The sequence below is a fragment of the Carya illinoinensis genome, chromosome 14, assembly GCF_018687715.1.
Source record: "Carya illinoinensis cultivar Pawnee chromosome 14, C.illinoinensisPawnee_v1, whole genome shotgun sequence".
NCBI lineage: Eukaryota > Viridiplantae > Streptophyta > Magnoliopsida > Fagales > Juglandaceae > Carya > Carya illinoinensis.
The window spans coordinates 1,000,894-1,143,197 of record NC_056765.1 but is presented as its reverse complement, the minus strand read 5'-3'; the positions used below and the strand labels follow the sequence as shown (position 1 = coordinate 1,143,197).

General features: G+C 35.1%; 14 protein-coding genes across 35 annotated transcripts; 7 read left to right on the top strand and 7 right to left on the bottom strand.

The window, feature by feature from the left end:
* The first annotated feature begins 13,239 nt into the window (after window positions 1-13,239).
* Window positions 13,240-20,219, top strand: LOC122294264 (3-hydroxyisobutyryl-CoA hydrolase 1-like). Of its 3 annotated transcripts, XM_043102856.1 has the most exons (14): window positions 13,241-13,390; window positions 13,882-13,962; window positions 14,513-14,581; window positions 15,183-15,246; window positions 15,541-15,620; window positions 15,755-15,838; window positions 16,587-16,671; window positions 16,870-16,955; window positions 17,423-17,544; window positions 18,554-18,614; window positions 18,781-18,879; window positions 19,554-19,655; window positions 19,734-19,775; window positions 19,892-20,219. In XM_043102856.1, the coding sequence occupies exons 1-14, from the start codon at window positions 13,352-13,354 to the stop codon at window positions 20,027-20,029; spliced, it is 1,152 nt and encodes a 383-aa protein (XP_042958790.1). In that variant the 5' UTR covers window positions 13,241-13,351; the 3' UTR covers window positions 20,030-20,219. The 3 variants fall into 3 exon arrangements, with proteins under 3 accessions (XP_042958791.1, XP_042958790.1, XP_042958792.1); XM_043102857.1 differs by lacking the exon at window positions 14,513-14,581 and having other exon boundaries at window positions 13,240-13,390; XM_043102858.1 differs by lacking the exons at window positions 13,241-13,390; window positions 13,882-13,962; window positions 14,513-14,581 and having other exon boundaries at window positions 15,204-15,299.
* A 30,226-nt stretch (window positions 20,220-50,445) lies between these two features.
* LOC122294262 (3-hydroxyisobutyryl-CoA hydrolase 1-like) lies at window positions 50,446-63,308 on the top strand. 2 transcript variants are annotated; one of them, XM_043102854.1, is made up of 14 exons: window positions 50,449-51,331; window positions 51,856-51,936; window positions 52,463-52,531; window positions 53,146-53,209; window positions 53,505-53,584; window positions 53,718-53,801; window positions 54,542-54,626; window positions 54,825-54,910; window positions 60,567-60,688; window positions 61,552-61,612; window positions 61,784-61,882; window positions 62,547-62,648; window positions 62,728-62,769; window positions 62,886-63,308. In XM_043102854.1, the coding sequence occupies exons 1-14, from the start codon at window positions 51,293-51,295 to the stop codon at window positions 63,021-63,023; spliced, it is 1,152 nt and encodes a 383-aa protein (XP_042958788.1). In that variant the 5' UTR covers window positions 50,449-51,292; the 3' UTR covers window positions 63,024-63,308. The 2 variants fall into 2 exon arrangements, with proteins under 2 accessions (XP_042958789.1, XP_042958788.1); XM_043102855.1 differs by lacking the exon at window positions 51,856-51,936 and having other exon boundaries at window positions 50,446-51,331.
* Window positions 63,309-64,028: 720 nt separating this feature from the next.
* LOC122294261 (histone-lysine N-methyltransferase, H3 lysine-9 specific SUVH1-like) lies at window positions 64,029-67,911 on the bottom strand. 3 transcript variants are annotated; one of them, XM_043102851.1, is made up of 3 exons: window positions 67,750-67,911; window positions 65,244-67,414; window positions 64,029-64,447 (listed from the first exon to the last, which is right to left on the bottom strand). In XM_043102851.1, the coding sequence occupies exon 2, from the start codon at window positions 67,348-67,350 to the stop codon at window positions 65,296-65,298; it is 2,055 nt and encodes a 684-aa protein (XP_042958785.1). In that variant the 5' UTR covers window positions 67,351-67,414; window positions 67,750-67,911; the 3' UTR covers window positions 64,029-64,447; window positions 65,244-65,295. The 3 variants fall into 3 exon arrangements, with proteins under 3 accessions (XP_042958785.1, XP_042958786.1, XP_042958787.1); XM_043102852.1 differs by having other exon boundaries at window positions 65,244-67,501; window positions 67,750-67,910; XM_043102853.1 differs by having other exon boundaries at window positions 65,244-67,137; window positions 67,750-67,900.
* Window positions 67,912-72,303: 4,392 nt separating this feature from the next.
* Window positions 72,304-78,517, top strand: LOC122294419 (protein NCA1). 2 transcript variants are annotated; one of them, XM_043103151.1, is made up of 9 exons: window positions 72,304-72,458; window positions 73,369-73,806; window positions 73,927-74,158; window positions 75,584-75,729; window positions 76,314-76,401; window positions 76,507-76,653; window positions 77,753-77,902; window positions 77,989-78,099; window positions 78,269-78,517. In XM_043103151.1, exons 2-8 carry the CDS (start codon window positions 73,382-73,384, stop codon window positions 78,052-78,054), a joined length of 1,254 nt encoding a protein of 417 aa, XP_042959085.1. In that variant the 5' UTR covers window positions 72,304-72,458; window positions 73,369-73,381; the 3' UTR covers window positions 78,055-78,099; window positions 78,269-78,517. The 2 variants fall into 2 exon arrangements, with proteins under 2 accessions (XP_042959085.1, XP_042959084.1); XM_043103150.1 differs by having other exon boundaries at window positions 77,989-78,517.
* Window positions 78,518-79,770: 1,253 nt separating this feature from the next.
* LOC122294658 (pentatricopeptide repeat-containing protein At3g09040, mitochondrial-like) lies at window positions 79,771-84,124 on the top strand. Of its 2 annotated transcripts, none has more exons than XM_043103559.1 (2): window positions 79,771-79,930; window positions 80,267-84,124. In XM_043103559.1, the coding sequence occupies exon 2, from the start codon at window positions 80,439-80,441 to the stop codon at window positions 82,857-82,859; it is 2,421 nt and encodes an 806-aa protein (XP_042959493.1). In that variant the 5' UTR covers window positions 79,771-79,930; window positions 80,267-80,438; the 3' UTR covers window positions 82,860-84,124. The 2 variants fall into 2 exon arrangements, with proteins under 2 accessions (XP_042959493.1, XP_042959492.1); XM_043103558.1 differs by having other exon boundaries at window positions 80,180-84,124.
* LOC122294663 (nascent polypeptide-associated complex subunit alpha-like protein 1) lies at window positions 84,020-86,276 on the bottom strand. The gene is made up of 4 exons (XM_043103574.1): window positions 86,113-86,276; window positions 85,011-85,095; window positions 84,621-84,754; window positions 84,020-84,543 (listed from the first exon to the last, which is right to left on the bottom strand). The coding sequence occupies exons 1-4, from the start codon at window positions 86,170-86,172 to the stop codon at window positions 84,211-84,213; spliced, it is 612 nt and encodes a 203-aa protein (XP_042959508.1). The 5' UTR covers window positions 86,173-86,276; the 3' UTR covers window positions 84,020-84,210.
* Window positions 86,277-86,956: 680 nt separating this feature from the next.
* Window positions 86,957-90,956, top strand: LOC122294662. Of its 2 annotated transcripts, XM_043103573.1 has the most exons (4): window positions 86,957-87,230; window positions 87,838-87,922; window positions 89,632-89,987; window positions 90,093-90,956. In XM_043103573.1, the coding sequence occupies exons 3-4, from the start codon at window positions 89,634-89,636 to the stop codon at window positions 90,657-90,659; spliced, it is 921 nt and encodes a 306-aa protein (XP_042959507.1). In that variant the 5' UTR covers window positions 86,957-87,230; window positions 87,838-87,922; window positions 89,632-89,633; the 3' UTR covers window positions 90,660-90,956. The 2 variants fall into 2 exon arrangements, with proteins under 2 accessions (XP_042959507.1, XP_042959506.1); XM_043103572.1 differs by lacking the exon at window positions 87,838-87,922 and having other exon boundaries at window positions 86,960-87,230.
* Window positions 90,957-92,707: 1,751 nt separating this feature from the next.
* On the bottom strand, window positions 92,708-94,315 carry LOC122294659 (protein ELC-like). Its single transcript, XM_043103560.1, has one exon. The coding sequence runs from the start codon at window positions 94,175-94,177 to the stop codon at window positions 92,930-92,932; it is 1,248 nt and encodes a 415-aa protein (XP_042959494.1). The 5' UTR covers window positions 94,178-94,315; the 3' UTR covers window positions 92,708-92,929.
* Window positions 94,316-94,830: 515 nt separating this feature from the next.
* Window positions 94,831-100,092, bottom strand: LOC122294660 (putative KHG/KDPG aldolase). 10 transcript variants are annotated; one of them, XM_043103564.1, is made up of 10 exons: window positions 99,687-100,079; window positions 99,432-99,486; window positions 98,983-99,018; window positions 98,857-98,901; window positions 98,193-98,333; window positions 98,020-98,085; window positions 97,749-97,787; window positions 97,076-97,175; window positions 96,065-96,215; window positions 94,831-95,095 (listed from the first exon to the last, which is right to left on the bottom strand). In XM_043103564.1, exons 1-10 carry the CDS (start codon window positions 99,869-99,871, stop codon window positions 95,053-95,055), a joined length of 861 nt encoding a protein of 286 aa, XP_042959498.1. In that variant the 5' UTR covers window positions 99,872-100,079; the 3' UTR covers window positions 94,831-95,052. The 10 variants fall into 10 exon arrangements, with proteins under 10 accessions (XP_042959498.1, XP_042959499.1, XP_042959495.1 ...); XM_043103565.1 differs by having other exon boundaries at window positions 98,193-98,276; window positions 99,687-100,073; XM_043103561.1 differs by having other exon boundaries at window positions 98,857-99,018; window positions 99,687-100,083.
* Window positions 100,093-104,538: 4,446 nt separating this feature from the next.
* LOC122293180 lies at window positions 104,539-105,874 on the bottom strand. Its single transcript, XM_043101669.1, has one exon. The coding sequence runs from the start codon at window positions 105,853-105,855 to the stop codon at window positions 104,725-104,727; it is 1,131 nt and encodes a 376-aa protein (XP_042957603.1). The 5' UTR covers window positions 105,856-105,874; the 3' UTR covers window positions 104,539-104,724.
* Window positions 105,875-109,992: 4,118 nt separating this feature from the next.
* On the top strand, window positions 109,993-113,976 carry LOC122294302 (dr1-associated corepressor homolog). Its single transcript, XM_043102924.1, has 6 exons — window positions 109,993-110,259; window positions 111,813-111,885; window positions 111,981-112,074; window positions 112,682-112,804; window positions 112,892-112,949; window positions 113,126-113,976. Exons 1-6 carry the CDS (start codon window positions 110,227-110,229, stop codon window positions 113,618-113,620), a joined length of 876 nt encoding a protein of 291 aa, XP_042958858.1. The 5' UTR covers window positions 109,993-110,226; the 3' UTR covers window positions 113,621-113,976.
* Window positions 113,977-116,092: 2,116 nt separating this feature from the next.
* On the bottom strand, window positions 116,093-118,177 carry LOC122294303 (cysteine proteinase inhibitor 12-like). The gene is made up of 4 exons (XM_043102925.1): window positions 117,856-118,177; window positions 117,310-117,538; window positions 116,888-117,033; window positions 116,093-116,481 (listed from the first exon to the last, which is right to left on the bottom strand). Exons 1-4 carry the CDS (start codon window positions 117,979-117,981, stop codon window positions 116,344-116,346), a joined length of 639 nt encoding a protein of 212 aa, XP_042958859.1. The 5' UTR covers window positions 117,982-118,177; the 3' UTR covers window positions 116,093-116,343.
* Window positions 118,178-118,947: 770 nt separating this feature from the next.
* On the bottom strand, window positions 118,948-134,447 carry LOC122294520 (cytochrome P450 72A397-like). 5 transcript variants are annotated; one of them, XM_043103314.1, is made up of 8 exons: window positions 134,033-134,447; window positions 133,094-133,293; window positions 132,346-132,990; window positions 131,604-131,754; window positions 130,214-130,387; window positions 129,594-129,763; window positions 127,532-127,578; window positions 119,457-119,569 (listed from the first exon to the last, which is right to left on the bottom strand). In XM_043103314.1, exons 1-7 carry the CDS (start codon window positions 134,340-134,342, stop codon window positions 127,549-127,551), a joined length of 1,680 nt encoding a protein of 559 aa, XP_042959248.1. In that variant the 5' UTR covers window positions 134,343-134,447; the 3' UTR covers window positions 119,457-119,569; window positions 127,532-127,548. The 5 variants fall into 5 exon arrangements, with proteins under 5 accessions (XP_042959246.1, XP_042959247.1, XP_042959248.1 ...); XM_043103315.1 differs by lacking the exon at window positions 119,457-119,569 and adding an exon at window positions 126,272-126,285; XM_043103312.1 differs by lacking the exon at window positions 127,532-127,578 and having other exon boundaries at window positions 118,948-119,569.
* An 873-nt stretch (window positions 134,448-135,320) lies between these two features.
* LOC122295018 (65-kDa microtubule-associated protein 5-like) lies at window positions 135,321-140,555 on the top strand. The gene is made up of 11 exons (XM_043104023.1): window positions 135,321-135,649; window positions 136,266-136,469; window positions 136,688-136,933; window positions 137,033-137,248; window positions 137,324-137,479; window positions 137,568-137,727; window positions 137,843-137,994; window positions 138,771-138,858; window positions 139,314-139,387; window positions 139,467-139,541; window positions 140,117-140,555. The coding sequence occupies exons 1-11, from the start codon at window positions 135,581-135,583 to the stop codon at window positions 140,378-140,380; spliced, it is 1,704 nt and encodes a 567-aa protein (XP_042959957.1). The 5' UTR covers window positions 135,321-135,580; the 3' UTR covers window positions 140,381-140,555.
* Window positions 140,556-142,304: the final 1,749 nt, after the last annotated feature.

Here is a 142,304-nt window from a genome sequence, read left to right as displayed (position 1 = left end):
TAGATATTTTTTTTCGGCACTGAGACTGAATTTGATGTCCCATTTGTTATTTTAGAAAGTTTGTCAGTGCTTTAAGTTGTATTCTTTTTGGTTTCACACGTAAAAAGAGAAAACTTTTACCACTTAACTGACCATGATCTTATGCTTGCTGTTGTGGGGAGAGAGGCATTGAATAAGATGATTGGACATCTGCGACAATTAAGTCACTGAAGCAAGCATCTCCAACAAGCCTTAAGGTTTCTTTGAGATCGGTAAGGAAGCAGAAAGACTCAGTAACCCCATGTTATTAAAACTAGTGGTAAAAACTTTGGTTGTGTTAATGATATTTGTTGTGCAATACCCCACACAACTATATTCTTTTCCCCCAGACTGGTTATCTTCATTAATCATAATGTTGTTAGCATCAGGTAAAAGTGTTTAATGATGTGAAGGTTTTGGTGATCTCACATTTGTACAAGGATTCATTACTCATTTGACGTGTAAGGAGTTTTTTGGTTAGGCTCTGTCATGATCAAAATACTTGGAATCTTTGGAGAATCAAGTTGGATCCCCTGAAACATAAATGGGCCATTTTTAATTTTTTATGAAAAGGAAAAGACTGACCTTCATGGTACAGAAAAATAAGTCATCACTTTGTGCATGAAAGTCTCTGTTGTAGTTTTACCACCATAAATGAAATATGAAACCCTCTGAATCTAGATAAATATACATCCCTGTCAAACATAGCCAAGCGAACACTTGATCATAGTGGGGGAAAAAGCATCTGTTGCATACCCATACCATCCCAGCTAAGAAATTAAATTCACGTAACACCTTTGTTGATAAATCAAAACTAAGTAATCATCCGATGTTGTCTAGATCATTTTAAATTGTTTTCATTAAAACTTTGTGTTCTTTTTGCAAACAGATTAGACAAGGAAGGCTCCAGGGTGTGGGTCAATGCCTTGTTCACGAGTATAGAATGGTTTGTCATATCCGACTGGGGAAAGTCAGCCGGGATTTCTTTGAGGTTATCTGCTTAAAGTATTTTTTTCAGCTAGTAGTTTCTTCTTTTGTGGACAATTTTAACACCTCTCCTTCTAATATAGGGCTGTAGAGCTATACTGTTGGACAAGGATAAGAACCCAAAGGTAAAATGAGAATTGTTTCTGTATCTTTGCATTTCAATTATCCTGTGATGTTCATAAATCTTGATTTATTTGGCTAATTCCATTTCTGGTTTCCTTATTTTTGGTTTTCCATTCAGTGGGAGCCCTCTAAGTTGGAGCTTGTTAGTGAGGATATGGTCGACTCATACTTCTCTATGTTGGATGTTGAAGATTGGGAAGATTTGAAGTTGCCTGTATCTGCCATTGCAAAGCTTTAATGCATCAAGATGAAAAAAGGGGAAATTGTTATAATCTTCTCTTTTCTAGCTAGTTTTTGCCATTTCAAAGGATTCAGGGGCCTATACTTGAAGGAAAGTTACACAATAAGCGATGCTCCCAACCCAATACGATCCAGATTGTTTGCTTACTCCAAACTGGATCAAGATTCCTTAATTGTCCAATTAATATTGTAGATGTTTAAGATCTTAACTTGCGGAGATATGCATGGGTAAAGTTTCAAACTACCAACTTCTTTTAATAAAGTCAATTTTCATAGTTATTTAAACTCTATAAAAAATAAAAATAAAACTCAATTTTCATATTTATTTAAACTCTATATAAAAATAAAAATAAATATCAGGGAGGATAGCGAGGGTTCACATAATATATGAATGGTTTGGATTCAGAGATAAGATGTAATTGTTTTAAATGAAAGATGAAAATTAAATTAAATATTGTTATAATATTATTTTTTAATATTATTTTTTTTTTAAATTTAAAAAAAATTGAATTGAGATTTGATAAAATTAAATTATTTATTATATTTTGTATGAAAATTTGAGAAGGTTATAATGATACGATGAGAAGAGACAAGGTGAAACGCTTTGCAAATCCAAACTAAAAGTTAATGAACTTAATAAGCTCCGTCTGTTGGCTCTCTCTCTCTCTCTCTCTCTCTCTCTCTCTCTCTCTCTCTCTCTCTCTCTCTCTCTCTCTCTCAATTTGAAAAACCAAATCCTAAGACGACTATAACATTTTAGCTGAATTGATAGTGAGTCAGTAACAAAAAAATACATATAGAATGACGCAGGTGCTAGCATTTAAATGAATGCATATATAAAGACTAGAAGATGTTTAGGAGAAGCATGGGTGTCAAGAGACACAGGCCAAGACTAAAGCTACAAGTCGTTTTACATATTTAGTTATTTATATTCTCAGTTGTCGTATACATTAAATATTCTTTTATTCTTTTTTGCATATGCTTATTAGCTGGCATACTACAATAGGTTTAGTTTGTTAGTCTATTAGGTGATTTTCTGTATATATGCTCGATAGCAGTCTTGTGAACAGTAGCTTGAATGGAATCATAATAGCATTTTTCCTCCATTGATTAGCTCTCTGTGTTTCTCCTTTGCTCTACTGCACCTTCCTTTCATTTCCTTACATGGTATCAAGAGCCATCGAGAGCATTTACAATGGAAACTCCCAGCTACGAATCCCCCAAGCCTCACTCTGACCCAAAATCAAACGCCTCATCTCCATACCTCAACCTCAATGATCCGGCAAATCCATATCGGCTTGACCATGGCGATAACCCAGCCCTAACCCTTGTCCATGATCTTCTTACTACTCACAATTATGCCACCTGGTCTCGCTCGATCCATCGTGCTCTCCAAGCCAAAAACAAACTTGGTTTTATAATCGGATCTCTCATCAAACCTTCTCAACCCACAGACCCTTTACTTGAGCTTTGGGAGCGCTGCAACGACATTGTCGTGTCTTGGCTCCAAAACTAGATCAGTCATTCTCTCCAGTCCAGCGTTCTGTTCGTTGATGATGCTCAAGAAATTTGGCTGGATCTTCAAGAGCGATTCTCTCAACAAAACGGTCCCCGTATCTACCAACTCAAAAAGGATTTGGCTGCTCTACTTCAAGACCAAGATCCGATTAGTATTTACTATGGCAAATTAAAAGCTCTTGGGATGAACTTTCTGTATATGATCCCATTCCAGCTTGTAATTGTGGTCTTATGAAAACATTGTTGGATTGATCGCAACGAGATGGTGTACTGCAATTTTTAATGGGTCTCAACAACTCCTATACCCCCATCTGAGACCAAATCATGCTCATGGATCCCCTTCCCCCTGTCTCTAAGGTGTTTTCCCTAGTGCAACAGCAGGAAAGACATCATGAAATGACCTCCCACACCCCATCTCCTGAAACCATGGCTATGGCAGTGAAGAAACCCTACACTCCTTTCAAATTCTCTCCTAGACCAAACCAATCTTTCAAAAAGGACTGTCCCTACGCTGTCACTATAAAATCACTGACCATATTTTCGAAACTTGCTTCAAGGGTGGTAATGCTGAGCCACCCCTTTGCACACATTGCAACTTGACTGGCCACACCATTGAGAAATACTACAAACTCAATGGATATCCACCTGGCCACAAATATCACACCAAGCAGCAGCAGGCCTTTGGTTTCCTTGCCAATCAGACATCTCCTTCGATTGCTAATGAATCTGAAGACACCAATGATGACAAATTTGGATTGACCAAGCAACAATATCAACAACTAATGGCACTGATCCAACCTCAAGATTCCCCTATTGCGGCTTCTGTTATCCACTCCAGGAACACCAATCAACCCTCTCTTCATACAGCATCATGTTCCAAAATGTCTGGTACTTTTATTTCTCTGTCTACACACACACAGCTCCATAAATGCATCCTCTATCGATTGGATACTAGACACAGGTGCAACAGACCACATGGTCTACAGTACCACTTTTTTTACCACTATCACATCCACTGTTTCTTACCTTGTAAAACTGCCCAATGGTCAATCCGCCTCTGTCACACACATTGGAACACTTCAGTTAACTAATTCTATCATTTTATATAATGTTCTATGTGTGCCATCATTTTCTTTCAACCTTATTTCAGCAAACAAACTAACCTCTACCCTAAATTGTTGTTTGCTCTTCTTTTCCACTCACTGTTTTATTCAGGACCTGCATTCATGGATAACGATTGGGAAGGGTGAGCTCAAGCATGGCTTGTACCACCTTATTTGCAAGGAAGTTCTTCCCTCAGCACTGACCATTTTTCTCTCAACATACAAATACAACAACAATTCAAATTTTGCTTGTTTTAGTTCCATTACAAATTATGTTTCCAATACTGACCTATGGCATTGTCGCCTAGGCCATTTATCATTTCCTCAATTACAGTTAATTTCATATCCTTTTGTACACAAGCAAATTTCATCTATTAATGAAAAATCTTACAAAATTTGCCCCTAAGCTAAGTTCCATCGTTTACCTTTTCCAGATAGTTCACACTCTTCATCAAGAATCTTTGAGCTCATCCATTGTGACTTATGGGATCCTTGCTCCACAACTGCACATGATGGCTCAAAGCATTTCTTGACCATTGTTGATGACTTTTCCAGAACAACTTGGGTTTATTTGCTTGCTTCCAAAACCGAAACCAGAAAAGGCCTTGAAGCTTTTTACAATCTTGTTGAAACACAATTTCAAGTGAAAGTTAAAATCTTGAGAAGTGATAATAGTGCTGAATTTAACATGCGCGAATTTTTTAATCAAAAAGAAATCATCCACCACACAACTTGTGTAGCAACACCTCAACAAAATGGCATTGTTGAGAGGAAGCACCAACACTTATTAAATGTGGCTCGTGCCCTTCTTTTCCAAGCTGGTCTTCCCTTAACTTACTGGAATGAAGCCATCCTTGCAGCCACAAACATCATTAACTGGCTTCCATCACCCATTTTAAACAATAAAACACCTTATGAGCTTCTTTTCAATAAGAAACCCAAATATGCCCACATGAAGATATTTGGTTCCTTATGCTTTGCCGCAACACTTACCAATAATAGAAAAAAATTTGACCCTAGAGGTCGTGCATGTGCATTCATTGGTTACCCTTTTGGAACCAAAGGCTACAAACTTTTGGATCTCCAAACTAGCACCATCTTCATTTCAAGGGATGTTTCTTTTCATGAATCCATTTATCCTTTTCAAACACCTACCTTCCCTTCTTCAACTATCTCACCTATCCCCATTCTCTCTCCTCCCTTAGTACCTTTCTCTTCTTTCCCAACTTCCAATCCTACTACTCCCATATCTTCTTTTCCTTAACTCTACCCCTCCCACTGGCCCTGCTGATCATCCTACTACTCTCATATCTTCTTCTCCTTCACACTCTGCCCCTCCCATTGTCCTTGTTGATTGTCCTACTTCCTCCTCCCTTCCTCCCACTTCCTCACCAACAACTTCCATCATTTCCATGCCTACTGCCCCTGCACTTCGTAGGTCAACCAGAAACAAAACTGCCCCTCAATATCTAAAGGACTTCCACTGCAAACAAGTCAAGCTTGTCTCATCTCAGCAATCAGCTTCCACAACAGATCCTTTATTAAATGGTAAGTTCTTTTCTCTCTTTGATTGCTTATCTTATAAGCATTTTAACCCCTCTTTTCAAGCTTTTTCATCATCCATTTTCATTCAAACCGAGCCCACTTCATACACACAAGCAATTAGAGATCCTGAGTGGAGAAAAGCCATGGATGTTGAAATTGAAGCTTTGGAAAATAACCATACTTGGACCATCACTGATTTGCCTAAAGATAAACAAGCAATCGGTTGTAAGTATGTCTATCGCATTAAATTCAAATATGATGGTACTATATAAAGACTTAAAGCTAGACTTGTAGCTAAAGGCTACATCTAACAAGAAGGCATTGATTATGATGAAACTTTCTCACCCGTTGCAAAGCTTGTAACTGTTAGATGCCTTCTTAGTGTTGCTGCCATCAAATGATGGTATTTACATCAATTTGATGTAAATAATGCATTTCTTAATGGTACCTTGCACGAAGAAATTTATATGAAGAAACCCTCGGGATACGCTAAGGGTGCACCAAACCAAGTTTGCAAATTGCTTAAAAGCCTCTATGGCCTCAAGCAAGCCTCAAGATAATGGAACTCTACACTTAATTCATCCCTCTTTGCTTTTGGTTTCATCCAATCAAAGTCTGACTGCAGTTTATTTACCAAGCATGAAGGGGACAGTTTCATTGCTTTGTTGATTTATGTTGATGATTTTCTGGTTGCTAGCAATTCCATAGATTCCATTGCTTCTCTAAGAACTTTTTTAAGTAGCAAATTCAAGATTAAAGACCTTGGTTGTCTCCGTTATTTTTTAGGCTTGGAAATTGCTAGATCTTCCCAAGGTATCCACATTTGTCAAAGGAAATATGCCTTAGACATTTTGGCGGATTCAGGAATGCTTGTATGCAAACCTCTTAGACTACCTATGGATCAACACTTCAAGATAAGTAAATCTGATGGCAACCCACTTCCTGATCCTAGTCTATTTCGAAGGTTAATTGGTAGGTTATTGTATCTCACAATAACCCACCCAGATATATGCTTTCCTGTTTAGTTATTAAGTCAGTTTATGGATTAGCCTTCTTCCTCACACTTGGCAGCAGCTTATCGAATTTTGAGATACATTAAAACTGCACCTACTTAAGGTCTTTTGCTCCCATCTTCATCTCAAATTCAACTTACAGCTTATTGTGACTCAGATTGGGCCTCTTGCCCAGATTCTCGTCGTTCTACGACAGGTTATTGTGTTTTCTTGGGTCAATCTCTTATTTCTTGGAAGTCTAAGAAGCAAACAGTTATCTCAAGATCATCAGCTGAAGCCGAGTATCACTCTATGGCTACCAGCTGCTCAGAAATCACTTGGCTTCGCTTTCTTCTCCATGACCTTAGTATTTCTCATCCACAGGCAGCTGTTCTTTACTATGACAACCAAGCATCCCTTCACATTGCTGCCAATCCGGTGTTCTATAAGAGAACCAAGCACATCGAACTTGATTGCCACTTGATCTGTGACAAAATTCAAGAAGGAAGTATTACTATCAAGAAGGAAGTCTTACTACAGCTCATATTTCCTCTCAAGCACAATTGGCAGATGCATTCACCAAAGTTCCACCATCTTATCTTCTTCAAGCACACTTATCCAAGATGGGAATAGTAAATTTCTATTCTCCATCTTACAGGGGGATGTCAAGAGACACAGGTCAAGACTAAAGCTACAAGTTGTTTTACATATTCGGTTATTTATATTCTTAGTTGTCGCATACATTAAATATTCTTTTATTCTTTTTTGTATATGCTTATTAGCTGGCACACTACAATAGGTTTAGTTTGTTAGTTTGTTAGGTGATTCTCTGTATATATGCTCGATAGCAGTCTTGTAAACAGTAGCTTGAATGGAATCGTAATAGCATTTTTCCTCCATTGATTAGCTCTCTGTGTTTGTCCTTTGCTCTATTGCACCTTCCTTTTATTTCCTTACAATGGGAGAATGAGAGAGAGAAGATAGAAGAAGCCAAAGAAGGATAAAGAAGCCTGCCATAGCCAATGAGGACAAGGTCTATTCTCTTTTTCCATTTTCAATCCCAGGTCCTGATCTCAGATACCATTCATTTTCATGCTCTATTTCGATGCTGAGAAAACAGAGCATATTACTTCTGAATTTTGCAACAACCTCAATCATATTTATCATGATCAAATTGTGCATGCATGTTCATTAATCTTTGACAGGTTCTAGTTGAAGAGAGGTCGTCTGCAAGAATATTGACAATCAATAAACCTAGGCAGTTGAATGACCTTTCTCCCAACATCGTATCAGATATAAAATGAGTTTTCTTGAATCCTCAGGGTTAGAAACTCAAAATTCCCAGAATGTGTGCCTTGGTGCAGAAGGATGTCCTTTATCTTATTTTATTTTTGGCTAAAAGTTATTCACTCTCGAGTCCATTTCTGGTGCAAATCAGTCTTTTACTGCATTTAAAAAAAATGCACTCTTATTTTTATGTCCAAATGCTGTTATGATCACAACATAACTGGGAAAGCTTTGCTAATACAAGTACAAGTCTACAACCGCAGAATTCTTAATAGTTGCAAAATACAGACTACAAATGGAAAAGTCTTTCTAGGTGATAGTCATGGCCATTCCATGTACAATGGATTTATACTACACGAACCAGTGATTTTCACTATTCAGAAACAACAAACCTAGAAAGAAAAGAACCTCTAATTTAGGAGAAGGGGTAAAGCTTTTGTCAAAAGCAAACAATGCAGATTCCAGAAAAAAGATCAAATAAATGAGCAAACAATGTATGTTTTTTTTTCCTAGAAGAAAAACCAATGATATGTTGATCAAATACAATATTATAATGATTTAACAAAATGATCATGTTAAGCTTCTCTCCCTCTACATCTTGCAGTCATCAATCATTGGTCTCTCAGTGATAGAGGATATCGAGACAGGGCTTATCATTGAGCCATTTCATCTTATTCCCCCTCCCCTTTTTCAAAAACCCAAACCCAAACACATTTCAATGTCGAATTCCTATTACAATCTAATCTTCATGTCATGGATGATCTTATGTTGCTCAGTATTTATATATACTAGTAAACACATGTGCCCAGTTGATATTTTTCTTAGGATTAAGAACTTTAAAATTTTCCAGTTTAGCTATAAATTGACAGAGTTTTATCTGTATTAAAATTTTTTTTTTCCTACTCATAATAAACATTATATATATTGTCTGCAAAATATTCATAGCTACAACACAGAACTCTCATAAACATAATTACAACTACACACAAGTACTTTGTATTTATATATCATAATAGTCGAAAGTCAAAAAAAAAAAAAGGTCTAAAAACTCATTCTACTTTTTCTGAGACGTTATTAATAGACAATACAGTAAGCTTGTTTTGACGTAACCTCCCAGATTCATTCATCTACACACCCAACACTACAATCCACTCATGATTTTCAATGTTATTTGCAATGTTTGTTCCTGTAACGATGAATTTTTTTTAAACGTATTTAAACGTATAGATTTTACCTCACCTGTATGTTCTATAAGATCAATCGTTGTGCATCCCAAAATTTGCTTTGCCAAAGATCCAAAAATTTCAAATTTTTAACTATAAACGGACAGAATTTTGTTTATATTTGTAGAATTTCTTTCATATTTACAACACATATTATATATATGACCTGCGTAATGTTCATAACTATAATACAATAATTTACAAAAACCAATCCGCAACTATCCACACATATTTTTAAAGTATATATTACAAGAATGATAAGTTCCCAAATGGGTATTTAAAACATTCGAGTTACCGTTTAAGGAACATGATTAACAGAGATTACATTTAGTTTATTCTGGCACAATTCACCATATTCATTTATTTCTGTGCCAAGCAAGATCATTCATTCTCTATTTGAAACTTCGGCTGTTATATTATGAAAGAATGGAAGTCCATCTAGTAATAATGGGAACATATAAATAAGTTCTGTAATAAATTTTTGAAAATAAATATATAAATACATATTTCACCTCCTTTTCAGATTTTGAGAGATACACTGTAGTATAATCAATAATCTCTTCTGCTGTTGGTCTGAATGCTACCACTACTGTAGATTTAGTATCATCGTAAACGTCTAAATACACCCAACATCTAAGATGAACAAATAAATATACCTAGCTGATGCCAAGATTCAGGAGCAAATAAGTCAATTTCCATAGCTTCAAAGATGTACAAGCCTCAAGATTTGAGAACACAAAGCAAAGCATAAGCTTGCGGCCTAAGCTAGAGATATTCTCAAATGGTTTAGGGGCAATTTATGTGTAAATGCGAGGAATGAAGGAAGACACCAACAAGCAGCAGTAGAAATTTGCAGTGAGAGCAGAAGATGAACTTCAAAACCATAAAAAGCAGTGACAATTTTTACACCAAGCGGCAAGTTTAATCAGGTATAAACATGTAGATTTTCTTTTGCAATCGTGTCACCAAAATCTGATTTTGTAAAGCTGTAGAAGCTACAATCGTATCACAAAATGAAGAAAGTGAAATCAGTATTATACCAAGCGGCAAGCGGTGAAAAAATAAAATTCAGTGTCGGATAAGAACATGCCACATAATCGAGAAACACCGGAGCCAAAAAGTAAGGGTAAAATCATAATTATACGGATAAATGTCTAATATCAATGGAAGAGGGGCAGAAAAGGAAAATAAATATAAAGTCGGGTTAAAATTATCAGAAAAAAATTTGAAGGCAAAGGAAATAAATAGGAAATGGAAGGAGCAAAACAGGCAAAAAAGTTGTACAAGTGCTGCCTGCTTATTGGCCCTTATTATAGTATAAACACATAGATTTTCTTTTGCAATCGTGTCACCAAATCTAATTTTCTAAAGCTATAGAAGCCACAATCGTGTCACGAAGAAAAGTTGTACGACACCTGCCTGCTTATTGGCACTTATTAATATAAGAAATATATGGTAGCCTGAGTTTCATCCCAGTGGTGAAAGGCTGAAAGCTACCAAGCTTTATCAGGAATCAACAATTTAGGGTTGTTCACCCAATCTGGCCTATACTGGATTTCGGTTCCAGTTTTCGACCCAAGTCAAATTCGAGCCGGAACCCCGGATTTAAAAAATCGGATTAATCCAGTTCGGGTACTGGATTTTAAATCCAGGACCCGGGTTTTATAAACTAAAAAAAAAAAACCCTAATTCTACCCACACCCCCCGACCCATTTCAGATCTCTCTCTCTCTCTTCTCTGCGAAGTGCTTCATCTCCCTCCCCGAGTTTCCTCTCTCTCTCTCTCTCTCTCTCTCTCTCTCTCTCTCTCTCATCCCTTCAAGCGCTTTCATTTTGTCCTGAACTCAACGCGCGGCTCACCGATCATCTCCTTTTGTCCTCAATCCCTCATCTCGCCAATGACCTTTCGGTAAGTCTCTCTCCCGATCTGTGAACAATGAATGTAAATGTGGTAGATCTAGTGATTTGGTGAACTAGGTCTCTTTGTGCTTGGATAGATCTGGTAGATCTAGTGATTTGGTGAACTGGGTCTCTCTGTGATTAGATAGAACTGGATCTTTCAGCTTTGAAACATTTTTTTAGGGTTTTTTTTTCTTTTATTACTTTGTTGATTTGAGGAGTATTTGGGTAAATATTTGGGAATATATACGACAATCTTGTCGTTACTGGCAAAGGGACATGGAGGAGCGAGGGTCATGCATGGTCACTTCAAAATTTCTAGAAGGGGAAAAAATGGAAAAACCCATAAGGGAGAATCTACATTTTGCATAAGGGAAAAAATGGTCACAATGGCGCCTCCAACAAGTACTTTCTCACAAGTTTGAGTGCATGTCTGTCAAACATACCAAGAGAAATACTAATGAGCTAGGTGGCTCATTGCCTTGCCAAGAATGCACTATATATAACTGGCGTACTCATTGAATTAGAGGATATTCCTCTTTGTATTAATGCTTCTCTTTTATAGAGTTTCGTAGCAATAAAATTATTTCATTCCTCTAAAAGAAAATGGTTAAATGGTGGCCAACACAATTTCTTAGTTACTAGCTAAAGAACATTAAAAAATGGAGGAGCCATTGTGAGGTTATTATTCCAACCAATCCTTGGCTGCTATGTGTTTCAAATGAGATATGTGGCTTCACCTTTCTTAGCTGCATGCAATGCTTTGTGGAGATTATTGGAATACCAACCAATCCTTGGCTTTACTTAATTTTAGTTTGCATGAGTGCTTGTCCATTTCCTTTTCAAGTTCTGTAGCAATTGAAATGTGATGTTTTGTTGCTCTTTAATGGAAGGCTGCCAAATTCTTTGTAGTTTGCTATTCTCGCTGTACTTTTTAGTTCACTATTTGGTACTTTGTTAATGATTTTGAATAATGGTTTTGAATATAGACAGTTGAAGAATATTTGAGGAGAGGGTTCTCTCTTTGTTTTGATGATAAGATTCAACCTCTTGAGTACTAAACTTGTCAATTATTATGTGCATGCCCTAATTAAAAAACTCCCATGAACATGGACTATCCAATATAGACATGTCTGACCTAGCTAGATGTACTTGCTAGTCTTAAATGATCAAGTCATCTCCATATATAAAAACTTGACATAAATGTATTCAAGACTTCATTAATATACATATATATATATAGTACATGCTAGCTATGTATAGATGATCTCATCCTCTACATGATTCTCATCCCATTAGATTATATCTTATTTTTTAAAATAATAAATTCAATTATAAATATATAGATAATATCATATACTAGTACTTGTGCGTGAAGTAGGCTGGTTTGTAATTTGTTTGTGGGCATGTGTGTTGGAGTTCTTACTAGACTTCTTGAAAGATAAGTTTTTAAAGGGTTTGAAGTGGTTGTTTGACTATTATCATTTCTATTAATTTACCCATATATATGCACTAGATACATTCTATATTTATCTATTTATAGTGGCATTTTCTCGTTTAAAGTTTCTTCTCTTAAGTTCATTCTATTATTGCAGCTCTTGGAGATTGTTGTAGACACATTCGATACATTACTAAGTTCATGCGCTCATTTAGACAGAGTTCTTCCAGATGTTACAAATTACCAAATCATAAAGTTTTTGGAAAGCATTGAAGATACAATTCCAAGAAATGGTTTTGGTAAGAAAGCGAAACTCTCATGGACCAATGAAAAAAGCTAATGCAGTGATCGACTTCATGGGCAATGCTTTGTCCTTAGTGTTCTAGATAAATAAAACAGGCTCCTACAGTAAAATAGGACAATTAGATCTATAATTTTCATATATTATAGTTGTGTTTTATAATGTAACGTATAAATATCAAATAATGTAATTAGTTAAAAAGGTAATTAGTTTTATTTTATTTTATTTTTGGAAGGAGACACTTCTTATAACATTAACCAGAAATATTTTTTATTTTATATATAAAAAAAGATGCGTTTCAACATTTTTTCTTGAAAAAGTTATAATAGAATATAGGCTTTTAGATTTTTTCTAAAAACAATTATGCTTTTCAACATTATCTTTTTCTTAAAAAAAAAAGTTAACATCTAATAAATTTTTGTTAAAAATAAAAAATAAAACAAAACCGGATATAGAGCAGAACTCGAATTACCGGATTGTAAAAACCCGGGTTTATCCGGATTCCGGTCTGAATAATCCGTACTAATTCAATTCAAAATCTGATTCAGATTTGAAACCCGAATTTCGAGTCGGGTATACACAATTTCCGGTCCGAATCCCGGATGAACAGTAATTCAGCATAATTATTTCGTTGATTTCTAGTATCACACAGCAGCCAGCACTTCACGGCAAATCGCCATGGCTCTACTGACTTCAACCAAACCCGATGAGGATCAGGTCTGTGCTATTTCTCGATTTTCGTTTCTTTTTCTTTTTTGAATTCTCAATCTCATCCTATGTTATAGAATTGAATTCATTTTCATCATCAACTTTTGCTTTTCCCCTTTTCGATCAGGCTTAATAACACGCTCGGGTATTGAATTTTATGTACGAAGCAAGTGCTTGGTTTTTTTTTTTTTTTTCTTTTCCTTTTTTTTAAAAAAATTTTACTTTTCGGACTCTGTCGCCAACCAAGCAGAGAATTTGCGTTTCATGTCCTATTAATACTGAAGGAAACTCCCTTTCGTAAAATCAAGTAACTTCACATGGATTAGCGGATTAACAGCGTAAATCAAGTTGTTTGGAAATTTCAGGATATCTGGTACTCGGAGAATATAACTAAACGCATGATTGAATAAATTACATTTGAATTTTGCAATGCACTTCCTCGTATATACCATGATTACTTTGCATGTTTCATACTTGATATTTCTTACCGTGTTTGAAAGGTTCTGGTTGAAGAGAGGTCTTCTGCAAGAATATTGACATTGAATAGACCTAGGCAATTGAACGCCCTTTCATTTCAAATGGTATGTGTTTTCTTTAATTATCCTTTATATTGTATTACCACGTTATTGCTTTTAAATGCCTATTTGTACTTTTAAGCCTCTAATACTTTTAGATGGATGAGTTTCTAGAGAGAGAGAGAGAGAGAACATTTTACTTTGTACTTTTAGATGGATGAGTTTCTAGAGAGAGAGAGAGAGAGAGAGAGAGAGAATATTTTACTTTGTGCTTTCATACATTTTACTTAGTTGGATTTGGGTGGTTTGCTATTTGTAACCCCTTTTGGTGGATCAACCTTCATCAGTTTCTTTATCATTTTCTTTAAATGCATATGTCCCTTTCTTACACGTCTTTTATATCGACCACAACTGATACTGGGAAGTTTTGCACATTTTGTTCCTGTTATATAGTTTATATCATTACTATTCCTTACCATGAATTCTGCTTTACCATGAATACATGTACATGTATTGGGTAGTGGAAATGAAGTAAATTGTAATACATTTGCCATACACGTTAAATCTGGAGCTATAATTTTATTTTTCTACTTTTTTTTTTTTTTTTCAAATTTAGGTTTCTCGGTTGTTGAAACTTTTCTTTGTCTATGAGGAGGATTCAAATGTCAAGTTGGTAATTGTGAAGGTACTCTTCTTCTGACATACAGTCTACAAGTCTCATCTTTAAATGATGGATATCATTTTTCTGGAGCTGATCATGCGTTATACTGTATCATTGATTCATCTTTTCTTTAAGGGATCTTTGTTGTTTGGTTACGCAGTATTGCTCATGTATTATTGTGATGGTTGTTTGGTTATGCATTTCTTCCAATTCTTTCAATAATTATGTTGGAAAGTTAGCCCCTAGTTGTTTCAGTTGGTTCAAAAATACAAGATCAACTTTTGTGGGTCAGGGAGTCTTGTTGTATACTTCGGTTAAAGAAATTTGATTGAGTCCTTTTGTCCTGTTCACAAACTTGTTTTAAAAAGTAACCTTCTTAAGGTTGTTAACTTGTAGGGATTAAAGATCTTAATATTCATCTAGTTGAGCGGTATAGGCAGGAAAGGCCGTTAATTTGCAGGATTTTTAAGGAAGTTTCTCATGCATATGGATAAGAATGGTGTTTTAATTTGTTCAATGACTGCTTGTCATTAAGTTCAAATTTGAATGTGTGACCTATGGTTTCAACCTTACAGAGAATGCTGGCTGTATGACTAACCTATCATCTGTGGTCTTAATTCTGTAGGGAAAGGGGAGGGCATTTTGTGCTGGTGGTGATGTTGCAGCTGTGGTTCGTGATTGTAGTATAGGTATAGGTTCTCTTCAATGCTTAATGTGCCACCCTCGCTGATCCTTAAAATCAGTAAGATTGATGACCTTCAAACTCAGATAAGATCAGCCTTAGTTGAGATGGAAGCATCTTCTTCTTCTAGCTTGAATATCTTGTGCCGTTCTTTTCCTTTTTATGGTCAAACTGGACTGAAGGGAGGAGGAATTCTTTAGAAGATGCTTGGTTTATGCAAATGTCGAGAATTTATTTTTGTACAAATAAAGGACATTGACACAAAGCATATTATAATTTATCCTATATTTTTCCTTACTAGGTGACTGGAGATCAGGTGCAAATTATTTTCAGAAGGAATACCTCTTAAATTACATCATGGCAACCTATTGTAAACCCCAGGTGAGCCAGTCTGCCTGTGTAAATTTTACATATTGTGGCTTTAGAGTTGAGGTATTCTTGACCAAGTTAGTTTCTGGAACCATCATCTGCATGTTTATATCCTATCTTACCTTTGCGTGTAAACAATGTTGAAGGTTTCAATTCTTAATGGAATTGTGATGGGAGGTGGAGCCGGTGCATCAATTCACGGGAGATTCCGGGTTGCAACAGAGAATTCGGTATTTTTATCATCTTTATCTTTGGTTTAAAGTTGTATAGAATTCTACTTTAGCTTGTAGAGGTAAACATAGTAATGAATCACACATTTTCCCGAAACTTTAGATATTAATAATGTCTTTTTCACTGTCATAGCTCACTCTATTGATAATTGTCAGTTCTGAATGCTTGTAAGCTATATCTATAATTGCAAGCTCAATAGTTGCTAATGCATTAACGATACAAAAATTTATCTGATAAAAGTTTCAGTTCATAAAAAGTGTTCTTTTTATTAATATGGCTTTACTCTTAATGAGATTCCATTTCATCTTCCTGGATAGGTGTTGATTCTTGTATACCTGTTTGTGTACTTGGGCTGCGCCTATTTCATTAATACAATCATTTACTGATAAAAAAAAAATGTGATCTCTTTAAAAAAGAATTCATTTGGTTACTTTCAATAATCTCATTGCTTCCTTTCATCTTTTTGTAATTTCTTGAATTATTGCAGCAGAGTGTAAAAGTTTGAGGGGTTAGAGATTTGTAATATGTAAAAAATTTCAATTTGAACATCTGATGTTTATGTAATATATTTTCTTTTCATATTTGGAAACTCTCCATTCTTTTGATGATGAAGGAGAAACATTTAGCTATATAATATTGCAGAGGCTTGATCAATCAATTTTCTATATATTTTGAGGATTATTGTTTTAGATTTAGCACCTTTTGTTTATTTGGTTAACATGTATTCTGACGGTGCAATTGTTGCAGGTCTTTGCAATGCCTGAAACAGGTTTGGGACTCTTCCCAGATGTAGGTGCCTCTTATTTCTTGTCCAGACTCCAAGGATTCTTTGGTATTGCCACTTATATCCTCAGTGTAAATACTTTTGATGAATAATTGAAATAAATAGTAACTCTTATTCTTTAAAAAAGAAGGTGAAGTTCTATTTCATCAGTACTGCTGCAGGATTTTGCTGTAACATTTTCACAAAGTTATAGATTTTAATGCTGTTTTTGCCTGAATATTCATTATAGTGCTGAGTCTTTGGCAGGAGAATATGTGGGTCTTACCGGCGCTAGGTTGGATGGTGCTGAAATGCTTGCGTGTGGCCTTGCAACTCACTTTGTCCCCTCAGTGGTAGTACATCATTCTAGTTTAATTAATTAAATTTTAGATAGATTGAAGTTCTTGCTTATCAAAAAAGGATATCTTGAAGTTATAATGAAGAGTGTATATCGCCTTGTTTTGTTGACGAATAATGCTAATTACCAAAGTAACATGAATCAGCGTTGTTTTGTTGACATGTAGTGACATTATGTGCACATTATGATTGATTGTAGCTTTTTCTCTGAAGACTTTACATGCACATTATGAAATACAATTTAATGCTTCTAAAATCAATTAGTTTATGGAAAAATTGTTCATGTTTGCTGCAGTGGATAATGACTGTTTCAACTTATGGATATACTTAGAAGAGACCATACTCAGTAATCCTCTACAAATCATTATCTCGAAATGCTATACATGTGTAGTCCTCACCTCTGTTTCTCTTCCTATAATATTAAAGCTTTTTATCTTCTAAGTTTCTTTTAATTATTGGACAGAGTTTGTCTCTGTTGGAAGAGGCACTGCACAAGTTAGATTCAAGTGATCCAGCCATTGTTTCTGCAACCATTGACAAATACTCACAGCAACCTTATTTGAAAGAGCAAAGTGCATATCACAGGTTGTTTGGCATTTCTGTTCATATTAAATGGTTTTTTCAATTGTTATATGCTACTCTATCCCATGTGTATGCCAACGATTTTTAATAAGGAAAAATCTAGTTGCAAGCACAATTGTGTACTAATTTACGCACCAATTTAATGTGATTGGTCAAAAAGTAAATTTTATTGAAAACAGTATTAATTTAAATTTTGAGTATGAAGGAATTAGTAGTGGTACGCATATTAGTACACGACTTTTGCTTGTATGTAGCAAAACTCTTTTAATAAATAATCCCCCTCATCCATCTTATGCTTTACTCATTTTTTTAATTCAGCAATTATCTCTATTCATGTCTTTGTATGCATGTCTATGCAGTTTTATGCAAGAACTCCTGCATGAATAAAGACAATTTCATCATTGTGAAATTTATGTAAATCCCCCTATATACTTGCCATTTGAAAGTGTTTTGGTGTGATCGGCAAAATGTGAGTTACTTTGGGATGAATACACAATGCATATTACCCTTTCGGAAAAAGAATTGTCCAATGCTTTCTTGAAATGCAACCAATAGCATAATTAATGGAGTTTATTATCCCTGAACATTGACTCCGGTGGGGAAGGTGGCATCAGATAGAGCTTAAATAAAGAAACGGAAATTAAAATAAATAGTTTAACAAGGACTATAGAATATATTTGGAACTTGAAAAAGGGCACTATAAATGTCACAGAGTTGCCATCTCAGGTCTTAAACATCTTATTTGCAATGCCTCAGATGAAAAAAGTTCTATTGATATGACCTGTAGCAGTGTTGCTTGTATCATCTTAGTATATGGTGATTATCATTTCTATGCGGACAAAGGAAAGATTAATTGCAGGAAATCTTTATTAAAACCATATTTGTTTCAAAAACTAATATTTAATTTTCTGAAACGAGGCTGCCTATTGTGTTGCCATCCAAGATCCTTGAATTCTTAAATCCTTTGTCTTGATAAACTCGAGATCTTTTCTCGTGATTGCATTGGAAACAGATTGGATCTAATTGATAGGTGCTTCTCTCGAAGAACAGTCGAAGATATTTTATCTGCCCTTGTAAGTTTATGATATAGATATGTGTTTTTGGCACTGAGACTGAATTTGATGTCCCATTTGTTATTTTAGAAAGTTTGTCAGTGCTTTAAGTTGTATTCATTTTGGTTTCACACGTAAAACGAGAAAGCTTTTACCACTTAACATGATCTTATGCTTGCTGTTGTAGGAGAGAGAGGCATTGAATAAGAATGATGATTGGATATCTGCGACAATTAAGTCACTGAAGCAAGCATCTCCAACGAGCCTGAAGGTTTCTCTGAGATCGGTAAGGAAGCAGAAAGACTTAGTAACCCCATGTTATTAAAACTAGTGGTAAAGACTTCAGTTGTGTTAATGATATTTGTTGTGCAATACCCTACACTACTATATTCTTATCCCCCTGACCGGTTATCTTCATTAATCATAATGTTTTTAGCATCAGGTAAAGTATTTAATGATGTGAAGGTTTTTGTGATCTCACATTTGTACAAGGATTCATTACTCATTTGACGTGTAAGGAGTTTTTTGGTTAGGCTCTGTCATGATCAAAATTCTTGGAGAAAGCGTTCAAGAATCTTTGGAGAATCCAAGTTGGATCCCCTGAAACATAAATGGATCATTTTTTATGTTTTATTTTTGATGAAAAGGAAAAGACTGACCTTCATTGTACAGAAAAAAAAGTCATCACTTTGTGCATGAAACCCTCTGTTGTAGTTTTACCACCATAAATGAAATATGAAACCCTCTGAATCTAGATAAATATACAGCCCTGTCAAACACCAAGGGAACACTTGATCATAGTGGGGGAAAATGCATCTGTTGCATACCCATACCATCCAAGCTAAGAAATTAAATTCACGTAACACCTTTGTTAATAATACAAAACAAAGTAATCATCTGATGTTGTCTAGATCATGTTAAATTGTTTTCATTAAAACTTTGTTTTCTTTTTGCAAACAGATTAGACAAGGAAGGCTCCAGGGTGTTGGTCAATGCCTTGTTCGCGAGTATAGAATGGTTTGTCATATCCTACAAGGGAAAGTCAGCCGGGATTTCTTTGAGGTTATCTGCTTAAAGTATTTTTTCTGCCCTTAGTTTCTTCTTTTGTGGATGATTTTAACACCTCTGCTTCTAATATAGGGCTGTAGAGCTATACTGTTGGACAAGGATAAGAACCCAAAGGTAAAATGAGAATTGTTTCTGTATCTTTGCATTTCTATTATCCTGTGATGTTCATAAATCTTGATTTATTTGGCTAATTCCATTTCCGGTTTCCTTATTTTTGGTTTTCCATTCAGTGGGAGCCCTCTAAGTTGGAGCTTGTTAGTGAGGATATGGTCGACTCATACTTCTCTATGTTGGATGGTGAAGATTGGGAAGATTTGAAGTTCCCTGCAAGGTCCAATTTGCCTGTATCTGCCATTGCAAAGCTTTAACGCATCAAGATGGAAAAAAGGCACTACAAGAAATTAGGCTTTTTGCAGTGCACAAAATCGTCGCAAAAATCTCCTAAAATCGCTGTATCAAGTCATTTCCAGCGATTTCAAACTCGTTGCACGCTCGCCGCTATTAACCCACCGATTTTGATCATTGCAGTGATAGAATAAAAATCATTGATAAAAACCACTATTTCTAACAATTTTTTCCTGTTGCAAATGTTCAAAAAATCATTGCAAATGGTCTTTTTTCATTTAAAGATAAATTGTTGGGAATGATTAATTGCAGCAATTTAAATTGTCGCAAAAGTTATAAAAATTGTTGCAATTAATTCTGCTTATTTGCAACGAATGTAGAAGTATTGTTGCAAAAAAGTATTTGCAGCGTGATAATTGCATTGCAAATACCTCAGAAATCGCCATAATTACTTATGCTTATTTTGAACTCATGGGGAATTATCATTGCAAAAAAAACATTTGCAACATATTTCAAATAAATGCAATTTCAAAAATCATTGCAAATATTTCAAAAATCTCTACAAATGGTTAATCCATTTAAAGAAAAAATCGTTGAAACTGATTAATTTCAGCAATTTACATCGTCGCATATATACAAAAAAATTACTACAATTGATTCTTTCTTATTTCCAACAAATGTTGATAATAGTTGCAAAAAAGTTTTTGTTGTGTAATTGTAATGTTGCAAATATCCAGAAAATCGCTACAAATGATCAAAATGATGTAAATGGTCCAATTCATTTAAAGATAAATCATTGCAAATATTTAATTGCAGCAATTTCTATCGTCGCAAAAAGTGTATAATTTGCTACAAATGCTATAAGCCAGCTTAATTATTTTTAGCAATGGAGAATTTCGCTGTATAAAGATTTTTGCAGGTTTTTTTTCCCTTGCTTCAGCCAAAGACGTTGCTTATATATTTTTTGGTGTCGTTTTCATTATATTTTTGCTTATATGTAAAATATTATATTTATCTTATTAATACTTATTTTTATCCTATTTCATGTTAGTCACTAAATAATTAATTAATCAATTTAATGACAACCCTGAAATAATAAATGAACTTTGTTTTAATACCTTAAACTGCACCTGATTAAGTCATTAAACTAAGATTATTTCATCATTCAATGTGGAACACTTTTTAGTCATAATCTAATATAATAATTTCCAAGCATTTTTCACCTACATGAAACAACTACACATAAAACTATGATTTTTAATATTCCATTGCTATACAGCACTTTGCATTTATCCAACATCCAATATTAAGTATTTAGAAATATGAAACATAAAGGAAAATCTTGAAACTTTCATTATATGCACTGATGAACATGTAGGATCAAATCTTTGAGCACCATTTGGATCTAATTAAATAAATCAAACATATTCATTCATCCAAATCCAATGGAGAATTCACATTAATGTAATTATGGGCTATACATTAAGGTGGACCAATTTGAACCTAGAACCTACAACTTACAAACTACTAAATATATAGAACTCATTTATTGCTTCTAAACATTAACTGAAAATGTACACATTAATTCAAATTGTTCAATTATCGTGCTCCTCTATATCTAAAAATTATATCTAGTTAGTTATAACAATGTGCACCTGAGCATTGTGGGTTGGGTGGAACAACATCATGTGGAGGGAATTCATTATTGCATTTTTCATATTTCGATCTCTCCAACTCCAATCTGCCAATGATAACACCAAGTGAGACATTAAGTAAATTGATTAATTTAATAGAGCATACAATCTGATAAACAAGAAAATAATACTCAAATCAATCACTAACTTTGATGCTCATTCATCATCACCAATTGCCAAAATGGCAAACATAAAACTAGCCTAAAAAAAGTATTTCATTGGCAATTTAAGCAACACGCTTCACAATGAAACAAGCACTTTTAGCAAAGTTCATCAACCCAAAATAACTCTGAAATACAACTTAAGCTGAGATCATAAGGCATGCACGTGAAGACAATAAGATCATGAATTGTGAAGTCTTATGCAAAACTGTATGCCTTAGATCTAAGAAAGGAAGAAAGGAAAATGTTCTCTGATTCATTAATGAAATAAACTAATGAAAAGATAGAGAGATAAATTATAGGATAAGATAGATGAAATGAAGAAGAGAGATAATAAAGAAAGAGGGAGGGAGAAAAAAAATTATGCATTGAGTGTCAATCTACATTTGGGTTGATATGTAGCACAAATGCATAATCCATTCGGAATGCTCTACATGCTAAATACACCATATGTGAAAATTCCAGTACAATGGGGGAAAGAGCCCTTTCAACAAAACAAAAGACCTATCAATTACTCATATAGCTATCAATAAGACTAGACAACTTTCATCGTATGGCCTTTTGTGATCTCATTTGAACAAAATTCCAACCACCCAGTCACATGCACTAAGTTTCAGGTTTATAGTTTTTGTGTGCAATAGGTCGATTCTAAATACACATCCCATAGCTAGTGACTTTTACATCAACAACAACAAACTCACTTACATGGACATTCTTGGATATATCTCGTAACCTTTGGAGTACAACTTTTAACCAAAAAAGATTGGATAACCCCAATAGCCCTCTCAACAATGCAGAAGTCCTTAAATGTATTTTCTAGTACTCAAATTCGAGGTAACTTAAGCAACTTTGACAACTTTGGTCATGCAGCTAAAATATATTTACTAGAATTCAAATTTAAACAAGATGATTCTAGAAACAGCATGATCCATGTTCAGTTCCAAAACATCAATATGTGATAATACATAATCTCTATATTTTAGTACAATGAAACATTATAAAGTTGTCATAAACAATAATCCAAACAATAATGTCATCAAGTAGGCATATGGTACTACTTTTACCTTGTCTTCAATATCACTATCTCAAGTAAATTCTTTTCCCCCAAAACTTTGTCTCAACTACTTTAATGATCTCAAAGTAGAACTTCATTCAAGTGAAGTACAACTTTAGAGAAAAACCATTTTTTTATAAAATTCTGAAAAAAAAAATGTATTGTTAACACTAGAAGCTTATCAATAACTGTCCAAACCAAAACTCCTCTACAAATTTACAAACAATTTACTTAGATGTTTATTTAGGTCTCCACTACTTTCAAACTACACTTTATGATCACAATAGATGGACATCAATTTCAGTAGAGAAATCAATGGTTAAAAGGTATTCTCTTGTATGCTTATGTGTACTTGATCTCAAGTTGTTAATTAACTATTGTCATAGTTCTTAATACATATTCACAATCAGCTCATCTCTCTTACATATGACTTCACCTTACATCCGAGCCCATTTCACTCTTCATCTCTCAAAGAGCATCTTCACCCGCTAGCAAGCACTATTGCCCACGCCCCTCCCCAACAAAAATTAAAAAAATAAACCCCATAGTTAACAAATTGAGTAAAATAGTAAACACACATACTAATTTCTACTTGACCTTGATGGTTTGACAATTCCACTAACATCCTGAAGTATCTGGATTTTTCTTTTCTTGGATGGAGCATGGTGAACTAACCCACCATTTCGTACATTACATTACTTAATCGGCCAATAATACATTCCAAAAACCAATATCAACTCAATGCGGCCTGCATACAATACCCAAAACAGCTTTAAAACATCTTGTACAGCCACTTAAATTAACCACAAACTGCCACACACCTCAACAATTATACAAGAGAATTAGAAATAGGAAACATGAACTTGGTTTATATGCACTGAGAACATGTAGGGCTACCACGTTCAAATCTTTGAATACCATTTTCATCTAATTTAATAAATGATGGTAATTCATTCATCCAAACTCAGTTGGGAATTCACATTAATGTAGTTATGGGCTATACACTGGGGTGAAGCAATCGGAACCCAGAACCTACAACTCAACTACTAAATATTGAGAACACATTATCAAAATCTACAAGTCCTTGTTGTTCCTTTGTAATGCAAACATCAGCTATAGGTTTTTGTATATGCTTAAACCTGGTGAGTAAAGGCATGTCAGATTCAAAAAAATTTATCAACATGAAATGCCCAGATTTTAGGAAAGCAAGCAATGCAGCAGAAATCAATTAATCCAAATAAGTGTAAATAGTGGGCTGTAAAAAAGCACATTACTAATTAAGATGATGGAAATCAAATAATCCAAATAACTGCCAGCTTGGCTAAATCAGTTAAAAAAAAAAAAAACTACCACTTTCCTGTTGAGTACATAATATGTATACATGTACTCTACTAAAGATTAATACAATAGTTACTTCAAAATCTTTAGTTCTTGTAAGTTATAATAGAGATATTCGTTCATTGAACCACTATTAATTTATTAGTTTATTGAACCATCACAAGTTTTATTTTTATACTTCAATGTATCCAAAAATGGGGGTGAAATGGACTGATTGAAGCCTCAAAACAAAGTGCATAGCAGAATTTTCTGCACTACCATGGACAGCTAGTAGCTTAAGTACATTTATGCTCCTAAACATCCCTCATTTAACCACATAAATAGCAAGAGTAGCTCTCAACAAACCAGAAAATTCTAATTAAATGTACTAGTTTGAATAAAATCCTTGGTTGCATACTTAGGCTATTAATCTAGAAGAAAAGTGTTAAAAAAATGCATCCTCATCTCCACTAGTTTAACACATATAAATAAAGGGTTAATCATAGTCAAAAAAATGATTCAAACTCAAGAAAAGACAATGAATAGCCATAACAGAACTTTTTTTTTTTTTTTTACATAACTGAAATGATACCCCACTATCAACTCCATTCAAGATGATAGATTTGTGCTGTAAACACCATAAACACAATAGAAAGAAGCAAAATAATGTAAAGCTTTGTTGAACCTATTTAGGGTGGTAGAAAGAAAGATGAATCAAAATAGAAAGAAGAAATGAAAATTATATTTTATTTTGGAGGCATATAATAAAAACATGCAATTAAAAGAAAGAAACAAAGTACTACACAATTGATGTAAAGAATATGCAGATACTTAGTTTAACTAGTGAAGGTAATGAAATATTGTATGATGTTACTGCATATCACTCTGAGTAAAATTGGAACATAGAGATCTGAAGAAATTTCTCTGAGGCCAACTATAAATTTGTTCATGGAATGGGACAGGTAATGCCCCACCATGGAATGGATTGCAAAGCATGCACAAAACTTAGGATACTATCCCATTATTTTGAGGGAAACATGTATGTATCAAAATGAGTCTTAATCAATGAGACCTGGGAATTTGGCATCTACTACAGAGTTGGCAATGAATATTGTATAGGATTTATAATTTGACAAACCCCAAAATGAATCAGTATCCTATCTAATGCCCAATCAGAGATACCAAGTGCTTCAAAAGTGGAGCAAGCACATTATGCATATTGTATAAGCTTGCTGATAATAATTGCTTCTATGACATTTTAAGAAAATAATATAGAAACTAGATTCACAAAATTTGTCCAGATAACCCTACTACATAAAAGGTAATCTCCATACAGCTTCCAAATATGAATCAATACCGTTCAACTACTAAATTCTAGTAGCTTAAAATATCTCCAGAAAAACCTAATTAAGTACATAAAGTCCAGATGATTTACAATCCACTTCACCCATTATTGTGAAAACTTGGAAGTGATTTTATATTCTACAAACTGCCATCTAAGGACAATAAAATATTTCCTGACCAAGAAAAACAAAGAAGAAGGATCCACAATTATTGGAACCAGAGAGAGAGAGTATACCTCAACAATCCAAAAGAAGAAATCCAGATGGTGTTCTTTGCTCATTTCCATAATCAATCTCCTAAAAATACCTAAATCATTTGAAAAAAAAAAAAACACTAGTGCTAAGACCTCTAATTCAATTGAATTTTAGCTCAGGACCAAAACAAACTAAAACACATAAGAGAGGGACAACTTGTTATAAATAGGCAAGAATGCAAATGAAGAAAGGAAGACTACTTACAGCTACTAAAACATCCAAACCTTCCATCAATGGATGTTTAATGCTCTCAATGTGTTCTGTAATAATTGAAGGAAATGTGCCAACCTCACTTGAACAACTAGAATACAAGATAAAATTATAATCCTAGTATAATGAATTGGTTCATATTCCTTGTGACAGAGGAAGATAATAAGAAAATATTACATGATAGATCATATATATTAATAGCACAATCATAGTCTTAAACTGGCTGAGAAAAATAAATAAAAACAATCAAACTTAAGAGCAAATGGGCTTAATGCAAAGGTTCACAACCAAGCTATTTTCATCATGAAATCAAGAAATTTTCTGTTGAATCCAAAATTGAGTTTTTTCTAGGAGCCTTAACTTTTTCATAAACATAAACTGTCCAATCTATAAATTAAAGTAATGTAGGCATCAATGTCCAGCATATCATTCAATAAAACAGTACACCAAACTTTAATTAGCATCAGAACAACCATTATCAATGAAAGAAAATGGTCACACACATATGTATAATTGCATTCTAGATGGTAGTCTAGTTGCTCCATCAATAATTGCTCCTAAATTAAATGAACGGTTTGTTAAGGCCTGTCAGATTCTCAGAAAATTAAATAGTAATATAATCACAAAAAATGAGGTTTGAAAAGCCACAACTTAATGCATAAAATAAAATAGCGGAGAAGGGATCAAGCAATTACATAACTTTTATAGATTTTTCATCTCCTGCACTGACAATAATCCTTCACTTAATTGCTATTCAAGGTGCTGCAATTATTTTAAGCCCATGCCAATCATATCCTTACCCAAAAAATCCCTCAACTACCTAATGTCTCCCACAATACAAAAGTAGACAACCTTCCTCTTTATATATATATATATATAAGTAAATATATATATATATTTATATATATATATATATAAGTAAATATATAAGTAAATATATGTATATATATGTTTTCATTTAAAGTTTGGCCACCCACCATCTCCCACTAACAAAAAATGGCCAAAATACTCAAGAAAGTGCTTCTCATGATTTGTTGTTGACGCTCATTAAGTCTCTCCACAAGACCGGAGAGACTCAGTGTAAGATGAGAAATTCTGGAAAAATGTCCTCAACATCTTATCAATATCATTTTGTCTCTCACGAAGTACTTGCACTTCACACATCATTTCATCAAGCTTCATCTTGTAATGGTCGGCATCTTTCTTGTGTTTTTCAATTAAGGCAAGGTACTCTTTTTCTTTTTGGTTGTTTTGTTGTTTTGTTGACTCCAGGATAACCATCTCTCCTAGAACCCTTGCGTATCCTGATCTATACCCAAGCACCCCCCTAAATACACTTGTTGCTGCCTTATCGGTGTGTTGCTCAGGCTCTAGACCATCCATCTTGCCGACCATCTCCTTCTACATGTGAAAATTTTAAATGGTTATTGTTAAGTCGTGTGATGAAAGATGACTAAATCACTTTCAAATATAAATTTGGAAACCATTCTTACGTGCAGCAAATAAATAAATGTGAAGATCGTACTCAAATAAGTGTCTTCAGTTGCTGAAGTGACAAATTGACTATTATTCTTTGACCAGTGAGTCTCCTTATAGAACTACACCAAATTCGTATTCGTAGCCTACTACGAATGTGTGTGATTTGTACAAGTAGATGTTCAATCAGAAAAATTGATTATTAAAGCATATTTATGCCAAAAGGAAGGACCAATCATATAAAAAAACTCATATGATCAAACCACACAAACACATTGATTTTAAACTAAAGACCTTCATACCTTGCAATGCAAATGAGTCAACATGTACATTTATGAACAATAAATGACACAAATGCATTGTTTCCTAAGTAATAAAACCTCTACCATTAAAAAATTGTGCATTTATATTGTAATTGAAGTGCATCATCCTCCTCATCTGAATATTCTGTCATTCTATATAATAGGTCATTTTAACCAATTATTATGTCTTATGTTAAATAAGTTGTCCCTAACTATATTATCCCACATTCTAATTATTTATACGTTAACACAAATGTGTATACGGTTATATCTCAACACTGTACCAACTATGTTTCTATACTTTTAGGAGACAACCTTTAATGTGTTATCAAACTAGAGATGACCTTAACCAACATGATTCTTCATATATTGAGCACTCTTACAAACGTCATCAGAAATTAGTGGACTAGTATAAATGCAGTAATGGGTTGTAAGCAAGGTTATGGAAAATGGGTTGTGACCATCAAACTAGGCTGTAATAAGTTGAAAGACTATACCTTTTCCTCCAGTATCCTTACAAAGGATTTGCAGCCTACTGTGTGATTAATGGTTAGCGTTTTTCTATTCTCCCGATTTTCTACTATCCTTACACAACTTAATCCAGACATGCAAGACAACCATGGTACTCTTAGAAGCCAATGTTTTTTCGTGACTTCAGTATGATTCATATTTTTTGTGTAATTTATGATGGAATGCATTGAAATGCTTACGCAACTGCTTCAAGACGATCAATCTATGATTCTCTCGATCCCAATCCAACACGAAGTCACCCTACATGGATGAACATCACGTTAACATCATCTTGTATTGTACGCCCACTACCTTTTCTCAAAATGAAAGGTAATATATCTTACTCTCACATGGTCAATCAACTCGTCCTTTTGTGCATGCAGCACATCGGTCCATCTCGCATAACTCATGTCATAATGTTGTTTTATTATTTACATTACCCTTGCCGTGAACATCGATACATTCGCACAACACGGTGCTATTACACTATCGTTAATTTTCAAAAGCACGGGGCCATGCTTTCTCAACTTCTTGAACTCAGTACACTTAGTTGGTCCACGTCTCCATTTGGGTTGTTCTTGGCTTGTTGCAGGCATTGTGGGGGTGCTTGAGTCTGTATTTCAAGATAACAAAAATACAGATTAGTCTTCATAGAGCATCTTTTGTTGTTTACACATATATAGGTTATGTATTGAAAACAAAACAGAAATAATGACTGCACCGGTATTGTCTGCGTTAGGTGGTGGTTCTCTTGCGGGTGAGGGTTCTCTAATCGACTCAAGTGGGGGCATTGGAATGGCACATGGAGGCTCCCATGGATGACTAGGAGGCTGTATTGAGTCATCTGAGCCTGATTGATTTGCATCTGAATGACTGTGGTATGAAGCAATGCGAATTCCTCATGGTCCGTGCACTCTACTATAGTAAGGTACAAATCATCTGGCATGAATACCTCGTTTAGCCCCTCTTCCTCGAGAACTTTCTCCCATTGCGTCATCTGCATTTGTAATGGACATTCTATTTGAGTTACAAGTGTTTCCAACCAATTTAATAAATCATGGGATCCACCTTAATTAAAACGTGACTCTAATACCCAATTATTATACAACTAATAACTACTGCAAATGATTGATAATTTATTTTGTGCAATACACCTATATAGCAATCTATTTAATATTCTAACATTATTGAGAAAGGATGCAGGAATGTTCATGGGATTTCTTTTTTTGCCACAAAGGATGCAATGAAATAGCATGCATGAAAATTCAAGTATGAAACCTACTATAAGAAAGTACTTAATCTTCAAAATATTTACTTTGAACGTTGACGTGCCTCATTTCTTGCAGACTGAAGTTGGGAATGATCAAAATTTTTACAGTATAGTTTGATGTATTTGTTAAGGCTTGGTTACTGGTCATAGAACAACAATAAGCCCACATGATAATTACTAAAATTAGGTAGGAAAAGAGAATACGTATAATAATATCATTTGAAATTATTTGTTAGTTGCATAATAAATAAGTCGAACATTCATATAGCAATCTCTACCTTCATAAGGATGAATGTGAGTGAAGCCTTTATGCTCAGGGACCAGTTCGCTAGTTTCTAACGTCACTTTTTTTGCCGCTGAAATGCAACACCGTCCTTCTGAGACCCACCTGAGATGCAGTAATAGCAATATATAAGTTACATAGTAACTTAGAGATCCCAGCAAATATTTACAAATATAAGATAAAACTATGAAACAGACAATATTGACTTAATTACTAGTTCAGTCCCCTCATCAATAATGCTAGAATGCTTGGTTATTAAGAAATAAATAAACCTCGTATTGCATATATATAATAATGAATTGTTTTACACTTTTCCAGTTACGGATAATATCCATGCAATGATTGATTTATTTGCAGCACATATTTATCAATATATAGTTAATGGTAACTCCTAAATTGTTGCATATTTCTCACACTCACTAAGTTTAAACAAAACTTTAATCGGCTAATTGTCATATGTGGCCAACCAATATGTGAGTCTATACGTATAATTAGATTGACCAATTTGGAACTGGAATTAGCTATCATTACAACTATATTCATAGTGGGGGCATTCGAGATCTATAGCTTGAACAAAATATTGATTAAGAAAGGATACATTACTTGACCCAAATGCTCAATCCAAACTAACTCATGTTAACTTAGTTGAAAGAAACATACATGTCTAATTTGTACTTTATATTGTCCACATACTCAATACAAAAAAGATAAACTATGGAATGGAAGTGCATCAACTTTTCGGCTGGTTGTCTAGGCTGACATAGACTCATCGTCTGTGGATAGGTCCTCCTCATCTGAATATTCTCCATCAATAGAAGCATCTCCCGAACCAAAAGCAATCATGCCATCGTTAATAAAGTCTACTAAATTTATGTTTTGACCAGCCGAACTGGTCACTTCTCGTGCATCAATGACCATAGGTTCTACATCATTCCTATTCAATGGAGTTGACATTGGACATGCATCACAATGCAATGGTGCATAATCATATGATGACTCATTTTCTTGATAGGCATCATCATCACTTGATAATCCATTAATATCTTCTAACACCCTCGGCACTGGTGGAATGTTGTATACATTCCTAATGGTGTACTTTTGCACCACAAAGTATCTCTCTTTTGCCCTTATATATCTGATGTAGAAACACTAGGAAGCCTAGCATGCCAACATAAATTGTTCATCCTTATACCAAGTCCTGTCCATGTTGATACTGATAATATGGTTATCAACTCGTATCCCTTGTCTTGGATCACCAACGTCAAACCAATCACACATGAACAAGTATACTCGACGCCAACCCATGTAGTGTAACTCCACGATATCATTAATAACACAGTAGAAGTCAACATTATTAGTACTTTCATCCCCAGTTACCAACACCCTTGAATTTTGTGTACTTCGTCAAAATTCACACTGTTTCTTATGGAAATTTTTGCCATTTATAATGCAGGCAGCATAGGATGCAATCCACCATTCAAGCCCACAAGCTAATGCATACAAATCATTGGTCACATCAAGTGGGTTGGTGATACACTGGTCCTAAACCTACAACAATATTGTTGAAAAGTCATTACTTATAGTTTCTTCAACTTAATCAAAAAGGCTCGGGTTCATCTAACTAGGGATGGAGCAAGCTAACTTACACGTTTCTTCAATCAAGTTGGAAACTTAGTTTGATGAGTTCAATCGATACAATTTGGGCAATGTACTTTACATTTCTAATAGTGCTCTCTACATGTGGAGAAGACATAATTGTGCAGCAATATGTGTAAGATACGTCCTATGGACATACAACATAAATGGGTTGTCCTCATAAAGGCATGAAAAATTAAGTTTGAACTTGAGAGATAATGGATTTTTACTCTAGGTAGGGTCCAATCTCAGCATAGTTGTTGAAGACATACCACTTTACTTTCGTTAGGAGTTTATCTGATAATTGAAAGTTGGAAATTGTACCCATGAGACGAACTTTCTGGTTGAAAATTTTGAATCCATCTATATTCTCGGCATCTCCACCATCAATGTTGCTATCCGTTTGAGTAAACTTTGTCTCAATATCTTAGAGATACATTGAGCAAAAAGTCAAGCATTCGATGTGAATGTAAGCTTCGGCTATTGAGCCTTCTGGGTGGATTTTATTCTTAACATACCGCTTAAACTTGCCGTGATACCTCAAATGGATATATCCACTTATATTGTACTGGACACCCAAGTATGGGCTCACAGGGTAAGTGGACAGTTAGGTGGATCATGACATCGAAAAAAGAAGGGGGAAATATCATCTCCAATTTGGATAGAATTGTGATGATATTAGTTTGGAGCTGGGATAGTTGATTAACATCCAAGGTTTGGGCACACAACTCCTTGAAGAAAGTGCTCAGTTCAGTCAAGGCCAAGGTAATATCAGTTCGTCAACGGCAATACGAAGTAGTCTTTGCAGAAAAATATGATAGTCATGGCTTTTCAACCCTGAGATTTTGCAATCACGTACTGAAATACAATGCAAGATGTTCGAAGCAAATCAATCTGTGAATTTTGAATCGGCCAACCATTCATAAAATTTCTTCCTTTCATCATCGTGTAATGTGTGCAATGCATGTGGCATGGTAACACGTTCACTTTTATGCTTTAAATATAATTCTTTTCTAAAGCCCAAAATTTCCAGGTCACGTTGAGAATTGATATTATCCTTAGTTTTATTAGGAATTTTCACTAAAGTACATAATATATTATCAACTATATTCTTTTCAATATGCATGACATCTAGATTATGTTGAAGATGCAGGGTTACCCAATATTGTAGCTTGAAGAAAATGCTATACTTTGTCTAGTTCAACTCTTCAACAATGCATTTTCTATTTCAACGAGATTTACCAAATTGCACATCCCAAGCATTTGTAGTTGAGCTAAAATATCAGATCCTTCTAAAATCTTTGGTGGTATGCGATAATCTTTTTTATAATTGAACAAATATTTTCTCAGTCTCCACATGTGATCTAGTGGCAATAAACGATAATGTCCCATATAACAATATTTTCGGCCATACGTCAACCTATTGGAGTCTGTGCCTTCATTGCAAGATGGACATGTTAATTTTCCCTTTGTTGACCAGCCTGAAAGATTTTCATACGCTGGAAAGTCATTGATTGTCCACATTAAAAAAACGTGCAATGTAACAGCCCACAAGAAATTCAATGGTGAAATTTCTATTGGTTTTAGGAATCTCATGAAAGCCTCATAAGTTTTCATGAATCTATTAATCGTATAGGTTTTAGTCTAACCATATAGTTAGTGTTATTACTCACTATGATATCAGAATTGTGTTTTTGATTATTGGAGATAGTTAGAAGTGTCAAATTGTATTATCATTTGTGCCATTAGACTCGGTGGGTTATTTAAGGTCTTATGGTGCAATAACTCTTTTTTCATCTTTTCGGACGAAACGTCTATTCAAAATTGTGGATATTATTGGATAAAAATATCTTGAGCTGATTTTGTGGATATAATTAGGTAAAAATATCTTGAGCTGATTTTTGTGTATTATTGGGTAAGAGAGGCCAACACTCAACTCTCACTTCAGTCTCAGCCTCTTCCATATCTTGTGCATAAATATCTCCAGCCCACTCCCCACGAAATCATCTTCCTTTACACATTTCATTGAAAGAACACCAAACACTCTCTAGAACAACTTTTAGGTGTTCTTTTGCACGCCCATTTCGAAGCTTTTTTAAGTGTTTTATCATAAAATTTCCTTCATACAAGTTGTTCCGTTTTGAGTTTAGTTTATGTGGATAGCTTATTTATTCCATTTGAAGATAATTTGGTCAGTAAAATATTATTTAAACTCTAGAAAGATCATTTTAGGAGATAAACTAGAGAATATATTGTATTTTAGAGTTTTTGACCAAGCTAATGGATAGATCTTGATCTAACATTTTTATGAAGTATTTTCAACCTGTGTATATGATTATTTGTTGAGGATTTGTTGTATGATTAAAAATTTTGATGAAAGATTTTCTTAGATCTAGAAATTTAGAAACTGGAAGAGGAAAAACAGTTTCTGTTTTGAGAAAGTTTAAATCTTTAGTGGTTTAAACCTATTCCAATGGCTTTGATAATTTTATTAAAGGATACTAAGCCTCTTATATACATTTTAGAATATTATTTTGAAGATATTTGATGTTAGTTTCAAATATATGAAATATGATGCAAAGAGATGTCCGGATAGGCCAAAGTGTGGATGTTCTTGGCTCAATTTATGTTTTGGTTAATGTTTAACTATGTGATCTTAAATTAAAAGCTTATATATGTTTTAAGACATCTTTTTAAATCATGTGATGGTTTGGTTTGAAGATCACAACATCTTTATAAGTCATAGATCAAAAGGTTGATCAAAACAAATTAGAAACAAAAATCAATGGAAATAACATTTGGGAATTTCGGCCTTATGAAGTTTTAATAGTTGTGATTAGTCTTAAATTTTTCTAAATTGATATTTGAGTTTAGGATAAAATTTACATGAGGCATGTAAATTTTGGTGACTTTTGAAGTTAGCATGCAAAACCCTTAAGTTAGGGGTAAAATTGTCATTTTCTCATATATAAAGGGTAAAATAGAAATTTTACTCTTAAGTTAGTATTTTTTTCATATTTTAAATTATTAGTGATTTAATTTTAACTTTTAAAATCACTAATTACATTTCCTCGTGATCGCGCTTGAGCTTTCATAGAAACGCAGAAATCGAGATAAGTTAGTTTTTAACTTATTAGCAGTTTACCGTGTATATGTGCTAAGTAAAAGAACTACAGTGTATGTATGTGTGTTATCATATATGTCATGTCTTGCCAAGTTATCATATATTTGTCTGTTATACAAAATTTATTCTGTCATGAGTTTTCATCTGTTACACAAGATATTCTGTCACTTATTACTATCTATTGCAAGTACATCATGTTAAATATGACATCTATTATATGTATGTCATATCATGTTTACTGTTACAAGTATGTCATATTAAGTGTGTTTTCCGTTACATGTGATACCATGTTATGAAATATTATGTGATACATGTTTATGTCATGTTACGAAATATTCTATATCAAGTTAGTTATGTCTTTCAAATTATATTCAAGTCACGTTTTGTTACGTCAGGGCTTATGTCCTTTCGTATTCCAATCACGTCTCGTCTTGAGTGCAGTGTTTGTATTTTGAGAACAGGCAAGTCAAGTTATTCATGTCAATCACGACCCTAAGTGCTAGGATGTAGTAATATCCTAGTGAAGCTCCTTTGTTCATACTGGAGTGTTTAAATAGGTGTGAAATCTCCTAAGTTGACGAAATACTGTCAACAGGTAACGGGCGGGGACCTAACTAGCAGGTCACCGAAGCGCACCAGGCACTAATGCCGATGGAGCCACATTCAGTTTCGTGGAGTCCACAACAATTGTGGCACACGAAGTATGGGGTCACAGCAATTGTGACATATACACTGCGTGAGATACAGCAATTATGACACATAGAATACATGGGGCCATAACAACTATGGAGTATGTATTAACGCACTCACAACTGGTTCAGATACATATGTTGTGATGTGGTAATCGACAGGGACACATGGCTCTAGGGGACCCATGTAGCACCCAAAAAGTTGAGTTACATTCAATTTTGTGGGGTCCATAACAGCTGTGGCACACAAAGTATGGGGTCATAGCAATTGTGACGCATACACTGCGTGAGACACAGCAATTGTGACACATAGAATACATGGAGCCTCAACAACTGTGAAGTATGTATTAACGCACTCACATATGGTTCAGATACCTGTATTGTGATGAGGTAATCGGTAGGGACACATGGCTCTAGGGGACCCATGTAGCACCCAAGAAGTTGAGTTACATTCAGTTTCGCGGGGTCCACAACAACTGTGGCATATGAAGTATGGGGTCACAACAATTGTGACGCATACACTACGTGAGACACAACAATTGTGACACGTAGAATACATGGGGCCACAACAACTGTGAAGTATGTATTTAAGCAGTTGAAGAATAAATTTTAGATCATGTTTATGTTAAGTCAAGTTTCAGAGCAAGTTCATGTTAAGTCAAGTTTCAGATCAAGTTCATGTCAAGTCAAGTTCAGTTCACGTTTCAATTTAAGTTATGTCAATTATGATATGTTGTACGTCAAGTTATGCTTTAATTACTTATGAATTTGATTATGCATTCATATTTTTACTCTCATCCATGCATCATTAGCATGTGTGTAGATTTTTTGTTAACTTACTGAAATTTGTAATCAAATCTCATTGTGGCAGTCCCAACTACCATTCTCCCCGAATGGTAGATCTTGTTACAGGACCTAAAGGAGAATCAGGAGCTGACCAACTAGACACAGTTGATTGAGCGACGGTGCGACTTCAATGTTAATATAGTAGTTAACGTAAATTACTACTTGTACGATGGAGTTGCATCTCAGTACTTTTTTTGGATCATAACCATTTTGGACTAGTTTTGTGATCTCAGTTGTTCAATAGGTCTTTATGTATGAAGTAAGTTTTAAACATTTGGGATATTTTCAATTTGGTGCATAGTATTGCTAAAAAAAAAAAAAATTTATCCGCTGCGAATATTGCATAATGTTAAATGCATGTTAGGAGCATTGCATCTTATATGTCATAAACGGGGGCAGGTAACCTTGTGTTGCATGTCTCGACGCTTCAAATATCCGTCCGATCCCAAATGGAATTTGGGGGCGTCAAATGCAACATGAATGTTTCCTTTGTGGAGGCATCATACGTAGGTACCCCATGTTCCCAAAATCCAAGTAGTTCATCGACTAACGGTTGCAAGTAAATATCGATGTCATCACCTACAAATTTTGACCCTGGAATAATGAGGGATGTCATGAAGAATTGGTCATTCATGCACAACCAAGGCAGCAAGTTATACGGGATCAGGATTGCTGGCCAAATACTATACGGTTTAGCCATATTGTTGAAGGGATTGAAACCGTCACTTGCCATCCCAAGTCTTACATTGCAAGTATCATGAGCGAACCAACTATGTTCATCATCAAAGCTCTTCCAGGACTCTGAGTCTACAGGATGTTTCATACTGGCCTCATTGGTCGGCCCTTGCTCTTTATGCCATCTCATATCACCTGCTATCTGTGCAGACATAAAGAGACGTTGCAATATTGGCTTCAAAGGAAAATGCCGCAACACTTTTTTAGGGATAAGACGTGCCCTGTGTGTATTAGGCATCCAGCTTGAAGCCTTACAGATAGGACATTCATTAAGATCAACATTTTCCTTCTAGAATACGATGCAGTCATTGGGGTATGTATGAATTTTATGGTAATTGAAACCCAAACCCCGCTCCATTGACCTTGACTCTTCATATGAATTTGGCAATTTAGCATCAGGAAAGGCAGACTGCAACAGGTTAAGTAACATATCAAAGGACTTTATTGACTACCCATCGACTTTCTTAATGTGTAACAACTTCACAATAAATGACAGTTTTGAGAACTTTGTACAGCTAGCAAAAAATGGACGTTGGGCATCCTCTAGTAGCTGGTCGAAAGATGAACTTGGGGAGGGATCTGGTATTGATCCACTAGTTGGCAATGGATTGCTATGATCTTAGGGAACATCAATGACTGTGCCTGCCCGAATGTCATCTAACATATGGTCAATGTCATCAATGTACTCGTCAGCATAATCAGCAACACCGTCGTCCTTGTCATTGAAACTCCGTGTTTCCTCCTCCCCATAAAAGATCTACTAGGTATAATTTGGATTGATCCCTTTAATGAATAAATGAGTCTTCACATCAAATATAGGCAAGAATATCATATTACAACATGAACGACATGGACACCAAATGCGATCACTTCGCCGGAAATGGTTTCATGCAAGGGTAAGGAAAGTGTTAACCCCTTTGGCATATGCAGGCGATCGAAGTCTGTGGTCAAGTTTATCCAGTTTTTGTCCATCTAAAATAATTGAGAAAAGCAATATATTAGTTACTCAGATAACATGCATCAATTTAGCTTTAGGGAGGATGGGTAAAGAATTTGAGAAAGCTTATTGGTGACCAAAATAAGTAGCCGAGTCGAAGCCTCAGGTAATGGAGCACTAGAGAAGATGGAGAAAACGATAATAACCGGGTTGTCATATATGCAGATCGTTGTGGAATGATGAAGATAGTGGTGAACAGTTTATTGTATTTATACCAGGAGTATTGAAGTGTTGTAGAATATGTCATCATGTTAAACAAAGTACCATACGTGATATTTGTTGGTATAGGGCAGACTAGTGCATATAAAAATGCTAACTAAATGGTCCACCTACACAAGAGTTGGAACTATTTTGGAGGTCATGGAAGCATGTAGTTGGTATAGTTGAATATTATCATGAATTGCATCATACTCATATGAACCGCACTTGTAAACGGCACTTGGGCAGTAATAGGGAGGTTGTGGAAAGGCAGGATTTGTCTCTCAATGTGGATGCTTGTTTAATGACGTGCTGTGTAATGACTCTTGCATATCTAAATTTTAAATGAATCTGTTTTTATGGATGCCTTTTCCCTGCATTGATCATGAATAGGTAGATGGCAAGAGATAGCCATAACATCAAACGAGGCTAACCAATTTTGAAGGAGTTACCAAAGAGTAATGTAATAGTGAAGGATGGGTTTTTCTCTAATAACCATATGTATTCACTACAGTCCATCTAAAAATCGCAATATGGTCATATACTTCAATTTCCAGAAATTTCAATCGGACCTATAAATGTATGAAAGTTACATTTTGACCCGCCGACATTACCTTGACTTCCCAAACTTAAATGTTAATATACTCTAAATAGTGCTAGACTTAAAATATGAGCATCACAAAACCAACTTCAGAAAACCCAAAAAGAAATTGAACTTTTATTCTGACCATTTCACTATATGAGAATTATGCCTAAACACATGCTTGAAAACCTTACAAACTGAAACTGCCATGATGCAAACTATGAAACATATCTTCATGAACATATTTACAAACCATAATACCAGTTGGCAATGTATTAACTCAAATCAAACCATAATTAACACAAACATTATCAATATTTGATAAAAATAATTAAGTCATCATTGCATTATGTATTCCCCTTGTGTATTACAACTTAGCAATACAAAGTAAGACCAAATTAGTTTTCAGTATGCCTCTTTCCTAGAAATTAAGAAAACTATCTTTTAAAAATAAGTCTTTACATAAAAGCAACGTATGCATGTAAAAGAAGCCATGCTACAACAACTAGGCTTGGCCGAGACGAGCATAGCACAATTGAGTCAAACAAATGCGGTTTGTTCCTCAAATATAAACAAAATATCAAAGGCAATATAATTGTTGTCATAGCTTTATGTATATAGTTCATACCTCAAAAGGGCCCGCATTACCAAGATAATAAGAAGACGCTTGCACGGAAAGCTTGAAATCTCTATCACCTCATCCTTTAAATTTGCCTAATTATACACACATTATCTTTTGTTTAGTAAACAGCTAATTGTAAGAAATAATCAGAAAGGGAAAAAATGCCACGATATATTTCATAGAATCTAATTTTAATACCACAAACATGTATATAGATATCAATATTAAAGATAGGAAAGAGAACAATAATTAGTTCAGATATGCTTGTCCAACCAGCATATGGTAAGAGATTTTGCTGAGATTCTTAAGAGAGTTTTATAGTTTAATTATGGACTGTATTTTTTCTTTCAATAGGAAGTAGGAACTTGTCATCAAATATGAGGATTTTATAACACGTCTTAAGTAACCCTATAAGACAAAATATTTCTAGTTAAATTCCATGTGATAAACTTTACAAAGAAAAGAGGATTCCATGATGTTGTTAATTTTTGATTCATAAACTTCCAGGATAAATTAAAGGTTGGTTACCCAAAACATGAAAAATGTAATATTTGGGTTCAATGTATATATGACAGATTCTCAATGGGTTAAGATGGTGGCCAAGAAAGGCTAGTTCTTTAAGCCAAAGAACCATGTGGCTGGTTCTTTAAAAGAATCTAAGTGGGAGAGGGAACAAGGGAAACTTTATTAGGATTTGGTCTATGCCCAATAATTCACATAGCCTAATGCATCTTTATGTACTTTGGTGAGTGAAAATCCAGCAAATATTTTAGTGGTATCGGACAATTAATTTGAAGTCTAATCTTCTACTTCTTTGAAGCTAACCTCAAATTACCACTTGTTATCATTCTAAACTAGAGTTTGACATCACATTAACACACATGTTGAAGCCACACATTTCCAATGATTCAGAAAAACAAAAGGCAAACTAAACTTCGATGACTTAATGTATTATATAAGCCATACATTAAATATTCAATTGGCATACAATCATAGTCCTAAATGAGGATCACAGAAATTATATATATAATGAATACAAAAATCATCCTTTGTATTCATTTTAGGTCCATATATATATACATACTAAAACAATCAAAAGTTCTTGGATGAAAACGGCACCCTAGCTATTATTCATGGACTACATGATCACATGCAGGCAAGTTAATTTGATCAGTACTGCTTTATATACCAGCAATGTTAATGCAACTAAATCTAGCAAAACAAAAAAGACAAGATCAACATGATGAGCTAGCATATGTTTAACATATTCATTGATGGAGAATCAAGATATATTTAATGTATTTTGGTAATTTCTGCTAGCTTTAAATTCCAAAATTACATATAAATAAAATTGATACAAGACCTAAACTAATACAAACCCAGAGCATATAAGAGATCAAGTATCAGAATCAAGTCTAGGTAGCTAATCTACCCCCTGATTTGTTCTACAACAAATTAAAATAATATTGGGTGTTAGAAACATTGAGGATTTTAATTTTGCTTTATTAGGTCAACATATCTGGTTGTGTTTTCAACTTAAAAATAAAAGTAACACAGAAAGTAAAACAAAATAAAAAGGTTAATGTAAGCTCCTGATCTTCCTCCCAGTTAGCAAAGTATCAAGCAAAGAATTTCTTTGGTAGACATGGATCATAGAGAATCTTGCACAGAGATAGATAGATGAAAATGTAAATGCTATAGGATCTACTCTATGTATTTATCTTTCTTATCTTTCTCTCATCACTACAAGTCCTAGTCTTTTGACAATAGAGGATCCAAATTAATTCAACTCAATATCTAGCTAAAGGAGCTCTCATCTAACCTTTGAGCATGTAATTTGGAATAACTAAGACAGTTTTCTGCATTTCCTCTTCTATGTTTGTGGATAAATTATCAGCTTTTAGTTTGTCAAGTCAAACCTTGCAAGTAAATGGAACCTTATATATATAATTATCATCTCACATGGTTGAAATCACATTAATTAGATCCATATATATATATATATGTTGAAAGAACTAAAAATACAAAGCCATTATTCGCAAACTTAACTGTCAAAATCCATGGCTTTTCATATCCAATACTTAGGTATTAGATTACACATGCATGCCAAACCATGATTCATACAACAAGCTTAGTTAAAAGTATTGACTTTCACCAAATATTCATTCAACAGTACTATTTTATTTTTATTTTTAAACTGAAACTAGCAAATATGGTTCTTGAAAGTCGATAATTCCCCTTAAATGTAAATTTATTAAAAACAAATGAAATCTTCTTTTTCTTGCTCGCAATCTCATGAGACAATATTTTGTCTTCTACATGCATGTAATGATGCCTACTTAGATGACATATGAATTAAAATGACCATATATAGGTTATTGTCATGAATAGCATCTCAAATTCCATCTAATGTTAATAATGATGAAATCAGTATATATATATATATATATATACTAGGTGGGAGTAACGTGCAAAGCACGTTTGTCTAATTTTATGAAATGATTACTTGTAAAAAATAATATATTTTTTATAAAAATTATTGATGTCACTTAATAATTTAAGGCATATTAGAGAAAATAAAAAAATTAGTTCAAAATATCATATAATCTAATACATGTTTATAACATCTATAATTTTAGCAAAGATGTATACGAAAAATTTAATAAAAGTCTAACACAAACGGTAGTTCAAAATATGTGTCGTTTGATGTTTGTATTATAATTCATCAATTTATGTCATCCTGTAGACAATCAATAGAGATAACATTAAAATTCTTATTTTGCTGTTGTTTGAGTCGATCAGGGACAACATAAAGTTAAAATATTATCTTTTTATAAAATTTGTGGTATAATATTTTCTATATATAGCATATATATAAATCATAAAATATATTTTGAAATTGTTGGCCGAATTTACTCTTTCTTGATTAGCTCAAGGATCACGGCCTTTGTCACGAGCCTATCATAGCAAGCCCATTTATGAAATATGACTTAGCGGAAGCTACGTCCTACTACCATGGGGAAGAAAAAAACACTTTGATTAAACATACTTGTATTATATATTATATGAGATTTTTAAATTTGGAATACTCAATAATCTGAGTTAATGAAACGTATAATACACGTATATTATACTTAGGGATTCACGTCTTATGCACCTAATTCACGTGTATATGTTAAGGAGAAAGAGAAAAATATAATAACTAATTTTTAATTATTTATTATTATATAAACTATTAAGTATTATAATTATTGAGATTAATAAATTATATAACAACATTGAATGCTATCTCTCTCAACATTTATGTCTTCATTTTATGTGCCAAACCGTTAAAACAAACGGTGTTAACTTTAACGGAAAAACAAGAAAAACTGTTAAAACAAGATTTTCCTATAAACTATTAAGTATTATAATTATTGAGATTAATAAATTATATAACAACATTGAATGTTATCTCTCTCAACATTTATGTCTTCATTTTATGTGCCAAACCGTTAAAACAAACGGTGTTAACTTTAACGGAAAAACAAGAAAAACTGTTAAAACAAGATTTTCCGTTTCATACACACTTTTTATATATAGAAGATATGGCCGCTAGAACTTAGAATGACCAAATATCTCTGTCTAGTCCTATATATATGTTGATGATAACAACATGGTGCTTAATATCTTGTAAGTAGCATGCGCTTAGCCAACAATTTTCTAGCCTAATTAAGTATATATTATTAAAAGTTTTGTCATCTCCCATTAATTCTATCTCCTCTTTCACACAAGTAGTCTCTCCTCTCTCTATCAAAAAGCATGAAACGTTGAATATGTAACATAAAATAGATGTTTTGTTTATAAAATCTAATAAAATATTCCACTTAAGGGCCAACTTTAGATTTTCATACCTAAAAGCATTCACATTGGAATAAGCAAACATTTTAAGCATATTAGTTCTACCTCATATACACTTTCTTCCAATTTTTCCAGGCTAGTCAAATCCTAACTTCATATTGGATAATTAGTCATCTAATTAGAGATTTCAAGCAAAAATCAATCAATCAAAGGACACACAAATTAAAAATATAACCCAAAAATTATGACCATCAAATACCCACATCAACACGTAACCAAAATGCAGATATAAAAAAAATGGCGCAAGAAAGGAGATGCTTTCAGATTCAAACATCTATCAATAGTCAACAAACAAAAAGACACCATTTTTGTAAAGTAATGAGCACGGATGAAGGGGGAGAGCGAGACCAATTTCGGTTGTAGAGATACCTGTGGTGACGAAAGGTATACCCTAGTCGCTCGACAACGTCAACCTCCGATACAAAAAGAAATTGGTGTGAAAATCACTCCAATAGTAATGATGGAGGAATATAGCTCATATGAGGAGGAAACAACGATTGTAGCTTCTGCAGAAGGAAAATGAAGTGGAGAAGAATCTAGGGTTTGGGACGTAGTCGACAGAGGAGATTTATTTCCATTTGTGTGTATCAAGTGGGTCACCTGGGCATTGAAGGTAGAAGAAATGGGCAAGAACGTCAAAGTAGAGAAGGGGATACTCGGGAACAGACTGGGGTGTGATTTCAAGGGGAAAAATAAAAGGTTTTGTGTGATTTGGCGCCCAAACCCAATAGCAACGATATTACCCCGCTGCAATAAATTTTTTCTTATTGCAAGGCATATTTTCGCCACTATAAAGAAAACAATCGCTGCAAAACCAAACTTAAGCCGCCTCCGACATTAAATCGTATATCGATGTGAAAACATTGAAAGGAGTTATATTTTGTTGCAAAAATTGACCTATTGTAGCAATTTTAATTGCAACAAAATAAAAATTACTGCAAAAGGCCAGATTTCTTATAGTGAATGTTAGAATGACTAGCAGCTCTTAACATAAATAGATACTTTTCACTACTTTATCGCTGCAAAAAAAAAAAAAAATTAATCGGCTTTAAATCGTATATCAATGTGAAAACGTTGAAAGGAGTTATATTTCGTAGCAAAAAGTTACCTATTGCAGTTATTTTAATTTGACCCAAAATAAAAATCGCTGCAAAATGTCAGATTTCTTGTAGTGATAGGTCCTCATTAAATAATATCAATCCCCGAGTGAGACATCATTTACAAACAATAACTTTAACTTCATTGCAAAGCAACATACACATAACTTTAACCAACAGCTTGTATTACCATGAACAAAGCATATTGTACACATAAATTGCTTGCATATAGATTTAGGAGATATATATATGATATTCTGGCTTGTATATGCATACAGAGGCAAAGTTTAGATAAAACCTCAAAAACAAAATAGTCAGCAAGCATTCTACTCAATTTGAAGTCAATAGATAGAGGAGTAGCCATCCATTAGTTTCTAAACAACACAAATAACACGTGGTCACAGCTGATGCATCTTATAAGTAAACATAAAGTTGTGCCCAACATATTGAACAAGGTAAGGTAACAAGGAGAAACCATCAATTAAAAAAAATTAAAAAATAAATAAATAAATAAGACATGAGACGCATAGCTTCTAGAGGTTTGACCATGTTTTGAGGGTAAAACATGAAGAATTCAATGCATTCAAATGCAAAAACAATCAAAGACAAGTAGAAAACCATTTCTTCCCAAAATTCCATTCTCAATAAGGAGACAAGCGAGGAAATACTGGTACTAGATCAGCCACCATATTCACCATTTTGATAAGGTGAGTTATAAATTAAGAAGTTGCATATGGGCTTTATATAGTAAACTTAAATTAATATAGATAAGTGAACTAGGACTTAGACAATTTCACTCAAACTGCAATCGTAGCAGATCAGAGGAACTTTAAGGGAAAAATAAATTGCGTAGTTGCAGCTTAATTCTCATTTAGTCCATGAACAAAAAGTAAGATTTTAGGATAATGTTCGATTTCCTTAAAAAAAAAAACAGTTTTATTTACAGCAGAATCAAATTCTTGATTGTGTTTTGCCTATCAATAGCAACACTTTCCTTGTGATTTTTCTTCTCCTTTTCTGATACCAAGGAGAATAAGCAAGAAAGATTTTCCAGAATCTAAGAGAAATCAAGATATACAAGCAGCCTAAGATAACTTTAAAAACAAAATAAGAGGATCAAGCACATAAAGGATAAAAAAATATAAATGGCATCAATCCACAACACACCTACTCAGCTTAGTCTAATCCTTACAATATAACAGTCTAACTTTTAACATTGAAATTGTTGTAATTAAAAATTTATTTTTTCCGCGGCTACCTTTTTTTATTCTGCCTATTTAAAGAAGCCACAACGATATAACCATGCTCTTCATCTATCTTTCACTTTTACAAAGAGCAAAATAATAATGACATAGCCGTTTTAATAAGAAGATATTAAAAGAAGCAACAGTTGCTTAAAATTTTTGCACTATAACCATTATATTAATAGGCATAGCCAAGTACACATGGCATATACAAGAGCACTATAATATAACAATTTTTAGTATAATCCAGGAAAAAAAATTCTTGAAAAACTAAAGGCTATTTAGAGTTTATATAGACATACAAACACAAAAACGTTTGCCTAGAAAATTGATGAGACCAATGAGGAATGCTTACTTAGGCAGATGAATGGCACATGTTATCAAACAACTCCCCTAAAAGTTTATAATGAAGCTGTTACTCAGTTGCTGGCATCTTATGAGGGGATATTTCTATAAGTGCAGCTGGCAAAAAAGCATAGTGGTTGGCTACTACAGTTGTAGTTGTTGTTGATGGTAAAGGATTTGCCAAACAGTCTAGGTTTCTTTGCCTCAGAAGAGGAACTCTTGTTCCATATTTTCTTGTTCCTGTAACTACATAACGAATACAAGCTACCCACTCAGGTACCGATTCCACTGATTGTGCTAAAAAAATATTATGAAACTGGACAATCAACCAACTGTCCCATGCTTCTAAAAGACCGTTAACATCAGAATGCAACACCCCAGCCAATGCTTCAGCAGCAACACATTGCTTAGACCTTTCCTTGGCATTTGCAAACTTCTCCAATGTACCTCTTAGTGCCAATAAAACAAGCACGCCACATTCTTGTGTTAGCCGCTTAAAAATTGGGGCAAAATTAGAGTAAAAGATATCAGTTCCTAATAAAGAAATCCAGCTAGGAGTACGTGGCCATGTAGCAGAAAATTTGAAAAAAAATAGGGTGATTGATTTGTCTACTAGGCTCTGAAAAGCTGAATTTCCATGATTTCCTCTGGAACATATGTTCTCAATATCAGTAATTATGTGAACATGGGAAAGACTATTCAATGTCTCATTGAAGAAACCCTTTTCCTGAAAAATACTAGTTAAAACTCCATATAAGGATGATTTTGTACTTTCTAGTAATTAAAGTTTAAATTTCCAACTTCCAATGAGAAATAATTGTAGACATATTATGGGGATTTTCTAGAATTGATCACTCATAACAATGTATATTCACTTTTCTTTTTCCTGTTTCTATCTAATAGTCATTGTCAAATTACAACTCTAACAGGTCATGAAGATGATGAAGTTCACAACAAGCACACCTTTTTAATCAAGAGCCTCTGTATTAGCAGCATAAGGTTCAACCAAATGCATTAGAACAATGTACACCTATCTTCAAAACTTATTGCAAGGTCGTACATCACAATATGAAAAATTGAAAAATCCCCAAAGGCATTCACAAACTAAAAAATCCATGTAAGCACACAAGAATTTGATGCAACATTTAAGGAAACACAACCAAATGCTACCTTACCTTCATTTTACAACTACAGGGATCTAAATAATTTAAGCAATTGTCATAGATTAGTGTATCTAGTTTACCTTTAGACCATAGATCTCAAGCAAGCACTTTGTCTGCAGGTCCTCACCTCTATTTGAAGGCAATGCTGATTTAAAAAAACTAACACATAAGTGATCTATTCTAAAAGATTGACTAGATATAACTTATAATCCGGAAAATGTATTTTAAAAAAAAAATACAAAGCAGAACAACTTATTGTGTGGAGATCTCATAGCAGATAGTCTATGAACACTTTATATATAATCAGTTTGTAATTAAGTTCCTCATGAACATGGTATTGGGAATTTAGGAGAGAATTAAGGCTATATATGTAATCCAAAGAACCCATTTAAATTCTTGAATATGATATTACAACAACTAACATGACTACTAACTTCTATATATATATATATATTCACATGGCTTCAGTACTCCATGGGTTTAATGTAATAATTTATTGCTGAATTTGTTTGACTTTTGTGTCTCCTGATCTCTAATAGATAATATACATTGTTTCCTATGGTTGACGTTTAGAAAGAAAATAAAAAATAAAATAAAAAGGAAAGAAAATGAAACTATTAATATATTTCCATTTGCTTTGAAATGTTGGCAATCTTTGACCTTGAAAATGAAATTGAGATTATAATTAGAAATTATAAATAAATATCTCATTTTTGAAGTTATAAACGGTTGTACGTCTCGTTGTACATGATGAGTCTGCAGTAGTAGCAGTAGTGACTTTTGTTAGCTGCAAAATTAGGAAAGAAACTTGATACTGTTGCAGATCACAACCATAATACTGAGAGTCATGAAGCCAAAAATAAGGAAAATAATAATACTAATTAGAAGTTGGGAGAGAGAAGATCACAAAATAATCTTGGTATACTATGACAACCCATCATTCCAAGGATTCCTTCAAAATTTGTGGCCTTAAAGTCAGACAACTAATGAAGCCAGTATATACGATGCTACATCGAAATTTCTTTCAAAAGTTCCAGGGTAGAACTCCGTTTCCTACCTCCTTAATTTGTTATTAAATAAGGAAAAATTAAATACCAGTTTATGTGTGTGTGTGTGTGTGTTCTAGTTTATTCCTCTTTCTTTTTCTATCAATTATATTGTCTCATTCTGTATCATTTTGATATTTCTAGAGAAATGGGTCTGCTATCGATCAAGAGTTGTACATTGACCTAGTTAGCAGTACTACAGACAGGCTACTTATTTCATATTATAATTATCATTTACCTTCCATTTAGTGGTAGCCTAACCAATAAATTAGAGTAACTCATTTGGTATGATAACTTAGGTAGGTGAGCACTTATGACATGAATTTAGGGATTTTGATGATTAATTTCTTTAACACCATTTTATGGAACAAGGCCTTTCAGTTTTTTCACAGTGTAGAGATAGACATGCAGTCTTTGTGGGGATAAATGGGGCTTTTTCTATATACAATATCAGTTGCATTCTCAATAGATAAACAGACTAAGTAGGGATTTCAAGCAAAAATAGTCAATCGGAGGACACACAAATTAAAACTATCACCCAAAAATTATGAACATCCGTACACCCACATCAACACTTAGCCAAAATATAGATTAAAAAAAAAAAATCGCTGAAGAAAGGAGATGCTTTCAAATTCAAACATCTATCAATAGTCTACAAACAAAAAGATATCATTTTTGCAAAACAACAAGCGTGGATGAAGAGGGAGAGAGAGACAAATTTCGTTGCAGAGATACATGTGGTGACGGAATGGGGTAACCCAAGAGTCGAGCTCGACAACGTCAACCTCCAATACAAGATAGAAATTGGTGTGAAAATCACTCCGATAGTAATCACACACAAACAGAGCTCATATGGGTAGGAAACGACGAACGTAACTTCCGTAGAAGGAAAATAAAGTGGAGGAAAATCTAGGGTTTGGGACGTAGTCGATGTGGGAGGTTATCCAAGCCGTGATTCTCAAAGTGGGTGACTTGGGCATTGAATGTAGGAGAAATGGTAAGAACGTCGAAGTGGAGGAGAATGGGTACTCAATAACAAAGTGGGTATATAATTTCGAGGGGAAAAATTAAAGTGCTCAAGCGATTTGGCACCCAGACCTAATAGCAACGAGATTACCCCATTGCAACAAATTTTTTCCTATTGCAAGGCATATTTTCACTGCTCTTAAGTAATAAATCGCTGCAAAAAACAAAGTTAATGAACCCAGCTTTAAAATCTTATATTAATGTGAAAAAGTTGCAATGATTTTAATTTCGTTGCAAAAAGTTACCTATTGCAGCGATTTTAATTATAACAATATAAAAAAATGCTGCTTATATTTCTTGTAGGGAGAGAAAATTGTTATAATCTTCTCTTTTCTAGCTAGTTTTTGCCATTTCAAAAGGATTCAGGGCCCATACTTGAAGGAAAGTTCCACACAATAAGCGATGCTCCCAACCCAACACGATCCAGATTGTTTGCTTACTCCAAACTGGATCAAGATTCCTTAATCGTCCAATTAATATTGTAGATGTTTAAGATCTTAACTTGCGGAGATATGCATGGGCAAAGTTTCAAACTACCAACTTCTTTAATAAAGTCAATTTTCATAATTATTTAAACTCTATATATAAAATATATATATATATATATATCAGCGAGGACTGCAAGTGTTCACATACCTCTCGCTCTCATTTTAAAAACCAAATCCCAAGATGATGTTTAGGAAAAATTTAATTATAAGTATAATTGTATACTAATGAATGCATATATAAAGACTAGAAGATGTTTAGGACAAGTATGACAGAGAGAGAGAGAGAAGAAGAAGCCAAAGAAGGATAAAGAAGCTTGAGTCATGGCATGCCAGGGCCCTGCCATAGTGAATGACGACAAGGCTCATCCTCTGACCCGAAATTAACAATTCAATAATGAGATCCGATTCTTTAGATAGATTCATGAAGTAAAGCTCATCTGTTGCCCGATTCTCCTGTAACAAATCCCAATTTTACAATTGATTTTAGCAGTTCAAAACTGCTGTACCTCACTTCATACACATATACCTATCTTGATCGGGATCCTCTATAATATTCTCTAAAATTTTAGTTTTGAAAGCAACTATTGTGTAATAGCATTTCAAAAAGATAAGAACTTTGACAATCGAAGATGAAAGTACACAAACCCAGATTCCCGAAAAAAGATCAGAGGACCGTTTTCCCCTCTTCGCTTCGCTCGTCTCCCCTCAGGGAAGAGACTAATACACAAAATATTCTCTAAAATTTTAGTTTTAGAAAGCAACTATTGTGTAATAGCATTTCAAAAAGATAAGAACTTTGACAATCGAAGATGAAAGTACACAAACCCAGATTCCCGAAAAAAGATCAGATAAATGAGAAAGCAATGCAGGTTTTTTTTCCCAGAAGAGAAACCAATGATACGTTGATCAAATACAATATTATATTGATTTAACAAAATGATGTTAAGCTTCTCTCCCTCTACATCTTGAAGTCATCGATCATTGGTCTTTCAGTGATAGAGCATATCGAGACAGGAATTATCATTGAGCCATTTCATCTTATTCCCCCTTCCCCTTTTTCAAAAACCCAAACCCAAACACATTTCAATGCCGAAATCTAATCTTCACGTCATGGGTGATCTTATGATGCTCAGTATTTATATATACTAAACTTCCATCACTCGATCAATAATAAAGCAGGCGGATTAGACAAAGATTTTTTATGTTGAACTCAACTGGAGCGTAGAAGGGGTGGAATCACCGGCATGATCAACTTCAACCTTGTTGAACCATACGTCTCTTGCGACAGTCACAGCTTCTTCCGGTGAAGCAAAAAGCAATCGAATACCAACGAAGTCCTTCTCTTAAGAGCTCAATTCCAATGCTTTTCTTCTCTCTCCCTCTCCCCACCCCACACTTTCTGTGTGAGAAAGGGGAGCTGTTAGCAGAAAGGTGCTATTGAGGTTATCTTCTTTCGGAAATGGAATTGTTGTATTACGAGCTTTATCGTGTCGACTGTTGCCGCCGTAAAAAGCACTCTAGTGATATTACGAAAAACCCTATATATATATATATATATGGCAGCATGAGTTTCACCCCAGTGGTGAAAGGCTGAAAGCCACCAAGCTTATCAGGAATCAGCATAATTATTCCGTTGATTTCTAGTATCACACAGCACTTCACGGCAAATCACCATGGCTCCACTGACTTCAACCAAACCCGACGAGGACCAGGTCTGTGCTATTTCTAGATTTTCGTTTTTTTTTCTTTCTTGAATTCTCAATCTCATCCTATATTATAGAATTGAATTCATTTTCATCATCTGTTTGGTGGCTGAGATAACCGAGGCGAGAAAAAAAAAACTTTTGCTTTTCCCCTTTTCGATCAGGCTTAATAACTCGCTCGGGTATTGAATTTTACTTACGAAGCAAGAATAACATCTTCAAGCTTGTTTTTTTTATTTTTTGTTCATTTTACTTTTCGGGCTCTCTCTCGCCAACCAAACAGAGAATTTGCGTTTCATGTCCTATTAATACTGAAGGAAACTCCCTTTCGTAAAATCAAGTAACTTCACATGGATTAGCGGATTAACAGCGTAAATCAAGTTGTTTGGAAATTACAGGACATCTGGTACTCGGAGAATATAACTAAACGCATGATTGAATAAATTACATTTGAATTTTGCAATGCACTTCCTCGTATATACCATGATTACTTTGCATGTTTCATACTTGATATTTCTTACTGTGTTTGAAAGGTTCTGGTTGAAGAGAGGTCTTCTGCAAGAATATTGACATTGAATAGACCTAGGCAATTGAACGCCCTTTCATTTCAAATGGTATGCGTTTTCTTTAACTATCCTTTATATTATATTACCACGTTATTGCTTTTAAATGCCTATTTGTACTTTTAAGCCTCTAATACTTTTAGATGGATGGGTTTCTAGAGAGAGAGAGAGAGAGAGAGAGAACATTTTACTTTGTGCTTTCATCCGTTGAATATAATCTCTAGGATATGGGTGGTTTTCTATTTGTAGCCCCTTTTGGTGGATTAACCTTCATCAGTTTCTTTATCATTTTCTTTGAATGTATATGTCCCTTTCTTACACGTCTTTTATATCGACCACAACTGATACTGGGAAGTTTTGCACATTTTGTTCATGTTAAATATTTTATATCATTACTATTCCTTGCCATGAATTCTGATTTGTTGAAGATAATGCTATATATGCCTATTTCAAATACATGAATACATGTACATGTATTGGATAGTGGAAATGAAGTAAATTGTAATACATTTGCCATACACATGAAATCTGGAGCTATAATTTTATTTTTCTACTCTTTTTTTTTTTTTAATTTTAGGTTTCTCGGTTGTTGGAACTTTTCATTGCCTATGAGGAGGATTCAAATGTCAAGTTGGTAATTGTGAAGGTACTCTTCTTCTGACATACAGTCTACAAGTCTCATCTTTAAATGATGGATATCATTTCTCTGGAGCTGATGTTTCATGCGTTATACTGTATCATTGATTCATCTTTTCTTTAAGGGATCTTTGTTGTTTGGTTACACAGTATTGCTCATGTATTGTTGTGATGGTTGTTTGGTTATTCATTTCTTCCAATTCTTTCAATAATTTTGTTGGAAAGTTGGCCCCTAGTTGTTTCAGTTGGTTCAAAAATACAAGATCAACTTCTGTGTGTCAGGGAGTCTTGTTGTATACTTAGGTTAAAGAAAATTGATTGAGTCCTTTTCTTCTGTTCACAAAATGTTTGAAAAAGCAACCTTCTTAAGGTTGTTAACTTGTAGGGATTAAAGATCTTAATATTCATCTAGTTGAGTTCAGTTCCTCGGTATAGACAGGAAAGGTCGTTAATTTGCAGGATTTTTAAGGAAGTTTCTCATGCATATGGATAAGAATGGTATTTTATTTTGTTCAATGACTGCTTGTCATTAAGTTCAAATTTGAATGTGTGACCTATTGTTTCAACCTTACAGAGAATGCTGGCTGCATGACTAACCTGTCATCTGTGGTCTTACTTCTGTAGGGAAAGGGGAGAGCATTTTGTGCTGGTGGTGATGTTGCAGCTGTGGTTCATGATTGTAGTAAAGGTATAGGTTCTCTTCATTGCTTAATGTGTCACCCTCGCCAATCCTTAAAATCATTAAGATTGATGACCTTCAACCTTGGATAAGGTTCAGCCTCAGTTGAGATGGAAGCATCTTCTTCTTCTAGCTTGAATATCTTGTGCCATTCTTTTCCTTTTTATGGTCAAACTGGACTGAAGGGAGGAGGAATTCTTTAGAAGATGCTTGGTTTATGCAAATGTTGAGAAGTTATTTTTGTACAAATAAAGGACATTAACACAAAGCATATTATAATTTATCCCATATTTTTCCTTATTAGGTGACTGGAGATCAGGTGCAAATTATTTTCGGAAGGAATTCCTCTTAAATTACATCATGGCAACCCATTGTAAACCCCAGGTGAGCCGGTTTGCCTATGTAAAGTTTACATACTGTGACTTTAGAGTTGAGGTATTCTTGGTCAAGTTAGTTTCTGGATCCATCATCTGCATGTTTATATCCTATCTTACCTTTGCGTTAAACAATGTTGAAGGTTTCAATTCTTAACGGAATTGTGATGGGAGGTGGAGCCGGTGCTTCAATTCATGGTAGATTTCGGGTTGCAACAGAGAAGTCGGTATTTTTATCATCTTTATCTTTGGTTTAAAGTTGTATAGAATTCTACTTTAGCTTGTAGAGGTGAACATGGTTATGAATCACACATTTTCCCGAAACTTCAGATATTAATAATATCTTTTTCATTGTCATAGCTCACTCTATTGATAATTGTCAGTTCTGAATTCTCATAAGCTATATGTATAATTACAAGTTCAATAGTTGCTAATGCATTAACGATACAAAAATTTATCTGATAAAAGTTTCAGTTCATAAAAAGTGTTCTTTTTAGTAATATGGCTTTACTCTGAATGAGATTCCATTTTGTCTTCCTTGATAGGTGTTGATTCTTGTGTACCAGTTTGTGTACTTGGGATACGCTTATTTCATTAATACAATCGTTTACTTAAAGAAATGTGCTCTCTTTAAAAAAGAATTTATTTGGTTCCTTTCAATAATCTCATTGCTTCCTTTCATCTTTTTGTAATTTCTTGAATTACTGCACCAGAGTGTAAAAGTTTGAGGGGTTAGAGATTTGTAATATGTAAAAGATTTCAATTTGAACATCTGGTGTTTATGTAATATATTTTCTTTTCATATTTGGATACTCTCCATTCTTTTGATGGAGGAGAAACATTTAGCTAGATGATATTGCAGAGGCATGATCAATCAATTTTGTATATATTTTGAGGATTATTGTTTTATATTTAGCACCTTTTGTTTCTTTGGTTAACATGTATTCTGACAGTGCAATTGTTGCAGGTCTTTGCAATGCCAGAAACAGGTTTGGGACTCTTCCCAGATGTAGGTGCCTCTTATTTCTTGTCCAGACTCCAAGGATTCTTTGGTATTGTCACTTATATCCTCAGTGTAAATACTTCTGATGAATAATTGAAATAAATAGTAACTCTTATTCTTTAAAAAAGAAGGTGAAGTTCTATTTCATCAGTACTGCTGCAGGATTATACTGTAATATTTTCACAAAGTTATAGATGTTAATGCTGTTTTTGCTTGAATATTCATTATAGTGCTGAGTCTTTGGCAGGAGAATATGTGGGTCTTACCAGCGCTAGGTTGGATGGTGCTGAAATGCTTGCGTGTGGCCTTGCAACTCACTTTGTCCCCTCAATGGTAGTACATCATTCTAGTTTAATTAATTCATTTTAGATAGATTGAAGTTCTCACTTATCAAAAAAGCACCTGAAGTTATAATGAAGAGTATATCTCACCTTGTTTTGTCGAGCAATAATGCTAATTACAAAAGTAACATGCATCAGCATTGTTTTGTTGACATGTAGCAAATTTATGTGCACATTATGATTGATTTTAGTTTTTTCTCTGAACAGACTTTACATGCAAATCATGAAATACAATTTAATGATTCTAAAATCAATTAGTTTATGGAAAAATTGTTCATATTTGCTGCAGTGGATAATGACTGTTTCAACTCAGGGATATACTTAGAAGAGAAATGATTTGTACAAGCCACATGCAAGCCCTTGTAAAAAAATAGACCCCACCTTAAAAAAGTGTAAAAAAACTATTCTTTATTAGTGGGACCTACTTTTTTACAAAGGGCTTGTATGCAGCTTCTCTATTTGGGGCTTGTACCTAGCATCACTATACTTAGAATGTCAAGATGATTCAATGCCTCCTTAGTGAGGATTTCCTTTCATTATATAGGCACAAGTGTGCAAGATACAAGGCTGAAATCAAGGCTAAATTACAGGAATTAAATCTATTTACAAGAAAGGAAACTATGACTATGTACAAAATCTGCCTAAGTATGGAAAGTCTGCTATCTAAATAAGGAAGTAGATATATACAACTCATAACAGAAAATAAGGCAAGTGGAGACGTATCATGCTATCATCCCCCCTCAAATTGATGCTGGTCGGTCAAGAAGCATCAATTTGCCCACAAGAAACTGATGACGGAGTCGTGTCATGGCCTTAGTAAATACATCAGCAATCTGGAGATCAGTAGAAATATGAGGAAGAGAAATGATGTGGGTGTCCAATACTTCCCGAATGGAATGACAGTCCACCTCAATGTGTTTCGTGCATTCATGAAAAACGGGATTGGCAGCAATTTGAATGGCACTAGTGTTGTCAGCGTGGAGAGGAGTAGGATCAGACTGAGCACAACCAAGCTCAGCGAGGAGACCACGAAGCCAAAGAATCTCAGAGCAAGCAACAGACATCGCACGGTATTCAGATTCAGTGAAAGATTTGGAAACATGATCATGTTTCTTACTCTTCCAAGAGATCAAGGAGTCACCAAGAAACATGCACCAGCCTGTAACAAAGCGTCGCGTATCAGGACATCCCGCCCAATCAGCATCACTGTAAGCCACAAGATTAAGAGAAGTCCCAGTAGGAAAGAACAGGCCACGGCTAGGAGAGCCGCGAAGATAGCGAATAATACGACGAACAATAGCAAAATGTAGATGACAGGGAGCCTGCATGAACTGACTAACCTGCTGGACAGCAAATGAAATATCAGGCCGAGTAATAGTCAAATAGTTCAGGCTCCCCACTAATTGTCGATACAGAGTAGGATCAGAGAGGAGATCACCCTCATCCCGACGATATTTCGTGTTTACTTCCAAAGGAGTATCCACAGAAGAAGTATCCTGGAGACCAGCCAAAGTAATCAGATCCTGAGTATATTTATACTGATTCAAAAAAATGCCAGATAGATCAGTATGAACTTCCAACCCCAAGAAGTATGTAAGAGGACCAAGGTCCTTCATATGAAATGAGGCTTGAAGATGCTGCTGCAATTGGGTGATCAAGACAAAATCCGTCCCAGTAATAACAATATCATCAACATAAACCAGAAGAAGAACAATTCCAATCGATGTTTTGCAGAAAAATAAAGAAGAGTCATATTGACTCTGCTTAAAGGAAAATTGAAGCAAAGTGAAGCGGAATTCATCAAACCATACACGAGGAGCTTGTTTCAACCCATATAACGAGCTTTTCAACTTACAGACATCTGAGGGAGAAGAAGAGGACAAACCAGGTGGAATGGTCATGTATATCTCTTCTTTAAGGTCGCCATGAAGAAAGGCATTTTTGACATCCGTTTGATGAAGAGACTAACCTTGAGAGGCAGCAACAGAAAGGACAGTGCGCACTGTAGTCATCTTAGCCACCGGAGCAAAAGTCTCCTCATAGTCCACCCCATACTCTTGCATATTGCCAAGTGCAACCAAACGGGCCTTATATCGATCCAGAGTCCCATCGGAACGCAGCTTGATAGAATAAACCCATTTGCAACCAATAGGTTTCACCTGAGCAGGACAAGGGACAACATCCCATGTGTGATTATCTTGAAGAGCTTGAAGTTCATCAGCCATCGCCCCACGCCAACAATCATGTTTAGCTACCGCAGAATATCCGGACGGAATAGGAATGGAAGACAAAGTAGTATGAAGAGAGGTATGGGAGAAACCATACTGATCAGGCGGACGAGACACTCTGGTCAAACGACGAGGAACTGTGATAGTGTCCGGATCACCCGTAGAAGATGCAGTCGGAGCAGGCTCAGATGGCGGATCAGGCTCAGGAAGGGGCAAAGTAGGATGTCGTCTTTCATAGACAAGGCCAGGTTTGAAGCGAACAGAAGAAGAAGCCAAGTCATCAAAATTAGGCAAGACATGCATTTCAGGCAAAGACTCAACATGAGAAGAAAAGAATGACTGATTTTCAAAGAAAACAACATGACGAGAAATGCGAAATCGGTTAGAGCATGGATCATAGCAAACATAACCTTTGTGCGAAGTACTATAAACCATAAAAGCGCATTTAACCGATTGAGCAGATAGTTTATGACGCTCATGTGAAGGTAAATGAACAAAACAAACACAGCCAAAAGTATGCATATCAAGGTAGCTAGGATGCCGATGATAAAGACGAAAGTAAGGAGTTTCAAAATTCAGGACACTCGACGGCAATCTATTAATTAAATAAACAGCCGTAGACAAGGCTTCGACCCAGAATTTAAAAGGAACAGATGATTGAAGCAATAAAGTACGAACAACATCCAACAAATGTCGATTTTTACGTTCAACGACACCATTCTGCTGAGGTGTATAAGGACAAGAACGTTGAGAAACAATGCCACATTGTTGAAGAAAATCATGACACTCACGAGACATATATTCACCACCTGAATCAGTCCTTAGAATTTTAATGTGAGAAGAAAATTGAGTCTCAACATAAGCAGTGAATTGTTGGAAAACATAGAAGACCTTAGATTTAGAACGAAGAAAATAAATCCAGGTATACTTCGTATAATTATCAATGAAAGTAACAAAGTATTTATAATTGGCATGCGAGATAACAGGAGAAATGCCCCACACATCACTATGAATCAAATTGAAACAACGTTCAGTATGACTACCATGAGAAGGAAAAGAAAGAGACTTACTTCTACCTAATTTGCATGTGGAGCAATCAAAAGAAAGATGAGAAGAAAAATTATCTTTATTGCCCAACAAACCAGAATTTATTACATGAGATAAAACAACGGAATTAGGATGACCCAACCGTTTGTGCCATACTTCATACTTATTGTTCACAGTGTGACAAGCAAACGAAATAACAGCAGGAAGAGAAAAATGTAGAGGAAATAAAAGTCCAACTTTAGGCCCCTTCGCGAGTATCTGGCCCGACACCTAATCCTGCACAAGACAACCATCACAAGAAAAACGAACATCACAGTTGTTATCAACCAATTGTCCAACAGATATAAGACTAGTAGAGAGCTGAGGTGATACAAAAACATCCTGAACAGTAGAATCAACATCCCCAATAGCATGAATAGGTAACTGACTACCATTAGCAATCTGAATGTGTGATGAGCCATTATAAGGCCGAACATTGCTAAGAGTATCAGAAGAGCTAGTCATGTGATTAGACGCACCCGAATCAACAAGCCATGTAAGGGAACCGTTACCTTGCAGCCCTAAGGCTGAAAATGCTGAAATAATCATTTGCTAAACCATCTCTGTTGTAAGAGTAAAAGAATCTCCCGCAGTAGCAGAAGAAGAGGAACCCACAGTAGCCTGATAAGCATTAGCCTGACGATTCTGGGGACGAGTAGGACAATCTTTAATAATATGGCCCGGCTTCTTACAGTAGTTGCAAGATTTTCTGGCACAGTGGGCAGCAATATGTCCGTATTCCTTGCAGCTGAAGCATTGAACGTTCCGCATGTCCCGTCCCTTGCCTTTCCCGTGAGCAGCGTAAGCCACAGCATTGGGTATCATTTTGTCATGCTGATAAGTGGCCTGGGTGGCAAGACGCTGCTCCTCACGAAGTAACTCCCCAAAACAAACATCCAAAGAGGGCACAGGATCACAGTTCATCAAATTGGAGCGAGTGGCCTCAAATTCAGGTCGTAACTTCATTAAAAACTGATCACGCTTACTTTGTTCATGAACGGCCTGCACAATAGAGAGAGAAACTTCCGGGACCTTGGCATAAATCATGTCAGTAAACTCTCCCCACAGAGTATTAAAGCCAGAAAAATAATCTTGAATAGAGAGATCGCCCTGAGTGTAACTGGCAATCTCATATTCTAATTGAAAACGCCGGGCAGTATTGTCCTGATTATATACTTTCCGTAAGTATTCCCACATAGATTGAGCAGTCTTATAAGGCCTTAGATTGAGAACAATAAGGGGATCAACAGAGCCTAAAATCCATGTCATCACCCTAGCATCTTTAATTGTCCATTGAGCCAACTTAGGAGGCTCAGTAGGAGCGGGATCACTACCATCAATATGACCCCATAAATCTTTCCCCAAAACAAATAAGCGAAATTGAAATTCCCAAGCAGAATAATTTTTACCCGTAAATTTCACAGTAAAAGAATCTGAAGACATGACGCTCATAAAATGGAAACCAGCCAAGAATAATACTGCACGTATCTACTAAGCACCAAAAAAATTGCCGAGAACCAAAGAAAAGGAACTGCCGTGAATCAAACAAACCCAAGGTGTCGAGAAACCAAAAAATTAAACTCACAGAAATGCCGAGAAGCCCAACTCCTGCACAGAAACTGCCGAAAGCTACACAGAGAATGCCGAGAATCCCATATCTGTCACAGAAACTGCCGACAGCTACAAAACTCCAAGAAATAGCACAGCCTAGTGACAACGACAGCAAGAAACCAGCACAGACAGTGCCGACGGGATGAAAACTGACACCCACCACCGAGAAAAAAAATAATCGCAGCCCAGCCACAAGCAAACAACTCACAGAAAGTGCCGACAGAGTCAACACTAGCCTCCAACCAGAAAAAAAAAAAAAAAAAAATCTCACGAGAATGAACCAGAAATATTTCTCTAAGGTCTGGCTCTTGATACCATGTCAAGATGATTCAATGCCTCCTTAGTGAGGATTTCCTTTCATTATATAGGCACAAGTGTGCAAGATACAAGGCTGAAATCAAGGCTAAATTACAGGAATTAAATCTATTTACAAGAAAGGAAACTATGACTATGTACAAAATCTGCCTAAGTATGGAAAGTCTGCTATCTAAATAAGGAAGTAGATATATACAACTCATAACAGAAAATAAGGCAAGTGGAAGACGTATCATGCTGTCAATCCATACTCAGTAATCCTCTACAAGTCATTATCTTGAAATGCTATACATGTGTTGTCCTCACCTCTGTTTCTCTTCCTATAATTATTAAAGCTTTTATCTTCTAAGCTGGAAAGTCATACAATTTAAATGCCTTCTTATCTTTTTTCTTTTAATTATTGGACAGAGATTGTCTCTGTTGGAAGAGGCACTGCACAAGTTAGATTCAAGTGATCCAGCCATTGTTTCTGCAACCATTGACAAATACTCACAGCAACCTTATTTGAAAGAGCAAAGTGCATATCACAGGTTGTTTGGCATTTCTAATTATTAATATTATTTTGTAGTTCATATTAAATGGTTTTTTCAATTGTTATATGCTACTCTATCCCATGTATGCCAACGATTTTTGATAAATAATCCCCCTCGTCCATTTTATGCTTTACTCATTTTTTTAAATCAGCAATTATCTCTATTCATGTCTTTGCATGCATGTTTATGCATTTTTATGCTAGAACCCCTGCATGAATAAAGACAAATTCATCATTGTGAAACTTGTGTAAATCCCCCTATATTCTTGCCATTTGAAAGTGTTTTGGTGTGATTGGCAGGATATGATTACTTTGGGATGAATACATAATGCATATTACTCTTTCGGAAAAAGAATTGTCCAATGCTTGCTTGAAATGCAACCAATAGCAAAATTAATGGAGTTTATTATCCCTGGACATTGACTCAGGTGGTGAAGGTGGCATCAGATAGAGCTTAAATACAGAAACAAAAATAAAATAAAATAAATAGTTTAATAAGGACTATAGAATATTTTTGGAAAACTTGAAAAAGGACACTATAAATGTCACAGAGTTGCCATCTCAGGTCTTAAACATCTAATTTGCAATGCCTCAGACGAACAAAGTTCTATTGATATGACCTGTTGCAGTGTTGCTTATATCATCTTAGTATGTGGTGATTATCATTTCTATGTGGACAAAGGAACCACATCTAAAAGATTAATTGCAGGAAATCTTTATTAGAGCCATATTTATTTCAAAAACTAATATTTAATTTTCTGAAACGAGGCTGCCTACTGTGTTGCCATCCAAGATCCTTGAATTTTTAAATCCTTTTCTTGATAAACTCGAGATCTTTTTTCGTGGTTGCATTGGAAACAGATTGGATCTAATTGATAGGTGCTTCTCTCGAAGAACACTCGAAGATATTTTATCTGCCCTTGTAAGTTTATGATATAGATATTTGTTTTCGGCGCTGAGACTGAATTTGATGTCCCATTTGTTATTTTAGAAAGTTTGTCAGTGCTTTAAGTTGTATTCTTTGTGGTTTCACACGTAAAAAGTGAAAAGTTTTACCACTTAACTGAACATGATCTTATGCTTGCTGTTGTAGGGGAGAGAGGCATTGAATAAGAATGATGATTGGATATCTGCAACAATTAAGTCACTGAAGCAAGCATCTCCAATGAGCCTTAAGGTTTCTCTGAGATCGGTAAGGAAGCAGAAAGACTTAGTAACCCCATGTCATTAAAACTAGTGGTAAAGACTTTGGTTGCGTTAATGATATTAGTTGTGCAATACCCCACACTACGATATTCTTATCCCCTTGACCGGTTATCTTCATTAAAAATCAGGTAAAAGTGTTTAATGATGTGAAGGTTTTGGTGATCTCACATTTGTACAAGGATTCATTACTCATTTGACGTGTAAGGAGTTTTTTGGTTAGGCTCTGTCATGATCAAAATACTTGGAGAAAGCGTCCAGGAATCTTTGGAGAATCCAAGTTGGATCCCCTGAAACATAAATGGGTCATTTTTTATTTTTTATTTTTGATGAAAAGGAAAAGACTGACCTTCATGGTACAGAAAAAAAAGTCATCACTTTGTGCATGAAGCCCTCTGTTGTAGTTTTACCACCATAAATGAAATATGAAACCCTCTGAATCTAGATAAATATACAGCCCTGTCAAACATAGCCAAGGGAACACTTGATCATAGTGGTGGAAAAAGCATCTGTTGCATACCCATACCATCCAAGCTAAGAAATTAAATTCACATAACGCCTTTGTTAATAATACAAAACTAAGTAATCATCTGATGTTGTCTAGATCATGTTAAATTGTTTTCATCAAAACTTTGTTTTCTTTTCGCAAACAGATTAGACAAGGAAGGCTCCAGGGTGTTGGTCAATGCCTTGTTCGTGAGTATAGAATGGTTTGTCATATCCTACAAGGGAAAGTCAGCCGGGATTTCTTTGAGGTTATCTGCTTAAAGTATTTTTTTCAGCTCTTAGTTTCTTCTTTTGTGGACGATTTTAACACCTCTCCTTCTAATATAGGGCTGTAGAGCTATACTGTTGGACAAGGATAAGAACCCAAAGGTAAAATGAGAATTTTTTCTGTATCTTTGCATTTCTATTATCCTGTGATGTTCATAAATCTTGATTTATTTGGCTAATTCCATTTCTGGTTTCCTTATTTTTGGTTTTCCATTCAGTGGGAGCCCTCTAAGTTGGAGCTTGTTAGTGAGGATATGGTCGACTCATACTTCTCTATGTTGGATGGTGAAGATTGGGAAGATTTGAAGTTCCCCGCAAGATCCAATTTGCCTGTACCTGCCATTGCAAAGCTTTAATGCATCAAGATGAAAAAAAACGGGGGAAATTGTTATAATCTTCTCTTTTCTAGCTAGTTTTTGCCATTTCAAAAGGATTCAGGGGCCTATACTTGAAGGAAAGTTGCACCATAAGCGATACTCCCAACCCAATACGATCCAGATTGTTTGCTTACTCCAAACTGGATCAAGATTCCTTAATTGTCCAATTAATATTGTAGATGTTTAAGATCTTAACTTGCGGAGATTTGCATGGGTAAAGTTTCAAACTACCAACTTCTTTAATAAAGTCAATTTTCATAGTTATTTAAACTCTATATATAAAAAAAAATATATATATATATATATATATATATCAGCGACGACTGCAAGTGTTCACATACCTCTCGCTCTCATTTTAATACCCAAATCCCAAGACGATGTTTAGGAGATGACGCAGGTGATAGCATTTAAATGAATGCATATATATAGACTAGAAGATGTTTAGCACAAGTATGAGAGAGAGAAGAAGAAGAAGCCAGAGAAGGATAAAGAAGCTTGAGTCATGGCTTCCCTGGGCCCTGCCATAGCGAATGACGACAAGGTCTGTTCTGATTTTCCATTTTCAATCCCATGTCCTGATCTCAGATACCATTCATGTTCATGCTCTGTTTCGATGCTGAGAAAACAGAGCATATTACTTCTGAATTTTGCAACAACCTCAATCATATTTATCATGATTAAATTGTGCATGCATGTTTAGTTGATTAATGTTTTTTTTTTTTTTTTTTCTTTTTGACAGGTTCTAGTTGAAGAGAGGTCGTCTGCAAGAATATTGACAATCAATAAACCTAGGCAGTTGAATGTCCTTTCACCCGACATGGTATCAGATATAACATGAGTTTTCTTGAATCCTCAGGGTTAGAAATTCAAAATTCCCAGAACGTGTGCCTTGATGCAGAAGGATGTACTTTATTTTATTTTATTTTGGGCTAAAAGTTACTCACTCCCAAGTCCATTTCTGGTGCAAATCAGTCTTTTACTGCATTTAAAAAAAAAAAATCACTCTTATTTTTGTGTCCAAATGCTGTTATGATCACAGCATACTGGGAAAGCTTTGCTAATACAACTACAAGTCTACAACGGCAGAATTCTTAACAGTTACAAAATACAGACTACAAATGGAAAAGTCTTTCAGGGTGATAGTCATGGCCATTCCATGTACAATGGATTTATACTACACGAACCAGTGATTTTCACTATTCAGAAACAACACACCTAGAAAGAAAAGAACCTCTAATTCAGGAGAAGGGGTAAAGCATTTGTTGAAAGCAAATATCTAAGCCCATAGCAGATAACTAACTAGTTAAGCTGGATCGTGATTATGGAAAATGTATCGCCATTGAACATGAATTTTTGCCTTGACTGACTCCCAACAGGCCTGTTATTTACCCTGATTGGTGTAGCTGTTACACAGTAAAAGTCCAAGCATATATAAGAAAAAAAATTACCAATTAAACTTGAGAGATAAGTGATGTAAAGCATTATGATATAATTTTCAAGAACCAGCTATATGAGCACCATTTCCGCTTCTCATTTTCTGATTTTGCTTTTTTTTTTTTGTGGGTGTTTTTTTTTTGGGGGGGGGGGGACAAAAAAGGTTGAACTGGAGAAACATGAAAGATCAAGATTCAGTGGGTATAACAATAAATAACTGTTAAGACTTTGATAGACTAGCAAAGCTCCCTTGCTGTAACGGCAATGTACAATCAAAACCATAACAGAATTACATTTTAGTTCAGTTATTTTCTTTTACTGAACATATTTTTGTTCAATTGTTCATCAAACATAAGCAATTATTTGTTTGTCAACCAAATAATAATAGCAATCCATCATGGTAAAGTACTCAATATCATTAAGACCACCTTGAGGATATACATTAGAAAGAATGTTGACCAACGTCGAGACCATAAACCCAAGCAATTTTCGTTTTGTTTTGATAAACTATAAACCCAAGCAATTAAGATGAAAACTAAGCAAACTAGCAATTCACAAATCCTTCAATTTGAGGTTTCGCAGTTGTTTAACTTCTTTTTCCTATCGTTCCCATCCGATTCTGAGTTCAGAATAAAACCATCCAAACAAAGGAAGTAAGATATGCTAACATGTCATCACCCATGAAAATAATATGACGATCAGCTTAAACTTTCAAACATTTTCCAGCAATGAAGGTAAGATGTACATATAAGAGAGATTTCAAACCTTATAGCCAGGACCCTGTTTGCCGGCACCATGCGTTTCTGCAGTTATGCAACTAACCAAAATAACCATGGCAGTTTGATGAACCACATAAGCATTTCTTTTTCCGATTGAGTGCACTGCTGCCCTCAGCCTCATCAGAGTGAGCAGTCCCATAATCATAAGTCAACTCTGTCATTGGGGGGATATGTCTAATTGCGAAAAAGGCAATATGAAGAAAGGATTGATTATTGTGTTCATACAAAACCGGCTGCCAAAAAACATTTGGAGAGCAACTATGGTTCATAAATCGTGCTACATTTCCCAAATTCTTAGCACTTATGATTAGGGGAGATGGAATTTTGTACTCCTCTTCAGAGTCATTAGAACTTTCCTCCTCCAATAGCGCAGGTTCATAATTCCACTTGAATGAGTTATAAACGCGGGTTGTATCAAAAACATACTCATCGTTTTCAACTTCCTCCCCACCCTGCTTTCCCTTGCCTTTGTCAATAACTATACCTGCATACTCGCATATAAAAGTACCAGTGCGAATAGGATCCCATGACCGCAGGCCCCAGCCCCTATCTGTTGTTTTGAAAACTTCCAAGTGAACTTTCAAACCACTCTGGGAAACTCGGTTTTTGCAGTTAGGAAAGCAAGGGCATGTGGGACCACATTCATGTATCAAAGGCTTTCGGCCCACAAGAACCCCGTTTGAAGTATATGGAAAATCACCTTCATTTTTCCTAATGCAAGAGCAGTCAGGATCACCTGGTTGGCACGCATTACGGCAGTTGCATCCAAAAGAAGGCTGTGTTAAGTCAAATGATTTCGAATACTTGAGAGAGGGAAAATAAGTGAAATGAGCAGGGCCCTTCTCTCCATCAACATCATTTACAAGTGAAACAGGTATATTTTCAGCCCCTGACGTGAGGTCAGGAAGAATAAGTCCAACCCTTGAAGAGAATCCTTCCTTCCACTTCTGAATTGATTTCCAAGCAGCAAACGCAACAGGCTGCCCCGGCATCCTCACAAATTTGTACTTGAATATATTGCAACCAGATTTCCTCTCAGTCCATGACTCTTGAATTTTATAAAGCCCATCATAGACATAGACCTTTGATGCTGGATTAGCAACATCTTTGATACCCCGGACAACTCTAATTTCATTGCCCCGCTGAAAGCTTCTCTCCAAAGCGAGATTACCCCTTTCAAGCTTCTGATCAGTTGCTTGTTTGTCTCTCTTACCAAAATTCCCACCCTGACCACTATAAATAAGAATATCCCCATCCTCCACATCACCATATTCTGCAGACGAAACAATGCTCACAGCCACTGGCTCTTGATCCAATGCATCCCTGACAATAAGATAGTCAATACCACTCATAGACGGTGCATGTAATCCCACCACACACAATTCTATACGAAAAAAGAAGATGTCCCCAATCTCAACTCCAGACACAGCTCCAATCTTCCTCCTCATGTTTGTGCGGATCCCTTTGCTCATCAAAAGATTTCCAGCTTTTAAATCCGCTCGCTTGATAATCCCATTGCTTAGTTCCTTGGCATCTTCCATTTGGCTGAGCCTTCTCCGAAGTGCATCAAATCTCATAAGCACGCGATTAACCACTTCCCTGTTACCGTCATCCCTATCAACTTGACTAATATCACCAACAAAAACTGTAACTGACGCTTTCCTGGCAGCATAGGAGAGGGAAGGTTTAGTATCCCGATTCTTCGGTGTCTTCCTCTGCGAAGAGCTGGAGCCACGCAAGGGAGCTCCACGCTTTTGACCATCAAAATAACCATCTGCATTCCCGTCCATCCCATCGTCCCCATCAAATGCTCTCGAAGATTCTGGTGATTGGGTGCTTCGAAACGCTCGCAGAGGAGTCGGTACAGGACCCATTGGCATCTGCATTGGAGATCCTTGTGAGACACTAAATGGGTAAAACGGCGTAAATCCAGAAGGGAAAGGGCCATTAGGTGGGCCGCATACAAAAGGAGGAATTTCAGATGCACTTGGGAAAACTGGTTTTAAACTGCGCAGGGGCTTCACATCCAAGACTCTGGACTTATCAAAAGAGGTTGAAGGAGGAACAGAGTTGTAACCTGACCCTGCTTCCATTACAACAAGCCCTTCCAACCAAAAATACAAAAAGCACAAATCTCCCGAACGTTATCCTCCAAACCTGAAAGATATCCACTTCTCAAAAATTTCAATTATATCCAATTCGATTCCATCTAAGTATGGAGATTTGGACCTAAAAGCCTAACTTCTGTGACAAGAAAGTACCAACAGGGTTATACATTTCTGAAAAGGAATCTCACTTTGAGCAGAAATTAAGCAAAATAAAAGTCATAAGGGGAACTTTTCAAATAGATGAAGGATGTTTTTTTAAGAAAAATGATGGACATGGACATGTAGATGCATCATTTATAAGGAAAGAAAACGAATACCGAACCGGAAGCTTAGGCAAAAGTGTTTCCAAATATCAGACAAAGTCAAAGAGTAGAAGATCGTTACCTGTTGGAAATCCCGGACCGAGTAATTCTTAGGGTTTTTGTTGAGAGGGAGAGAGAAAAAAGAGCTGAAAGGTGCATCGCGAAAAGGGCAGCTTTGTCTGTGAACTCTGATTGTGACTTTCTCCGATCAGTATTTACTACTTTTTTTTCGTTTCTTTTCTTTTTTTTTTCGCGTCTATACGAATCACGTTTTATAATTCAGACACACTGTATGTATAATATTTATTTAAGAGTTTTGCTACAAAATTTTTTAATATTTCAACACCTTATTTTTTTTTAATTTTTTAATATTTTTTTTAAATTTATTCTTTTTAAATTAATTTAATTATTTTATTTATTATTTATATATTAAATATTTGATAAAAGATAAAATAATAAAAATTAAAAAAAGATAGGATATTGAAATATTAAGGAGTTATGAAGATTTTTTCTACCCACCTCCAAAAGCGAGGTCTGGGTTCGATCACCTCCCCAAATCCCCATGTCAAAAAAAAAAAAAAATTAATGGGGCTGCCACTACCATGACGGGCGTACACAATACACATGGTCCGAATTGTTATTTTTTTTTTCCCTCCCCCCCTTTTTTTTCTAAATAATTTTTAAATATTTAACAAAAAAATATAAAAAAAAATAAAATTAAATACATAAACGATCAAATTGAATGGACAACTTCAGGCAATATAATATCATTTTTTCTATTTAATAAAAAATATTTTAACTATAAAAAAAATTTAAAATTAAATTTACAAATTTATATATGATACCTTTTTTTTAATTCAAACTATTTTATTATTATTCACAGATTATCAGTTATCTCACCTCATATAACTATTTAAATAAGATGTTAAGTAGTCTAATCATGTATCAAAACCATGCCAAACGCGACACAAAAAAAAAAAAACATTTTCTTTACTCAACCCCCAATAACATCAAACCAAAATAAAATTAACAGCCATTAGTAAACTTTGAGGAGGAAGCTTAAGAATCTAAAAGGAAACAAAAAGGTCCAAGCAGCATTTCTCAAGAAATGTCTCGCTCACAGTGTGCTCATAAGAAGTTTTGCTTATGCTATCTCCTGAAATAACTCTCACAAACAGCAAAATGAACTTAGTAGAGGCGAATTGCAGGCCCCATGGTACTCTTCAGATGCTGCAGGCACCTCACATTCTGCCAATTTTTCTTCAATAATGAAACATGGAAGTTGACACTCATTTGCACATTCTGGAACAGCTGCTTCTCCTCCACAATGCAATTCCCCACAACAACACCCATACAAAGAACTTTCTTAAGTTGGAACTTTACCATTGCCTTTGTTTCATTAAGCTTCGATTCCAGGGTTTTCTAATGAGTCACCAAGGTTGGAAACTTGCCTGCCTTGTTAAGATCGGGGTCTAAAAGACGAGGAATTTGCTTAATTACAGACTCAGATGCTAAAAAAGCATGGTACTTCTTCGCAAGCTTCCTGACCAATTTCTTGTTCTTGTTGAGCTTCTTTAATCCTTCAACATCCATGTATTCCTGACCAGTTGCATGTTGGGTGATGCTTGGCACGTCGAAGAGGTTGAGAAGTGTGGGATCTCATATACAACCTACCTATATCCTTATCATATGAAATATTACAATCTACCCTCCTTAAATTCCTAACGTCCTCGTCGGGCCTATCCGTTGTAGGTGGCACGGTTCGAGTCCCACATTTTTTGTTGAGATAGGTTCTGATATTATTTATAATGCCTCAATAGAAGACACAAATGATATGGCCTATACTCCATATCATTATCATATGAGATATCACACCCAAGCAACAAATCATATGGAGGAAAGTGACGGTTTTGAGAAAATCACAAGTGGTTCTCATGCGCCACTCCTTCTGGCAACTTTTATTACCACATGCTCTAGATCAATAGATTCACCACCAACAGATCTTTCAAATCTGACTTTTGTAGCTGAAAAGAAACAAGTGTGTTGCCTTCACACACTGTCACAGATTTGGAAGTCTACTGGAGTTGATCCAAACTATAATTCGTCATTTTTTACATCTATCTTACTATTTTCCTTTTTAGGTTCATTATTGTTAATTAAAATAAAAAAAGAAATCATCACTCAGACTTTTATCTATATAGGTTAAGTCCTCTCTTTCTAAGAATGGTGAAGTTGAGCTATCTTTTTTATGTTTGTCTATAGAGAATATCAACAGTAATGAAAACCATATCAGTTACAAAAAGAAATAGTATACTCGTGGAGCTCCAAATGTATTATTTTGGTTTATAATGTCATGTTTGATATGGGGATATCCCAGACTATATCCGTTTATAGATGTAAGTTTCTTGATAAATGAATGATAATAATTTTTCTTAAAAAAATCAATTTCTTGTTAAAATATATTATTCTAATCATCACTTATTTATTATTCTATATATTAGAAAGTTTGAAATATTTTATTGTAATTATATATTAGAATAAAATTGATTAGTCTAAAAAGACGTCGGCGTGCAGAGGTACGCGAAAAGAAAAATGGGAATTGAGAACTAGAAGGGAATGGCATGAAGGAGGAGAGAAAAATAACGGGGGAAAGGGACGGCATGAGGGAGAACAGGGTGGGGCCGTTAGAAGGCTATGTTTTAACTCTGGTAAATAGTTACATCAATGTACAGTATACAAATATGCCAAAATGAGTTAAAATTGATTCAGTGGGCGTTTGGATACACAGACCACTTCAGCTGTATAGACTATATGAGATGGTTTGTGTATCCAAATCTGGCCTAAATTTTAAATGGTTAGTAACGATCAACCACCAAAATATATTTCACAATTTGTATTCATATGGGTTATAAGACTCCCAACTTAAAGAAGTAAATACCTAGACAACTAATTTTGTAACCATACAACATTAAATAAGAAACCTAGACAATCTTTTAAAAAAGAAGAGGAAAAAAATTATTAATAGAATAACTTTGCCCTTACTTAAAAAAAGTAAAAATTGAATCATAATATGCACTCACACACCATACACCTCACTATATTGTCGAATTGATTATGATGTTACGTATATAATTATATTTTAAAAGAGAGTTGTTAATTATAAAATTGTTATATTCTCAAGTTGATGTATAAAGTATACCGTTCACATAATTTAAATGATAAGATCTGATTTGTCAAATTTAAGTTTTAAAATTAATATTCTAAATCAAATTATATAATATAAGTATTTTATTATGCGTGCTATTCATATCAACTTATAAACATTTTTCTTACAACTAAATGTTGTCTCTTCGGGAGGGAAAAAAAAAAAAAAAGGAATAGTAAAATTCAAAATCTCGTCACCTTGGTTAAAAAGGATGTTCAATTAGGAGTGGCAATTCACGTGTAAAATGTTTTCTCTCTCCATCTCATTGGCATTTTCACTTATAAATCTTATAGAAATGATATTTGCAATACAATACTGCTACGTACAACAAAACGTGCGTAACCATTGCGCACCCAATGCTGAGGTGGCATTGTCAGATATTTACTGTATTAAAAAAAAATGGGGAAAATTTAGAAGCAGACTTCTTTTTCGGTCTCTGTTTCCTTCCATTCTCGTCGATGTAGAATCCATTTGAGTAACCAACCCCAAATCTCCCTCAAATCCACTTCATGATTGGAAAAAGATATTCGTAACTAGCACCCATTTTTTGCCACCACAACCGCTACAATTTTTTCTTCACCTCCAGCCCCAAATCTCCACTTTCAGCCGCTACAATTTTTTCTTCACACCATCATCAACCATTCATTGCTACTGGAATGATTTTGCCACCACAACCAAATGTCATCCTCAGTCCCCTATAATCTAAAAATTGTTTGTTTTTCTGTTTTTAATTTAGAAATGCAGCGTCGTGTTCCACCTAGAAGGGGAAGGGGAAGGGGAAGGGGAAGAGAGGAGAAGGAGAAGGGGAAGGGCGCAGGAGGGGAAGGGGAAGGGAGGAGAAAAGGGGAACCGGTCTAAAATTAGTCTTAATATTTATAAAAATGCATCGTTTTATCAACTCAGATTCAAAAATATGCGCGCGCCACTTACCCGCTTATTACCAATGCTGCAGATTGACTTTTTGACCGGTCACGTCATATTGGTGTGCAGTGATTGCGCGGGGCTGGTTACCAATAGATTATTCCTTTGTAATAATAGAGTGTGCAAGTGTTGAATAATCTCTTTAAAAAAATGAGCTAATATGATGCTTAGATAAAAAAATAAAAATAAAATTTAATAATAGATCATACTCTTTTTTAAAACTATTATAAGATACTTGCACACTTTACGACTATACGTAATATTACTCTAAATCTTATCATTTTTAGGAGAAAAAATTTTAAAATGAAAAACTTTAATGGGCTTGCGTGAAAGTTTATGGTGGGCCTTACGTTTAGCTTAAGCTAGCCTATTCAACACTATGAGCTCTAGAAAAGAGACCAAGTCCAACCCACATTGTCCCAAATGACAGGAGAAAATAAAAAGAAGATGTTGGGGGGCATATTGGGATATAAGAAAAGTTGAAGGACTCATGGGAAATCTCACTCCAGAACGGATGTGAAGTGGCGCACCAACGGACCATAAATTTGCTATTTCCAAGGCGATCGATCTGGATATTTTGAACAGAAGAAAGAAGGAAAAGAGCAGAAGACCGAAGAAGAAGAGAACCGCGACGTCGTATAGGGCATCGATTGCTAGAGCTTCAGGTACAAAGCACGGTTCTCTCTCCCTCTCTCTCTGCGTCGTTTCCTAACTTTTGTTTTTCCTTCCTAAATTCCTTATCCTAAGCTCTCCTCCTCCAAAAGAAGCTCTAGTAGAAAGTAAATAGTATGCTTCTATGGATATATTCGTATATTTAATTATTATTTATTTGTAGAATATGGATATATTTATTGAGAATAAACGAAAGACACTTCTTTTTAAGGGCTGAATTTTATTTTTATAATTGAATTTTAAATTACCATGGAAGAGAGCTGAAGCCGTGTCTTGTTAATGAGGGTTTCTTCATGTTCTTAATAAATTTGATGGCATGAAACTAGAATTTTAATGCGTGTGCTTCATTTTTGGCTTTGGGTGAGCCCAGAACGGGAATGGAATATCTCCGCTCAGGACCGTTCGGTGTGTGCAGAACTTTCCAATCAGGAAAAGGGGAAATGGAATCGATTATTTTGATGTTGATGTTGCGTTGGTTGCAATTTAGAAATTTTCAATCTGGAGCTTAGATTGTCGTGGTAAGACTGGGCGTTACGAGTGAATGAATTAATTTGATAAAAATAAAAATAAAATAAAATAACTGGAATTGATGCTTCGATATTGGATTAGTTGCAATTGAGCCATTTTCAATCGTGACCTTACATTGCTTTGGTATAAGTGGGTGTGAATGAATTTCATATCTTTCCTGGGTGGAAGAGAGGTAATCTGCTGGGGATAGTAACAAGATGCAATGTGTAAATATGATGTATTAAGCTGTAAGTCGGTTTTTGTTGTATGTATATGTACAAGAACTCTTTTGAGGCTCACTATGGATCTTTGTGCTGAGATAAGTATGTTTTCTTTTAAGAAAAATATTATCTAAAGATGTATATGTGTGTGTAATGCATTATGTTTCTGATACAGGGTACCGAAAAGGATGACACCTGTTTTCCCTTTCGTCAAAGCTGCTCGTCCCGATGAGAATGCTACGAAAAAGCTGGGAGAAAATACAAATAAACATCAGCCTGAGAGTGAGAGCAAGACAAAGAAGGATTCCAGTCACTCTGCCACTGCTTCTCCAAAGTGCCCCTTTGGATATGATTCTCAAACGAATGAAAGCAAGGCAAAGAATGATTCCAGTGATGCTGCCAATGCTTCTCCAAAGTGCCCCTTTGGATATGATTCTCAAACGAATGAAAGCAAGGCAAAGAAGGATTCCATTGACTCTGCCACTGTTTCTCCAAAGTGCCCATTTGGATATGATTCCCAAACGTTTAAGCTAGGCCCCCTCAGCTGTATGATTTGCCAAGCACTTCTTTTTGAAAGTAGCAAGTGTGTGCCTTGTTCACATGTTTATTGCAAGTAAGCTAAGTATGGTAGTTCCTGGTTTAGGTTTCTTTCTCACTATTGATTTTTTTATGTCAAAGTCCTTTTCTTTTTCTTTTTTCATTCTGATATCTATAATACTTTACTTGAAATCAGAGCATGTATATCACGCTTTAAGGACTGTCCACTGTGTGGAGCTGATATCGAGAAAATAGAAGCGGATTCAACTCTTCAGGGTATGGTTGACCGATTCATTGAAGGTCATGCCAGGATCAAAAGGTCTCATGCTGATACAGACAAAGAAGAAGTAGTTGGTGAGAAAAAACCAGTCATATATGAAGACGTGTCTTTGGAGAGAGGGGCTTTCTTGGTGCAACAAGCCATGAGGGTATGTTTTGCTTAAATCCTGTTACTGAGGTTCCCTTTATTTTTTATTTTTTTTTGTAAGTAAGAATATTTTATTAGTAAGTGCAATGGTGCAACCCCCATACACAAGAGGTATACATGAGAGACACCTAGCTAGAGTACTTATTACTTGGGGTGGTGTTATCATTTCACTCAATCAAGAGGGAATACTTGCTTCAAATTTGAAGCAAGGAAGAGAGATTGCTAAAGTGATTCAGGGAAGAGAGGACAGGCTATTGTGGGATCATGCTGGAAATTTCAGGTTTCCAGTTAGTTCTTTTTATTAGGTGCTTAATTGTCATGCTGTCTGTCTTCCCCTGGAAAAGCATCTGCAGGGTGAAAGTACCTTCTAAGGTGGCGTTCTTTGGTTGGGTGGTTGCTCTTGGGAAAGTATTGACGACGGATAACCTTAGAAAATGTGGTTGGGTGTATAGCTGATTGGTGCGTCCTGTGTTAAGAAGGATGTTGAATCTGTAAATCATCTTTTTTTACATTGTGAGGTGGCAAAGTCTTTGTGGAATGAGGTTCTTGGTTGGACAGGGTTATATTGGGTGATGCCTAAGGAAGTTGTGGATCTCCTTGCATGTTGGCGAGGTTTTGAGGCAAGGAAAAGCGTTGCTTCCAGATGGAGAATGATTCCTTTGTGTTTAATGTAGTGTATATGGCTGGAAAGGAATGGAAGGTGCTTTGAAGATAAAGAGCATTCTTTTGAAGATCTTCGTTATTTTTTCTTTTCTACTTTGAGTATGTGGGCTAGGATCTTTGCAAGGAATGATGAGCACTGAATCTGTTTCTGTCGTAGTTTCCTGCTTTCTAGTGTATAGTAGGTATTTCCTTTGTATACTTCATGTGTACTTGGACTGTGCCTATGCTTGCTAGTAAAATTCTTATTAACTACAAAAATAAAATAAAAATAAAAATAAAAACACTTGCTTCAAATTTGAGCATACTTGGAAACTTTTTTTTTTCTTTTTAATATTTTCCTGCACCCAAGTCAATGGTCTTTGAAGTTTGGTCTGAATGGCATGTCTGCCCTCCATGAACAAGGGCTCAAGTGTGAGGCAATGTGACAGTCAGTTATAAGTTTGTGAGCTGTGATTCTAGGATTTCTTTATTCCTTCAGCCATATTTGAAGTGGGCTGTGATTATAGGATTTCTTTATGCTGTGATTATAGGATTTCTTTATTCCTTCAGCCATATTTGAAGTGGTTCTTTCTCGTTCTAATAATTAATTAATTTCTAAATTCAAGGACATATCACTAAATCGCATAACGGCAGGGGATAGATGACTCAACTATTTGTGCTACAGAATTAACATTTTTCCTTCTGCTCGGCTATCTTCTATTTGTTGTCTTGCCTTTTCCTGCGTCACTTATGTTACAATAGGCTGATGGCTTTCCTTTTGTAGGCATTTCGGGCCCAGAATGTAGAAAGTGCCAAATCAAGACTCAGTCTGTGTGCAGACGACATCCGAGAACAGTTAGAAAGAATGGGCAACACACCAGAGCTCTGTTCACAGCTTGGAGCAGTTCTGGGTATGCTTGGTGACTGCTGGTTTGTCCTCGTTCTATATCTTCTCATTTTTATTTTTACATGTGTTCTTTTAGCTGGTATGCATTTACATAGCTATTCAAGGTGGTGTTTGTCAGCACTTAACCTGTTTACCTGCAGTTTGTTGATGTGGTTGAGAAGATGATTATGAGGTGTGTATGAATAGGGTGATATTTTCAATAATTTGCCCACCTGAGCTTAGGAACTGACGTACATACGTTAGATGTGGTAAATCACTGTCCTTTCTTGCCTAGCTGGGGATTGGAAAGTTCCCATCTGTCCTATGGTCAGAACTGAAACCAAATTTGATATGCACCTTCGCGAAGCTGTCTTATTGTTGACACACTTCCTCGTAGCTTGAGCTAGCTTTTGTTTTTTAATAAATTGGAACCAAGTTGTTTGTCAGATCCTTGATTTTTAAGTGTGTGTGTGTGTGTGTGTGTGTGTCTCTCTCTCTCTCTCTCTCTCTCTCTCTCTCTCTCTCTTATCTGAATTGATTCGTGTCTTGGTGACCCCCATTTTCTTATTTTCTTTTGTTCTGCACATGCAAGTGCCATATCTATTTGAACTCATCATATTTATTGCAGTCGAGCACTGGGAGATGCTGGTTCTGCAGTGGCTTATTTTGAAGAGAGTGTTGAATTTCTTTCAAAATTGCCAACGGATGATCAAGAGGTTATATGATCACAAGCTTTATTATGCAATATCGCAACATATTTTTCATCTTACCATGCTTGCATCAACTGCTGTTGAACTTTTCTGTAATTTTTCTCTCCACAGATTACGCATACACTTTCTGTTTCACTTAATAAAATTGGAGATCTGAAATATTATGATGGAAACCTACAAGCTGCACGGTCTTACTATTACCGGTCTTTAAATGTTCGTCGCGATGCCATCAAGCATCATTCAGACGTTCCATCCCAGGTCAGGAACTGATATTCACCTATTTCCATTTGGGGTTACTGGTCATCGATCTATTTGCTCTGGATCAGTAGGTTCATCAGACCATTAGTGTCAGATTTGAAATGCATCCATATATGGTTAAATTATTTGAAAGACTAGGTGGCACATATCGTAGGTGTGTTTAATCAATTGATTGGGCTGCAATTAAACACCCAAGTGGGTAAACTGATATTGTAGCAATATCATGTTTTGTAATATTTTTGCTTATAATCATCGAACAAGAATATTGATCTATGGTGATGCTCGGGAGTCAAAAGAGTAACCAATCTGATGAGTGCTTATTTATTGCAGAAGTTCTTAAAATTTGACAGCAATATTTGACATGCTGATGTGGAAAACTAATCTGATTGAGTCCTTTGACTTGAACAAGTTCTCTTTTGAGTTTGATCTCTGTAGAGAGGCTTGCATATCTAATTTATCAGCCTTGAAAGAATATACTTGCAATTAATTTCATACGTCATATAAATGTTTACCTACTATTGCATGATGCATCCGACATTATCAGTCTACAAGGTGTATATAACTTACTGTCCATAAAAAAGGTGGATATAACTTACCTCATATAAACTTCCCTAGGTTGCAGGAGCAGGATGGTCTGCTCCTCAGACGTTTCCAATAAAAGACTGAAGATTTATCGATTGAGTTTTGCTACATACAAGCATAATCGCGTACTAATCTGCGTACCAATACTAATTTATTCATACTTAAATTTAAATTAACACTGTTTTCAATATCTACTTTTTGACCAATCACATCACATTAGTACACAGATTAGTACACAATTATACTTGCAACTATATTTTTCCTTATCGATTTGGTTTTTCCATTGTATGTTGTGTTCATGCTGACCTCAACTTTGCAGATTTGGTGGTTTAGTAAGGTCGTTTACCTTGGGTTTCTTGGGTTATATAAACCTTTTAAGATATATGCATTCACATACCAGTACGTACAATTTTCCAGTGATACCCCACTGTTGAAAGTATTGTCTTTAGTTAAAACATTGCAGTTTCTGACGATTGATTCATGCAATTTTGTAAATTGTTGTTCGTTAAAACTACAGATTCTAGATGTTGCTGTTTCTCTCGCAAAAGTTGCGGATGTGGATAGGAGTCTAGGGAATGAGGAGGTGGCGGTTAATGGATTTCAAGAAGCCATAACATTATTGGAAACTTTGAAATTGAAATCTGAAGATGCTGGTCTTGAGCAACGGGTAAGGGTCCCCTGCTTTGACTGAGTGATATGCAGTCTGGATCCTGAAAAAGTTACTCTTAACATACGGTTTGTTTCCACTTGCAGCGCCTTTCAGTGCTTGAGTTCCTTAAAAAGCAACTTGCAGAGAAACAACTTGAGACAACTCTCTGAGGCCGGGTGTCCCCTCAAAAAGAACCAGGAGAAAAGCCTATACAGGTATGTTTGGACTAAATAAGCTCGGTTTGGTAGAGCGTAAAGTGGAAGGTGATGCTGCCTCCTTTACCAGATATTACTCTTTCCAGTTAGTGTTATAATCTGCATTGCAAACGCCTGTGCTCTGAGTAAAGTGGTTTGTTTCTTCATCCATTCCTTATTGCCACTGAAGTTGTTCCTGCTGGTCTTTGCTCCCTCATCTCCGGATCCTCGATGACTCGGCAAATGACAATTTACATCCTTTTCATTTCTTTGGTGCATGGGGATCTTTCCTATGAGGCTGTAAGTGGGCGAGTTGTAAGCTTTTGTATTCAGTTCGTTCTAATAAACTCAAACTAGATGTATATAATGACTTTTTTCATATTTGGAAGTGCTTTACCATATGGAAACCACATCTTATGAGTATCAGACGTCAAAATAATAGCTTTGCAATGCTTTTTTTTTTTCCTTCTCGAGCAAGCAAAGATTATGTTAGTAAAATACCCAATCTGAGATACAAAAAGAAGGGATGGAGAGCTCCAACAATTGTCTCGGATACAAACAATACAATATCTACAAAAGGAAAGAGGAAAAACATTATTGTTGCTGGGGGCTGCATTTGTATGAGGCTACAATAATTGCTTTGAAAAAGTGTCATTCTAAAACAGCAGAGGATCGAGCTGGGTGATCAAACTTCGTTGTATCGTTTAAAAACGTTGGTAATTAACCATTATTTAATAACAAATATTTTACCCATAAAAAGATTTTTTAAAAATAAGTTGATGAATTAATGTGATTTGATATGATAAGTTAAATTGTAAAGTAGAACTAATATATCATATAAAATTATGTTAATTTATAAGTTTACTTTTTATCTAATTTCTTTTAATCTATTGTAAACCTCATATGCATTCATTATCATACGCAAAGCAGAAGAAAAATAAATAAATTATGTAGTATTAACTATCAAGAAAAGCTAGAGGACTATGGCCTGATTGGCATAATCATAAAGGTCTCGAAATCCATTCCCCAAATATATATTTCTAAAAAAAAAACTATCAAAGAAATTCTTTTAATAATAATAAATATTGAATAAATACTATAAGCCTTTCTTCATGTATTTATCTCATTTTAAGTTATTACATGGCACATTTAGTGGTGACGTGACACGTCTCAAGTAGATTTTATTCAAGTGATTAATTAAAAAATATTTAAAATGTGATATATCATCAAGCCTGTATTGAAATCTCACCTAAACTCTTTAATGTTATATATTAAATATGAGAAATGTTATAATTATAATTTTTTTTATAAAAATAAATTTATAAATTCACATCACTTTAAATAATAATTAGATTTATTTTATAATAAAAATAATTTTACAATTTAACGTACCACATCAAACTAAATTAGTTTATAGATTTATTTTTATGAATTTTTTTATGATTAAAATATTTTTCATTAAATAGAAAAAATGATATTTTTTCTCTGAATTTCTCCGTTCAATTGAATTTGAATTTTTTTTAACTATTATTTTATTAATTATTTAAAGATATTTAAAAAATATTTAGAAAAAAAAAAACAATTTGAACGGTGGGTACACCGTACGCCCGGCATAGTAGCAGCACCCCCATTAATTAAACAAATATTATACATGCTGTATCTGAATTATAAAATGTGATCCGTACAAGGACAAAAAAAAAAGTGTAGTAAATACTGATCGGAGAAAGTCACAGTGAGAGTTCACAGACTAAGCTGCCCATTTCGCGGTGCACCTTTCACCTCTTTTTTTCTCTCTCCCTCACACCCTCTCAACCAAAACCCTAATAATTACTCAGTCCGGGATTTCCAACGGGTAACGATCTTATACTCTTTTGACTTTTTCTGATATTTGGAAACACTTTTGCTTAAGCTTCCGGTTCGGTATTCGTCTTCTTTCCTTATAACTGATGCATCTGCATGTCCATGTCCACCATTTTTCTTTAAAAAACATCCTTCATCTATTTGAAAAGTTCCCCTTATGACTTTTATTTTGCTTAATTTCTGCTCAAAGAGTGATTCCTTTTCAGAAATGTGTAACCCTGTTGGTGCTTTCTTGTCGCAGAAGTAAGGCTTTTAGTTCCAAATCTCCTTACTTAGATGGAATCGAATTGGATATAATTTAAATTTTTGAGGAGTGGATATCTTTCAGGTTTGGAGGATAACGTTCGGGAGACTCTGGTTTTCGTATTTTTGGTTGGAAGGGCTTGTTGTAATGGAAGCAGGGTCAGGTTACAACTCTGTTCCTCCTTTAACCTTTTTCGATTCAAACTGGAGGTGAGCTACGCCCCAACAGGCGGCTCAGTTTATGCGTGGAATGACTCATGATAATCCTCAGACTTCCTCTTAGTGCTACACAACTGAAAATTTATTCTCTCTTTTTAAACAAACATTACCAGTTCCAAACAATCTTTAAACATCCACACCGACGCTACTACGGTTCCAAATCTCTCTCTTCATACCCTGATATATTGATGGGGAAAGACCCAACTGCAATTGCCACTGCTCTTTCCCTATCCGAGAGATCGAATTCATATTTTCTGGGTACCCAAATCCATGGACATGTCATCAAGTTGGGGCTCACTACTGACCTCTTTTCGCTGAATAATCTGATCAAAATGTATTCAAAACTTGGGGTATTGAGTTATGGGCTCAATTTGTTTGCTGAAATGTTAGAAAGAAATATTGTTTCTTGGACTTTGATTATCTCAGGTGCCATTCAAAATTGTGAATTTGATTTGGGTTTGGAGGTTTATTTGGACATGGTGAGAAGTGGGTTTAGACCGAACGAGTTCACTTTCGGCAGTGTTATGAAAGCATGCACTATCGTGGAAGCTTATGAGTTTGGCTTCTGTATTCATTGTTTTGTTTTGAAAATTGGAATGGAGCAGAACAACTTCGTTGCTAGTTCTATTTTAAGTATGTATGCTAAGTTGGGGGATATTGAATCTTCTGAGAGGGTATTTGAGTGTATGGACAATCTTGATGTTGGTTGTTGGAATGCTATGATTGGTGGTTACGCACAATGCGGACATGGTTTTGAGGCCTTGAAGATTGTATCTTCAATGCGATGTATGGGTGTAAGAATGGACCAGTTGACCTGGATTAATGCTTTTAAAGGGTGCTTGATTATGGGAAATCTGGAATATGGTAAACAGCTTCATGGATTGATCATCAGAAGTGAGATGCTATTTAGCTCATCAGTGGCAAATGCTCTCATGGATATGTATTTCAAGAATGGCAAAAATGACTCGGCTCTAAAAGTTTTCAATGGCATGCAAAACAAAGACGTCATATCATGGAATACCGTATTTGGCGGCTTCACTCTGGAAGGGGATGCAAGAGAAATTGCAATACTATTTTACGAGTTCATGCTGACAGGAACGAAGCCCACCCATATCACATTCACAGTACTGTTTAGAAAGTGTGGGGAGCTAATGAATCTCAATCTTGGGATACAATTTTTTTCACTTGCCCTACGTCTTGGGTTTTTTGATGACAATAATATCACAAGCTCTTCAATCAATATGTTCTCTAGATGTGGGGCAATGGAGATGGCACGTTTAGTGTTTGACAGCATACTCCTCAGAAACATTATTTCTTGGAATGAGTTGATTTCGGGATATAATGGAGCAAGTAGATACATGGAAGCCCTAAAGGTTTTCTGTAATTTATGGGAGTTGGGAGTTAAAGCAGATGAATGCACCTTCTCCAGCATTTTGGAGGCTTCTTCCCAGTGTGGAAATCAACAGATGGGGGTAGAAATTCATGGTGCTATTGTTAAGTCTGGCTTCTCTTCTCATGGTTATGTCCGCAGTTCATTAATTAAAGCTTATATTACATTTGGCCTACTTGATGATTCCTTTGAATTTCTTAATGGGCTTGACAGACTTGATTTGGCATCTTGGGGGGTCATGATATCTGCTTTGGTACATCAAGGTCATAATTATGAAGCTATCAGGTTATTCAACTCTCTAATAAAAACAGGCGAGAAGCCTGATGAGCTGATTTTTGGTAGCATTTTGAATAGCTGTGCTGATGTTGCAGCTTATTACCAAACTAAGTCTGTCCATTCACATGTTATAAAAATGGCATTTGACAAACATGTGTTTGTTTCTAGTGCACTTATAGATGCTTATGCAAAATGTGGGGACGTTGCAAGCTCAAGGATGGCTTTCAATCAGTCATTTGTATCTGATGACGTGATTATTTATAATACTATGATCATGGCTTATGCCCATCATGGTCTTATTGTGGAAGCCCTGGAAATCTTTAAGAAAATGAAGTTGGCCAATCTACGGCCCAGCCAAGCCACATTTGTGGCAGTTATATCAGCTTGTAGTCATATGGGTCTTGTTGATCAAGGATGTCTTTTGTTTGAATCAATTAACTTACATTATGAGATGGAGCCATCTCCTGATAACTATGGTTGTTTAGTTGATATGTTGTCACGAAATGGATACCTTGATGTTGCTAAAAGTATAATAGAAGTGATGCCTTTTCCTCCCTGGCCTGCTATTTGGAGATCCTTGCTTAGTGGTTGTAGGATACATGGGAACAGAGAGATAGGACAATGGGCGGCTGAGAAGTTACTCAAGATGGTCCCTGAGAATGATGCGGCTTATGTACTGTTAGCGAAGGTTTATTCTGAAGGGGGCAGTTGGGAAGATGCTGCAAAGTTGAGGAGGGGGATGATCAGGAGAGGTGTTTCGAAAGACCCAGGATATAGCTGGATTGTGATATAGCAAAAGCTTTATCCTCCATAAGCTCTCAACAGCTCTCAGTTGGCTTCTTGGATGCTGAGCCTTCGGAAATTGGTTGGGTTTGGGTGTTGAGAATAGTAGTAAAAAAGTAAGGGAAAAATAATAATAGAATATTGAACAGTAGTAAAAAGTAGGTAAAAAATAAAAATAAAGTAACGAATAGTAAAGAACTATGTTGAGAAGTGTTGAAAGTATCTCAACTTAAAAGGGAAAGAGATTCCACTTCCAGCAAATGAAGGCCAACGTGTTGCATCTCTCTCTCTCTCTCTCTCTCTCTCTCTCTCTCTCTCTCTCTGTGTGGCAAATCTTAATGGTTCGGACCAAGCTTAATGGCAGCAAGTCATCATGTGACATTTTTAAGTCTTCGGTGCTTCTGGTTGGAGCCTTCACTTATGCTGGCGCCGCAACATCCCATCACTTCTTCGTACTCAGCTTAGCAGCTGCTTACGGTTTCAAAGAGCATCAACATAATTCAAACTGGCGTCTTAAGACTGTTCTGACTGGAGGCATATGAATGAAATTGGGGTGCCGCTCTTTCTTTAAAAACAAAATGAAAAGAAAAAGAAAAGATTGCTTCTACTAGAGAAAAAAATGAGGATATATATCTTTTCTGATAAGCAAAAATGAGGATATATATATATATATATATATATATATATATATATCCGTAACAGGATATCCGCTGGACGCTGCATGTATCAAACTCTTTCTTGCTCGATATAATTATTTTGTTCCTCCTTTGCGTCCTCTGTCTTGTTTCTTCGATATGAATTCATTATGTCTTTATGCAAATCAACGCAACCTGTTCAGGATCATTGCTTTTCACTCAGTCCTCATTGTTTTCAGTTGATTTCTGCACAAGCTTTTAGTTGATTTCTTGACGAGAGAGATTTCTGCACAATCTTTTAGCTGATTTGGGGCTATTTACCATCAAGCCAAATATGGCGTGATACAGGCAACAGTAGATTTTTTTTAGGGAAAACTTATAACGCCTTGCAGATGGGCTCGTAATTAACGCCTTCAAACTGAAATTACAAAGTCTGGTAAAGGTTGATGTATCTTTCCATGTAAGATATAAAACATTTTTTGAATTCATGTGAACTCATTTATCAGCAAAATCCCCAAACCTGAAGACGGACATGTATAGAGAAACATCACTCAATGCATTTCTCCGTTCGTTACTAGTACAACAGAAAGAACAAAGAAAAATAGAAATTCAGTAATATTGAAAAAAAAGAAAAAGAAAAGATCCACCTTCAAAAAGCTCACATTATCAAGAAACCGCATAAGAACTGCTAATTTATGAAACATAAAACAATGTTAAAAGCTTCTCTTAGTTGGTAAGGTCCATGATGGCTGTAACTATGTCCCCATTAGCAGCCTTCAATGCTTTCACAGCCTTTGGCCTAGAGACTCCTGCTTGTGTCATCACCAGCTCAATATCCTTTGGTTCAACCCCAGTGTCATCTACTTCTTCATCATCTTGTGCCACTGCTGAAGACTCGGGTTTGGAAATCACATGGCTAAGATCAGGAGCCTTAAACTGCTCTGCAGCCTGACTCTGCAGTTGAGAGCTCAAATCCTCGATCTTTGCCTCCCCAAAGATTACATACGTGTCTGAAGTTGGACTCTTGAAAACATCTGGTTTTGAGATGACAAACAATATCTGATTCAAGTGGCAGTATATGTTAGACCAAAAACACACTATAGATAAATGGAAATCATAGGCGAAGAGGCACCAACATTCTTGCTCTTTTTGACAGTGACCCGGCTAACCCCCGGGATAGGTTTCATGCCAAGTTTCAACATTGCTTTCCTGCTTTTCTTTTCACTTCTGCTTTGCTTTGACCTACCACCGGCATCTCCGTCATGTTGTCCTGATAATATAAAAAAGAATGAAAAAATAACAAACATATTATATAATTAAATAAATGAAGTTAATATCATCTTTTGTTTAAATCATTATTGCACATTTAGTATATTTTGAACAAGCTTAAATTCGGACGCAAATACGTAACTTCATACATTCACTTTCTTATTAAACAAAGTTTCTTTCATTTCATTTCATCAGGACAGCTTTTTGTTAACAGATGAAGAAACACAGAAACAAAACATCATTCAAAATGAGCTTACCCTCAGCTTCATCGTCATCCTTGTCGTCGTCGTCATCATCATCTTCGTCATCATCGTCTTCATCTTCAACTATAGGCTCATCAGGCTACCCAAATGGAAAGAGCAATTAAAATCTTACAGCCAGTAGTTTGTATTGGTAAGGAAACAATGACAATAGAATGAGTAACACATTTAAATACAGCATTCCCAGCAATTAGTTTCAAAGCATCTAAAATCACTCGTGCAAATATGATGGACATTTAGTCTGTTATTTTGTTGGGTTCCTAATAGCTGTGCCAATAAGAAAAGGCAAACTACTTTTCTCCACTATGGCTTCACTAAAGTAAACAGGAAAAAAAGAAATGCAAGGGCATGTTCATGCATGGGGATAATAAAGAAGAATGCGATGATAACCAGTAAAATACGATTGACCTTTGAAAATTTCATCAACTACCACCATTTTCCTATACAACTTCAATCAACTGTCTATTCTAAAGAATATTCCAAGAGATCCCCATTTACACTACCAAAACTAAAAACACTTGTAATCCAATCAACTACAGATTTTCTTCCATAAATCCTTGCATATTCCCGGAACACCCACCCCTATAAACATTAGCATATTGCCATATATACTTCTTTTGATAAGTGCATACATACGTCTTTATCCTTCACACACCATCATGACTATCGTTTTTACTTTACACTCTTGAACTATATTCCGCATACAACTCCTATTTCATAACCATCTATATAACAGAACCAGTATCACATTACAACCATAGCATTGCCTTCACTGTAGCTTCCCCAGTCATTAATCCAGTCTTACATGTTAAAACTCACTTACGTGTACTTCTCACTCAATGCCCGAATATACAAAATTCATTTCAATTTCCCGACCGAAGTTCAATCAGATTCTGGGAAAGCAAACAGTTGGGTACCGAAATCATTACGATCCGACGCACCTATAGCTGTCTAAAAACATAAAAAAGAATCTCGCAGTTAAAAGAAAAATCATTTCCAGTGTCCCAAATGATTCAGAATTATAAAACTAAAGGGATCTAGCGTATTACTGATATATATATATATACACACACACGCATAGAGAGAGGGAGAGAGATACATCGATTTTTTGCTGTTCGAGATGGGCAGCGAGGAGCTCTTCCTGAGTTTGAGCAGTCATGGCTGGCCTTGGGAAACAGATAGAGGAAAGATAAGATTTTATCCAAAAACCCTAAAACCCCAAAACTAGACGTCCAAAGTGGCTGGAGAAAAGGGTTTCAACGAGAAAATGGGACTTTATAGTCACGGCAACGATGACTATAAATTACGAGACTGACATTGCCCCCATTTTTCCACTCCCAAACGTTTATAGATTAGACTATATACATTTACATTTCAATGTTATATTTTTTAATTATTAAAAAATAATAATGAGACAAATTAATTAATAAGAAAGTGTTACGTCTATAAAATAATTATATAAAAATAATTTTATAAATTGATATAATTTTATCTTAATTATTATTTATATTTTATAATAAAAATAAATTTATAATTTGACAAATCATATCAAATTATGTTAATTTATAGAATTATTTTTATGATTAAAATATTTTCTAATTGGTAATTATAAAAATGAGCCTTCTAATTTATCAAATAAATTAATACTTATAATGTTACATTTACTTATAATTTTACGGAATACTCATTTTCTCAAATTTTTATATTTAAATTTTAAATTTTATAATTTCGATTAGAGAAATTAAATTTTTTATAATATTTTTTTAAAAGTACGGTTAGTAGTTTTCAATTAATAAAGTTTGCCTTTTCTCTTTATGATTTATGATTTTTCTTGGTTTATTTATCAATTTTAATCTCCCTTATCACGACTTCCCGTTTCTATGACTTTTGCTTACATGGCGTCTGATGATAGGACCTTCGTATAATCTACCGCACCGTAATGCACCGAAACGGATGGACCTAATTACGCCTCTCTCGTAAGCGTTTGGTTTTCGAGAAAGTGCCGGTCGGGAAAATTTTTCAAACCTTTATTTTCTCGAGAAAAAAAAAAAAAAACCCTAAGTACCCAATGAACCGTCAGAGTAGTTGTCCTCTTTTATCTTCCAAACGCCGTCTCTGCATCTCCTGGGTGATTAGATGCAGTCGCGATCTGTGATCTGATCGGCGAGAGAATTAGATCGCTCTCAAGATTGGAATATCCTATCTCCGTTGCCTCGGGTATCACGCTCTCTATACATGCATGTGTACATTTTTCAAAAGAAATTAATTGGGCCTAATATATCTGGTTTTATTTGCTTGATGCTCATTATGCCGTAATAGTTGCTTTCTGTTAATTGCATCATTCTGAGTTTTGATACTTGAAGTGGGTTTAGTGGGTTTTTCTCTCTGTTTGTGTGGTTATTTATATTGAGAACTTCCAACATCATTTATTGGGCATCCGATCAAAGACATCATCTATTGGGCATGGTGGAATGATTGCATAGGCGAATTCTCGATACTTTTTGTTATCAGTTGTGTTGTATACTGTGTATTTTTCCTTTGGAGCGTTTTATACTATTTTGCCTGCTAACCCTAAATACAAGAAATAGACTGACTGGTTTCAAAATAAATAAATAAATGGACTGACTAGATTTTCGTAGAATGACTGTAGTTCTGAGCAAAATACAACATGAGATGTGCTTTACTTGACTTTGGAGAAAGGATAGACTGTGTCTAGGCTCAATGGAAGCAGACTTGGTTTAAATTTAAAGACTATGGGTAAGCTGTAGTGATTTTGCTCTAGTGGTTTCTTGTTTAGTCTGAATGATGCTTTGGCACCATGTAGAATGAAGGAGGCGGATCAATTTTTTTTGGTAGAGAGGAAGGATGAGTCCAATTTTGCCATAATGATTATAATTTGCAAGTAACAGGTTCTTAATTTCTTCCCTTCTATTTCTCAGAAAATATGTTTAGCACCCGCCTTTTAATTTGTTCACTCTTTTTTTGTGGAATTATTCTTTGTTTTTTGTACTTCGTGAACCCACTTGAATTTAAGTATGACTTATGTCCATCTCAACATGACATGAAAATCTTCATTCTCATAGATAATATAAAAGCTCAATTCGAGAATATTCTTCTGAGACTGTATAGCTTCTTTCTTCTCTCATCTTGAACCAAATCATATTCTACACCCTTATTCAACTGATAGTGTGCATCATTCTCCTACTGCAGTTCTAATTACATCATCTGACTCTAATTTCTTTAGCAATGTCCAGTCATGGGGATAGAGAAAAATAGATGAGCATTATTTTGTAAGATGATTTCTTGGCAGCAAGTCCAAGCTAAGTGCTTAGGTGCACTGGTTTTTATCTTTTACAGCTAGATGAGCTTGTTATAATAGTGAGTATAGCTAGTCGATGGAAAAAAAAACAGAGAGAAATAGGCATATTTGAAAATTCAACCAAGACAGGACTTAAGTCTCATTTTCATTTTTTTTTTTTTTTTTGAGAAATAAAAATATTATATATATCAATAGGAATAACCAAGTACACTGAACGTATACAAGAAAATACCCCATACTAGAGAGGCTGTGAAACACTACCCAAAAACTCCAAGCCCGAATTAGAATGGAACACACCTCCCCAACCCCAGCCCCTTGTTCCCAATAGAACTAATCCTCTACCCAAAAAACCCACTACGAGAATGTCTTCACAATGCCCTCCCTCTAGTCTTCCCTTGACTTGAGCTACCTACCTTAGCATCGTAGTTGATTGCCCATGAAAGACGCTTTAACTCTATGCTTTTCTTAAAATGTGATTTTTTTCATAATTTTTTAGCTACTTTTATTTGGAAACAGAGAAACAACACTGTGTTTTATTTCTTTCTTTGGGTTGAGTGTGTTTCTAATCTATATCAAACTTTTGGCTTTTATGGCATGATCAAGGCCACACTATAGAGAAGATGGTGATGGATCTTAGGTCTTGTTTGGTTACATAGATAAGATGAGAAATATGTGAATGGTAGTGATTTGGTTTGAGTTAAGATGTTTTATAGGGTTTTGGGAAAGAAGAGAGAAAAAGTTGAATAAAAATAATTTATTTTGAATAAAAAAAGTTGAATAAAAATATTATAAAGTTAAAATATTGTTATAATATAATTTTTTAATATTATTTTGTTTAGGTATTTGAAAAAGTTGAATTGTTTTTTGTGTTTTGTTTGTAAAGTTTGGAAAAGTTGTAATTTATTAGATGAAAAAGTTAAAAAGTTGAAAGTTTGAGATTGAAAAGTGTTTGTGTTTGAATGATTTTTGGATGTTAAGATGAAATAAGATGGGTTAAGACCATATGTGAAACCAAACGGCCTAAATAATCTATGTGGACCTTCACCTCAAATAATGCCATGTAATAAAACGTGATCCATGTGGTTATGTTACTATGTTTTCTTTGAGTTTCCTCTTGGTATGATGCTGTCAACAGTCTTTTAATCAGTATTATATACTTCCTATGTACTTGGGCTAGGCCTATTTACTTTTCTTAATAGAACTCTTTTTAACTATGTAAAAAAAAGTCTTTTAATCAGTATTTTGAATTCTGCTTTATCATATGGGACAGAAGGTAGTTATTTGTCTTTTGTGATGCAGAAATGGAGCAGTATGACCTGCATGGAGTTAGACGAGATATGAAGCACAAAGGAAGGAACGTGGTATGGTCAATTGCGATGGACAAGTGCCTTATTGAAGCACTTGCTGTTCAGGCTAAAAATGGGAACAAAATTGACAAATGTTTTAATGAAAATGCTTACACTGCCGCTTGTATTGCTGTGAACTCTCGTTTTAACTTGAATTTGAATAATCAAAAAGTTGTTAATAGACTGAAGACAATTAAGAAAAGGTATAAGATAATGAAGGATATGCTAAGTCAAGATGGATTTGGGTGGAATCCAAATACCAAGATGGTTGAGTGTGACAATGAAGATCTTTGGAAGCGATACATTGCAGTAAGTTTTTTAATTAATCATCTTTAATGTTTTCTCTTCTCTTTTAAAATGTGTCATGCTGTTATTTACAATATGCTTGTTGGCGTTCAATGATTAATTGAATAGGCACACCCTGATGCAAGAGGATTTCGAGGTAAACAGATAGAGATGTACGATGAACTAAAAATTGTTTGTGGAAATTATCAAGCCCCAAGTCGCTGGGCTAAGATGAAGGATGGAAGCCACCCAATAGATTTAAAGAATTGTGATTATGACTCTGCCTCTTTTCTTTCCCCAAGTACAGAATACCAGAGTGAGACAGATGGAACAGAATCATATACAGGAACACCAGAATATGCCCAGATGCCAGATGGTACTCAAGATCCTCCTCTGGGCCAGCCTTTCAGACAACTCCCAAAACGGTCCCGTGGCTCAGAGGCTCTCCATGATGCCATGTTAGCAGTGGCGTCAAGCATTCGGCGCTTGGCTGACGTGATGGAGCGAGGCAAATGCTCAATTGATGCCCATGAGCTACTACAGGCAGTGATGGAGATTGATGGCTTAGAAGAGGCCAAACAGATGTATGCTTTTGAGTATTTGAATGCCGACCCCATCAAAGCAAGAGCCTTCTTGACGTACACTGCTCGAATGAGGAAGATATATTTGTTTCGACAGTTCTGGTGGTGGAAATGATTGTAGGTCCCAGGCTTGTAGCATTTTGGGTATATAGCTTATGATGTTTTGGGTGTTTTCTGGACAAAATGCGCGTTATTAAATCGTCTTTGTTAGGTAAATGTATAGATTAGATATTCACAGCGTGGATATAATTGGCTAGAAGCTGGGATTGTAAAGACATTTTCTGGCTTCCTTGCTGCCTGTTTTGAAAGTGAAGCGTGTATGAAGTTTAAGAAGGCTTTTCTTGGCTTTTCGCGACTGTAAGAGATCAGTTTTAAGACTTAGCATGGAATTTAACGTGTATATTGTCTTGAAGCCTTCTGACCTTATCGTTTTATTTAAAGTAGTGAATTCTATAGCCCGATCTTTTCTGCTCATGATTCTGCAATGTAGGCAGGGAACCGAACCACATTACATTTATAAGTTATCCTAAAAATTTAAGAAGAATATGTTCCAATAGGTGTGAGGAAGTATGTTGTCCTACTCAATCAACAGATATCGTCCACAATGTTAAGGCATCCAACTCTGCAATAGTTGGTTCACATCCATGACCCACAACTTGATAATTCATTTGAACTACACGTAGGAATTTCAATAAAGACTATGATTCGTTGCAGTGGTAAATGGGGAAGGAGGAGGGAGAACAATAATTTGAGTCAGTCCATGGTAATCTTATTATCTAATGACAAATATATGTATATATATATATATATATGAACATGACAAGATGTAACTAAATTATGTTAAATGGTTAGACAAAATGGCAGCCCTGGTGTAGCCCTTCTGTTTGTTCTGCTGGTATGAGATTCGCTTGCAGTACTTGTGGGGAACAACAATTGGTACAAGAACCTTTTTCATCTTCCATTTCAAGGTCCCGTTCCCTGTAAGCCTTGAAATATTGCTACTACACAAACTCCCAAGAATCAAGAAGTGCAACGACAGCTTTACTAGTAATCTCCTCAACAAGTTCCATTTTTAAAAGAACAGATGCACGATGATCACTATTGCAGATATAACACCCTCTATTTGAAATGAGTAAGTTTCCAAGTGAAACTAGGTCGCATTTTGGCAATCGCCATAAACTCTGAAATCCATCATGGTTCTCACTTTCACCATTCTGCCCCACATTGAAGCCGTGGCATATATATATATATATTAGAGAGGAGTTCATGGTACCCACCTTCACCTAAATTTAACTTGGACACTTTTTCTGCTGCCTTCTTCCCCAACTCAACAATCTTATGAACTCTACAAGCGCCCAAATGGCTCCATAGCCATATTTTAAATGGAGAAGGGTAGATTTGGGTTAACATCAGCATCACGTCCTTACAGTTCTTACAGTAATAGACCAAAAACTCTTAGCAAAAAGAACACAGACCCAATAGAAGCAAGATAGGTTGAAAGGTGTAGCCTTCTAGATGACGGTCAAGTAGTTACACAGGATTCATAACAAAGTTTATTGAAAAGTTAGACCTGCATGCACTCCAAGATTCAACAGATAAAATAATTCTGATTCAGAGGATATGAAGGAGTAAAAGATTACCAAAATAATTCTGATTCAGAGGATGTGAAGGAGTAAAAGATTACCATCCTTTTCTTCTGGAATATGGATATCAGAATATACATCAGAGTACTCATTTGTAAGAAAATGCATATAATGAACTGGCCTATTTCTCTGCTTAAGGAAAAAGCATTAGCAACATTCACTCTCTCCACAATAAACTGAAAAACCTAAATGCAACGGCAAATCCTCAAAACTCTTAATCCTATGATGTGAAAAGCAATGAAGTTTATGTACTGGTTGTAAGCCTTTCACCAACTTACAACAAAACTTCTCAGGACATTCTCTTACACACGTGTCAAACAGTCCATCCATTGGATAGAAGTAGAGAGCCATATCATGTTCGAGATTGCTTGCCTTTATCAAATCAAACGTATTATGCCTGACAACACGTTTCCTCCATACACAGCATTCGAATGAACTAAACCAATAAATCGCATGATTAAGCCCATAAAAGGCACAAAAATGAGTAAAGTGACTGCATCTCTAAAATCGCTTGTAAAGGTAGGATAAAAAATTTGAACTTAACCCATATATTTATTCAATCAGAACATAAACTCACGTATTTCTTTACCCTGTAGACACAAATCATTACAGAACGATCTAAAATCCATGAAAAAGAAAAAGAAAAGCCAAAAAAAATTATAAACGTATACCATTGAAAAATTTGCACAGGAAACTCTGACCTTCAACTATATGATTGGGTATAATAAGTAATCAATCAGGCCTATGAAGCTCGGGCTCGGAGCGCCTCAGTGTCACCGCCGAAGTGAGAAATCCGGGCGGCCATATTGGCAACCTGAGCCTGCATCTGCGTGGCCCGCACTTTTGCCGCAGTGGCGCGGTGAAAGAACTGCTCGCGTGACAAGAGCCGCACATTCCTCAGGTACTGATCGAATGGTATCGCGCCCTCCTGCACAGCCTTGTCCAAGGAGTACACCACGTCCTCGATTGCCAAATCGGAGGCCGCGCACTCGAGCATTTGTTTGGATGGCACGTCAATGATCTCGAATGCGTCGTCCACGTCAACATTCTGGCGGAGACTCCTCAGCTTCGTTTCGTTCTCCCTCAACCACGCCTCCAACACGTCGGTGTTCATCAGCATCATCTGCAATTGCTGCTCCAGTCCTTCCTTCTCTTCGTACATCTCGTTGAGGCCCTTCTTCAGCTGCTCGTCCCGGTGCCACAGCATCGCCTGTGCGTTGAAAAGCCCTTCCATATCCGCCTCGCGCGCCTTCCTCATAGTCGTCAAATCCCCGTGCACCAACTCCACCAGTTTGTTCACGGCGCTCCTCCTATATGCCTCCGAAGAATCCTCTGTTTGAACACCATACGGAGACGGCGGGTACGGTCTCGTTTGAATAGAGGGGCGGGCGTACCCCAAACTGGAAGCCGTTCCGCTGGGAGGATGAAGAGAGGGAGGAGTAAAATTGGGATTAGGATTAGGGTTAGGGTTAGGGTTAGGGCGGCGTTGGGAATAGAGAGGTGGGTCACTGCCGAAGTAGAGGCTGAGACTACGAACGAGGTCGACAAGATTGGAGCTGGGGTAGATCCAGTTCTCGAGGCAAGGAACGGAGACGAGGCCGGAGGGGCTGACGAAAGGGTGGGGGCGCTTGATGACCATGTCGCGGGTGGGGTTGACGTAGACGCAGGGAGGTTGGCGGGGGTAGGACTCCATGAGCCAGAGAATGACGGGGATGTTGTAGGTGAGACCCTGGAAAGACATGGGGATGGTGCCGTCGGCCTGGAGAAGGTGGATAGAACGGCCGTCGTTATGGGTGAAGGTAGCAGTTTTGGGTTCGAGGGAAGGGTAGGAGGAGGAAAGAGAGAGCAGGTGCTGGCGGATCAGCCACTTGGTGTCCTCCAAGTAAGGGAGGGCGGAGGGCCCTCGCTGGGAAAGTACAGAGCTCAGGAATTGTTGGGTCTGTTGTGGGTTGGCAGGGGATGAACTCGCCTGCACCGCCGGTGGCACCATTCCAATTGTCTCCCTTGCTTTCCTTTGCTTTGCTGCTTTTGCGTCGTTTGGGTTCTGTGATGAAGTGTTGGTGTTGAGTTGGTCTGCCTTCGAGAATTGAGTTTTGGGAACGAAACGAACCTTTACGGGCAAGGAATTCACGAACGCGTGTTAAAAGTTGACTAACGGTTTTAAGAAACAGTGTCGAATATCATTATTGTTGGCTAGATGGAAAAATATAGTTGTAAGCACAATTGTGCACTAATCTGTGCACTAATGTGATGTGATTGGTTAAAAAATAGATTTTATTGAAAACAGTGTTAATTTAAATTTTAAGTATGAATAAATCAGTATTGGTACACAGATTAGTACGCGACTGTGCTTGTATATAGCAAAACTCCGACTAGATTAGGGCCATCTTCTAATGGTTCAAAAAATATAATGTGTAATTTTCTATTATTTTTAAGGATATGATATCATAAATCGAATCGATTCAACAATGACAGATTAAGCATATACATGTGAAAGTGGATGTATTTTTTAGCAGTGCAACTGTGCAAAGATATCTCATTAATTTGTTAGGTACACCAGTTGAAGAGGATTCTTTGATTCGTTCTTTACCGGTAAGAGTTTAAAGTAAAATAAAAAATTTCTCAAAGTGTGGTCTTAAAATCTCAACAGACAATATAACTTACGAGTGTTATTTATCATCCGTTTGATCATCATTAAAAGTAACGAAAGAATGACAATTAAAAGAATGATCAAAGGCATTTCTCAACCCAAATTAATATGAATCTTAACCGGCCAAAAACTGAATAAAATTCTGGTCGTACTCCCATGCATCATCAATTCATGCTTCTTCCTCCAACAAACATCGCAGTCAAGCGATTCAGCTCTCAAGTTTCAGCTTTCGGACTAGAATATCCAAGGGTAATCAGCCTGGATACAAAGTAGGGGGAAAGGGGAGTGCAAATAAGAGAACAATAAAGGCTTGATTTGTAATAATAATGATGATTATGAAAAAAAAATCAGCAAAATATGTCAAAATTCAACTTAGCAAGGAAATTATGATCTGGGTCTCGCTTGCCTAGCAGTAAAAATGCAACAGCTCCAAACAACATACCAAGTTTTTAGCATCTCAGTCGGCAAACTATAGCGGAAAAAAAAAATTTATAATTGCACAAGTGTACAAATAAAACCATTCGGTAAAGAGAGCTATTTAGGATTAAGAAACTTATATTAAATTTTAAAAAAAATTGGGACTCTGCATCTTTTTCCCCGAGAGTCTAGTTTGTATAAGTAGGCGTTTGTATCAGAACCGTCCAAATGTTGCTCTGATGCCTTTATCATGGTATAGGCAAGCTGAGGAAACTGCTGAGGACTTCTGAATTAATTAGTTTAGCATACACTTCTTTTTCCTGCATGACATTGGAATCTGTCGTCAGAGGTCATACAATTAAATAAAGGACGGCAGCGTCATCTACCATATGGGATTGCCTCAATGGCACACTTGTGATTGGCCTCAAAGTATACAATAGAATGCCACAAATTTGTCTGACCTACGACTTACAAGAGAAAATCCAATATAGATGGAGAAGCAGATTACCTAATTATGATATCTGAACATCACTGCAGAAGTAAAAAGAATTAAATCGTGGTGGCACAACTTTCATCGGGTACAGAGTGTATATGTTAGTTTCTTTTCGCTTTGTAATCTTATGCTGCAATGTAATTTACGATACATTGATGCTAAACTGAAACAGGTTATGAAGATCTTAGGGAAAACAGCTTTTGGTTCTTCCACATGTTCAGATTATATAGCATTAGAAACATCAGACCCAAATTAAAACTAAAATAGTCTAGAAAAAGCATAACCATGTAACATGAACAAACAACAAAAAAACTCACCGTTCTACAGCCTCGATGCCCTGCAAAGCTGCAAAATTTGCAAGTTGATATATTTCTTCGAAATCATTTTGAATGATTGCCTCTTTATTAAATATGGCATCTGATAAAACAACTGCTGTTGCTCCTCTGGAGATATATTCTCTGATTGAATCTGTATCAGATTAGGGTTAAAAAAAAAGGTTCCTTTAACTCGGAAATTAATGCTACATTTTGATGAATTGATGTCTTGCATGAAGAAAACATGTCACTGCAATCAGAAAACAGGAATGTAAAATTCAAAAATTAATGGAAATTTCTGATCACTCTGTCTCCTTAAGGTCTCTCAAAAGACATGTTCTAAGTATACCGCAAGTTTGAATTCGAGTCTAGGGCGACATAAACATAAATCAAGCAAACGATACTTTTGCAGGAATTTTCACTTTGATGAAGCAAAAAAGGCATGGCTCAAGTACACAAACAATAAACAAGAGAAAGACCTAAGCAAAAATAGTAAAAGATAAAAATTAAAAATTAAAAATAAAATAAAACCCAACAAATCCTGAAACTGAGAAGTTGTAAAAAAAGTCCAGACAACATCCAATCGTAAAGAGTATTGAAAAATAAAGCCTTAACCCAAGTATTGAACAAGTCAGGATAACCATCCAAAACACATTGTTTTCTTCAGCATTTCTCATTGTTTATCAATACAAAGAGATATTATTCCCCTCAGTATCTCAGCCTCAAAGGGCAAGAATGAAAATTGCTGCACAAGGCAAGCAACAGCAAGTGCCAGTGAAAACAACGATCTTAAAAGTCTGAAGGCATTCCAATAAATGTCTTCACTACAAGGAGAATAATATGGATGGCAAAGGATCACTAATGCAAATCCTTTATGAGATGATATCTCATTATTTAATAATATGATAGCAGAAGGGTAAAAAATGTCTTTGTCACCTCCAATCATCAATACAAACAATTATAGAAAATGAAGTGAGGCTCTTAGAACTAATGTACAGAAGCAAAGGTAACAACCTATTGTTATGCCCTGAGAAGCAACCATCGAGATGTGATGAAAAGGCCTCTTGAGTGCTGAAATGTACTGACTACCGCCTAATGCAGAGACAGGATAAACCTATTCCACCAGATAAAATAAAAGTAAACCATAATGAACATCTGTGGATGAACTATTTTATGACTTCCAAACAGTATCAGATCCCAGAACATGTTGTGAAGAAACAACAGAAAAGAAGTGTTTGCTAATCTACTAATAGCATTTACAAGGCATGACACAGAGAGTGTAAGAGCCGCTAATGAAAAGTTTACACAAGATCATGGGTATTATTACCAGAGGTAGCACTCCAGATATGAAACTTGAAATCTACAGAGTATGTTATTCCAACTTGGCAAGCTAAGATTGCTGCTTGAGTAACTTAACATATTTTCATTTAGCAAGAGACTTTTATATGTAAGGCCATATGTATATGTATATGTATATGTATATGTATATCTATATGTATATGTATATGTATGCACTGATATACGCCTGAAGACCATTCAAGGTCAAGTGTCAAGTGGGAACATATGATTGTTGCCCTAGCAAGAGTAACATCTATTTCTGTTTCTATGAAGCAGGGTAAATGACACAGGACAATTACCATTATACCTTGACTTAATCCACTCCCACGATCGAAACATTAAGACTCACCTTGACAATTTTGGCGCCGGTATCATATGCAGACAGTATCTGTAAATCACAAATTGATGGTTTTAATTTCTCATTCAGGAGGAAAGAACCTCAAATGTCTCCAAAAAAAAAAAAAAATGATAAAAACACCCAATCTTCCAGGGTAACATTGCCAGGAAACAGTGGTGGCCAACAAGACTATCATTATTATAAGTTGAGAGTTCAAAGGAAAAGTCCTAAAAAATTGTAGATTAGAAATGATGTAGAGTTTACGTTCAAAACAAACTCTTACTTCTGTTGGGGTCATTACACCTGGTATGTACAGAACTTCAGCACACTTGACATCCACCATAATGTCCTTAAAAAGGGAAAAAGGAAGCACCAATGAAATTATCTGCCAGATCAATATCTCCCACGCTCGAGTGGGAAATTAAAAGCATGAGGGTGCAGAATCAATATGCATACCTTCACCGTGGCAGGACTCATAAGAAATTTGGCTCCAGAATTTATTGCATTTTTGGCATCCTCAACATTAAGGACAGTCCCAACCTGCAGGATACTTGGTGAGTTCAGAAGGAACTCCAAAAACTCCATCCAAGTATGTATCTGGATCATATCAATGGCACTCCTTTTAAATGAAAATGGCACAGTAAAAGCATTTGAAATGCAATACAGATATATTTTCTTGGATAGAACTCTCAGTCAGTATGACCTGCTCCTTGTTTGATGGATTGTGAAACCAAAAGAGTCTTACTTTTTATATCAATCTGTGTATGTTGAACAATTTCTCAACAAGCACACCCATCACATCTATCCGAAACCAGATTGCACTTACAACTGCATCTACTTTGATGTACTCCAAATGTGCCAAAAGAGAATACAGAAAGGCAGCCATTTCCATTGGCGTTTTGTCAGGGAACCAGTAGATAAGTTAATTTCTTCATCACAAATCCATAAACACTCAATGCTAATATGTATTGAAAAATTGTTGTCCATGTGTTATTTACAGACAGCTGTTTCCTTAAGTGGAGGCTTTAGAAAAGATTTTTGTCGAACACGCTCAATTGAACTCAAAATGAGCATAAAACGATATGCTAGTAAATTCAGATGGAGATAGAAAGATTATTACTCCTAAGGCTGGATTAGGATTCTCCTGCACTAACTGCTGTAGAACCTGTGCGAATGAGAATAAAAGCACATAAACACTCTGTCGGAGCCAATTGGAGAAATTAAAAATATACAGTTCCAAAACAACCTCAAATACACCAGGGGTGGACATAACAATCTCCAGCTACATATCAAGAAAGAGAAAAATTAGAAACCATCACTAGTGAAAAAAAAAAAAAATACATACAGTAATGGCAAAACGAGAATAAATTAGAGCGAATCTCTTTACAAAACTGTAAACATAAAGGAAACATTTCCAAGTGAGCAGGCAAAGATTGTCAGACATTCAAATTACAAGAGACCAAGTAATGGCGAGAATAAAGTAACTGCAATTCACATAATAGGAAATATGCCATCTAAGTGGGTGAGTTCTTCTATACTACCCATAACAAATGCAGCCAATTCACCTTTTCGGATCATTCTGATCAACCTTGAAGCTTCAACAGAAGCAAGAATTATTAATTCATAAGAAAGAAAAGAACGTCGATTGAATAATAAAGAGAGAGAATAAAATTTTGAACCGAAAAGAAGACTCACAACTGAGATGCCCCCGCTAAGTGCAGCTCGAGCAGCTTTCAATGCCTGCTCCGCACTATCCAAGACAAAAGAGTAAAATAAGCCGTTGTCTACACAGAGATTGCCAAGCTCAATTTAGGACACAGACCGACTAAGAAGACATACTACCACGTAAACATACAGTTTAGTCTCGACTCTCTATACAGGTAACACGTCAAGCGACTTCAAAGAAAAAGTCTCGCAATTAAGAAGGCACGTATAGGAGAGTGAGGAGACCTATTGGCACGAAGGCAAGCGATGACGCCAGAATTCTGAATCTGTGTCAAGGTTTTGTCGATAGGAGACGGAGAGAGCTGAGGAGAATAGCAAGAAACCCTAAGTGGTGACCGTGGCAGTGAGCTCAGAAGGCTTAGAGAAGCCGAAGAAGTGCGAGCACAGATGCCGAGGCTCGTTACGGCCATATCCACTTCCTTTTTCCTATTCTGCAATAGCAGAGAACACAGAGAGAGAGACCGAGAAAGAGGAGAGAGAAAGAGAGAGTCCTCTGTATGGCAATTTTATTTTGAGCGGGAGCGGGATTGAATGGATTATCCATGGCCAGCTTTGATCATATCTGGTGTTTGGAAATGGGACTTGCTTTGATATATACTGGATTAACTTTATCCATCGGTAGCATAGCCAAATAATACGACCATCAATTTGGCAAAAATTTCTTCTCCTTTTACCCTTTATAGTTTCATATTTTCGTTCAATAATATTTCAGTACTGCTGATTTATTTTAGAGCAATGATACTTTCATAATTTAAAAAATAATTTAAAAATAAATAATAATTTAAAAAAATAAATAAATATAAAATTTATATAAAAATAAATTAATTTTTAATAATAAATTATACTTTTTTTTAAAAAAACTATAGGGTATTTGAATACTCACACGACTGTATATAACATTACTTATTACTTGTTAGATATAAATCTTAGACAAGTTGTTTCATGCAAGCTCTTAATTTGTAAAAAGTGGATCCTATTAATTAAAAATATTATATATATACTTTTTTTTTTTTTTATGGTGTGATTACTTTTTGACAATGGGACTATGCCGCGGGCCTTATACAAATCATTGCATTCTAATATAATATATATAGTATCTTTTAAAATTAAGAATATCTTACTATATTTATATATATATATATAGGTGGTCACCATGAGTACAAAAGTATACCCATGCATGCAAATTGTATTGCGTTTTACTCAACATCTTAACTCAAATAATTTAATTATTATTAAAAAATCATCTAATTATTATTTATAGATATTCTGAATGTCTAAAGGAGCTTTAAATGTGTTAATTATTAATCAAGATATTCAAATTATTGTCAAGAAGATGGCTTTATATTCATGAATTAGTGCAATTATTCTTTCTTGGCTTTTTTTTTTTTAAATGTTTGCAATAAAGGAAAATCATTTTGATTATATTGGAGAATAAGTTCTGTTGTCTAGATGACTAACACAAGAGGGGGGGTGAATTGAGTTGTATAAAAAAAAATAACAATTATAAATCAAATATTTAATATAAAATATAAACAAAATATGAAATAACAATAATATAAAGAGTAAGGGTAAGAGAGAAGCAAACCCAGTATGTTAATGAGGTTCGGCTCCACTGCCTACGTCCTCGCCTCAAGCTACCCCTTGAGGATTCCCAAATTCACTATTCAACATCTTTCAGGTGGAGATAGAAACCTATTACACCTTTGAACAACACCGCTACAAAGGATCCGTGTAGAACACTCTCTACACTTGCAATCACCTTACACATGGTGATTCAATTATTCCCCGTGTAGAATACTTTCTACACACACAAGGGTTATACACACCCTTTTTCTAATACAAAAGCTGATAGTGGGTAGGTTATCAGAAAACACTCTTCAATGAGTGAAATAAGAACAATACAGCGTAAACTATATTTCTCAAAATGAACAAGGATTAAGGCTCAATGCTTAGAGAAGAGAGAATGAAAGTTTTGAATGAATGTTGTATGCTCTTGGTGTTGTGAATGTGAAGCTCTCAAATGATCTATTTATAGACATATGAGACTTCATATTCAAATTTAAAAAGATTCACATGTCAAAGACAACATCATTCACTTTTTCAAAAAATTCAAATAAAAGCTTCTTCTTTTTCAATTGTCAAAGACAACATCATTCACTTTTTCAAAGAATTCAAATAAAATGTTCTTCTTTTTCAATTGTCAAAGACAACATCATTCACTTTTTCAAAAAAATCAAACCTAATATTTTACTTTTGGCATATGACAAAATGAGCACACTTTCATTTTCAAAAAATTCAAACCTAATCTTTTACTTTTTGTATAAGTCTAAAAAAGCATCAATCACTTTTGAAAATATTCAAATAAAACATGCACATGTGAAAGATGACAATCAATCATCTTTAATATTTTCAAAGTTCAACCCTTTAATCAAGGCATGCACATGTAAAAGATGACAATCAATCATCTTTCAAAATTTTCAAATTTAATTTTTAAAAATATTCATGCACATGTGGAAAATGTATTTTAATGCTTTATGATAAAATATTAATTTTGAGCATTAATCATAATTTCAAAATTTGAAGAGATTTACAACATTACTCTATAATTTTAATGTGAACTTGTTCCCTTCTTGCGCATGCTTGTTTCCTTGATGTGCTTGACTCCATTGTGTAGACAACTTGAGCTTGAGACTTCTTTATTCTTTGAATTCATTTGTTATCATCAAAATCTATGTGTAAATATATAATTACACAAAACTTGAAATCTTGGGTTCAACAAGTTCGACTTTGCATGGCTTGAATTATATCATGCACAGCTGCTATATAAACATGTGCGTGTGTAATTCATTACAAAATATATATATATATATATATATATATATATCATTTGTGACCGATAATTATATGCGATAAAAATAACTATTTATGATCAAAACAGACTCATTTTAATAGAATATAATTATTTTTATAAAAAAAAACTGACCATGACTAAGTAGTTTTCTTGTAGCGTAAGTTTTTTTAATAAACAGAAAAAATATAACGTAAAAAATACTGGCAAGAGACTTTTATGATTAAGTAATCAGATCACTGATTTGATTTTGTGACTATTTAATTCCTGTATATCACCTTCGAATCAGGTGGGGATCATAGGAATTGAAAGAAGCTTCCTATCTATATAGTAACGGATGGGATTAATTATAAAGATTAAAAATTAGCTAGCTTTGATCAATACAGAATATAATATATATATATATATATTATATTTGATCGACTAAATGATCATTTATTCAAATAATTAATTACATTGAAATCTCACATATATTAATTATCACATAATTCCCAAAGGCCATTTACTGCTTATAAGATATTAAGAATTTTTTATTTTTTTAATAATTTTCTTTTAAGTATTTTTTTAACATACTTAACTATTAAAAAATTTAATATATATATAATTTTACTAATTAATTATCACTTTCTTAACTATTAAGTAAAATTAAAAATTAAAAAAATCAAATACGTACAAAAAAAAGTGACAAATAGATAATAAAAAAATAATAATCCTATCATTTTCTTTTTGAAAATGGTTCGAAAACAATCACTACAAGAAATACCCATTTTTTCAGCACCTAAAGTCACAAAAAAAAAAAAAAAATGGTCTATTTCGATGGAAAAAGTTTTTCTCGTTCGTATTTAGCTCAATGCACTTTGGATGCCAAAGTAGGATTCGACAAGTTTAATGCGACGAATTGTTACAATTGTCAATAATAAGTTGGACTGTTGGAGGAGAAGTTGTGGCGGAAAAATCATCGTCGCTGCAAAAGCATGAGTACCGTTCACAACAATAATCAAACCACATGCATTTGCGATTAATATGCACGGCAATATTGTAATAAAGTACTATTGCGATATTGCGGTGATTTCTTTTACAGCAATAATCAAATCGTCATAAAAGACCAGATTTCTTTTAGTGTATTTTTTTTTTTTTTTGAAAAAATAAGTAATAAAAAGTGAAAAAATTATGAAATTAATCCGGGGCTATATGATCTAGTTGGCACATTCAACTCATTTCCATTTACGGACCCTTGATTTGTTTTCCTAATAAAACTTTATAACCTAAAAAAAAAGTTTATATTTTCATATTTTCCTTCAATAATGCAGTACATGTACTGATAATTTATTTTAACGAGTCCTTTAATTCAAATTATGTGCTCTTTGACTGATTTATTTTAAATGAAAAAGATTAATTATGTTATAAATAATTATAATTTCATTCCAAAATCAAGAATATTAAGTACCGATGATCATCATATATCTGGACCATAATTAAATTTGAAAGCAAGATTTATATCATGTATTTAATATAGAGTAATATTGCTAGCTGGTTACAAATCCCAAATACGATAGATCGACGAGTTGTCTCCTATTGAAGGCCCTGCCCGTTTGGATCCCAAGCTATCTTCAACTTATCTCATTTAATCATTATAACTTTTTTAAATTTTAACATAAAATATAATAAACAATTCAACATTTTCAAATCCTATAATAATAATAATATTAAAAAATAATATTCTAACAATATTTTACTTAATTTTTAATTTTCATCTCAACTCAACTCAATATCCAAAATAATTTCTGAAGAAGTGTATCGGGCACTGAAAATGAATAGACTCTTCTATAATTTATCTTTACAAAAGAATTGTGTGAAACTTGTCTTTTTATTAGGGCATATACAAATAATTATTTTTTAATATAATATATAATATATTTTAAAATTAAGAATATATATGATGTTACCTATATTTATAGAGGTGGTCATGACGAGTACAAAAGTATATATGAAGTACCACCCATGCAAATTAACTTGTGCTTTACTCCAACTTACAGGCAAAAGTTCAGCATGCGTAGTTCTAGTCCACATGCATCATGTACGTGTTTGTTCATTCGAACATTCAGTGGTCCAACAAGGAAAGTAGTGCAAAAACTACTTTAAATTTGGAAACAAAAACGCAAAGAGTACTGAGGATCAATAACTTTAATTACATCGAAAATAATAAATTATTATGCCCTAGAAATTCTCTCAATGAAACAGTATAACATGATGTATGCACCTAATTATCATGTATTAAGCATACAGAACCGTACAACATTAATTATTGCTAGCTATATATGAACTCCTGTGGACTAGATGAAATTATAACTAAATGACACAATTCTTTTTGGAATTTAACTAATTATGATGAAATAACTAATTATTATTATTAAATTAAAGCTTGAGTGACAAATCCAGTCCCTGATGATCAGTGTCGTGATGATCTGCATGATGATCATTGCTTCTAATTGGAGGCAGCTCATGCGCAGGCAGCTTGTCTCGGTTCAGGAAATCACTGGTACTTGGCCTGATTTCGTTGTTGATTGAAGTGATATGAATATTGGTGCTAGAGGATGGAGCACCAATTTCCTCAAATCTCGAAGAAGTATTCCCTGCAGAATTATGAAGTGTAATTGCACCATTGTATGCCTGAAAACCCTCCAACCTTAGCCTCCGATCAAGGGATAATGGCTTTGAATTATTGTTCATTAGCATTGATTGCCTTGATGACCACCCAGTACCATGGCCAAATGGACGAAAAGTTGACCCAGATGATGAGGTCGGCCATGGCAGACTTGAAGAAGGCTTGTGAATCATGGATTCCATCCGAACCCCAATATTATTGTTAGATCTTTGAGTACTCAAAGATCCATATTTAGGGTACTGTGAAGAAATGCTCGAATAGGGATAGTAATTAGAAAAGTTTGGGTGTCCGAAAGCACTCGTCGCCGCCATATCCATCCCTGCTTGACGTCGTTTAGCCAATGCACGCTCTTGTTTATGAGCGTTTTGATGCCCTCCCAACGCTTGGGAAGTGGAGAACTCTCTCTTGCAAAAGCTGCAAGAAAAAACCTTAGTCGTCGTCTCTGATACCGACAGCTTTTCGCTAGGGTTCTCGTCCGAGATATGCTCGTTGGCAGCCTCCTGATCGGAAGAAGAAGAAGAGGAACCAACATTAATGGCAGAGTACTTGAAAAGACTGAGTTCCATATTCTCCGGCTTGCCATGATCACAATAGTCGGAACCACCATTAGAAAGCTTCAAATCCAGCAAGACACGAGAAGTAGTAGCTGTAGTACTACTCGATCCCACGGGCTGTTGCTGATGCTGCTGCTGATGATGATGATCATCAACAAAGTCAACCGAACCTTCGATGATTTTTTCTTTAAGTTTCATCATCATCTTAATTCCTTCTTTGGATGAATTAGGACGTTCTTCAATGGCGGCTGAGATGCTAGAGGCCGCCTCAGAAGGGCATGGTACTACTTCAGAAGCACTAGTACCGTACTGAGGATGAGATTCCATGGCAAAAAGTACGTACGTGATTAAGATGTTTGAAGTTTTGTGGGGAGTTTGAGGAAGATAGGGAGAGAAGATGTGTTCCTTTTATTTAGAATTACGAGTTAATGCAATATCCTAAGCGTATGGAAAGAAATCCCAATGAGCAATTACTACAAAAATGCATTATATTAGCAAAGAGAAGACTGAAGTATTGAATTAAGAGTACTAAACTGGCATGGCTGATTCCTGAGATATGGTCTCTGAAGCATGATGATGATGGGATTAATTTGCCAAAAGAATATTCCAAAAATAGAATCAAGTACAAAGGTGATCAAGCTGTTTCAATTCTCATGAGTTAGTCAAACTTCCATATATATATGGGGATCAATAAAACCCTAAAGGAAACTTATAAGGTTGTGTACATGGAAATATAGAGAGGAAACCACACGGTATTTGCCTCTTCAAGTACTCCAAAATTAAATTATTGAAGCACAACGATATTTAGACCCACCATTGGAAATATTTTTAAATTTATTCATTTTAATTAATTAATTGGCATTCATTTTAAAATAAAATTTTGGGATTTATTCTGGTCCCATGAAATTAATGTATGCATGTATTTTTTTTTCTGGGCTAATATTATTCTAATATTAATATTCCAATATTTAAATTAATAGCTTTTCTGCTTAATTTTCACATGACCTAAGGCGTGAAATAATATGAAATGCTTTTTAATTAAAATATATTGGTCAGTTATGACCATTTATTTCCTGTAAAAATGATTTTTTTTTTGTCAAAATGAGTTTGTTTTGATCACAAATAGTCTTTATCATCACATATAATTCATCACAAATGATTATTTTTTTTGTAGTGCGCACGACAAATATATATATATATTAAATTAATAGCCAATTGGTTTTGGAAATTTATAATTAATTAATCCGCAGATTGGATGTGTGAATATTTTATCAACAAAAATTAAAGAAGAAATCTGACCATGATTTCCTCTGGAAATATATATATATATAGGCTTTATTTACTTATTTTTTTTCTTTTTCTTTTTATGTTGAAATTAACATATCATGTGTTAGTAAATTTAATTCAAGGCTATATATTGTATATATTAGAAATTAATTAGATTCAATATATATATATATATATATGTGGAACAGCTTGCAAATTAATTAATATAGAAGCTTCTTTAAATTTAATTTCCAGTACCTGTACATGAATCCTCGGATCCAGTTGCGCATACTATATATATTTAAAAAAGATTCAATAAAAGTATTATAATTAGAGAGTAAAATCATGATTTAGATTAAAACATATTCATGAAAATCTCCGTTTGAAAATAATTAGAGCTGTACATTCAATGTCCAGATCATATACAGTATGCTGCATGCATTCATTATTAATTTTAGTACGGTATCGTGCATTTAGGATGCACAGATTGAAACAGTTCTGTCCAAGTCATAATGCTTTTATTATATAAAAGCATGTTTTCGATAGTAAGTAAGTAGTGATTAATTATTTAGCAATGATCATGAATATAAGCATTTAGGCTACCAAAATATTTTATAGAAAGGTAATTTATAAATTAATTAATATAGTTTTATAAGTTACATTAGATATATTTTATAATAAAAATAATATTATGTACAACTTAATAACGTAACACATCAAATTATATATAATATGACGAATCACACCAAGTCAGATCAGTTTGTGAGATTATTTTTATATAATTATTTATGTTTTCAGTATTTTCCTTCTTATGAAAGTATAAATTTTAGAATATGCGAGTTTTGGACAATAAGACACCGTTTGGTTACACAATTCAGATGAGATGAGATGTTTTAAATAATAATGAATAAAATATTATTATAATATAATTTTTTAATATTAATTTTGTATTGAAGTTTGAAAAAATTAAATTATTTATTATATTTTGTATAAAAATTTAAAAAAATTATAATAATTAGATAAAATTAGGTGCATGTTTTGAATTTTGATAACCAATCGAGTTTTCAAACTCATGATATGTGATTTATAGGGGTCACTTTAGAGGATTACACCACCCCCAAGTTTATCTATATAAAGTTTACTTTGTGGATTATGTTTCAAACCAAGTACTTCTCAAGCATGATTGGTAACGCTTCTCCATGCAAAAGATGAAGGGTCCACTCCTTGCCTCGCAACTCTAAAGTCATGTTTGAGGGGGTGAACTCAACTAATTTTGAAACATATAATAATTTTTTTCTTAAATATTATTTAAATATAAAATATTTTTTATTTTTTATTTAATCGCTATCTAATTATTATAATTTTTCAAAACTTTATAACAAAATATAAAAAATAATACATTTTTTTAAATTTTAAAATAAAGATAATATTAAAAAATTATATTCAAACAAAAATTTAATTTTATAATAATTTTATTTAACCTTTTTACTTAATTATTTAAAAATTTAAATAAAATTTATTAATACAAACTATTTTGTTATTATTTATAAATTATTTTATTATTATTCATAAAATTCTTGTAGTATATCGTTGTCAAACAGATCGTAAACCTTCATTTAAAGTGTGATTGCATAAGCAATTAGATTTTTGCTATACATCCACAACTGTTAACTGTTCACCACCCCGCACCTCGCACTTGATGTGAATTTTGTTCTATTTTTTAGATGAGATTTGAGAAGAAGAAAATAGGAATTTCAAATTTTTCTAGTACTCGCGTCTCTTCTCAACCAAAATTTAAATAAAATATATTAGTCTAAATTATTTTACTATTATTTATAAATAATTTATTATTATTCATAAATTATCGTATCATATTATTTTCAAACATTTTGTAAACCCCCCTCAAGTGTGATTGCATAGGCTAGTAGAGTTTTGCTATACATCCACAACTGTTCACCACTCTACACTTGACACCTAATGTTGATTTTGTCTCCTTTTTTTAAGTGCTGAAACATCGCTTTGATGAGAAGTAAAGGGGATTTCAATTTTTTCTACTGCCTGCATCTCTTCTCAACCTCCTTTGCCCAGCACCCACATTGCTCCTCCCTTTGCCAAGTGCCACCCCGTGATGCTCCTCTCTTTGTCTAGCGCTGTCCCTCGTTCGCTCCTTGGTCTGCGCGTCGCCACCCCTTCCTCCTCTGCCCAGCCCCACGTGATCTACTCAATGGCATGACAAGGTGATCCGGAAGCAAACCTTGAAATGAACAGCCTGTCAGAAGAGCAAAACCTGACTAAGAGGGGAACAAAAATGGCTTTGCTACATACAGTCAGATAAATGCAGTCGGCATGCAGTCGGCTGTATGGAATAAATAAAAAAAAATTATAAATTTTTTTTATATTCAGGGAGACCTACATGAATAAAAAAAGTTATAAAAATAATTTTTTTTTCATATAAATCCTGTATTAATTCAATTTTTTATAACCGACTGCACGTTGACTGCATCTGTCGACTGTAAAAAGTATTTCTCAAAAAATATTGGGTGCTAAAAAGTGGATGTCAAAATAAAGGAGAGACTGTCCAAAAACAAAAGAACAAAAGTAATTATATCTTAGAAAATGATAAACACACGTCATATTTTATAATAATTTACACAACAATATTTTAAAATAGGAATATTTTAGCCAACTACCTTATAAAATTGACATTATTTTACAAAAATATTCTTATTTTATAATATATATTATGTAAATTATTATAAAATTTATTGTATTGATAACATTTCCACTATATCTTTCATAAGAAGGAAAATGATAGAGTCACCACTAGTGATTCTCGTTGGGGGCTACCGCTGGTTTTTTTTTTTAAAATTTTTTTTTAATGATTAAGAAATTTTTTTTAATATTATTATAATTTTTTTTATATTTTTTTAAAATATTTAAAAATATTAAAAAAATTTTAAAAAAATTAAAAAAATAAAAAATTATTTTTACTTAACGGTGGCTCCCGCAGACTGTAGCACCGTCCTTCACAAGAAATCTTTTTAATAAATGACAAAACAAAAAAGGTGCTGAGAAAAAGAACGGTCTACCATGAACGCGCATTCATAATTAGACACGTAAGCAGCTGAAGACTTCTGACAGTCTTAAACCTATCCTGACCGCGCTGTTACTCTTTTGTCCATTTATTTTTTTAATTTTAATTTTAATTTTATTTTATTCGTCAAAGTCGTACGGACGGAGATTTCGTTAGGACAAAAACTCCCTATTTTTTCGGGGCAAAATCTGAAAACTTTCGGATCTGAGACGGGTTTTCATGGATTTCATCTGACAAGATGATTGTCGTGATGATGATGTCAATGATTTTGTGTTAAAAATTCGATTCGCTCTTTAGTTTTTGTTTTTGGATTATTTTGATGTCTGAGATCTGACACCATGAGGAAGAAGCTCGATACTCGATTTCCTGCGGTAAGTTTTCTCTCTTCTGAGTTCTCCTTTTCTATCTGCATTTTTTTTGTTTCTGGTTATTCTGTTTGGTTGCTGGGAGACGGAAATGAAAAAAAAAAAAGAGAAAAATTTGAAATCACGGTTTTGTCATTGATTGATTGATGTCTTTCAATCCGACCTCTTTGGTTGGCGGTGCTAAATTTAGTGACTTTCTGTGGAGTTTTGAATTGATAGTTTTCGGCTTAGGATTTGAATCAGCTGGAGGGTGCTCCGTTTTTTAGAGATTTGTGGGCTGTTTTATCAGGGTTTTGTTCCGTTGTAATATGTGTTTTTTTTTCCCCTAATTTCCAAGGTTGTATTTTTTTTTAAGGACCAAAAAGTTTATGGGTAATTATTTTTGGAAGTGGGGTAATATTGTGAATTGGGTCTTTTTTTTCCTTAGGTTTGGTTTCTGTTTGACAATATAATTGAGTGTTGAGATCAGCTTATGGGTGCATCCTTTTTGGCCCTTGTGGAGATATGTGATGTGGGGATTGATTTTCTTCCCCGTCTGTTTATATTTATGTTTAATTCAGTTTAGAAGGTTTATTTTTCTAGGCTAATTCACGATGAAAGTTCTTCTGTTCACTCACTCTCGCCCCCACACACAACAAAAAACAAGAAAAGTATTCGTATTGGCTTGCCCTTCTCAGCTCATGATCAGTATCAACTGTCATAACTCATTAGTATCTTATCTTATCTTTTCCATTTCTTTGTTCTTCTTTTCATTTTTTGGGGTGAGAGATGGGTAGGGTTATTCGCACATCTGGTCGGGTCCTGTTCTGGTTTTGTGTCAGTTTCTTTCTTATGATTAGTATTGAAATTGAGGATAGGGATTGGATGAGGTGGGACTATCGGTTGGGATTGATTCGGGAGGAGGACAGTTGGGGAATGCAGTGAGAAACCATTCTGGATTGCGTTATTACTATTTAGGTGTCTTGTTGTCATAGAAAACAAAAAACTGTCAATCCGCCCATAAAAAAAAAGACTGTTCAACCAACCCATGGCGGGAGTGATGGCCTCAGAAATGCTCTCTAGTTGCTGCTGCTCTCTTTCCTAACAATCATGTTTTCAAACATTCTTGTAATATTGGTTTTGGCGAGGCAATGTTTAAAAAAAACATAAATGACGAAGTTACAGTGGCTCTATAAAAATGAAGAGCCAATGGTATCATTATGTTGGTTTAAAGATTATGAAAAGAATCTATAGGAGTGGGGCTATGGGGTCTTGAACTCTTGATAGCTAAACTTTACAAAATGGCCTTTTAAAGAATCTGCTGGAGATTCTCCTAGGAAAGAGGAAAAAGAAATGCCCTTTGTTTCCATGCTTCCTTAGTTACAAAACTATAATCTGTGAGATTGTTTATACATCTTCTATGGATGTCTAGCTTGACCATTGTCTTAAAATGCTTAAAGAGAAGTGACAAATTATGATTCTAGTTGGTGTTTCACATTTTTATGTATTGGTTATGTATTTTATTCATTGGTATTTTATAGTCTGATTTCATCATCTGATTGAAAGTATTAACGTGACAGGCTCGGATTAAAAAGATAATGCAAGCTGATGAGGATGTTGGGAAGATAGCATTGGCAGTGCCGGTTTTAGTTTGTTAGTGACAGTGACTTTTTTTTGTTAAGATTATCCTTCCTGCAGAGTTCTCTGATCTTGAACTCCCTTACTTATCATATTCTTCGATAATGCAGCTAAAGCATTGGAATTATTTTTACAAGACCTTTGTGACCATACATATGAGATAACTCTTCAGAGAGGAGCAAAGACCATGAGTGCATTGCATTTGTAAGTGAAGAATTACGTCCATTTTTATTCACTATTACTTGTCTGGGTATAATACATTGCAATAAACGTGAAATGTCAAAATTACGTATTTGCAAGCTGTACTGATCAATTGTTGTTATTCTTGTAACAATACGTCCTAGTCTCACAATGTTTCTCGGCTATTTCACCTTATTTCTCTTCATATCACTTCTTGAAAAATTTGCCTTATGTGAGGGCTGCAAGGGCATTTTTTCAGCAGTTATGTATGCTCCATCTATCAGTCATCTGTTTGCTGCACTGTTTCTGGATGTAATACTTTGTTACACTCATGTTATGCATATATTGTTTGTATGCTAGTTTTTCTTTCCTTCTCTTTCTCCCACAGCCAAACAAGGAAGAGTGGCATACCTTCAATTCCTCCCTTTCTTCAACCAAAAAACTAAAGTGAGGCTGGCCCGGACACCCATGGATATGAAAAAAATATATATATCTGATTAGGATATCTTATGTCATCTGCTTAGAACTCCTTAGTTTTTAGTATTATGCTGTTCCCTCTTCCACACAACTTTATCTTCTCACGATGTTTTGGAGTATGATCATATAACTAACTCCTGGACTGAAATTGCAGAAAACATTGTGTACAGAGCTATAATGTGTTTGATTTTCTGAGGGAGGTAGTCAGCCGAGTTCCAGACTATGGCCATGGTCATTCTGATGCTGCTGGTGATGATCGTACCATATCAAAGAGAAGGTTAGAACTGCAATTCCCATTCTTCTCTCCTTCACGCTATTCTTGATATTAGCAATTAGATAACTTGTTTACTTTTTCTTCCATCAGAAAAGCTGCAGCTGATGAAAGCAATGAGAGTGATGAGGAGTTGAAGAAGAGCAAGATGGTAATAACTCTCTTCTTTCGTAGCTCACAGACCACATGATAATGAAATCATCCCTTTCCTCTGTTATACTCATATGAGAGCATGTGTAGTTTTCATGTTTTACTTTTTTCAAGACTTTAGTCTCCCAGCACTCAATAATTGAGTTACATCTCTCATCCTTTAATTATTTCCTGCAGCATGAGAGTCATGCTGGCAGCAGTGGCAGAGGAAGAGGTCGGGGTCGAGGAAGAGGCCGTGGACGAGGTCGAACAGCAGAAAGAGAAACTTCTCATCTTGAGACTGGTCCAAATCCCTGCACATCGCTTCAGCACAGCAACAGACAACAGAACCCTGACACACTGATGGATAATGGTTCTGAGGCCAAGGAATTTTCGAAAGAGAATATCACAATTGGAAATGATGCCAACCCAACAGCTAGAAATTTTGATCTGAATGCCCATATTGATGAGAATGAGGACACAAAGGCCACAGCAACAGCGGCAGCAACAGCAGCAGCGGCAGCCCCTGCCTCCTCATCTGGTCCTACAACTACTACTGAGACTAGACTTGAAGAACTTCCTGGTTGGTCTCTATCTGACGTGGACAAGATGGCCATTGACCCTCTTCAGCTCGCACGCCTCAGCTCAAGATTAGATGAGGAGGAGGAGGAGGATTATGATGAAGAGGACTGACTATGCACGAAATGAACCCATATCGTAGTGCTTTGTCATTGGAGGGAAACAGATTGATGTAATACTCAATGGTGACCACAGATGGGTGCAAAAGTTAGAGATGAAAAGCATGGTTTTCGTTAGAAGACCTGGAAGGATTTTATTATATTTTTTCCTTAGTTTTTTATTTTTGTAATTTTTTCTTAGTCTTCTTCTTCTTCTTCTTCTTTTTTTTTTTTAATCTACATTATCACATGTTTCTATGATACTACTAGCTAGCTAACTATAATTACCAAATGTAGCTCCCTGACAATTCCAGAAATATCAGGCTGCACTTTCACTCTTTATTCAATGAAAAACTCTTCGCTTTCTGCAAACGGCACACTGATGTGGCAAAAATATTATACGCACCGTTTTAACTTCAATACACGCACCGTTTCGTTTTTATCTTCGTAGAATCCATTTCCCATTTCTCCCTTGTTCTGTTCCTCTCTGCTCCTCTCTCGAAGACTACCCATTCTCCCCCACCTCCATTTGTTTCAATTTCACCCTCCCTCCTCAAAATCAATTTCCTCCATTTCCCTCCCCATTCTCCCCCACCTCCATCCCTTGAAGATCAGCTCCCTCCCTCAAGGTTGCCTCCCATTTTTCCTCCCTTTGAATTGTTTTCTCCCCGGCCAGCTCCCTTCGAAAACCAGAAAGTGAGAAATGACTCTGCGGCCTTCGTCTTCAAGAAGCAGGACTTGGGCTAGGCAGAGTTCCACGCGAACTCAGCCCAGGTGAAGTCCCAGTAGAGCTTGATCCTCTGGCAATGACTTCGGGTCAAGTAGATAGATTTGTAGCTAGATCGAGTTCTGAAGAAAGAGAAGGTTGAAGGGGAGAGAGATAGTGATGGAGAAATAGTCCGCAACGTAGATGGTGAGGGAGTGAGAGAAGATGGGTTTTGGACGAGGTGAGTGTGAGATAGGAGGGAGAGTTGCAGAGTTGGGTTTAACCTTGCATTTGTTTCTCAAAACATTCACTTTAAGAATTAGAAAGTTTAAAAGCAATAGAGAGAGAGCATAGAGTCTTCAGGCGAACGTGCAGAGGCTGAAGCATACAAGGCGAAGTTGGTTGTCTTCCCAAGGCGTGCTCACAAATTTAAGGCTGGTGATTCTGCTCCCGAGGAACTTGCTACTGCAACCGAGGTCCAAGGCTCATACATGCCCACAGTACGCGAGAAGCCATCTGTTGAACTAGTAAAGATTATTGAAGAGATGAAATCATTCAGGGCATATGACAAACTCCGCATTGAGAGGACAAACACGCGACATCTCGGTGCAAGAATAAAGAGAGCTGCAGAGGTTGAAAAGAAAGAGAAGAAATAGTTGGTTTGATAACATCAAGCAGCCTTTGGAACTACTATTGTTGAGAGGTTTTCTTCATTTTAAGTTTTATACATTTATTTGGACTCGATTAGAACCTTTTATTCTAAATTTTGTATGGTCTATTGAATTCATGAATTTTCATGGTGTGATTATAATTTATGTCGACCTCAATTTGGTAACTGATCTTGCTTCTTCCCTTCAAAAATAAAAAATAAAAATAAAAATATGAGAGAGAGAGAGAGAGAGAGAGAGAGAGAGAGAGAGAGAGAGAGAGATTGATAAGAGGAAATGGGTAAGAATCACGGGGGGTTTTGGTTTGTTTTTCTTTGAGCAACTTGGACTTTTTTTTATTTTCTTCTAAGCAAAATTGGACTTTGAATTTTAGGTAGATGAGCAATCTGAACTTGACGGGGGGAATTTGGAGGTTTTGCTTCAGACCAAAGCATCCACGACGCCACAAAGTTTTTGGGAGATCGAAATGAACTTGCAGACCAGATCACCACGAAGCTTCTGTGAGCATGAAGACGATCTTGCAGACCAAAGCACCAACAAGAAGCGGGAATCCAGTGTTGTTTGTTTTTGCCTCATTTTTTTTTCTTGCCACGTCAGTCGTCGACTCCGCGGTTACTCTGTGAGACGACTGTACGTAGCAACTTTGTTATTCAATGCATGGCATCCTTGGTAGATAGAGGTAAATTGCCCTTTGAGATGCTTTTCCTTGACATATTTTTTCTGAATTTTACCATATACAATCACAGTCACGTACTAATTTATATATCAATACTGATTCATTCATACTTAAAATTTAAATTAACACTATTTTAAATAAAATCTACTTTTTGACTAATCACATCACATTGATACACAAATTAATACACCTACTTTTTGACTAATCACATCACATTAATACACAAATTAGTACACAATTGTGCTTGTAACTATATTTTTCCATTTTCCCCAAGTTTGTCTCCTGTGTTGCTTTTGATTACGGTCAAGGGTTATTCGATCAAGTCATTTCGCTCAAATGGTTTTTCTACTGGAAGATTACATTCTTCTTCGCATTTAAACCTTTCTAAATTGCTTCTAGTATTAATTAAATATTTCAAATTTATAGGATAATTGCATGTAGAAAAACAAAAAAACTCTCTATTTGTTAACAACAAGCTGCTATGCCACCAGATGAAGTATATAAGGCCGTCAGATGAAGTATATAAGGCCGTAACATCACCAACCATATAGATATGTTAAAATTCATACACACTTAGACACTATTCCATTTTTTGTGGGCTGGCAAGCCGTACACTTAAAATAAACACATACGCAGATCAAATATACCAGGCCACACAATATCTGTGAGGCTATAGATGGCAAATGAAGTCAGCCCTCATGTTGCTCCATCTGATTCAAATGGAAGCCACCTGCATTGTTCTTATGTACCTCCACTTTATACTTTTCTTCTTTGCTTCCCCTTTTGAGCTTTAGAAGCAAATCGAACTTTGCAAAATCTTCTATCACCTGTTTTCAAACATTCATCGATAAACATGAAGCCTGTTCAACACAATTCGAAGACATGTAATGATGTAATTTTGCTTCAAACAGCATAAGATGGATATTGTTGCACACCGTGTCATTTTGAACTTCTAACATGTGTTTGATTCCAACCAATTTCAAGTAGTTATAATCATGTACAATCATTTATGAAGCATTAGTATGTATTTACCCTCACATAGAGATGTTAAGAGAGAAGGAAACAAGTGAAAATACAATAGTGAATATAGGATACATGGACTTGTGTCAAGATATAGGTCCTTCAGCATTTTTTACCAAATGAATGAAGTTTAATCACTATTAAAGAATGATGCCTTGAAAACATAGGTAGCTCTTGAACACAAGACTACATTAAATTTTAAAGGGCACTGACCTCTGCCTTCGCATGAATGACATCTTGAAGTTCATAAGGGAACAGGGAGTTAGACCTCTGCTGGATGGTTTTCACAGCATGATTTGCTGCGTCCTGAACTTGGGGATCACTTGGTGGCACTGCTTGCCATCCTGGGCCATGCCCACCTAATCACAATCACAGCCAAGCCAAGTATCACTGACATTGCTTTGCTGGTGAAAATGCTACACGGGAGGATATCGTTTTATCGAGGAACAACACTTGAGCAGATCAGGTCAGATCAAAATAACACAACCTCACGAAGTTATTGACCAGAGTAGTCGAATGGTCTAAATTTTATCTTCTCACCGCAAGTACTTTTAAATTAAATTGCTTAGATCTTACTAGCTCAAAATACAGTAAAAAACACCCCTATAAAGACCATGAATGGAGTTATTAGCCACCTTTCTTAACACCAAGATCTGAAGAGGTAAACCGCGAAGATGACTGGGCAGCATCGGCATGCTTGAATTCCTGCAATTCCTTGAAGTTGATCCACGGCTTCACCCAAACCTTGGCTTCGTATACCTTCTTCTTACCCGCATCGATGGCCTCCAGAGTAAGATGATGCAATGTACCGGCCACCACTTGTTCATGCGCCTTCACAACCCGTGCAAACTCCAGCAGCGCATTCTTCAAAAGCAGAGAGACAAAGACAGACAGAGATCAGAGCAATAATTCAAGAGCAATCCGAAGCCTGACTTTACACAACACCACCCAGTGAAATGAGCTTTAATCGAACCCGAGCGAGGAAGGCTACGGCTGATTAAATTCATCATTTTTATCATGAAAAATGATAAGTTGACAATTTCTTTACAATTTTTATAGAATTAAATAACTGATGATTTAACAATTGCCAATCAATGGAAATTTTTTTAAAACCTAGGAGGAAAATCAAGCACGCCCAGAAAATCCAATTCCATAAATAAAAATAGTAAAACAAAATAAACCTCTTTCTTGTTGTGTTCTTCGACGGCGAAACGAGCGAGGCCTTCGATATCGGCGCTGTTCTGAACTGCTGCAATTTGTCCTTCTACTTCTCCTTGTGATTCGTGAACACCTCCTAGGGTTGCCATTTTCACAAAGTCCGTTCCGTATGATTCCGGTAGAGGAGAGAGTGAGCAAGACAAAAATCACCACTTCTAACACCAACCGAAAGGGCCGAGATTGCAACTCAAACTCCCAACTTCGACGCATTTAATATAAAAACTCAAAATAAAAGGAAGGAAGGGGGCTCTCTCCTAACGCCTCGTGTGCTGACGTTCTGACACGTGTCCTAAACGTGTCAATCTGCGCCATCACGCTTCATATTCTTCCTTCCTTCCTTCCTTTAATGCATCTTCCTTGCTTAATCTGCAAGGTTTGATGCAAAAGGAGTCAAGGCCGTCTGTCACCTTTGATATATTTTCTTAATCCAAGTTTCTCGACATATAAGTACACTTTTATTTCACAAGTAGAGAGGTAAATGGCTGAAGAAAAAAAAAATAACAAGGTTTCTAACTTCAAATGAGACGTAAAATGCTAAAGAAATTTCATAAAAGTCAACAAAATTAATGTAATGTGTTAAATTTACTTTATATTAAGAAAAATTTTACATTTTAATGTATCGTATTAAATCATATTAATTTATAAATTTACTTTTATAAAAAATTTTTGAGGCTAAAAACTCATCTCAAGTAGAAAAGAAATACATTTAAAGTAAATTTTGAAAGTAAGATGAGATAAAAATTTTGTTGATAATTATAAAATAGTTTAAATTGAATATTTTTTGAATTTTGAGCATGAGAGAAAAAAAGTTAAATAAAAAAATTATAAAGTTAAAATATTATAAGAATATAGTTTTATAATATTATTTTTGTTTGAAAATTTATAAAAGTTGATATTATTTTTTATTTTTTATTTAAAAATTTGAAAAAATTATAATGATTAGTTTGAAAATTTTATATTTGAATTATGTTTAGAAATAAAATAGGATGAGATGAGATGAAATGAAATCTTAACCCCAAAACCTGCACATATAATTACAGCATGGAATACACCAATTACATACAATATTATACAAGCTAGATTTGATAAAGCAATACGTCCTTGTACATATTCAGTCAGACTCAGTATTACATTATATATAGCATTAATCTACTCCTTGAGGAGAGAAAAAAAAAATAATAAGAAAAGAAGAGAAAGATGAGAAACGAGGTCTAAATCCAAAGGTGAGGAAGGAAACTGAAAGCACAAGGCTCTGCTGCAACAATAAGCCCTGAATGCTTCTTCAGAAAAACCAAATTGAAAAACAAACTGTCATGGCAATAAGACAGCAGTTCAGCTATTTTTAAAAAACAAGGAGGAAAAAAACTTAGTTTTCTATGACCAACTCATGCAGCATTCTCCACTTTACAGCCAATGAGTAAAAACATGAACAACTGAAAGAAAAACACTTCCCCCCCATCGACTTTGAGATGCATTTCCACCCATGACTTGCAATTAAAAGAAACAAGTGATGATGCAGAAACACCATTATCCACACAGCAAGCTTTCAGTGCCCTTTTCTTTCAGCTTTCAGCTGTTCCTTCTTACAAAAACTATCTCTGGACTGGGGAGAAGCTGAAAAATAGTGTCGTTCATTGTCGGTTCTGATTCACCCTTGGATCCTGACTGCAGTCTTATCTGTATGTTGGATCCAAATAAAGAACAATTAGACTTCATAGACACATTCTTTTTCTTTTTTATCAGTATATAAGAATTTTATTGATATAGACAAAGCCAAGTGCAGGCGGACACACATTCCAAACTCCCAAGTAGGAAACCTAGACTACCAAATATATAGACCTCGATGCACGAGTTTACTCATCATTCTCTGATAGACTGACAATATCAACATCGGAGCACCAAAAGAAATAATTAAAGAAATTTAAATTTTCAATAGAAGTAGTGACAAACCTAACACCAAAGGCTGACAAACTAACATCAAGTTTCCTATTAAGTAGTTTAGAAATTGAATAAGAATCCTAAAGATTTTCATCGAAGCAAACGTGGAGAAATCAAAACTACAGAGTATCTACAAATTTCACGGCTGCAGCGAGTTTTAAGATCTTGACTGTCTTCCAATTCTTTTATAGAGTGGACGAGTCTTAAAAAAATGAAGAAACATCACTTTTTAGCCATAAGGGTATTTTAATAAGATCCTATAAAAAATAAAAGAAAAAAGATCCTGCCCTTGGGTGGATGCTGAAGAACCTAGGAGACATGCTTAGATATATAGTGTAATTGTGACGCCCCCAAATTCCGTTTGGGATCGGACGGACATTTGAAGCGTCGAGACATGCAACACAAGGTTACCTGCCCCCGTTCATGACATATAAGATGCAATATTCCTAACATGCATCTAACAATATGCAATATTCGCAGCGGATAAATTTTTTGTCTTTAGCAATACTATGCACCAAATTGAAAATATCCCAAATGCTTAAAACATACTTCATACATAAAAATCCATTGAATAACTAAGATCACAACACTAGTCTAAAATGGTTATGATCCAAAAAGTAGTAGAGATGCAACTCAATCGTACAAGTAGTAATTTACGTTAATTACTATATCAACATTTATGTCGCACCGTCACTTAGTCAACTGTGTCTAGTTGATCAGCTCCTGATTCTCCTTCAGGTCCTGTAACAAGATTTACCATTCGGGGGGAATGGTAGTTGGGACTACCAAAGTGAGATTTGATTACAAATCTCAGTAAGTTAACAAAAAAACTTCCACACAAGCTAATGATGCATGGATGTCAGTAAAAGCATAAATGCATAATCAAATTCATAAGAAATTAAAGCATAACTTAGAGTACAACATAGCATAATTGACATAACTTAAATTGAAACATGAACTGAACTTGACTTGCAACTTGACTTAGCATGAACTTGCTCTGAAACTTGAATTAACATGAAAATACATACTCCACAGTTGTTGTGGCCCCATGTATTCTACACAAACTTGACTTAACATGAAAAATACATACTCCACAGTTGTTGTGGCCCCATGTATTCTATACAAACTTGACTTAACATGAAAAATACATACTCCACAGTTGTTGTGGCCCCATGTATTCTATGTGTAAATACATACTCCACAGTTGTTGTGGCCCCATGTATTCTATGTGTAAATACATACTCCACAGTTGTTGTGGCCCCATGCATTCTACACATCACAATGCAGTTAAATACATACTCCACAGTTGTTGTGGCCCCATGTATTCTACATAAACTTGACTTAACATTAAAAATACATACTCCACAGTTGTTGTGGCCCCATGTATTCTATGTGTAAATACATACTCCACAGTTGTTGTGGCCCCATGTATTCTACACAAACTTGACTTAACATGAAAAATACATATTCCACAGTTGTTGTGGCCCCATGTATTTTACGCATCACATTTGTAGTTAAATACATACTCCACAGTTGTTGTGGCCCTATGTATTCTACACATCATAATGTACTCAAGATGAAATGTGACTGGAATACGAAAGGACTGAAGTCCTGACGTAACATAACGTGACTTGAACATAACTTAGAATACATGACCAACTTGAGATAGAAACATTTCGTAACATGGCATAACATATAATAGACAACATATTTAACATGACATACTTGCAACAGTGAATATTACATGACTTGACTTACATGTAATAGATGACATACTTAGCATGACGTACTTGTAATGTACAGTAATACATAACAGAATATATTATGTAACAGATAAAAATTGATGACAGAATAAATTCTGTATAATAGACAATTACATGATAACTTGACATGGCATGACACATATGATAACATACATACATACACTGTAGTTCTTTTACTTAGCATACATACACAGTAGACTGCTAGTAAGTTAAAAGCTAACTTACCTCGATCTCCGCGTTTCTTATAAAACCTCAAGCGCGATCACGAGGAACTGTAATTAGTGATTCTAAAAGTTAGTACTAAATCACTAATAATTTGAAATATGGAAAAATACTAATTTAAAGAGTAAAATTTCCATTTTACTTTCTATATGTAGGAAAATGACCGTTTTACCCATAACTTAAGGATTTTGCATACTAACTCCAAAAGTCACCAAAATTTACATGCCTCATGTAAATTTTATCCTCAACTCAAATATCAATTTAGAAAAATTTAAAACTAATCACAACTATTAAAACTCCATAGGGCCGAAATTCTCATATGCTATTTCTATTGATTTTTGTTTCCAACTTGTTTTGATCAACCTTTTGATCTATGACTTATAAATATGTGATCTTCAAACCAAACCATCACATGGTTTAAAAAGATGTCCTAAAACATATATAAGCTTCTAATTCAAGATCACATGGTTAAAAATTAACCAAAACATAAATTTAGCCAAGAACATCCACACTTTGGCTTATCTGAATATCTCTTTACATAAAATTTCATATCTTTGAAACTAACATCAAATATCTTCAAAATAATAATATAACATGTATATAAGATGCTTAGGATCCTCCAATAAAATTATCAAAGTCATTAGAATAGGTTTAGACCACCAAAGAGTTAAACTTTCTCAAAATAGAAACTGTTTTTCTTCTTCCAGTTTCTAAGTTTCTAAATCTAAGAAAATATTTCATCAAAACCTTCAATCATGCAAAAATCCTCAACCAATAGTCATATATACATGTTAACAATACTCCATAAAAATTTCGGACCAATATCTATCCATTAGCTTGGTCAAAAACTCCAAACTATAACATATTCTCCAGTTTATCTCCCAGAATGACCTTTCTATAGTTTACACAATATTTGACTGACCAAATGATCTTCAAATGGGGCAAATAAGATATCCATGTAAACTAGATTCAAAAAGGAACAACTTATATGAAGGAGACTTTATGATAAAACACTTACAACAGCTTCGAAATGGGCATGCAAAAGAACTCCTAAAAGCTGTCCGAGAGAGAATGTTTGATATTCTTTTAAAGAAACGTGTAAATGAAGATAAGTTCGTGGGTGATGGCTGGAGATGCTTATGGAAGAGATAAGGGAGATGATAAGGCTGGAGTTGAGAGTTGAGTGTGGTTTTCTCCTACCCAAAATATCTATAAAATATTATCTCAAAATATTCTATCCAATAATATCTATAAAAATCAGCTCAATATATTTTCCAAATGTGGAATAGACTTGGAAGAGTAAGGTGGCTAAAATCTTTCTATGTGTATTTTAAATCTCTATTCTTAAGATATTTTCCAAATGTATATTTTGCTTAGGTGTCATGATCTCACACCTTGATTTCCTTCACAATTCCATCTAATGGTTTCTCTTTGTGCCAAGTATCTAATACTATTCATTATGTGTGGTTAAGATCTTGCCAAGTGTCCAAATAAAATATCGCTATCCTAATTTGGACATTTCACACTATGATTTTGAAAACACTACGCTCAGTACATTTACCGAGGTTACTATTCACTCCAAAAATAAACGTAATAAACTTAGTACTGAAAAATTCTAAATATTCAATTAAGCCTAGTGGTGTAGACTATAATGTATTCTGACACTTTTAACTATCTCAAATAATTAAAATCGCATTTCTGACACCATAGTGAGTGATAACACTAACTATGTTGACAGGCTAAAATTTATGCGATTAGTCGATTCGTGTAAACTTACAGAGTTTTCACGAGGTTCCTAAAGTCAATAGAAATTCCTTAATTGAATTTCTAGCGGGCTGTTACAATCTCCCCTCCTAAAAAAAAAGATTTCGTCCTCGAAATCGAATTAAATAAGAAATAGAAATTTAATAAGGAGGTGTTGCTTACCAATCTACTGTCTATCCCGTATATATTTGCCTTTGAGATTATGTCATTCCTTAACTCTCTTACTTTAATCAACAATTAGATTATACTTCTTTGCACAAGGTTGGCCAAGTTGTAACGACATACTCTCCAAACCTAAAACTTTAAGTAAATAATCTTCCGAAACTCTTCTTTAGAAAAGCATAGGTGATATACTTTAAATGTTCTTGTAAATACCATAGTTAGTAAAGAATTCATCAAAATTAAACCGTTAACCTCTCTCTTTTTAACAAAATCGGTGGCACTCTGTTTTAGACCAGACAACTCTGATCTGCGTGATTTTTATAGGTCTTCTGTAGTTGTCAGGCGCCGCATAGCTACGACACTACTTTGTTCTTCTGTAATTGTCAGGCACCGCAGCTATGATACTACATTGCTCTTGTCTCTTGTAGAGAAATGATTCACGAGAGGTGATTCGTCATAATTTTCTCTATAAAAGAATTATTCAGTTCATCTTCTTTCTCATCTCATCTTCTTCACTTTTCTGAAATTAATCTGCATTCTTACTCTGCAATCTCTTTCTGCTTACTCACTTTGCAATGGCTCAGCAATCTTCTCATTGCCAAAACATGAGGTATTCTGCACCTCGTTCCCCAGTTGTTTCTGCTTCTTCCATAGGTGCTATTATGCAATCAAATAATGATCTGACTAATAAGTCAGAAAATGAACTTATCTATGAGCTTGTGAGTCTCGATACTCGATACTCATCAGCCATTGTCGCATATTCTCAGAGACTGCAATCCAGGACTGGTGGGGTTGACAAACTCCACGAGAGTATTTCTCTGCTTCAGAGGCTTCTTATGGAATCCAACATGAAGATAGAAGCAGTAAAGCGAGAGAACAGAGATTTAAAATCTTTGCTTAACTCTTCTTTTCGAGTGGCTACTCCTTTAGATAGGAGAGGCATGCAGATTTTTGAAGAGCAAGAACGTTTAAAGATTGAGGCAAAGAGCCTCAAATTTCTGTAATTTTGCTTTATGATAATAAAATAATACTTCACAAATATTCATATTTGTGTTTTTATCTTCTGGTATATGTTTTATGTACTCCATTTTATTTCTTTCAGGGATTTTCATATATATGACATGATCCAATGACTCATATAAATATGCATTTAATCATGCATATCCAAACTCTCAGTAATCATCAAGTTAATAAAAACCTCAAGGAGTTCTACTGGTCTAGGACTAACTTACTTCTTTATAATCACAACAATCAGTCATCTTCCTAGGTGGTACTTTGATAACTGACCAGTTAATAACTTAAACTTGAAACTTTCTCTCTTATGATTGTCATAACTCTTCTATCCATCATAAGTTATCAATTATTCTAACTTTAAATGATTTGTTCCTAATGTTCACATAAATCCTCAAGACCAATATTTTACTCTCCATATAATAGTCTTCAAAAGAAGATCGATCTATGTATCCATAAAGATAGTGCTTTGCCAGAAATCATTTACTGGCGGCGTGGTAATACTATTATCATAAATGAATCCTACTAAGGCTAAAGCTTCTCCTAATCAAATTACTCTTCCAAACACAATTTCTATCGTATTTTTAGAATCAAAACAATTCTCCAAATATGTGGAATACCATTCATCAATCCTACATATCCTTTCTCATATTACTAAAATGTATTCTATATCTACATTGGTATGAACAATAATACTTCTAATGAAAATTGTTACTCTCACCATTAGGGTAACAATTTAACTTCCAAGCTGAATTCTCAAGCACCACAATTAATAGAAACAATGACTCGTTTGAATCAAACAATGTACAATTTACCAACTCCAATGACTTGACCTACTCCAAAATAACAATAATGCAATACTACCATCAATTGCAATCAGATCAACGTTAACTATGTTTACCTCAACTAATTCTTCATTCATCGGGAAATTCTGATCTTCTTGATTGTTATCTCCCTTAGGATTCCGAGGTATTCTATCACGAGTCATGTGTCCCTTCTTGAAACACACGAGCATATATATTAAAACCACATACTACCCTTCATACCTTAAGAAATTCAAGCCTAATGTTTGGTGCATTTCCTAAGGACATGTGGATTTACTGCCCAGAGACGTATTGCTCTGATACCACCCTGTGACGCCCCCAAATTCCGTTTGGGATCGGACGGACATTTGAAGCGTCGAGACATGCAACACAAGGTTACCTGCCCCCGTTCATGACATATAAGATGCAATATTCCTAACATGCATCTAACAATATGCAATATTCGCAGCGGATAAATTTTTTGTCTTTAGCAATACTATGCACCAAATTGAAAATATCCCAAATGCTTAAAACATACTTCATACATAAAAATCCATTGAATAACTAAGATCACAACACTAGTCTAAAATGGTTATGATCCAAAAAGTAGTAGAGATGCAACTCAATCGTACAAGTAGTAATTTACGTTAATTACTATATCAACATTTATGTCGCACCGTCACTTAGTCAACTGTGTCTAGTTGATCAGCTCCTGATTCTCCTTCAGGTCCTGTAACAAGATTTACCATTCGGGGGGAATGGTAGTTGGGACTACCAAAGTGAGATTTGATTACAAATCTCAGTAAGTTAACAAAAAACTTCCACACAAGCTAATGATGCATGGATGTCAGTAAAAGCATAAATGCATAATCAAATTCATAAGAAATTAAAGCATAACTTAGAGTACAACATAGCATAATTGACATAACTTAAATTGAAACATGAACTGAACTTGACTTGCAACTTGACTTAGCATGAACTTGCTCTGAAACTTGAATTAACATGAAAATACATACTCCACAGTTGTTGTGGCCCCATGTATTCTACACAAACTTGACTTAACATGAAAAATACATACTCCACAGTTGTTGTGGCCCCATGTATTCTATACAAACTTGACTTAACATGAAAAATACATACTCCACAGTTGTTGTGGCCCCATGTATTCTATGTGTAAATACATACTCCACAGTTGTTGTGGCCCCATGTATTCTATGTGTAAATACATACTCCACAGTTGTTGTGGCCCCATGCATTCTACACATCACAATGCAGTTAAATACATACTCCACAGTTGTTGTGGCCCCATGTATTCTACATAAACTTGACTTAACATTAAAAATACATACTCCACAGTTGTTGTGGCCCCATGTATTCTATGTGTAAATACATACTCCACAGTTGTTGTGGCCCCATGTATTCTACACAAACTTGACTTAACATGAAAAATACATATTCCACAGTTGTTGTGGCCCCATGTATTTTACGCATCACATTTGTAGTTAAATACATACTCCACAGTTGTTGTGGCCCTATGTATTCTACACATCATAATGTACTCAAGATGAAATGTGACTGGAATACGAAAGGACTGAAGTCCTGACGTAACATAACGTGACTTGAACATAACTTAGAATACATGACCAACTTGAGATAGAAACATTTCGTAACATGGCATAACATATAATAGACAACATATTTAACATGACATACTTGCAACAGTGAATATTACATGACTTGACTTACATGTAATAGATGACATACTTAGCATGACGTACTTGTAATGTACAGTAATACATAACAGAATATATTATGTAACAGATAAAAATTGATGACAGAATAAATTCTGTATAATAGACAATTACATGATAACTTGACATGGCATGACACATATGATAACATACATACATACACTGTAGTTCTTTTACTTAGCATACATACACAGTAGACTGCTAGTAAGTTAAAAGCTAACTTACCTCGATCTCCGCGTTTCTTATAAAACCTCAAGCGCGATCACGAGGAACTGTAATTAGTGATTCTAAAAGTTAGTACTAAATCACTAATAATTTGAAATATGGAAAAATACTAATTTAAAGAGTAAAATTTCCATTTTACTTTCTATATGTAGGAAAATGACCGTTTTACCCATAACTTAAGGATTTTGCATACTAACTCCAAAAGTCACCAAAATTTACATGCCTCATGTAAATTTTATCCTCAACTCAAATATCAATTTAGAAAAATTTAAAACTAATCACAACTATTAAAACTCCATAGGGCCGAAATTCTCATATGCTATTTCTATTGATTTTTGTTTCCAACTTGTTTTGATCAACCTTTTGATCTATGACTTATAAATATGTGATCTTCAAACCAAACCATCACATGGTTTAAAAAGATGTCCTAAAACATATATAAGCTTCTAATTCAAGATCACATGGTTAAAAATTAACCAAAACATAAATTTAGCCAAGAACATCCACACTTTGGCTTATCTGAATATCTCTTTACATAAAATTTCATATCTTTGAAACTAACATCAAATATCTTCAAAATAATAATATAACATGTATATAAGATGCTTAGGATCCTCCAATAAAATTATCAAAGTCATTAGAATAGGTTTAGACCACCAAAGAGTTAAACTTTCTCAAAATAGAAACTGTTTTTCTTCTTCCAGTTTCTAAGTTTCTAAATCTAAGAAAATATTTCATCAAAACCTTCAATCATGCAAAAATCCTCAACCAATAGTCATATATACATGTTAACAATACTCCATAAAAATTTCGGACCAATATCTATCCATTAGCTTGGTCAAAAACTCCAAACTATAACATATTCTCCAGTTTATCTCCCAGAATGACCTTTCTATAGTTTACACAATATTTGACTGACCAAATGATCTTCAAATGGGGCAAATAAGATATCCATGTAAACTAGATTCAAAAAGGAACAACTTATATGAAGGAGACTTTATGATAAAACACTTACAACAGCTTCGAAATGGGCATGCAAAAGAACTCCTAAAAGCTGTCCGAGAGAGAATGTTTGATATTCTTTTAAAGAAACGTGTAAATGAAGATAAGTTCGTGGGTGATGGCTGGAGATGCTTATGGAAGAGATAAGGGAGATGATAAGGCTGGAGTTGAGAGTTGAGTGTGGTTTTCTCCTACCCAAAATATCTATAAAATATTATCTCAAAATATTCTATCCAATAATATCTATAAAAATCAGCTCAATATATTTTCCAAATGTGGAATAGACTTGGAAGAGTAAGGTGGCTAAAATCTTTCTATGTGTATTTTAAATCTCTATTCTTAAGATATTTTCCAAATGTATATTTTGCTTAGGTGTCATGATCTCACACCTTGATTTCCTTCACAATTCCATCTAATGGTTTCTCTTTGTGCCAAGTATCTAATACTATTCATTATGTGTGGTTAAGATCTTGCCAAGTGTCCAAATAAAATATCGCTATCCTAATTTGGACATTTCACACTATGATTTTGAAAACACTACGCTCAGTACATTTACCGAGGTTACTATTCACTCCAAAAATAAACGTAATAAACTTAGTACTGAAAAATTCTAAATATTCAATTAAGCCTAGTGGTGTAGACTATAATGTATTCTGACACTTTTAACTATCTCAAATAATTAAAATCGCATTTCTGACACCATAGTGAGTGATAACACTAACTATGTTGACAGGCTAAAATTTATGCGATTAGTCGATTCGTGTAAACTTACAGAGTTTTCACGAGGTTCCTAAAGTCAATAGAAATTCCTTAATTGAATTTCTAGCGGGCTGTTACAGTAATGCTAGGATCTTTCCCTTCTATCTTTCTTTCCTAGCCTTTAATAATTTCAATCTCACGTTTTAAGCTTTGAACCGGATAAAATCAGATGATATCCCATGAAAAAGTAACAAATTGCATCAAAATCTCTTAAGTGTTCTAGCAATGATGCAAATAATTTCTAAATTTTGTTTGCCAGAGTAAATATGGGAAGAAAAAGGTAAGAAATTATTGCACAAACCTCATATTGTTCAAGCAATGATGCAAATAATGTCGCAACTCCTTGGATTACAAATTTCTGACCCACACAAGCACGTGTACCAGAACCAAACGGAAGAAATGCCACATTATTGTTTGGATCATTTAAGATGGAGGAGCTGTCTCCTGGATGTACACGTTTTTCAGTATTCCCTGATAACAAATATTACCATACATTCATTATGGTTAGCTCACTACAACCTTTATGATCTGATAAGATGCTAAAGTTGGTACATAATGATTCCCCAACACTTTATCTTGTAGACTAGAGGAGGGTGATCATGAAAGAGAAGTTTGGATGCATATGATGCTGAAGCTACACGTCTAAAAAATTTATTAATGTAAATCATATTCATTTGTGAGGTATATAACCAAGTCATCTCTATTGTGTGAAGAAGAAGGAAGATATTATGGAAAATGAACAGACACAGACTAGAGAAAGTGTGTGACGAAATAAACTATTAACTGCCAGAAAAGAATGAGCTGGGCATTGTGGATATTGAACACCAACAATTAGGTTATATATTAATGGCAATATAATTGGTACATAAACTACAGTAAAACTATGGAAAATTTAACAATGGAATTACGTAGGAGTGAAACCTCTACATTGATCAAGCACCAAATCAGATCGATTTTCAGCCTTTGACAAAAATCGATATGGGTTGAATTCACTGGCATCTTGCCCCCAACTGGAATCATCCATCTGTACCAACTGTACAGGCACGACCATCACTGCTCCAGCTGGAATGGTTACACCAGTTTTGAGACTGATGTCTGGAAAGTATGAGGAAGAAAGAAAACAAAAACTAGTGATTACAAAAGAGACGTAATAAATAAAGAGCAATTAACAATCAAGAAGTTGCAGTGAATAAATGTAACAAAGGCATGGCAAATAAATTTAAATAGGTGCTACAATATAGGGAAATATTACACAGCTTGAAACTGAAGTTTCACAGGAGTGTCGTATCTAATGAACCCCAAAGCATTGTCTCCTATAGGATAAACAAGACGATAAATTGTTGGCGAAAAAGCCTGTGCAAGTTCTACAACTGCCATCTACAACTGCAAGTTCCACTAAAACTGCCATTTACACAAAACCTCTTATAGTGCAACTAAGTCCACAATAGATCCAATTTTTACAGAAAATAAAATAAAATAAAATAAGCTTTAGAGACGCAGCTGAATTTCCAACATACACCCACTTGAAAAAGAAACTACTGTATATGTTATGTAAAAGGAAAATATAAAACAAAAAAAAAGTTCTGATCAACATCAAAGTATATGTATTGTGCTGTGAATAAACTGTGAACATAGTCAATTTCATTTTTTTTATAGGTAAAAGCAAAATAATATTGAAACAAAGCAAAAGGCGTTGCCCAAGTACAAAGGAAGTATACAGAAGAAAATACCTAATTACAAAGGAAGTATGCATAGTCAATTTCATGTTCCCAATGTATTTGTGTATTTTAATGCCTTCACAAGGCTGTGTGGCGGCCCACTAACTAAAGCTATATTATTTTTAGCTAAAATGTTTAGAACAATTTCAATCTGAAAGTCAATCCTCTCCAATAACAAGTCAACATTCCTTTTTTTTTTTTTTTTAATGTGCAAGGGCATCATGTTTGATGCCACCACGTGCTATATAGTTAGCAGCCTTTGCAATCTATTCCATGTGGCACATTAACAGAAAAGAGAGCACAGATCATGTAAAAAGATTCATCTCATCAGTACAAAACTGTAACTTGCTCAACTATTTACGTTGGTGCAAGTGCTACCATCTCTAAAATTTCATATAAACATAATGCATATGAGATATATTGTATGTATACAATTTCTACTACCTCCTTCCATTGGAGTAATAGAAAATAAAACATGTAGAAGTTATTGTTCAAGAACCCTAGGCATCCTAGCACAAAGCTTTGCATATACAAACAGAGACAGAGACAGACAGGGAGACTTGTTATGCAGAGTTAAGCAAGCAATGCCTTACCATGTTTCAAAGAACATCTCTGAAGCAAAGGCCCAGATGGGAGAAGGCGAGCAGACTCATACACAGTTGCTAATAATAAATGCATCTTATCAACACATTGCTGGTCTTGTTTCATTGACCCATTCCTTGCTATAATTATCTCCGCATAAATCTGCAAAATATGCATAAATTACAATGTTGGAGGTTCTGTCTTAATATGCCACCAAAAACAATTTGTTCCTGATATTCTGTCTCTCTAAAAACAAGTTAGAACAGAGTTAAACCTCAAATTAAACAACCTGAGACCAAAGCACAGCTTACATATATATATATATATATAAATGCATTATGGTTGCTTCCAAACACCAAATTTTTTTTTTTTTTTTTGATGTCGGGGAACCTCTCCAAGGCAGGGCCAAAGGTCCCCATCCCTGCAGAATAAACCCTGGTCCTGTGCACCGCACCCTCGGAAGTTTCCCTACACGGAACTGGTTAAATCGCTGACTTTTCACCAGGGGGTGTGGCCCCAAAGGATTGTTTGCACCCATGAGGTGTTGAACCTTGGACCTTGAAGGGAATGAGACCCCAAGACCAAGACCTTCACCACTTGGGCCAACCCCTTGGGGTTCAAATACCAAAATAAGAAGTACATTTTTTAATAAAATGCTTCTCGAAGAGAGAAAGAGAGAGAAGAGAAAAAGGGGGGGTGGGGTTGGAACTTGACTTAAAAGTTGAAAGAATGAGAAGAAAGGAAAAAAACTACCTTATCCTGAAGTCGTGGATGCGTCACAAGCCTCACCAATAAATTATCAATCAACCCCGCAGTAGTTAGGCATCCATGGAACATCACCCCCATGATATTTCCACATGGTTCTTCTCTTGCACCAAGATGACCATTCAACTCATGTAAGAATAAGTTATCTGGCATCTCAACACCAGAACAAGATGGTGCACCAGATGCAGACTCCATTCCCTTATTTGCATTTTCATTATGAAGGTTTTCATCCTTTTGAAGAAAAAATTTGTAGTTCTTTCGGCACTGTTGAACAATATCTTGAGTTAAGAATTTCAACTTTGTGCATAGACGCTGGTACCTCCAAAATCCCTGTTTCCAGTAAGGAGTAACACTATATGAGGCCCAAAAGCAAGCATCTTTAGCAATCATCATAAGGAGCTCCTCATAAACGGTTGCCTTGGACCAAGCCAAGAATGTATCTCCAAAGAGTGTGGATCCCAATAAGGTAAAAGCCATATGTTGAGAAACCAATTTACAATCCAAATTGCCTTCAGCCATGAATTTGTTTACTCTCTCCATGATACAGTCCACAACCTTTGTGGGAATCACAGGAGCTCTCTCAATCAATCTCCCATTCAATTCTGTTGCCAATGATTCCCTTCTCCTTTGCACCTGCATATGACAGTACAAAACATCAATACATAGTTACAATGGAGAACAAATGAAAGGAAAAAAGAAAAAAAGATGGAGTTGGAATGAAGAGCTAATCTAATACCTTCTCAAAGGATGAAACAAAGAGGCTCGATGGCCCAAAGGCCAAACGGAATGCCCTCCCAGTCAAAGGTAATTTATCCTCAGCCTTTAAAAGCATCTCTTTGATAAGTTCTGGATCGTTCATTGACACCAAAAGCTGAGTAGGACCCAACCACAACTTGACAATCGATCCATACTTCTTGTGTAAAACCGATAAAACTTCTGAAAGCCAAAAGGGCAGGTACGTCATACCATTTACAAAGGAACACACACCCAAAAAATAAAAAAGAAGCTAATTTCAAATCATCCAATATTATAATCAGTTGATCATTAGCAGATATATTCGGTGCTTGAGTCTGGGAGTAACAAATGGATTCCATTTTAGCCTGAATCATGGGATGCAGTTTAACATCATATAATTTCAATCAAATAAAGAAAAAAATCTACTATTCATTCAAAGGGCAAATATTCATTTCCATATTTTGAGTATGGGTTTAACATTGCCTTATTGTTATCTTTAGTGATGAAGATGATGAATCTGGGCATCGTATGAGACATAGCAACTTGTCAGACTGGCTACGATATATAGAAAAAGCCATAAGCATAGATTTAAATGCACAATACAATATAGAAACTCATCATGTGCAAGAATGATAGGTCAGAGAAAATTTCTCAAGATTAAAAAATAAAGCACCAAATCTGTTTGGCTTAAGAGAACCCGCATGAATAAAGTGGAATACAACACCTTCTAATCATTCGATATCTCGACCCTATCAATTCAACAACATGTCTCTCTGCAACACAACATGTCTCCCTGAGTTGCAGAAAGAGCAAAATAGATACCAAAAAAACAACGCCGCCTTTTCTTTTTCTCCAATCTTCTAGTTAAAAGTCTCAAATTCCTATTCAATTTCACCATCAACCAAACGGTAATTGAAATTCCAAAGTGAATCGAACTGACCAGTGAGATTTTCCCGAGAAATGAGCTTGGAGTGGCCGTACAAAGAGGGACACGGAGGCCCGGGGATCTTCCGGGCCTGGGCCCAAGTCCGGAAGACCTTAACAACTTTCCGGAGCAGAAGAGCTGTGACGGCGATGAGGGAAACCCAGAGGAAGGCATTGAATTCCCAGGTGACGAAGTCAATGAGCAAATGATGAGAGAATTCCTGGGAATCGCAAGTCTCGGATTTAGTTTTCGAGGACTGGAGTAGAGAGGCGAGGAAATCAGTTGTGGTACTGGTACTTGGAGCTGCTGTTTCACAAGATTTCATTTTCTCATCGGGGGAAAGGTTGAGGCCTCTGAGGCTTCTGGAGGCTCTGACTTTGTCGGCCTCTGATATAAATGTCTTGCTTTTGACCCTAACATGAAAAATGACCAGATTTTAATAAAAAAAAAAAAAGAAAAAAAAAAAAGAAGAGTTTTATTATATAAAAACACAATCGCGTATTAATTTATATATTAATACTGAATATTTAAAATTTAAATTAATATTATTTTTAATAAAATTTATTTTTTAACTAATCACATCATATTAATGTATAGATTAATATATAATTATACTTGTAATTATATTTTTTAAAATAAAAAAAAACTGTTATGCAGTAACTTCACAGTCAATATATCATTATTTTTGAAGTGTAAAATAGAAGAGGGTAAAATAATAAATTTATATTTTTTAATAATGTGAAAAAAATATAAGAATGATGTATATATTTTTTGAAAAAAAAAGGGAGAAAATTTTGCTCTTTCTTTCTATCTAAATATATTTTTAATAGAAAAATAGATTTCATCATTTTCATAAAGGAAAAGTATAGTTGCAAGTATAATTGTGCACTAATCTGTGCACCAATGTGATGTGATTGATCAAAAAGTAGATTTTATTGAAATCAGTGTTAATTTAAATTTTAACTATGAATAAATCAGTGTTGGTACACAGATTAGTGCGCGACTGTGCTTGTATGTAGCAAAACTCTTTCATAAAATTCATCTTTAGAAATTAAAAAAAAAAAAATGGTAGATTTTACGTCGTCCGTAAAACGAACACATTCTATAATAAAAATTATTAAAAAGTAAAAGTACGTGACTTTTGTCGGAATCTCATCATTTAAGATTATGTTTCAACGTTTATTTTTGTTGTCGACCGTAATTATCGAGATTATAGCAGATCTTAATTGTTAAGCTCTTGAAATGGATTTTCAATCCCATGGTGTTTGGAAAAAAAAGAAAATTCCAAAAGGAGAAATAGTAAATAAAAAGCATTGGCGCCAAAAAGCAACCCAGAAATCCGTGGGATTCTTCTTCTCGCTCTTTGACTCTCAAAACACTCAATACCAAATCTGGGAATCTTTTAAAACTTGGAATGGAAAAATTTTAGCAGAAAAAGCAAAACCCAAAATGCTAAAAAACAACAAAGACGCCTCGTAACGCTAGTCACTCGGGGGTCTTCGCAGTCGGTTCTTCTTACTCAGATCTCTTGCTTCTTCTTCTTGACTTTCCAGTTGTCGTGAAATGGCGAATATGCTACCCACACTCTCTCCGTCTCGCACCACTTGCGCTTCACTCCTTCGCGAATTGCAGGTTCTCTCTTTCTTTCTACTCGCTTTCTGTTTCATCGCTTGATTCGCTTTGATACGTGATGCTAATGCGGATGATTCAGATGTGTGTGTCTATTTTCAATTTTGCTATGATTTTCTTTTTTCATTCCCGTTTCGTTTGGTTATTGGAGGCAAATAAGAGAAATGGTAACCGAATCAAACTGTTCGTTTATGTGGGCGATTCTGGGGTAATGATAAAAAAAATTTTAAACTTTGGTTAAAATGGTGACTATGAAACCAAAAATGATAGAATTCCCAAATTTCTTGGTGACCAAACAGAGCTTAAATCATTGCCTTTTTGTTTTACTCACGTTGATTTTGACGCTGAAACCGAATGATTATATACATTTCTCTTCTCGTTTGGTACACGTAGCAGTAAGTTTGCGGAGGTGAAACTTAGGGCACCCATTTCCCATTTCAAGCCCCAAGCTCATGCAGGGCAGTTCAAAGCTCCTAACGGTGTCGTACTAGTTCAGTTCAGTTTTTTCTATTTTATTTTATTTTTAATTTGTTTTCCTACAATGCTCTGAATTCATGCTAATCCAGCAATTTTGCTAAATGTGTAATCTTTTATACGTATGGTTTTGTTGTTCATACAGATATTATGGGATGAAATTGGGGAGAGTGACAGCGACAGGGACAAGACGCTCCTACAACTCGAGCAAGAGTGCCTTGACATTTACCGGAAGAGGGTTGAGAAAACAAGAAAGTACAAGGCTGACTTGCATCAGTCATTGGCTGAGGCTGAAGCTGAAATTAACAATATCGCCTCTGCCCTTGGGGAACATGCCTTCTTTTCAAGGGTTCGCCACTTTTTACACAATTCATGGTCTTATTGCTCCTATTTCCATGCAAAAGATGCATTTTCTCTATTGAGTTTTTATATGCCTCCTCGATTCGGGACCTTACCATCTGCTACGTGCCTTCTGTACTATATTTTAAAATGTACAATATAGCTCGCTAATTAAATCATCTTGCATGTATTTGTTGAGTTGGTTTCCTTTTTGCAATGTTTGGAAAGGGAAGAGGCACTCTTAAGGAGCAGATATCTGCCGTAAAACCTATATTGGCGGAGTTGAGGTCAAAGAAGCGAGAAAGAGTTAAGGAATTTTCAGAAATACAGACTCAGGTTGTTCAGATCTGTGCTGAAATAGCAGGCAATGGTGAACCTAACATTTCTTCTGATCCACAAGTTTCTGAAAGTGATCTGACAGTGAAGAAGTTGGGAGAGCTTAAGTCACACCTTCAGGAACTTCAGAATGAAAAGGTTCCTTTGACAACAGTGACTTAGTTTAAGTTGTAGCATGCGAGTAATAATGAGCATCTAATTTCACTTGTTTGCTCTATTATTTTGCTTAAATTGCAGATTTTCCGATTACTAAAGGTCAATAGCCATATTGATGCTGTCCATGAGCTGGCAGCTGTGTTGTCAATTGATTCTTGTAAGACGCTTAATGAAGTACACTATAGCTTGACTGATCCCTCAGGTAGTCAATTAAAAAGCATCAGCAACAACACGCTTGCTAGATTAACGGGGTTGATCCACTCACTAAGGCAGGAGAAACAACAAAGGCTACAAAAGGTGACTTAACAGTAGTATTATATCCATAACTTTACCCAAGGGTTTCTTTCTCTTATGGATTTTGTTTTACTGAAGTTGCATAATCTTGGGAGGACACTGGTAGAGCTATGGAATGTCATGGGCACATCAGTTGATGAGCAAAAAGGTTTTGAGCATGTAACTAGCTTAATTTCTTCCTCGGTAAATGAGGTGTCAAGGCAAGGGTGCCTCGCTCTTGATGTCATTGAAAAGGTGATGCTTGATATTTTTAATTTTCAAGAATTGCTTCTATTAAGATGATACTATGTAGTAGTTAGTGCTGCTTTATATACTGTTTCAGACTGGGCTAGAAGTTGAACGATTGAGTGTTCTGAAAGCCACAAAGATGAAGGAGTTAGTGTTCAAGAGGCAAAATGAACTAGAAGAAATCTATAGAGGTGTTCATATAGATGTAGATGGTGATGCAGCACGACAAATTCTCATCAGCCTCATAGATTCTGGTTGGCTTGACTCTTCTTGTTCTATGTTTATTGTGCTTGATCTTAAAAACATGTTTTTTGAGGTAGAAACTGTAATAGACATGCAATATGGTTTTGCTCACACATATCTTCACAGGTAATGTGGATCTGTCTGATCTTCTTTCAAATATGGAAGATCAGATTGCAAAAGCCAAAGATCAAGCTCTAAGCAGGAAGGATATCTTGGACAAGGTAGAGAAGTGGAGATATGCAACCAAGGAGGAGAAGTGGCTGGAAGAATACCAAAGGGTAAAATATCTTGAAATTTAGTTTTTCTATTAAATGCCAATCCCTTTTCTCAAGAGTAATGCTGATATCTTTCTGCCAGCTGCTACTATTGTTGGATAATCTATTGACTTTTACGAGTAAAAGATGCAAAATTTTTTGCAAGCATTCCAATATGTTTTTGTTTGTTTTTTTTTTTTTTTCATTTTAGCTTTTTATACCATGTTCAGTTTTTGTTAATGACTGACTTTTATTTTAATAATATCTAATCCTATGAATTACTTCTTTCACTAGAATTTTGGCAAGATACATTGTATACAAATATCCCGAAAAAAACCGTGGATATCACCAGTTGGCTAGAAGTGTGCTTTTCGAGATGGTATAAAAAGAATTCATGTCTTTAGAATTGAAATTAGCTACTGAAAGACATCAGTGAATGGAGTCAATATCTGATGCAAGATTGGGGATAAGAATTGATAGATCTGTGGACCGTGGTTATCAGAAGTTTTATCAATTTTTTTTTTTTTTTTGATAAGTAGAAGTTTTAGCTAAAATATTAGTATGAAATTCTTAGTGGTGCTTAAGAAGGCCAATCCCACCACCATTATTATTTTTTTGATTCTTTTGTAAGAATTTGAAAGTAGGGCTGATAATGTGTTGGGATGTGGTTGTACATTATTGTTATATACTTGACCTAAATCTGGCTGCTTGCCACCCAAATATGGTTTTAGAGACCTAGGCAAAATGAGAAAACATATTTTTCATTTTTCATCAACTAACTTGTTCATTTCATTGTCCAGGATGAAAATCGATATAGCTCTGGAAGAGGAGCACATAAAAATCTGAAACGTGCTGAGAAAGCACGGAATCTGGTCAGCAAAATACCATGTGAGCTTGTAATCACCATTCATTTGTATGATTAGCTTATTTATTATTTATAATTTATATAATCATGACTTCAGTTAAGGTACGCCATACAGCCATTATGAAAGGAATACCAACCCAGCTATTGGAATTTCACCCCCCTATTTGTACTTAGAAATTGATTTTTTAGTCTTTTGTTTTTTGGACAAGAGATATTAACAAAGCTGCTATTGTTATCAAGTGGTGGTACTGTTTTTTCTTCCTTTTCACTACTTTGATATAGCCGTTAGGTACTTGTGACCATATTCCAGGTATATGGTCATGTTGTGAGGTTTGACATCTATGTAGTGCACTCACTAAACCCAGTTAGGTTTACTACTTAATTTCTTTATAGAGATAATAATATATCTAATTAATTTATATATTCACCTTTAAGACTTGAAGTATCGTTAGGTGAAATCTGACTCCCTTTTTTAAAGCTGTTTGTGAGAATTTGACTGCAAAAGTAAAAGCCTGGGAGATGGAGAAAGGAACCCCTTTCTTATACGACAAGGTAATTAACCAGTTTGTAATTGTTTAATGTTCATCTGAGTTAATAGATGTTATAATAAACATGCTGATTTCAAGTTCAGGAAACCATCTTATGTAGCTTGGAAGAGTATATCGTATTACGCCAAGAGAGACAAGAGGAAAAGCGTAAATTTAGGGTATGCTTATAATAACTGCTTTAGGTTTCATATTTGTTCACTGATCTCCATTTTGTCTGACATATATATAATTACACATTTTCTTCTGACCTGTCCAGCTAATAATTTTGAATGCCTACCATGGATCTGATTGAAGGAATTAATTTTTCCCCCCACTAACCTTAATGAGCCATGATTACTTTTTGCAAAATGCAAACACTTGATACTTCCCTGAATAATGTGGAAGAGAAGCTGGATAACTCCTTGCTCGTTCTGCATTGTACAAACTTGATATTGCTAGTGGAATCAACCCATTGCCTCGCTTTATGCTATACATATATAAAACCTTAGTCATACTATCATATTGTTTTTAAGTTTTCATCAAAGGGTTCCTCAAAGTGACATATCCAAATTGTTAAAAACGTACAGGACAGATAACTTGTTAACTATGTTGCATAGGGTATGGATGTTTAGTGTGGGTACATTCAAGCTAGGTTTGTTTTCTTTTTCAAAAAAATCACCTTTCTCAATATTACTGCTTGTTGATTTGCCCTTTTTTTTTTCTTTTTTTTTTTTTGTTCTGGCTTGTATTGCAGGAGCAGAGACGGCTGCAAGAACAACTTGCTGCAGAACAAGAAGCCCACTTTGGTTTGAGGCCCACACCAAAGAAGCCACTGGGTCAAAGCACCAATGTTAACACCATGGTTGGGACTCCCACTGGTCGTCGTTTGGCAACTCCTTCGGGCCACCGTGGAATATCAGCTGGAAAGGAACATAAAGAGAGTGGCCGGGTCAATAACATAGTTACTGAAAACTACGTCGCTCTTCCAAAGAATGATTCAGTCTCACGGGCCAGTTAGGCTACTCTCTCATGGTTTTTGACTGATTGTAAATGAGCATGCATCCCCAGCCCCTGGTGCAGTTCCTATCATTTTTTGTTTATGACAGTAGAAAACTTATAATGAGAAGTGCAGACTGGGATAATCATAAATAAGAACATGGTAATGCCTTCACGGCTTCACATTGGAGACCAAATTATTGTGCATTTCGTGAAAGATGCATAATCTATATGTGAATTTCATGTTCAACCATTATAGGATCAGCATGTAGGACCCAGCATCAGACAAGTTTAAATTATTTCGTAGGAATTGGATCTGATCAGGTAAGAATTGGTGTGGACAATGTTGATACATGAGCAAATCCCTCTTTTTATCAGACAAGTTCAGTACCCATCTTTCAGAGCATCTGTCACTTGTGTTGGGGTGCTTTCTTAGATAAAACTTTTTGTAACTACCACAGCCCCAGCAACCAGAGGTATGCTTACGAGTTACGACCTTCTCAGGAGCATGCATGAAAGTCATGAGTTCCACTTTGATGCCATGGTGCGTGTTTTACAATTCATTTACACTTCCATTCCTCCAATTTAATAGATGGAACTATAATGTTAAGTAGGCATGTGCATAAAAGGCCTTGGCTGATCAGTCTGCAGCAACCGACTGGAGTCCACCCGACAATTGTCGGGTTCTTTAGATCCAGATCTCTTATGGGTTGATAGCAATATTAATCGGTCAAAACTGATAAATCCGATACAAAGTGTTTCATTTTCAAGCTCTTCCCCATAGTTTCACAAACCCTTGGCACTGCCTACAAGTGTACCACGTCGTTTGTGATCGTCGTTCCCAATAGAGATCCTTCTTAATCCTCAAGTTCTTCAATCTAGATATGTCGGGAACCAGAGTTGGAAAACCAAAAGACCCCATCTCGTTTTCTTTGAAAACCATTACAAGTTCTCGATGCGTGGAAGGGATTGTCGGTTTGCTGCAGCTAAGAGAACCTGCCATGTTGGTGGTGATCAGACTAAGCTATACCGATTTTCTTTGAGTGTTGATGTTGGAGCTCAGAGATGTAGGGGTTTTGCTCAGATCACATGTTCCCAGCTTCCCTCCGATTTACGCATGAGTAAATTATTGGTTCAAAGGCGAAGGGGTTTTTTTTTTTCTAGTTTTTGAATTTTTGCCTAAGACCATCTTAGATTTTTAGGAGTAAATTTTTGTTTGGTTTCTAAGAAAATGTAAAAGGAGTATTGTTTGGTTTTCGAGAAAATGTAACAGGAGTAGGAAGTGACCGGTATTTTTTCTTATTTATAGTATTTTTCTCTTTTTTCTTTTAATCTCATCATTCTTGTGGAGATCAATACAATGAAAATTGTAAATAAAATTTGGAAGTTGAAGCTTTGATAAGCAATGGGTACGGGTTTGACGAAGATAAAGAGGGCTGAATTTACAGTGTTTTTTTTTTTAACAATTAAATTTAAGACTAGAACGGGTCATACGGGTTCAATCTAATTTCATTTTTGACATGTCGTATTGGGTCGGATTGGCGCCTTAAATGTATGCGGTCGGGTTAGGTCGGTCACAAACCCGCTATTATGGGCTTGGGTTGCAGGCCTAAAGAATTGATCAGAAATTACGAATCATGCTGCATGCACCTTCTTAACAACAAATAAAATTGCCATCAAATTGTGAATTTGGAATTACACCATTAGCCATAGTACTAGTTACGTGTGCCTGTACATGAGAAGCTTAGATGCTGTTTGGGTAGTCAGTTGAGATGAAAGTTGAATAAAATATTATTAGAATGTTATTTTTTAAAATTATTATTATTTTGTGTGATTTGAAAAGTTGAATTTTTTTATTATATTTTGCATAGAAATTTGAAAAAATTATAATGATAAAATGAAATAAAATATTTCTTATATCCACACAGGATCTTTGTGTGGTTGTA

Coding starts and splice junctions, on each gene's coding strand:
- LOC122294662 (XM_043103573.1), top strand. CDS start 89,634: ATGGAGCAGTATGACCTGCATGGAGTTAGACGAGATATGAAGCACAAA. Junction 89,988..90,092: donor TTTGGAAGCGATACATTGCA/GTAAGTTTTTTA, acceptor TTAATTGAATAG/GCACACCCTGATGCAAGAGG.
- LOC122294261 (XM_043102851.1), bottom strand. CDS start 67,350: ATGGAAGCAGGGTCAGGTTACAACTCTGTTCCTCCTTCAACCTCTTTT.
- LOC122294658 (XM_043103559.1), top strand. CDS start 80,439: ATGATAATCCTCAGACTTCCTCTTAGTGCTACACAACTGAAAATTTAT.
- LOC122294659 (XM_043103560.1), bottom strand. CDS start 94,177: ATGGTGCCACCGGCGGTGCAGGCGAGTTCATCCCCTGCCAACCCACAA.
- LOC122293180 (XM_043101669.1), bottom strand. CDS start 105,855: ATGGAATCTCATCCTCAGTACGGTACTAGTGCTTCTGAAGTAGTACCA.
- LOC122294264 (XM_043102856.1), top strand. CDS start 13,352: ATGGCTCTACTGACTTCAACCAAACCCGATGAGGATCAG. Junction 16,956..17,422: donor CTCACTTTGTCCCCTCAGTG/GTAGTACATCAT, acceptor ATTATTGGACAG/AGTTTGTCTCTGTTGGAAGA. Junction 17,545..18,553: donor GAGCAAAGTGCATATCACAG/GTTGTTTGGCAT, acceptor CATTGGAAACAG/ATTGGATCTAATTGATAGGT.
- LOC122294302 (XM_043102924.1), top strand. CDS start 110,227: ATGAGGAAGAAGCTCGATACTCGATTTCCTGCG. Junction 110,260..111,812: donor TCGATACTCGATTTCCTGCG/GTAAGTTTTCTC, acceptor TTAACGTGACAG/GCTCGGATTAAAAAGATAAT. Junction 111,886..111,980: donor GGCAGTGCCGGTTTTAGTTT/GTTAGTGACAGT, acceptor TCGATAATGCAG/CTAAAGCATTGGAATTATTT.
- LOC122294660 (XM_043103561.1), bottom strand. CDS start 99,871: ATGGCCGTAACGAGCCTCGGCATCTGTGCTCGCACTTCTTCGGCTTCT. Junction 98,334..98,856: donor ATCCTAATCCAGCCTTAGGA/GTAATAATCTTT, acceptor GATATGATCCAG/ATACATACTTGGATGGAGTT. Junction 98,086..98,192: donor TGAGTCCTGCCACGGTGAAG/GTATGCATATTG, acceptor TCCCTTTTTAAG/GACATTATGGTGGATGTCAA.
- LOC122294262 (XM_043102854.1), top strand. CDS start 51,293: ATGGCTCCACTGACTTCAACCAAACCCGACGAGGACCAG. Junction 52,532..53,145: donor TCAAGTTGGTAATTGTGAAG/GTACTCTTCTTC, acceptor TTACTTCTGTAG/GGAAAGGGGAGAGCATTTTG. Junction 53,210..53,504: donor GGTTCATGATTGTAGTAAAG/GTATAGGTTCTC, acceptor TTTCCTTATTAG/GTGACTGGAGATCAGGTGCA.
- LOC122295018 (XM_043104023.1), top strand. CDS start 135,581: ATGGCGAATATGCTACCCACACTCTCTCCGTCTCGCACCACTTGCGCT. Junction 135,650..136,265: donor CACTCCTTCGCGAATTGCAG/GTTCTCTCTTTC, acceptor TTGTTCATACAG/ATATTATGGGATGAAATTGG. Junction 137,728..137,842: donor CATCAGCCTCATAGATTCTG/GTTGGCTTGACT, acceptor ATATCTTCACAG/GTAATGTGGATCTGTCTGAT.
- LOC122294303 (XM_043102925.1), bottom strand. CDS start 117,981: ATGGCAACCCTAGGAGGTGTTCACGAATCACAAGGAGAAGTAGAAGGA. Junction 117,034..117,309: donor AGATCTTGGTGTTAAGAAAG/GTGGCTAATAAC, acceptor GATTGTGATTAG/GTGGGCATGGCCCAGGATGG. Junction 116,482..116,887: donor TCATTCATGCGAAGGCAGAG/GTCAGTGCCCTT, acceptor GTTTGAAAACAG/GTGATAGAAGATTTTGCAAA.
- LOC122294419 (XM_043103151.1), top strand. CDS start 73,382: ATGACACCTGTTTTCCCTTTCGTCAAAGCTGCTCGTCCCGATGAGAAT. Junction 74,159..75,583: donor TGGTGCAACAAGCCATGAGG/GTATGTTTTGCT, acceptor TTCCTTTTGTAG/GCATTTCGGGCCCAGAATGT. Junction 77,903..77,988: donor ATGCTGGTCTTGAGCAACGG/GTAAGGGTCCCC, acceptor TTCCACTTGCAG/CGCCTTTCAGTGCTTGAGTT.
- LOC122294663 (XM_043103574.1), bottom strand. CDS start 86,172: ATGACTGCTCAAACTCAGGAAGAGCTCCTCGCTGCCCATCTCGAACAG. Junction 85,096..86,112: donor TCGAACAGCAAAAAATCGAT/GTATCTCTCTCC, acceptor CCATTTGGGTAG/CCTGATGAGCCTATAGTTGA. Junction 84,544..84,620: donor CTGTCAAAAAGAGCAAGAAT/GTTGGTGCCTCT, acceptor CACTTGAATCAG/ATATTGTTTGTCATCTCAAA.
- LOC122294520 (XM_043103312.1), bottom strand. CDS start 134,342: ATGAAATCTTGTGAAACAGCAGCTCCAAGTACCAGTACCACAACTGAT. Junction 130,388..131,603: donor GAGATGTTCTTTGAAACATG/GTAAGGCATTGC, acceptor CATACTTTCCAG/ACATCAGTCTCAAAACTGGT. Junction 129,764..130,213: donor GGTGCTTGATCAATGTAGAG/GTTTCACTCCTA, acceptor ATTTGTTATCAG/GGAATACTGAAAAACGTGTA.